Source organism: Podarcis raffonei, chromosome 1 (genome assembly GCF_027172205.1).
Source record: "Podarcis raffonei isolate rPodRaf1 chromosome 1, rPodRaf1.pri, whole genome shotgun sequence".
NCBI lineage: Eukaryota > Metazoa > Chordata > Lepidosauria > Squamata > Lacertidae > Podarcis > Podarcis raffonei.
This window is the reverse complement of record NC_070602.1, coordinates 126216847-126338742: the sequence shown is the minus strand read 5'-3', so window position 1 is coordinate 126338742 and position 121896 is coordinate 126216847. Positions and strand designations below refer to the sequence as shown.

At 44.3% G+C, this 121896-nt stretch overlaps 1 protein-coding gene and 1 long non-coding RNA gene across 2 annotated transcripts; both read left to right on the top strand.

Moving 5' to 3' along the window:
• The first annotated feature begins 242 nt into the window (after window positions 1-242).
• On the top strand, window positions 243-2053 carry LOC128402950 (uncharacterized). Its single transcript, XR_008327817.1, has 2 exons — window positions 243-740; window positions 1110-2053. It is a non-coding gene; the product is annotated as an uncharacterized LOC128402950 (long non-coding RNA).
• Window positions 2054-12328: 10275 nt separating this feature from the next.
• Window positions 12329-44842, top strand: LOC128399746 (SUN domain-containing protein 2-like). The gene is made up of 15 exons (XM_053361465.1): window positions 12329-12521; window positions 14572-14698; window positions 15183-15296; window positions 16174-16316; window positions 20616-20732; window positions 24061-24162; window positions 28026-28097; window positions 28993-29056; window positions 30170-30296; window positions 32262-32340; window positions 33849-33952; window positions 35326-35493; window positions 35667-35762; window positions 36149-36289; window positions 43838-44842. The coding sequence occupies exons 3-14, from the start codon at window positions 15187-15189 to the stop codon at window positions 36260-36262; spliced, it is 1296 nt and encodes a 431-aa protein (XP_053217440.1). The 5' UTR covers window positions 12329-12521; window positions 14572-14698; window positions 15183-15186; the 3' UTR covers window positions 36263-36289; window positions 43838-44842.
• The last annotated feature ends 77054 nt before the right edge of the window (window positions 44843-121896 follow it).

Genomic DNA, 121896 nt, shown 5'->3' with positions numbered 1-121896 from the left:
CCCAGTTGCAGACGACTCTGGGGTTGCAGCGCTCATCTCGCTTTATTGGCCGAGGGAGCCGGCGTACAGCTTCCGGGTCATCTGGCCAGCGTGACTAAGCCGCTTCTGGCGAACCAGAGCAGCGCACGGAAACGCCGTTTACCTTCCCGCCGGAGCTGTACCTGACCATTAGGTCCAGTCGTGACCGGCTCTGGGGTTGTGGTGCTCATCTCACTTCATTGGCCAAGGGAGCCGGCGTACAGCTTCCGGGTCATCTGGCCAGCATGACTAAGCCGCTTCTGGCGAACCAGAGCAGCGCACAGAAATGCTGTTTACCTTCCCGCCAGAGTGGTACCTATTTATCTACTTGCACTTTGACGTGCTTTCGAACTGCTAGGTTGGCAGGAGCAGGGACCGAGCAACAGGAGCTCACCCCGTTGAGGTGATTCGAACCGCCGACCTTCTGATCAGCAAGTCCTAGGCTCTGTGGTTTAACCCACAGCACCACCCGCGTCCCTAGAAATACGGTAGCTTAAGGCAATATTGAATAGAAATGTTGTAACTAAAACAAACTAGTAGTAAGGATGGGGCAAATTTAAATTTTGGTTTGGGTGCTCTGCTCATTGGAATGAAGTCCCACGTTCCTTAGATCCTTCCCAAATCGCTGGTTCTATCATAAAATTGGCCCAGGACTGTCGGTGTTTATATTGGCTTCACTCGTATCCCTTTAGCAGCAGCATAACAGGAATAGAGGGACGCGGGTGGCGCTGTGGGTAAAAGCCTCAGCGCCTAGGACTTGCCGATCAGATGGTCGGCGGTTCGAATCCCCGCAGCGGGGTGCGCTCCCGTCGTTCGGTCCCAGCGCCTGTCAACCTAGCAGTTCGAAAGCACCCCTGGGTGCAAGTAGATAAATAGGGACCGCTTACCAGCGGGAAGGTAAACGGCGTTCCGTGTGCTGCGCTGGCTCGCCAGATGCAGCTTGTCACGCTGGCCACGTGACCCGGAAGTGTCTGCGGACAGCGCTGGCTCCCGGCCTATAGAGTGAGATGAGCGCACAACCCTAGAATCTGTCAAGACTGGCCCGCACGGGCAGGGGTACCTTTACCTTTAACAGGAATAGTACTGGGCAGGCTTTGTCTTGCACAAAGGGAAAGGGGCAGATTTCACCTGCTAAATTTCCGTGAATCTCCCCCCCCCCCGTAAAAGCAAAAAATTAAAACAAACAAGCCTGCAGGTTTAGTACAAAATTTGAGAACCTTAGGTGCGTGGAGCAAATTTTTGATGTCTTAATGTGCCCTTTGTAAATAGACTTGACAATGAACGCTTGTGCGTTTTAAGGGAAGTACGGTGCGTGCACCCTCTAGTGGCAAACACACACACACACACACACACACACACACACACACACAAAGACTCTTTTCCACACCTCTCACAAGCATCTGCCACTGGCATTATGCACCAACGTCTAATCCCCAATAAGGCAACAGGGTGGAAAAGGCATTGTGCTGCAGGCAACAGTGGATAAATCTGTTTTAGCTCTTTCATATTTATGTGGAGACCCACAGCCTTTGCACTCTCTTAACCACGGCGCTGCTAATTTGCAAACAAGGATCTTTTCACAGACAGAAATCAAAATGTGTAGCCTTTCCAATCTCACTGCTCAGAGTAGGGAATCGCCTGCTTAATTTCTCCGTGGTCTGAAATGTGATAACAACCCCAATCTGTAGCTTTGCATAGATTGGTGATGCGTACAATAAGAAATTAAGCAGAGCCCTGCTGCATCAGATAATCAAGAATAGCATCCCAGTTTCCACAGTGGGAAGATGGATTGATTGACAGTCCTCTCCTATTACCACCCCACTGTCTTCAGCAACTGGTATTTAAGGTTATAGTCCCTATGAACATGGAGGTTCCCATTCACAGAGCAACCCTGACTGTCGTCTGTTCAGAAGCAAGCCCTACGGAATTGAATGCCCAGCCAACACCTCCCTTCAAGTGTCCTAGAGAGTGAAGTTCTTTGACAGTCACTTGAATGGCAAATTATTGATCTTTGCTAACCATTAAGTTGATTTAACCTAGACAGCATCTTAAAAAGTAGAGACATCACCTTGCCAACAAAGGTCCGTATAGTAAAAGCTATGGTTTTCCTACTAGTGATGTATGGAAGTGAGAGCTGGACCATAAAGAAGGCTGATCGCCGAAGAATTGATGCTTTTGAATTATGGTGCTGGAGGAGACTCTTGAGAGTCCCATGGACTGCAAGAAGATCAAACCGATCCATTCTGAAGGAAATCAGTCCTGAGTGCTCACTGGAAGGATAGATCCTGAAGCTGAGGCTCCAATACTTTGGCCACCTCATGAGAAGAGAAGACTCCCTGGAAAAGACCCTGATGTTGGGAAAGATGGAGGGCACAAGGATAAGGGGACGGCAGAGGACGAGATGGTTGGACGAGATGGTGTTCTCGAAGCTATCAACATGAGTCTGACCAAACAGCGGGAGGCAGTGGAAGACAGGAGTGCCTGGCGTGCTCTGGTCCATGGGGTCACAAAGAGTCGGACATGACTGAACGACTAAACAACAACAAAGTTGATTTTAAAAACAAAACAAAACCCTGAATGGACTGACCTTTAAATTGCATGTTATTTCTTTCTGCAGCACAAAGTTATCTCCCCACCTCCTCTCTGAATGAGAACAAAAAGGTATATAAACTTAAGGGATACCAAAAAATGGAAGAAAATGAGAATTTGAGGGCCATATTTCTATTAGCCTCGTCTGCACTAGACATTTAAAGCAAGTATCATACTGCTTTCAACTGCCACGGCTTCCCCCAAAGGATTCTGGGAAGTGTGGTTTGTTAAAAGTGCTGAGAAATGTTAGGAGACCCATATTCCCCTCACAGAACTACAGTTCCCAGACTGGTTTAACAGGTAATCCCTCTTCCCAGGGAACTCTGTGGACTATAGCTCTCTGAGAGGAATAGGGGTCATTCTTGGGAGTTGTAGTTCAGTGAGACCTTGAGGGCCAAAAGTTCCCCACACATGTGCTATGTGACACCAACTTGAGTGTGTTGGACAACCATCATGGAAGGGTTGGGTGGTTCTGGTTTCCAGAGTAATATCTGGAGTGGTCCCTGATCGTAGAAAAGTTGCTTTAGCCCTGGTTTAGTGTCTCCACATTTAAATTCATACTTCAGATATTTTAGTGAGCTGAGAATTGGGTTGATTATTGCAGCAAAGCAAGTTCATGCTATAGCTGTATCTAGATGGTCACACACACACACACACACACACACACACACACACACACACACACTATCTATCATAAGGTTACCAGACATCCCCGTTTCCTGGGGACAGTCCCTGGATTTACAAATCAGTCCCCATACAAAATCCATTGAAGCTGAAAAGTGTCCCTGGATTCATTGAAAAAATCTGGTAACCTTAATCTATCATCATATCTATCTATCATCTATCTATCTATCATCTATCTATCTATCTATCATCTATCTATCATCTATCATCTATCTATCATCTATCATTTATCTGTCTGTCTATCTGTCTGTCTGTCTGTCTGTCTGTCAGATAGAAAAGCAGAAAAAACCACCACCACCAATTCAGTTGTGTTTGCCTTGGCTATTGGGCTCATACATTTCCTTTAGAAGCTGTATATTTAATGGAGATTGATTTCGAAATGTGGAGATCGAAGTTGATGTAAAACGTGCTGACTTGAGCCAGTCACTTCTCACTGTATTGAATTACTCACAGCTTACTGATGCGTTACTATCTATTTTCTGTGAAAAGCGGCGAGTGTTCCTTCTTGTCTTGAACGCCTGGGCTAGTGGTTGGAATCTCAGTCAAGTGAGATAACGTTTTCATTTTAGTTATGTTCATTACAACAAAGGTCCGTATAGTTAAAGCTATGGTTTTCCCAGTAGTGATGTATGGAAGTGAGAGCTGGACCATAAAGAAGGCTGATCGCCAAAGAATTGATGCTTTTGAATTATGGTGCTGGAGGAGACTCTTGAGAGTCCCGTGGACTGCAAGAAGATCAAGCCTATCCATTCTTAAGGAAATCAGCCCTGAGTGCTCCCTGGAAGGACAGATCGTGAAGCTGAGGCTCCAATACTTTGGCCACCTCATGAGAAGAGAAGACTCCCTGGAAAAGACCCTGATGTTGGGAAAGATGGAGGGCACAAGGATAAGGGGACGACAGAGGATGAGATGGATGGACAGTGTTCTTGAAGCTACCAGCATGAGTTTGACCAAACTGTGGGAGGCAGTGGAAGACAGGAGGGCCTGGCGTGCTCGGGTCCATGGGGTCACGAAGAGTCAGACATGACTAAACAACTAAACAACAACAACAATGCTTTTCAAAAAAAATTGTGTATCTAGGGCTTTTTTCCCCAGGCAGAACTCACTGGAACTCAGTTCTGGCACCTCTGAGGTGGGCACTATTGCCATTCTAAGAGAGTGAGGGAGGTGTTCACGGAGAGTTGGGGCACCAGTTTTTCTAGAAAAATAGCACAGATTAAAAGCACTAGAATTTCCAATGTGTATTAAATGTTAAACTTTAGGAACCTGCTTTATACTGAGGGTGAAAGCTCTTCCACCCTGGATGGTCAGATGCCAATCCTGTCCAGCACTGAGGGGAATTTTTACAACACAAGGTGCAGAGGTGTGGTAAATAGTATCCAAAACTAACTTTTATAATTCACAAAATGTGTGTGGGTTGGTGGAAGAGTGGAGACCCTTTTCGGTTCATCTGAGAAAATATTATAGTCAAGTGAAATCGTAGACAGGTCTGGAAATATAAGAAAAGGAATGAGAATGGTAAAATAATAAGTAGGATAATATGTTATATTTAAGGCAGTGGATAAAATTATTTGAGCAGAAACATCATGGAAGTAAGGCTAGGAAGTCAAAATGCTAAGGGAATATTATGTGGAAACTGAATTTAATTTGTTAAATTTTATGAAAATCAATAAAAGCGTATGATTAAGAAAAAAACAACCCACAAATGTGGCTAAAGGTATTTTACTGCTGATATACACAACAGTGAGCTTTGGAGGTAAGGTAAGGAACTATCCTAAGCTGAACATGTACGTGAATGTAAAAAGGTAAAGGTAAAGGACCCCTGGATGGTTAAGTCCAGTCAAAGGTGACTATGAGGTTGTGGCATTCATCTCGCTTTACAGGCCGAGGGAGCCAGTGTTTGTCCACAGACAGCTTTCCAGGTCATGTGGCCAGCAAAACTAAACCGCTTCTGGCGCAACAGGACACCATGACGGAAACCAGAGCGCACGGAAACGCCGTTTACCTTCCCTCTGCAGCGGTACCTATTTATCTACTTGCACTGGTGTGCTTTCGAACTGCTAGGTTGGCAGTGGATGTATGAAATGAATGCTAGGATCTGAGTTTTAAGATATGTATGCTCCATTAAGAGGTAAGTAAATAACAACATGTAGCTTAAATGGGACAACGTGTTCAAGCACTTCGCATCTGCTAGCTGTATGAATAAATGCTGGGAAAAACCCTGAAGTGATGAAAAGCATCCATTAGAATGTACTTTACAAATGTAATGACTTTGCCATCCGTGATTCGGCTCTTTTGCAATCTAGCTGGAGGATGGCAACAGATTCTTGAACAAATGATAGGCTGTGGTGATGCCAGGCATTCATGCTTCAGCTATTGATAAATCAAGCGGCGCATGGATGAGGGAGAGACTGCTTCACATGACAGACTGCTTTATTTCAGAATAATTCCAGAGGGGTCAACATGATACGAAGGCTGCGTTGCTCACCTTAGTCTTGCTCAAAGAAAAAGAAAAAAGAATCTAGGAGAAATGAGGGGATCTGAAGATTGTGAAACTTATAAACACTTTAACTTTAAAGTTTGATCTGTTCCATTCTCTCTTTTGCGGTTCAAACAGAAACTTTGTGTGTACACAAAATAGATCCTTCCTCTGCTACTGTGGTATAGTACAAATTGCAGTGTGGGGTACAGCTGGTTGAATTAAGTCTTCGAACAGTATTCCATCAGCATCAAACAATTGTGTAAGAGAAATGCAATGAAATAAGAGAAAACCAATTTATTTCACCAAAAAAATTGAAAATAATTTGGAGTTGATTTTCCTTTTGCCTTGTCATCAGTTATATTATTTAAAAATGAGTAATTTATATTTGTGAATTTTCATCTGTAATATTTCATTTCTGAGTGTTGATAAGATATTGTTTCTAGCTGTTTACTGTTTTACAATACGGGATTTTCTTTCTTTGTTTTTTGTAGCTGATTTCTATGTACAATGCTTATTTTGACACTGAATGCTTTATTTAGAGTTTCTTTTTTATATTTAAGGTGACATTTTCTGGGGTTTTTTGTTTTTGCATTTTTTTCTATTTAAGATGGTTTCACATATGTTGCAAACCTCTGAAAGATTTCTTTAAATATGGCATATAAATGAAGTAAGTCAGCTGTCTGAGGGAAGAACCATATGACACATAGGAGCCAACTCCTGGGGCTGAGGTCCCTTTGGTCCACCAATAAAATATTTGAGGGCCCTGGGCCCCCCAGAGTTAATGGGCATTGCCATTCAAATGGTGTGTGCACACTGCATCTTGTGATCAATTAGGTCAGCTGGGGTCTTTTTGGCTAAGCTAAAGCGTGACATATAAATGCTCCTTCCTCTTTGGTTGTTATGTACTGAAGTTCTCACCCTGGGCCAGCAGGGGGATACTGTAGATAGTTATGCAAATAAGGGATCGAAAGTGACGTTCAATGATTGGATAGTTTTAGAAAGTTGTTACAGTTACGTTGTACTGGAGCTCTATATAAGCAGACTGGCTGAACCCTTCAGTTCAGTTCTGTCCTGGCCTGTGAATAAACAAGAGCTGTTTGAAGAATCGCTGTGTCGTCTGATATGTTCACCCACAACTTAACATTGGTGATCGCTCGTAGCCAAGTAAGATTGTCTTCCATGAATATGGTCTTTAACGGTGGGTCCGTAAGTGACTGTGGAGGCCAATTCTGGATCCACACATCCTTCCATAGTGGGGACATTGGTTTCTGAGTGAGAGTTAATCACGTGCCTACCTCTTAGCCAAAAGAGGAATTATAAATTATAAGAGGAATTATAAATTTTTATATAAGAGGAATTATAAATTATGAATGCTATAAGTAAGTAATCCTGCCCACCTAGCAGTTCAAAAGCACGTCAAAGTGCAAGTAGATAAATAGGTACCACTCTGGCGGGAAGGTAAACGGCGTTTCCATGCACTGCTCTGGTTTGCCAGAAGCGGCTTAGTCATGCTGGCCACATGACCCGGAAGCTGTACGCCGGCTCCCTCGGCCAGTAAAGCGAGATGAGCACCACAACCCCAGAGTCGGGCACGACTGGACCTAATGGTCAGGGGTCCCTTTACCTTTACCTTTAAGTAAGTAAATAATACGGTTGCAAGAGATTCAATCTATATGAGCTTATTTTGGGTGGTGGAAGTAATTTGGAGACCTAATCTGAGGGAAATCAGGTCTTTTGAGAAACCTCATAACTTAATTATTTCTCAAAAAAGAAAGAGAGAGAGAGAAATGTTGTGCAAAATGGTAATTTGTCCTATACATCTATGGAAACAGTTCTTGGAATCTGAAGCTGCTATGGTTCTTTTGAAATGCAGCTTCAAAGAGAAGACAGCACCCGAGTTCTTGGTTATTTTAGACAAAATGGGAATCTGCTGCTAGTCACCCAGTGTGCAAATACAGCCTGTGAAGAACAGAAACTTCTGGCACATTGTGTCTCTGCAATGCTTTGAGGATTTCTATCATAAAAGCACATTTTATATTCAGAATATTTTGTGTAGGCAAGGAATGAGAAGTCGGGGACCTATCTTTAGGAAAACCAGAAAGTATAGAAAAGGAGGTGTTCTTATTTTAGCTCTGTGTGGCATTTTTGCTGAAAAGAATCTCACAGGTTGAAACACACACGCACAATTTAAGAAAATACTTTAGACATCCAAAGAGATACAACATCAGACTCAACCACTGCAAAATGCTTGCCAAAAAAAAAGGAACGACCTCAACCTGTCATCAGAAAGGAAAACGAGAGGAGGCATTCAGAAGGAGAGTTCCAAAGACTGGGGACTCTGCCGATAAAACACTGTAAAGTGCATTATACAAATGTGACACTAGGTGGCGATGGTGAGCTATGGCAGATTCAATATGTTTTTCAAAACTTTTTTTTAAAAAAAAGTATTTTTATATATTTTAAAACATTTTTATATGTGTCTCGATTCCACCTGGGTGTCACTGCACAGAGACACTTGGCCTTACAATCCCCACCAGCGTGGTTTTGAACAATGATGGGACACAAGCTCTGGAGCCGACTGATGATTCCCAGGTAAGATCCTCCCCCTATTGTGTGGGCAGATGGTCCCTCCCCCTACCTGGCCTGATCACCTTGGCAACGCCTCCCCAGGCAGGATTGGGCAACTGGTTGAGATAGGATAGGCGGAGACCTCCAGGTATCTCACCTGGGAAAGGCGAAGCCAAGCCTGTGCTAAGGTTGCCGCATAGGGTCCAGGGGGCTGCGCGTGACCACGCAAAGGGCACCCCCCATTTAATGTGGGGAGTGGTCTTTCTGACCTTAGAGATGAGGCAGGAGGAGGTACAGGAGGAAGTGGTCCTGGACAAAAACTATTTGTTGTTGTTTAGTTGTTTAGTCGTGTCCGACTCTTCGTGACCCCATGGACCAGAGCAGGCCAGGCCCTCCTGTCTTCCACTGCCTCCCGCAGTTTGGTCAAACTCATGCTGGTAGCTTCAAGAACACTGTCCAACCATCTCGTCCTCTTCCGTCTCCTTCTCCTTGTGCCCTCCATCATTCCTAACATCGGGGTCTTTTCCAGGGAGTCTTCTCTTCTCATGAGGTGGCCAAAGTATTGGAGCCTCAGCTTCAGGATCTGTCCTTCCAGTGAGCACTCAGGGCTGATTTCCTTCAGAATGGATAGGTTTGATCTTCTTGTTCTCCATGGGACTCTCAAGAGTCTCCTCCAGCACCAGAATTCAAAAGCATCAATTCTTTGGTGATCAACCTTCTTTATGGTCCAGCTTTCACTTCCATACATCACTACTGGGAAAACCATAGCTTTTACTATACGGACCTTTGTTGGCAAGGTGATGTCTCTACTTTTTAAGATGCTGTCTAGGTTTGTCATTGCTTTTCTCCCAAGAAGCAGGCGTCTTTTAATTTCGTGGCTGCTGTCACCATCTGCAGTGATCATGGAGCCCAAGAAAGTAAAATCTCTCACTGCTATTTAATCGCCGATATTATGAATTATAAACTATTTAATCACCGATATTATGAATTGGGCTGAGAAGGAAATTGGCAGGATACAAATTGACATGTCCCCATAGCCAGGCCTAATGTGCTCAGAAACAAGAGCAGATGGTACACTCATTATTTTCAATTAGTTTTTTTATTAAAGGTTTTCTCGTGGAACAAACAAAACAAACAAAGTACGTAGTGTGTCTCCACTTTCAATTCATAGAGTCTTTTTCACAATTCATTTACATCTAGTGTGAGACACTGTGGCGCACCAGTTGAACTTGTAGAAAAGTGCCCAGTGCCACCGGGTCATTCAGATGTAAACAGGGCTTTTTTTTCCAGCTGGAAGTTGTCAGGACTCAGTTCTGGCCCCTCTCAGGTGGGCGCCATTGCCATTCTCAGAGAACGAGGGAGGTGTTCATGGTGAGTTCCAGAACCTCTTTTTTTTTTGGAGAAAAATAGCACTGGGTGTAAAGCTGAACCCAGGAGCACTTCCACACTTCTTTGTAGAGGCCTAATTTCCTCCACAAAATCAAGTCTGTTGTGGTTCCTTTGTGCTTCTGGTTATCTGGATTATTGGGTTCTGTTATCTCTCTCAAATTGGAATGGCTGATTGTTTGAGACAATTAAACATTAAATAAGTGTGCCGTTAATTAAAGCATAAAACTAGCTTTGAGGCATATTTCTACAGCTGTTTGTCTGGGTGTTTCAGATGAGATTTTCTCTATATTTGGTTACTCTCATTATAAGGCAATATATTGGAATTTTGGCGTGACTCACAACAGATCTGTTGCTGGTGAGTTAAAAGAAAAGACTCCTAAAACACCGTTAAGAGATAATTGAAGTTTTTTATAATGTTGGTCTGTTCTGCCTGGGAATGCACAGCTTAAAAAACAATCTTATTACACACAAAGTTATTCAATGATGTGCAGTAAAAACCCCCTACAGAGATAATGCCTCTCCCTCCCTTTTTAAACACTGGAGTATAATCAAAAGAATGTATTTTATACGGTTATCTGAAAGGATGGCCGAATCAAAAACAAGCACCAGATTTCTCTTTTAGACTAATTTGCTGTGCAGCTACAAGGCCGCGCTCTCTGCTTTGAAGAAGGTTGTGTTGTCTATGTCAGATTCTCCTTTCTAAACCATGAAAAAACCCCGCTGCTCTTTTAATGTTCTCATCTGGACTGCCTCATACCCTCCAAGTATCCCTACTTTTCCAGGGACAGCCTCAGAATTATGAAAGCCATCCCAGCTTCTGGTTTGATCCGGAAATATCTCCACTCCCCCTGCCAATGCCGCCTCTGCTGAGCTCGGGGAGGAAGAAGAGCTGGAACCCCTATTTGGGGACTTCCCTGGCTTTTCTGGCCCACGTAGGACCAGTCTGGATAGTTGGCCTTGGTGAAGATTTGACGTTTTCTCCCCGCAGACAGTTTTTGATCTGGGCTTCCACTGAAATGAGGCTGCATTTTAAGTACCGTATTTTTTGCTTTATAAGACCCACTTTTTCCCTCCTAAAAAGTAAGGGGAAATGTGTGTGCGTCTTATGGAGCAAATGCAGGCTGCGCAGCTATCCCAGAAGCCAGAACAGCAAGAGGGATTGCTGCTTTCACTGCGCAGCAATCCCTCTTGCTATTCTGGCTTCTGAGATTCAGAATATTTTTTTCTTGTTTTCCTCCTCCAAAAACTAGGTGAGTCTTGTGGTCTGGTGCGTCTTATAGAGCGAAAAATACGGTAGTATTTAAATCTTGTTTTTAAGTTGTATTTTAATCAATTGTTCTTATACCTGATATTCGCCGCCCTGAGCCCAGTCTTGGCCGGGGAGGGCGGGGTATAAATAAAATAATATGGGCTTATCCCAGCTTTTGTTTATCAGAACATCAGAGTCCTGTTGGATCAGACAAAAGGTCTATCAAGTCTAGTGCCAGATTCCTTGACTGGAGAAACAGATGCTTACGGGAAGTCCACAAATTCACCTGAGGGCAACAGTCGTCTCCTACTGCTGTCCCTCAGCTACTAGTATTTTGAGGCAGGCTGCATCTGATCATGGAAGTATCCACATGATTCTTGGTTTTCCTGCTTTTCACTCTGCACACATCCTTCCTCAAATCTCGGGTTTTGCTGTCTTCCATCTCTTCAACTAAACCTTCCAGTTAGATAGTTGTGTAAGTTGCCAGACTTCCCTCGTCCAATCCTTATTTGTCTCAGAGCCACCTCCCATTTGTAGCCGTCAATTGGCTCCTATTGATAGGTGAAAGATTATTTCTTAGCATTTTGTGCTTCTGAAAAACACACCTCCACTGCCATTGGAATTCTCCCCAATGTGATCTCTGTGGTTTATGGGCCACATTCATACATGCAATACTTGAAACGGAAAATCTAAGGCCACTGCCTGCCTCCCACCCGCATTGGCGGTAGCCATCAAACATCTCACTTGCATATAAACCATGTTAGTTGTAGTTGTTTATTTCAATAGGAGCAAGCTTTACAGATGTAGAGGACAACCTATTTAATGAATCTCTTTCCAGCTTCCATCAATTCTATAGCTTGGATCCTCCATATTGCAGAGGGTGCTTTCTTCTTTCTGCTGCATCATGACACGATGATCAATCAATAGGACCATCATGAATGTACCGTCTGTGCAACACCTTCAAACAACAAAAACACAACATAATGTGTCCTCAGTCAGTCGTCTCTCAGTGCTGGATATTCCTTGGGATATGCCTGTTCTTATTATATTTCACTCTACCAAACCTGTTGTTAACTGCCCTGAGCATTGGGAAGAGGCAGAAGAAGAGAGGAAACAAATTAAGTCAATAAAAGGCACCAGAAGTTTAATGAATGCTAAATGGAAAAGTTGCCATGATGTATCCAGGGTACCAGTGATAGGAGAGCCAAGAGCCAATATTGATTTCCAGATATATATGATGAAGGATTTTCTGCCTAAGTGTCAATGACACAGTGCAGCTCCTGGGGCTCCCGCATGACCTCACACCTGGGGCAGTGTTACCAAAGTGAAGTCGTTTATGAGGTCATTTTGTTTTACCTTGAAACTGTTTCATAGGAGGCCTCTATATATGCTGCCTCTCAAGGATGAAATACATGCAGTTTGTATCCAATCAGATACATTGGAATCACTTCCCTTTCAGGACATAGAAGTACCACATTCGGATCTCCTTCATTCAAGTTGATGTTACTGAGGTCGGGAGATGAAGGATTAGGCCATTGTAAGGTCAGCAATACTGTCCTTCTTATAGAATTATTTGTAACATTCCTTGTGATAGTGCAATGAAACTGAAAGGGGTTATAGAGAGGTCCCCCTGGACTTGGGTTGGTTGGAGGTTTTTATGCAGTTGTATTCTGCAATAATGGGATGTGTGTGGCGCTGTGGGTTAAACCACAGAGCTTAGGACTTGCCGATCAGAAGGTCAGCGGTTCGAATCCCTGCAATGGGGTGAGCTCCCGTTGCTTGGTCCCTGCTCCTGTCCACCTAGCAGTTCGAAAGCACGTCAAAAGTGCAAGTAGATAAATAGGTACCGCTCCGGTGGGAAGGTAAACAGCATTTCCGTGCGCTGCTCTGGTTCGCCAGAAGCGGCTTAGTCATGCTGGCCACATGACCCGGAAGCTGTACGCCGGCTCCCTCGGCCAATAAAGCGAGATGAGCGCCGCAACCCCAGAGTCGGCCACGACTGGACCTAATGATCAGGGGTCCCTTTACCTTTACCTTATTCTGCAATAATAGTGCGTTAGTGATGGGTTTATACCAGGGGTGTCTAACTCAAATTCATCAGGGGCCGCACCAGCAGTTTGGTCACCCTCAAAGGGCCGGTTGTATCTGTAGGACTTACAGTACAGGAGAGAAGGGTTCAGGCAGCTGTTGGATCTGTCACATCACAGGATGGCATGCGCTCAATATAAAAACAAGTGGAGGTTTCCTGAATGCATGTAAAGTGGAGGTTTCCTGTATAGAACAGCCGGCGCCGCTAGAGGGCAGATGTTCTCTGGCTTGTAGGCTGCCACGCATGCGCTGAAGAGGCAGCTTTCTTGTGTAAAAAAAAGAAGAAGCGAGAATAAAAGGTGAAGGCTGGCGGCCGGCGGCGGCTACACGGGCCACATGACGAGGTCTGGCGGGCCGGATTCGGCTCGCGGGCCTTGTGTTTGACACCCGTGGTTTATACTATCCACAGAGAATTCTGCTTTATTAGTCATTCTGCTTCTCCAATTTTGCCACCCAGAGGGTAACCTTGCACTTTAGCACAACAAAAGAGGAGCACCTGCCCTTCCTGAAACTTTTTTTTGGGGGGGGGAGTATAAAACGTTGCATGATTTCAGCAGGAAACTGTGTGACGTGCACCAACTCCAAATGAACCCATGGAATTCCTTCAGCCAATTTCATTGATTTTGGTTCACAGTGAAGGTTGAAATGATATTGTCAGCGCTGCCCAAGGTCCCAGCTCACACAAGACCAACGCTGCTTCTTCCTCAAGTAAAAAAGTCTTTATTGAAGTTCAGTTTCATTTCCAGACGTGCAGCGCGCAACGCTACGTCTATGCATCAGACCGTAGAAGTCCCATCTGAATCTCCTCCCCCCTGACACCAGTTTAAGATTCTAGCCTTACTCCACCTCTTCCTCTGTTCCTTCCTTCTCTGGGTCCGCCTGCTAGTCGGAGTCTCAGCCCTCCTAGACTCCTCTGACGCTGAGTCCCCTGACTCTTCCCCCTCCCTCCTTCGGGCTTTCGGACCTGGCTCCCAATCCGGGTTTTCTGCTGTCCCGCGCTCCTGCACATTTGAACTTGGCGCGCGTGCGCAGCCTCCCACTTTCCTTCTGACCGTTACACTTGTGTCACTGCTCCCTCTTTCGGGGAGGCTAGCTGGACCTGGCCTTCCCTCCGTTTCCCCACTTCCCGATGGGGGCGTGGTTACCCCTGACTCATCTTCTCTCCCCGCTGGAGGAGAAGCTGGTCCTGACTCATGTGACTCTTCCCCCCCACTGTGCTCTGGTGGGGGAACTGGTCCTGATCCTCCGCTGCTGCCTTGGGAGTCCCCTCTGGTCCCTTGTTTATGGAGCGTCCCCCCTGGGACCCCCCTCGCCCTTACCATAGGCGCCCCCTTCTGGGAATCTTCTGATTCGCTGGAGAAGCTCATGGAATCTCTCGGGTCACTGTCATATTCCCCTACGCTCCCCTCTGATTCCTCTCCTCCGCTCTCTATTTGCTCTCTCCCCTGCTCTTCTGCTCCTGAGCCTCTGACAGATATATTTATTGCTTGTTTCTGGTCTGCAGGGAGTCGGTGTAGAACATTTCGTTGCTCTGCTCAATTCTGAGATTTCGCCATACGTTTCCCTCACTGTTCCAAGCCCATCTCTGTAGCGTTAAGGACCAGAAACTGGCTTTTCCAACGAAGTTAAAGGTGAGATATATCGGGATGTTGATTTCTGCACATGGCACTATTCCCTGCTGTGGCACAGCAGGAGCACAAAAGGTGAATATCCTTCGCTGTGGTTTGTCGCTGCCCGTAATGTGATTCAGTTGGATTGCAGTTCTGGATGCGTCAAATCACACTTCATGTGTGATGTGGCTGATGCTGACCTTTAAAGCCCTAAACGGCCTCGGCCCAGTATACCTGAAGGAGCGTCTCTACCCCCATCATTCAGCCCAGACACTGAGGTCCAGCTCTGAGGGTCCTCCCACCAGATGTCAAGGAAACTATCTGACCTTTAGAAGACATCTGAAGGTAGCCCTGTTTAGGGAAGTTTTTAATGTTTGATGTTTTATTGTGTTTTTAATGTTCTGTTGGGAGTTGCCCAGGGGGCTAGGGAAACCCAGCCAGATGAGTGGGGTATGTCTAAATAAATAAATAAATAAATAAATAAATAATTATTAATCATGTTGAGCAGGATGACCATGGAATGCCACAGCGAAAGGATTATACTGGAACGGCGCAGCGAAAGATTGGCCATTCTCCAAAGGCTGAAACCCATTTCGTACCGAGAAACGGGAGTGAGAAGGTACAAGGGAGCTTGGGTAACATATTGTGGCCTGGTTTATGTAAGAATAACATTGTGCTGTGGCATGCTTGCATTTCAGTGTATGTGGAAACGGTTCGTGTTCTTTCCGTTGCTCTTTGGTTCAGGATTCTGCTAGCATCCTGAATGTACCAGAGCTGGCACTGCCTGATGGAATCATCTTGGAGGGAGGTTGCAGTTGGGTGGTTTTTCGTTTTGGTTTTTTTGAATGATACAGAAAAAGCGAGGAAATGCCAAAAGGGACAGATTTGCTCATCCCTAACAGACTCGCAGAGGATGAGCAAATCTGTCCATTTTGGCATTTTCTCCCTAACGGACTCACAAGGGACGCGGGTGGCACTGTGGGTTAAACCACAGAGCCTAGGACTTGCTGATCAGAAGATTTGCGGTTTGAATCTCTGTGACGGGGTGAGCTCCCATTGCTCAGTCCCTGCTCCTGCCAACCAAGCAGTTCGAAAGCACGTCAAAGTGCAAGTAGATAAATAGATACCGCTCCAGCGGGAAGGTAAACGGCGTTTCCGTGCGCTGCTCTGGTTCGCCAGAAGCGGCTTAGTCATGCTGGCCACATGACCCGGAAGCTGTACGCCGGCTCCCTCGGCCAATAAAGCGAGATGAGCGCCGCAACCCCAGAGTCGGCCACGACTGGACCTAATGTTCAGGGGTCCCTTTAACTTTAACGGACTCGCAGTGGCTCTTCGGGGTTTCAGGCAGCGGGTCCTTGGCAGCCCTACCTGGAAACACCAGGATTTGAACCCGGTTCCTTTGGCAATGTAGTCATGTACTGCTGAGCCATGGGTTCCCCTCACTGTAAGGTCCCCTCTCTCACCACAAAAAAAACCTTTGAGCTTTCTTTTCTCAGGGTTTTCAAAAGAATCCGCAGGAAGCGCAACTCTCTTGCCTCAGAAGCAAAATGGGATTCCAAAACCTGGAAGGAGACTTGCTCCCAGAAGAGTTGGGGGGCGAAAAGCAGTGGATCGGAAGACCTGATGCAGCCTTGCTGTAGTGAGTGTGCTCATCGGCCAAGTGAAGTGAGGCCTTTGGTTTAACTTGCCTTGCGCATGTTCAGTGTGTATCATAGCATCGTAGAGTTGGAAGGGACCCCGAGGGTCATCTAGTCCAACCCCCTGCAGTGCAAGAATGTGTGGTTGTCTCATAGGAGGTTGAACCTGCAACCTCGCCGTTATCAGCACCACGCTTGAACCAACTGAGCTGCAGTTTTGTTTGTTTGTGTGTAGCACAAATGGCCTTATTTGGATTTAATTTTGCTCCCTCAGTGGCCAAGCGAGACACGGGCATGTCACTTTAAATCGTAGCCAAGCTTAAATAAAAATGGGACCAAGTGAATTGCAGCAAGCAGATCCAGTTAGGGATCCAGTGGTACCTCTGGTTGCGAACGGGATCCGTTCCGGAGGTCCGTTCACAACATGAAAAGATCACAACCCGCAGCGGCGCACCTGCACATTCGCCGTTGCGATTCGCCGCTTCTGCGCATGCGCGTGATGTCATTTCGCACTACTGCCCGAGCGGTGAAACCTGGAAGTAACCCTTTCTGGTACTTCCGGGTCGCTGTGGGACATAACCTGAAAGAATGTAACATGAAGCAGACGTAACATGAGGTATGACAGTACAGTGGTACCTCAGGTTAAGTACTTAATTTGTTCCGGAGATCCATTCTTAACCTGAAACTGTTCTTAACCTGAAGCACCACTTTAGCTAATGGGTCCTCCCGCTGCTGCCGCACGATTTCTATTCTCATCCTGAGGTAAAGTTCTTAACCCAAGGTAATATTTCTGGGTTAGCGGAGTCTGTAACCTGAAGCGTATGTAACCTGAGCGTATGTAACCCGAGGTACCACTGTATTGCAATAGGACAGAGCCCAGTTTAATGGGGTTTCAACATATTCTGAATGTCACAGAATCACAGACTTGTTGAGTTGGAAAGGAGCACTGCAATGCAGGAAACTTTCACCCAACATGCAGCTCAAACCCATGACCCATGATGAAGGGTCTCATGCTCTAGCAACTGGTTGTTCTGGCTGAACCACCAGTTTAAAAAAGTCTGTCCCGAACAAAGCTTATATAGTGGCTCAAACACAGCACACAAAGAGTCAAGCATTCTTCTCATAGCTGTCAACCGTCCCTTATTTGGTGGGAAAGCCCCTTATCCCAGTGCCGTGTCCCGCTGCTGTCCCTTATTGATGGTGTCCCTTAAATTTCCCGGGTTTCAAAGGAAGCAGCTCCTCTCCCTCCCTCCCTGCCGGCCAGGGAGGAGGGAGGCTCCAACTGTGTTGCTTGGCTGTGTTGCTCACCCAATAAGGAGTCTAAGAACGACTGGGGGGTGGAGCTTGCATGCCTTGTGCCGATCAAATCGGCCGTGTTGCTTGGGGACTCGCCTTTGCTCAGCGCTTCCCAGCGGAGAGGTGACGGTGGTTTTCCTTGCTGCATCCCCTTTGCCGGGTTGCTGCGCTGTGGGAACCACTGCTTGAGGCTTCGTTTGGCTGCTGGCTGAGCTTTCTGCCTTTGGCTCAGAGGGGCTCAGAAGTTGAACATACCTGTGCCTGGAAAATCCCTTATCTTGGCTGCTGATTCCTTATTTTTGAGGCTGCTGGTCCCTTCTTTTCAAATTTGTAAGTTGACAGCTATGATTCTTCTACATACATCAAGAAAGGCCACAGGTCATGAGAAGTAAAACACGCATGGCTCCATACTGGCAACTTCACCCCCACAATTACCTTGGGGTGCCCCTTAACTGCTCAGGACATTGGGTTCTCAGATGTCCTCCTTTATCACTGTTTCCTCAGCATCCAGGCCTTCGAGAGGGTTGTTGACATTCCTGCCCCTATCTGTTCCTTGGAAGCTCTCAAGGCGATTGCGGCACTAACTCACAGCAGACATAGCAAAACATCTTGCCATTTGCGCCACTTTCAGGGTCAGATAGGAAAGGGAATGCAGTGCAGGAGTCATAAAATGCAGGCCTGCAAAATCAAGCCTAATGCCAAATTAATATCGGAACATTAATTCCTTGCATCAAATTCCTTGCATCAAAGTGGTAAGAATTAATTCCTTGCATCAAAGTGGTAAGAATGATATTGCAAAACAGCATCTCCCTTGCAGATTGAGATTCCAGAATAAAAACTGGTATGCATAAACCCACAATGCAGTTTTGCATTCCAGACCCGAGTTTGATTCCTGTCCGGGTTTTCAGAGGGGCTATGAAAGATACAAAAATGTACCATAATGCAACATTTCCACTGAGCGCTGAGATATTACAGTGATGTTTGGTGGGTGTGCTTAGGACATAATCCTCAAATCGGCATTTGGAATCGAGTTCAACTTCCCACAACACTTGCTTTATGGGGTGAAGGAGATAAGGCCTAAAGCAAACACTGTGGGAAACGGAATGTGCAATATGGTATCTTGAATGAGTTAGCTCAAATGTTGTGCCATACTAGTCTCTATAGCTTTATTCTCTTTTTGCCAAATTATAAGAAGGCGGTTAACTTTTTTTTTTTTTTTTTTGCTGCAAACATTACAGTGGCACCTGGGTTCTCAAACTTAATCCATTCCGGAAGTCCGTTCCAAAACCAAAGCGTTTCAAAACCAAGGTGCTCTTTCCCATAGAAAGTAATGCAAAACGGATTAATCCGTTCCAGTCTTTTAAAAGCAACCCCTAAAACAGCAATTTAACATGAATTTTACTATCCAACGAGGCCAGTGATCCATAAAATGAAAGCAATAATCAATGTACTGTACTATAAAATAAATAAGACAGTATTGTAGATGATAAACATTAAAATTATTTTTTTTCTTATCTGCATTGATGATAGTCATTATCCATTTCTGCAGTCACACAATCAATCAATCAATCAATCAATCAATCAGAAGCTGAATTGGGTTCCACACAGTCACAAAAACAAATTAACTGAAAAAGCCTCAAAAACAAAAACACAAAATAAATATCAGAAACAAAAGTGCCAAACTTAATCCGTTCTGGAAGTCCGTTTGACTTCCGAAATGTTTGAAAACCAAGGCGCAGCTTCTGATTGGTGCTTGAAAACAATAGCCGACAGCCGCATTGGACATTCGGCTTCCGAAAAACATTAAAAAAAGGAACACTTACTTCCAGGTTTTCGGCATTTGGGAATTAAGGCATTTGAGAACCAATGCATTTGCTTTCATGGTCAAATTACAGCTGGAAAAAGTGATTGCTAGGGGGGCAGGGCTTGGAAAACAGTAAGGGGATTGGGGAAAGGACTCAACCTCCCTTCCCTGTGCACTGTAGTCCTGATGCAGATCAGGGTGCATTTTCTGAAAAATGAAGTGGTCGAGTTCACATGTAATGCTAAACCTTGGGTGGGAGACCTTTCTGGTTCAGATTCCAAAGAACACTCACTTCCGGGTTTGCGGCGTTCGGGAGCCAAAACGATTGAGTCGCAAGGCGTTCGACTTCCGAGGTACGACTGTACTTTCTTGTTTTCCTTCCGCAGCTCCTATCTTGAATCCTGCCCACTACATTTGACTGTAGTGTTTTTTCAAATAGTCCACCAAGGGCCTCCATTCTATAAAATGTTCATTATTTTGATCCCTTAATACTGCTGCCAGCTTTGTAAATATCACATAGTCCATTACTTTTTAAAAGCCATGTGGTTGTGGTGGTGAGACTTAGATTGTTCTCTATGCTTTAGTTCTCTATGTGGGGAAAAACCTTCCCACTGCACTTTCAGTGGTCTATCTGCCTTGAGCATGTGAGTCCACAAGGAATGCAGTCATTCTCCTGCTGTCCCCACAGCAAACCTTTAAGCTGGGTGAAATATACTCAGAGTCAAGAGTGGATTTCATGCTCTTTATTCAGCTCATAGTGGTGAGGAGGAATGAAAGTTTCCCCAAAGCATCAGCTTTATATACATTATTTACACAATGGGCTACACATGATTGGCTGATTCTGGAATTATCCTGTAGGCCAATCAGGTTGTGGATTCACTTCCATCTGGAGCTGGATTGGGTGGCTCCTGCAGACCAATCATACTGCTGCATTGTTCTAGGACCAATCAGACGGCTGCATTCTGAATCCTATTGTTCTAGGACCAATCAGACTGCTGTATTCTGGATCCTATTGTTCTAGGACCAATCAGACTGCTGCATTTTGGATCCTATTCAACTCAGTACATAACACTGGGTCTGGGGAGGACAACCCATTTCTTACCTACTTGATTGTGCATGTTATACAAATCCAAAGCATCAAGCTCTTCCTTCCTTGATTCCTCTGGGCCTCTGTGCTAACGATGTCATCTGTCTCTAATAGGTAAAGACTTGCCTGATCAAAATCCTTTAATTGCACAACATTGTTTTGAAACTCCTCCACCGATGGAACCCAGCGCTAACATCGTGATGTGCCCTGATCAGAAGCCACTTGTTCTAGGTATGTTTGGGTCTTGGGTACATTTCCTCTTGAAAAGTAAGCTGATTAAAGAACCTTTTACTGAGGGTGAAAGAGGAGAGCGCAAAATATGGTCTGAAGCTCCACATCAAAAAACCCGAAGATCATGGCCACTGGTCCCATCACCTCCTGGCAAATAGAAGGGGAAGAAATGGAGGCAGTGAGAGATTTTACTTTCTTGGGCTCCATGATCACTGCAGATGGTGACAGCAGCCACGAAATTAAAAGACGTCTGCTTCTTGGGAGAAAAGCAATGACAAACCTAGACAGCATCTTAAAAAGTAGAGATATCACCTTGCCAACAAAGGTCCGTATAGTAAAACTATGGTGTTCCCAGTAGTAATGTATGGAAGTGCGAGCTGGACCATAAAGAGGGCTGATCGCCGAAGAATTGATGCTTTTGAATTATGGTGCTGGAGGAGACTCTTGAGAGTCCCATGGACTGCAAGAAGATCAAACGCATCCATTCTGAAGGAAATCAGCTCTGAGTGCTCACTGGAAGGACAGATCCTGAAGCTGAGACTTCAATACTCTGGCCACCTCATGAGAAGAGAAGACTCCCTGGAAAAGACCCTGGTGTTGGGAAAGATGGAGGGCACAAGGAGAAGGGGACGACAGAGGACGAGATGGATGGACAGTGAGTTTGACCAAACATGAGTTTGACCAAACTGCGGGAGACAGTGGAAGACGGAAGTGCCTGGTCTGCTCTGGTCCATGGGGTCACGAAGAGCCAGACACGACTAAACGACTAAACAACAACAAAGCTAGCTAGCAGCAGCAATATGGCTCTCTCTAAGCTCCATTTAGGGACGCGGGTGGCGCTGTGGTCTAAACCACTGAGCCTCTTGGGCTTGCCGATCAGAAGGTTGGTGGTTCGAATCCCCACGACAGGGTGAGCTCCCGTTGCTCGGTCCCAGCTCCTGCCAACCTAGCAGTTTGAAAGCACACCAGTGCAAGTAGATAAATAGGTACTGCTGTGGTGGGAAGGTAAATGGCGTTTCCGTGCGCTGCTCTGGTTTTGGTGTTCCGTTGCACCAGAAGCGGCTTAATCATGCTGGCCACATGACCTGGAAAAACTGTCTGTGGACAAATGCCAGCTCCCTCAGCCTGTAAAGCGAGATGCGTGCTGCAACCCCAGAGTCGTCTGCGACTGGACTTAACTGTCAGGGGTCCTTTACCATTTTAAGCTCCATTTGGAGATGGGGCACATGACCTGTTGAGAAGAGGCACAGAGGTCCATGATGGAAGGGGACTCTGCATCAGGCAGTCAGAGACATAGTCCTCTTTGTGGTAGCTGTTTAGCATTGCAGTCAAGGATGACTTCAGCTTTGAGGGCGTCCTCAGCATGGTGTTTTCTCCATGGAGGGCATCCTCCAATATTACTGATGGGCTTGTTGCCGAAATTAATATTGCTCCATTTGAAGCAACTGGAAGCATGAGAATTGACACCTTTTGGAATAAATCATTGTCCGTACCCATAAAAGTATTATTCAAACTTTTACTCTAAAATAGAATACGTCAAATGTATAACTGTTCTCTTCTAAATGTGGAACTGAAGTTGGGGAAATGGAAGGAGCTAGTCAGTTTTGGGGCCTCAGAGAGTGTAAGGTGAATAAGTGAGCATGTTTCTCAGTTTTACCCGCTGTTGTTCCTGGATATGGCCTTTTAAGTGGTGGCACCCCAGCTATAGAATGCCCTTTCTAGAGAGCATTTCCTGGGGCCTACACTGTTGTCATTTCAGTTACTCCAGAGATTCATGCTACGGGCTGACAGTTCTTTTCTCCCCTCCCTTTCGTTTCAAAATAGTGATATTGTGAAGTAATAATAACTACCATCCCTTTATTTATCTTCCAAGAATCTAAGGTATTTTAATTTTTTTTCTTCAGAAAACCTTGCCTTTATATATAGTTGGCAGTCTGCAAACATTAAAATGACCGCATTTGTATATATATATATTTAAAACCTGATGTGTGAGATGTAAGTATATATGCACTGAAAATGCAGTTTGGGAAACTGTGTTTTATTTCAGCTAGCTGAATGTTTTATTATTATTTTTTTTAAAAAATTATTTGAAAAATTTTCAAATTTAACAGTAAATAATAATAAAAAAACAAAAAAAATCCTTTTGAATTATACATCCAAATCTAATCTTTCCACTTTCAGACTTCCTTCAGTCTATCTGGAAATTTTCATGTTTTCACAATTATTCACATTTCTTGAGTCTATATTGTTTTGTTTTTTTAACCAAATTAATCTTAACAATTATTATAAAACAATATTTCTTTCCATTATTATCACAGAGCTTCTTGAAAACCTACAAACGTTAATTGACCTTCACATATATTCTTAATATACTCTGTAAATTTGTTCCAGTCTTCAGTAAATCTCTGCTCTCGCCGGTTCCGAATTCTCCCCCAGTTAGCTGAACGTTTTAAAGTGTTTTTCTAGTTCAATGATTGTAAAGAGCAGCATGTATGTTGCTTTCACATTTACCTTGACCTATTTTGTCCAAATATTTACTTGACATTTGAGACCTTTAAATTCTTTTAACAATTTCTACCCTGTTCTCTCTCTCTCTCTCTCTCTCTCTCTCTCTCTCTCTCTCTCTCTCACCATCCTGGGAACTTGGTTGTAGGGTGTTCTGTAAATATTGCTAATAAAATAAATAGAGGAAATATAGAACATGGGAAAGTAAGAAATTGCAAGCCAGCCTTAGGAAGCTACTTTGCCCCTCAGGCCCAGTAATGTCTACTCTGATTGATAGCATCTCTCCAGGGTCTCAGATGAAGAAGAGCCTCTCTCATCACCTGATCTCTGATCCTTTTAAATGGAAGATGCCAGAGACTGAGCTGCACTCCTCTTGTGTGCAGAGCATGTTCTCTGACGCTGAGCTACAGACCCTTGGCCCTTAATCGAGATGCTTATTGAGGTGGGGACGCGGGTGGCGCTGTGGGTTAAACCACAGAGCCTAGGGCTTGCCGATACGAAGGTCAGCGGTTCGAATCCCCGCGATGGGATGAGCTCCCATTGCTCGGTCCCTGCTCCTGCCAACCTAGCAGTTTGAAAGCACGTCAAAGTGCAAGTAGATAAATAGGTACCGCTCTGGCGGGAAGGTAAACGGCGTTTCCGTGCGCTGCTCTGGTTCGCCAGAAGTGGCTTAGTCATGCTGGCCACATGACCCGGAAGCTGTACGCCAGCTCCCTCGGCCAACAAAGCGAGATGAGCGCTGCAACCCCAGAGTCGGTCACGACTGGACCTAGTGGTCAGGGGTTCCTTTACCTTTATTGAGGTGACGTTTTACTTTTGATAGTTATAGAAGTGCAGCAGATGAAGAGCTACAGCAGTCCATCTCTCCTCGGAGCCGGGACACAACTGAGAACCAACCCAGTTTCTCTTGCTTTCCAACATGCAGGTAGGTTAGCTGAGTAGCTTTAGAGAAGAAGTGGGGGAACTTTGGTCCAGCTGGATGTTGTTGGGTGATAACTCCTTTGCCACCATCCCTGATTGTGGACCATTTGCTGGTAATAATAATAATAATAATAATAATAATAATAATAATAATAATAATTTATTTATACCCCACCCATCTGGCTGAGTTTCCCCAGCCACTCTGGGCGGCTTCCAATCAAGTGTTAAAAACAATACAGCATTAAATATTAAAAACTTCCCTGAACAGGGCTGCCTTCAGATGTCTTTTAAAGAGAAGATAGCTGCTTATTTCCTTCACATCTGAAGGGAGGGCGTTCCACAGGGCGGGCGCCACTACCGAGAAGGCCCTCTGCCTGGTTCCCTGTAACCTCACTTCTCTCAATGAGGGAACCGCCAGAAGGCCCTCGGTGCTGGATCTCAGTGTCCGGGCTGAACAATGGGGGTGGAGACGCTCCTTCAGGTATACAGGACCGAGGCCGTTTAGGGCTTTCAAGGTCAGCACCAACACTTTGAATTGTGCTCGGAAACGTACTGGGAGCCAATGGAGATCTCTCAGGACTGGTGTTATGTGGTCCCGGCGGCCACTCCCAGTCACCAGTCTAGTTCCCGCATTCTGGATTAATTGCAGTTTCCGGGTCACCTTCAAAGGTACCCCCACGTAGAGTGCATTGCAGTAGTCCAAGCGGGAGATAACTAGAGCATGTGCACCACTCTGGCAAGACAGTCCGCAGGCAGGTAGGGTCTCAGCCTGCGTACCAGATGGAGCTGGTAGACAGCCGCCCTGGACACAGAATTAACCTGTGCCTCCATGAACAGCTGTGAGTCCAAAATGACTCCCAGGCTGCGCACCTGGTTCTTCAGGGGCACAGTTACCCCATTCAGGACCAGGGAGTCCCCTACACCCGCCCGCTCCCTGTCCCCCCAAAACAGTACTTCTGTCTTGTCAGGATTCAACCTCAATCTGTTAGCTGCCATCCATCCTCCAACCGCCTCCAGGCACTCACACAGGACCTTCACCGCCTTCACTGGTTCTGATTTAAAAGAGAGGTAGAACCGGGTATCATCCGCATACTGATGAACACCCAGCCCAAACCCCCTGATGATCTCTCCCAGCGGCTTCATATAGATATTAAAAAGCATGGGGGAGAGGACGGAACCCTGAGGCACCCCACAAGTGAGAGCCCAGGGGTCTGAACACTCATCCCCCCCCCACTTTCTGAACACGGCCCAGGAGGAAGGAGCGGAACCACTTTATAGCAGTGCCCCCAGCTCCCAGCCCCTCTAGACAGTCCAGAAGGATGTTATGGTCGATGGTGTCAAAGGCCGCTGAGAGATCCAGCAGAACTAGGAAACAGCTCTCACCTTTGTTCCTAGCCTGCCAGAGATCATCAACCAGTGCGACCAAGGCAGTTTCAGTCCCATGGTGAGGCCTGAATCCCGACTGGAAGGGATCCAAATGGTCCGCATCATCCAGGTTGGGGTAGATAGGAGTTGGGGCCACAAATTCCCTACCCCTGGTTTAGGGAAACAGGGAGAGCATGCATCTTCTCAATGTTCTGCCCTTAGTCAAGTTCTCTAATTTGAACCACAACCTTCCCAAAAGACGAATATTGCATACATTGGTGGAGGTATATGAGAACCATCCACAGTAAATTGATTGTGTGAACGGGCTTCAACAGACTTTTATTGGAAGTATAAATGCTCCTTTATCTTCACCCGGACAAAAGGATGAAAGAAGTCTGTGAACTTGCCAAGGAACTGATAAGGTTCATTACTGAGTCATCTTCAGTTCGACAGACCACTCTTCTTCCCAGGCTCAGAGGCAAAATGGTGAAAACAGGTTACTTATTGGGATGATGATTTTTGCAGCTGTTGTTAAAGTTGCAAAACAAAGAAGCATGGGATGGAGAGATGGAGAAATTTCTGAAAGAACAATGGGATAGCGGCTCCACCCAAGGCGTGATGGAGAACAGCAACAACCAGGAAAAGAGAGACATAAAATTTTACAAGGGCAGAAAGAAACACCACGGACAGAATAATTGCCACACACAGGAAGAACAAGGATATAGAATGTGTCTATATGAATGGAAGTTGTTAATATTGCAGTTGTTGTATAAGGGATTCTTATTTTGACCGGAATGTAATTGCAATTAGTTAGATTTTGGAATGCAGAAATAAAAAAAATAATCAAACCATCAAATCTAGCACGGGGGGGTTGTGCATCTAAATTATATAATTCGGTATTTGAATGATTGGTATTAGTAATTGTATTATAATTTGACATTTTTATAATGGGGATATTATTGAATGGTAATTTTAAAAAAAATATTAGCATCTTAAGAAGCAGAGACATCACCTTGCCAACAAAGATCCGCATAGTTAAAGCTATGGTTTCCCAGTAGTGATGTATGGAAGTGAGAGCTGGACCATAAAGAAGGCTGATCGCCGAAGAATTGATGCTTTTGAATTAGGGTGCTGGAGGAGACTCTTGAGAGTCCCATGGACTGAAAGAAGATCAAACCAATCCATTCTTAAGGAAATCAGCCCTGAGTGCTCACTGGAAGGACAGATCCTGAAGCTGAGGCTCCAACACTTTGGCCACCTCATGAGAAGAGAAGACTCCCTGGAAAAGACCCTGATGTTGGGAAAGATGGAGGGCACAAGGAGAAGGGGACGACAGAGGACGAGATGGTGGGACAGTGTTCTCGAAGCTACCAGCATGAGTTTGACCAAACTGTGGGAGGCAGTGGAAGACAGGAGTGCCTGGCGTGTTCTTCTCCATGGGGTCACGAAGAGTCGGACATGACTAAACGACTAAACAACAAATTGAAAATTAATAAAATTATTATCAGAACAGGCTTCAAAGAACAAGCTTTGAACTAAGATGAAATATTTTCACTTGGAGAACAGAAATAGAGAAGTAAGGAGAATGAGTTCTAGATCTATCTACAAGAATTCTGACTTGCTCTTCACCTTAAGGTCCCAGGGTGTGTTATAGCAACATAGGATTGAATCCAGTGAAGTCATCCCAATTGTGCAAGAACTTCTGCTTATGTGATTGAACTTTCATTTCCTCTCTTCCCTCTTTGCACCCCCAAATCTGTTTTAGGTTTCACCCCAACCCTTCAGAGCAGATTCCTTTGCACAAGCAAAAGTCCTTGTTTGAACATGACATCTTTTGTGATTATTATTATTTATTGAATTTATATATATGGATACAACCCATAATATATAGTTATAGAAACAGATAAACCAATCTCAGTTAGGGATATTGGCCAAGTCAGATAAAAATGGAAATGGGAGCAGAAATTGCCAATGCTTGCTCATTGGTCCCATGTCTGGAACGGAAAGAAATCCAGTGAATATGATCCATATTTGCCGTAGTTGCTTTCAGCCCACAAACGAGACATAATTTATTACATTCTCTAATAGCTACACAGATCACATAAGTTCTGTAATTTTGTCATAGTGGGCAACAAGACAAATAATGTACTTCTTAGCAGAAGACAAATTGCAGCAGAGCAGAAACAGTGCTGCGTGTGACAACCACAGGACTGGACAAAAAGTGATGCCCTCTTAGACCCCTAGTCACAATTATAAAAACAAGCAAAACTGTTCTACCCATCTCCTTTCTACCTATAGAGGATGGGACCCTTGCTTTCCTAAGTAAACAAATCCTAAATAAACAAATAAAGCCAAAATCTGCAGCAATGTTGATAACAGGAAGAAAGCATACATAGACTTGCTTGCTAATGTTTGCCTTTTTCAGGAGTATACATGCTCCATTTACAATTGCTCAGAAATCATATATTTCCATGATTTCCACTTGAATTTATATCTTCTCAGGAGACCATCCAAGGCCTGTCATGAAGATGTTGGCTTTTCTGACCCTAATATTCTTGTTGGGCATCTTTTCTGGTATGTTCCTCAAAGAGCTAGCCTAAGCACATTTTTTGTGTTATATAAGCTGCAGGATATGTTTGTGATGTGCATTTATTTGTAATGTGTATCAAATATAGACTACTAAAAACAGGGATCCATTGATACCTTGACTTCTACTAAGTCACACTTATGTGTGCTGTATGTCTATGTGCGTGCACACACAAGAGTGAATTTGTGTGTGGTGGCCATGCAAAAATATCTGGGGTGTTCACATGTTAACTTTCAATGGGTATGCAGTCTGTGTACACAAATTGTAGAGTTTTACAAATCAACAAGGATATCCTTTTTCATACAAACACTTTGTACAGTCTGTACCTGTGTTCAGCATAATGTGAACAAGTCTACTATTGCCATCTTGCCTCTGAGTCCTAGCATCAACCAACAGGCAGATTTGTATTACAGTGGTACCTCAGGTTACATGCACTTCAGGTTACAGACTCCGCTAACCCAGAAATAGTGCTTCAGGTTAAGAACTTTGCTTCAGGCTAAGAACAGAAATCGTGCTCTGGCGGCGCAGTGGCAGCAGGAGGCCCCATTAGCTAAAGGGGTGCTTCAGGTTAAGAACAGTTTCAGGTTAAGTACAGACCTCCAGAACGAATTAAGTACTTAACCCGAGGTACCACTGTAATTTTTCAGCTGCCCAGTGGATAGCCATGAGATGAATCCAGATTTCCAAATGATATGGATCTTGCCAATTTTTGTTCCACTACAATAAGCATGCTTTAATGAATTCGGTGGATAAACATATTTTCAACTGTGCTACACAAGAGAAGAGACATAATACAACGTTCTGCTGATTAACCCTGATAAAAGTGTATGGGTTTTCTGATTGGTTCAAAAAGCCATTAATGTGGTTCGTGTTTCCTTCTAGGATTTATGTACGGCTTGTGCAACCCCTCTGATACCTTCAAGCAGGTGATGAAGGTACAGCTGAGGTAAAACAACTTCCTCAATGGATGTATGGCACGCTGTCATTTTGAATTCAGCCCGAGGCAAAAACACGCAAATGCAGTTTGAGTCTCTTGGATGAGCTTAGCAGAGGCAAATATGAAAACCCATGCTCCAAGGATGGGGGCATGTGGCTCTTCAGATCTTGTTGGTCTCCAACCAGCATCAGCTGCAGTCAGAATGGTCCATAATCAGGGATGATGGGAGATGTAGGCCAGCCACACCTGGAAGGCCAGATGTTCATCGCCCTTGGATAAGGCCAGTATGGGGGACCTATGGGCCTCCAGATTTTGCATCGTTCCTTACTATTGGCCCTACAGTCTGGGCCTGATGGAAATTTGAAGTCCAATGCTCTCTGGAGGGCCACAGGTTTCCCTACTCTGCCATAATCCATGGGTTAGTTTTGAATGGCGATATCTGTACCTCCTAAAATGCAAGCTGATAATTGCACAGCAAGGCAGAAGGTGGTTCTTGTAAAAGGCTGGTGATATTTACACACACACACACCATAAGAAAGAAACACGATTATACTCTGATAAAGATGCGACTCAGGTCCTGGCTGGCAACTCAACAGCAAGTTTGTTAAAATATAGTAGGAAGAGAGATTGATGTGTCTGCAGCCTTTGGCAGGCTGCACACCGAAAGAATATTTTAGCACTGACCTTCCTGTCAGTGTGAATGAAGAAGAAAACTGGTTTGTAGTAGGTGTTGTTTTGCAGAAAAGGCCCTCATCCCTCACTTGCAATGAAAGGTGTCAGGAAACATGAGGAAATCGATAGTAAAACAAGGAATTAATACGGCTCTCTGATCACTGGCACAAGGCAAATGACCATTTTAATACGTCCGATATATAGATCTGGAAATTCAGATACAAATTCCCTATGATGTATGACTCCTGGAAAAATAAGTCTAATATCTATCCCTCTCTGCTTCTAAAATTTGATAATATTCTGATTTGTTCTTTTTTTTAAAGAAGAGCAAATCCCCCCCCCCCGGACCCTACAGCCACACAATCCATCCTTTGACCCCATGGTGAGCTATTTTGCTTAGGCTTAAGCAATACTGTGGATATTTTGATTGTTTTGCACATTTCTGCTTAGTCGCCAGAATGAGGCCCTTCAGCAGAATCTTCAGAAACAGATCAGTACTTTCCGTCAAAACGTCGTTGGTCTCCAGAGCCTCGTAGATGCCCTCGGAAGTGTCCATGGACACTGGGAGTCCCAGAAGGTGAGGATCACCTGAGCTACAATTTATTTATGCTTCTGACTTATAATAACTAATTATCAGTTATCACTGGCTAGCAGTCAATCAGGTAATGCATCCCTTTGAAAGTGAACTGACAAATCAAAGAAATTCGCCCACGTAAGCCAAGACATAAGGGACGCAGGTGGCGCTGTGGGTTAAACCAAGAGCCTAGGACTTGCCGATCAGAAGGTCGGCGGTTTGAATCCCCGCGACCGGGTGAGCGCCCGTTGTTCGGTCCCAGCTCCTGCCAACCTAGCAGTTTGAAAGCACGTCAAAGTGCAAGTAGATAAATAGGTACTGCTCCGGCGGGAAGGTAAACGGCATTTCCGTGTGCTGTTCTGGTTCGCCAGAAGTGGCTTAGTCATGCTGGCCACGTGACCCAGAAGCTGTCTGCGGACAAACGCTGGCTCCCTCGGCCTATAGAGCGAGATGAGCGTGCAACCCCAGAGTCAGTCACGACTGGACCTAATGGTCAGGGGTCCCTTTACCTTTAAGCCAAGACTGGCACAAGTTGTTGATTAAAATTTCTTGTAACAATTTTAGTCATGAAAAAAGACGTTCAATTTGACCATCTCAGAAAAAATCTACAGAGGCAATAATATTTTGATGGTGTTTATAAAAACAATATTTACTAGAAAATCTTCAAAATCCAAATATTTCCCACACAGATCATATTGGTGAACGTAGCCTACTGAGAATCACATACAATCAGGGATAATAAAAATGAACACTTTGTGATATAATTGATATGATGGTCTTTTTGTATTTATAGGGTCAGTGTTAGCTGTCTGTGTCCTTGTGGAAAGGTGGGATATGAGTTTAATAAATAAATGAATACTTTACAGTCTTTTCGCAGCGATTCCTAAGAAATCACCCAAAGAGGAGAGCCTTGTGCAAAATGCCTTCTCTCCACAGTCAGCCATAAACAGGGCTATCAATGCTGGTAGAGGTTAAGGGTGACAGTGAAGAAGAAGAAGAAGAAGAAGAAGAAGAAGAAGAAGAAGAAGAAGAAGAAGAAGAAGAAGAAGAAGAAGAAGAATTAATACCTCACTGATCTGGCTGGGTTGCCATCCATCTATTCTAAGTCAGCTCTGCTGGTTGTTAAGTTCTTGGCCCCATTCATAGCGGGATGAAAGTTAATTTTTTTGTTGTTGTTTAGTCGTTTAGTCGTGTCCAACTCTTTGTGACCCCATGAACCAGAGCATGCCAGGCACTCCTGTCTTCTACCGCCTCCCACAGCTTGGTCAAACTCATGTTGGTAGCTTCGAGAACACTGTCCAACCATCTCGTCCTCTGTCGTCCCCTTCTCCTTGTGCCCTCAGTCTTTCCCAACATCAGGGTCTTTTCCAAGGAGTCTTCTCTTCTCATGAGGTGGCCAAAATATTGGAGCCTCAGCTTCAGGATCTGTCCTTCCAGTGAGCACTCAGGGCTGATTTCCTTAAGAATGGATAGGTTTGATCTTCTTTCAGTCCATGGGACTCTCAAGAGTCTCCTCCAGCACCCTAATTCAAAAGCATCAATTCTTCGGCGATCAGCCTTCTTTATGGTCCAGCTCTCGCTTCCATACATCACTACTGGGAAAACCATAGCTTTAACTATACGGACCTTTGTTGGCAAGGTGATGTCTTTGCTTATGAAGAAAACAACTCAATACTTCTGGTATGGATGCACTCGTGTGTCCACCAAAGTCATAACATTCCTCCTCTACTTGGTGGTTCCCCTCATTTTCCTCCACTGATCCCTGACTGCTTTGTTGAAGCTTCTCCCTCACCACAACCCCCACATCCAGACATTGTATATTCCCCACTTGGCCACATCAACCGGGGGAAACGACTCAGGATGGGAGAAGAGAAATTATTTCTATAACCTGCAGTAAGGGGCATGTGTTTGCATTGCGGCAGGTGGGGTCTCTCTCCTACACCTCAATTGTATATTTTTTTGTGACAGCATCTCTTCAAGCAATTGGGGGGCACTGCAGTAGAAAGCAACCAGATTGAAAAAGAAGACTTTGCCCTGAAATCTGCAGGTAAGAAGAGGGTAAAGATGGAGTGGGAGACAAACACTAGGAGGCAGCAGAGCTTCAAGGGAACAGTGAGACAGAAATGGAGCGAGCGGGGAAGAAGGGTGGTGTTGGGGTGGAAGCAGCAGCGATATAGCACGAGGGGAATAACTCCTCTCTTGAATCTGTTGATTTCTGGTGTGTGCAAATATTTATCAACTAGAATATTGGCTGCAGGCTTCTAACTTCATATTAATATGGAATACCCTCCAACATTTCTCCAAGGGAAATAGGGATGTCCTAAGGAAAAGTGATAAGGACGTGGGTGGTGCTGTGGTCTAAACCACAGAGCTTTGGGCTTGCCAATCAGAAGGTCGGCAGTTCGAATCCCCGCGACGGGGTGAGCTCCTGCCAACCTAGCAGTTCGAAAGCAAGTAGAAAGTGAAAGTAGAGAAATAGGTACTGCTCTGGTGGGAAGGTAAACTGCGTTTCCGTGCACTGCTCTGGTTCGCCAGAAGTGGCTTAGTCATGCTGGCCACATGACCCGGAAGCTGTCTGCGGACAAACGCTGGCTCCCTTGGCCTATAGAGCGAGATGAGCGCCACAACCCCAGAGTCGTCCGCGACTGGACCTAATGGTCAGGCGTACCTTTACCTTTACCTTAAGGAAAAGTGGGACATTCCAGGATCAGATCAGAAACTAGGGTGGCTTCCGTAAATCCGGGACTGTCCCTGGAAAAAAGGGATACTTAGAGGGTCTGATATGGTATAATCGCACCATTCTACTATGTAGGCTTTACGGCAAAGGTAGGGCATTTCAGGTAGCTGTTCCCCAAATTACATGTCGGAAGGGAAAGGACGGGGGGGGGGGGGGGAGAAAGGAAGCCCAAATGGATGACATGATGGAAGGCGGGTGCGGGGGGAGGAGAATCCTTCAGGACCAGACCAATCTGTCCCTCCCCCAGGAACCAATTTGGTGGGGAGGAAAAGGAATGGGAAGAGAGAAAGATGATTGAGTTAACAGAGAGAGAGAAAGAGGGAGAAGGGATAGTAGAAAGAGGGGAGAAACAGGCAGTGCTCCCCCCAGGGGTACTCAGGGGTATGCAGTACCGTCACCCCCAAATATTTAAAGTGTGGCACTTACTGTAACAATTTTATGGTGAGTACCGGCACCTTATTTTAAAAAAGCCCTATAGAATTTGCTTGATGATCACACATCGTGGTAGCTACTGATAGATTCAACAAAGAAAAATGAGAGGGATGAACTCTGTAGAAATGTATTTTTTAAAAAACGAAGAACGCGACATTCCATTGCCAAATGTTCATTCTAGGAGTCGTGGTGGAAGTAATGAAACAAATCCATATTGGAGGCTGTTTGACTTGAACTGGGAAACCCCGATAGATTTGCGGTTAGCACTTGCTAACTGTGATAATTTAATTCTGATTGGATTCTCTGTGTTTCTCTTACTAATTTTGGATTTGTGTGTGTGTGTGTGTGTGTGGAACCCTCCCCATTTAATGCCCTAATATCTGTAGGTGCATCGATCGTAAAATTCAGCACAAGCTATGAAACGGGAGCACAGGTTTGCATGTTGGGGCTGTGCTGGGATTACTCACGAGCTCCAGAAGTGATTCTTGAGGTAGGAATCTTGGAATGCGATGTTTGGGGTCCTTCTCAATTGTTTTGACTCACCACCACTACCTCTCAAGCATCCAGCAGAGATCCACCTACCCTCCAGGCTCAATGGCATGGATTATTTGTACACCCCTATTTAGCCAAGAGCCGCCCCCCCCCAAAGCAGGAAACACTAATACATATTAAGACAAAAGAAATATACAGTAAAAGCACAACACATGAAACAAAATGATATAAAATAGTGGCAGGATTTTCAACAGCCAACATAATGCGGGTGAAATGTAATGTCCCACTGATATATCATCCAAAACCTGTTTGAAGCCCATATCATGATATTGTTCTCTTAATTTTTGACCTGGCAATATATTGTGAATAATGATGTGTGTGTGCTATGCAAAAAACACAATGTGAGAAAAACCGTGAAGCTAGCCAATGCCTCTACATAGCTCCATCCTCATTTCAGACATTGTGATATACAGTCGTACCTTGGATCCCGAATGCCTTGCGAGTCAAACACTTTGGCTCCCGAATGCCGCAAACCTGAAAGTGAGTGTTCTGGTTTGCAAACGTTCTTTGGAACCTGAACATCCGACGCGGCTTCCACGGCTTCTGATTGACTGCAGGAGCCTCCTGCAGCCAATCGGAAGCCACGCCTTGGTTTCCAAACATTTTGGAAGTCAAATGGACTTCCGGAATGGATTTTGTTTGACTTCCAAAGTACCACTGTATTGGTATATCACAAAGTTTAGTTGGTGATATAGTACAGTGTTGAAAACCAGTTAACACCCAGCCCTACTGTTCGACTCTACATAGCTCCATCCTTATTTCAGACATCGTGATATATCAACATAACATGATGTTTAAAAAGTAAAGAACCCCTGACAGTTAAGTCCAATCGCGAATGACTCTGGGGTTGTGGTGCTCATCTCGCTTTACTGGCCAAGGGAGCTGATGTTTGTCCGCAGACAGTTTTTCCGGGTCATGTGACCAGCATACTAAGCCGCTTCTGGTAAAACTAGAGCAGTGCACGTAAATGCTGTTTACCTTCCCACCGGAGTGGTACCTATTTGTCTCCTTGCACTTTGATGTGCTTTCAAACCGCCAAGTACCAAAAGCAGCCTCTTAACATTCTTCCAATAGTTTTGCTTCCCAGTGACAACCAGATAAAGGTGTCCAGACACGTTGACCTCTGTCTTGTGTTGGCTGCCAAAGTAGGGATAAACTCTTGTTTCCCCCAGCAACACCAACTGTTGGGGACTTGTAAAGAGTTACTTGAGTCTTTAGTGTAATTCGGATACATACGACACTTATTTTCTGAATTCTCCAGATTTGTGTCTGCTGTCTTCTTGATAGGCATGAGACTGTTTTCTTTTTCAGCGGGATAACACCCCTGGGAATTGCTGGGCCATGCAAGGCTCTCAAGGCTATGTCGTCATCAAATTGTCCGAAGCCGTCTGCCCGGTCGCTGTGACCCTGGATCACATTTCAAAGAAAATTTCTCACACAGAAGAAATAACCAGTGCTCCAAAGAACTTCTCTGTCTACGTGAGTAATTTCCCTATGATTTTCGGGACTTTGCATTGAGAAATTTTAAAGGTGGATGTTTTTGGTTTTTTTTAAAAAAGAACACTTATCAATGTTTGTATAACAACCTTTGGTTCATTTCTTTGAAGCCTCTTATCAAATCTCTTCGGCTTTCCCCCTTTGTCTCTTCTCAGGGATTCAAAGATGATTTTGAGAAGGAGGAAGGGAACTTTTTAGGGTCATTTGTTTACAGAATCGATGGTTTCCCTATGCAAACTTTCAAGCTGGAGGTATTATTATTATTATTATTATTATTATTATTATTATTATTATTATTCTATTTCATTTCTATATTGCTTTATATTTTTAAGAAAAATCTCTAAGCGGTTTACAGCATATTAAAACATCAATGAAACTATACAGAATCAAACATTTCCGGAGAAAGTCAAATATGGAGTATATAGTCAAAGCAACATAACTAACAGAAAACCAAACTTTTATCTTAAAGATTTCAAAATAGAATATTACAAAGGAGGTCAACAGTGCCAGGTTCTGTGCCAGGTTCATGCATGCTACATGGCACCCACATTTGCGGTGCCAAGTTGGCACTCCTGCAACAAAATATACTTTACAGGAAGCAAACAGTAACCTTTTATTTATGTCCCTGTGTTTTCAGAGAGAAAATTCAGGTAAATTTCAATACCTGCTCTTGAAGATTTTGAGCAACTGGGACCATCCAAACTACACCTGCATCTATGGGTTTCGTGTGTATGGAGAACGAATGGAGTGATCAGAGAAATTCAGTATAATAAATACGGTACATCATAGAATATTTTTTATTGTTATTGTGGCTAATATTGTTATTGTGGCTTTTCGTTAGGGTTTCCAACCTCAGACCCTCTTGCTCGGTGGCCTGAGACAGAATAATAATAATAATAATAATAATAATAATAATAATAATAATAAATGAACTATTTATACCCTGCCCATCTGGCTGGGTTTCCCCAGCTACTCTGGGTGGCTTCCAACAAAATATTAAAATACAATAGTCTGCCTTTCAGTTGTCTTCTAAAAGTCTATAGTTATTTTTCTCTTTGACATCTGGTATTATGTGAAAGTGATATTGGTATCCTTTGGTCAATCACTGTTAGGGAGGCCTCATTTCCCATTCCTCTCTGCAACACTGTTTCCACTCCACTGCGGTTTGTTTCCCACCAGACGCTGTGTTATTCATCTTGCTGTCTGCTGCAGCGAAATTATGTCACTTAACACAACCTACGTAATTAGTTACCGAAGTTATCTTATCATTACATTAAAGGTAAAGGTAAAGGGACCCCTGACCACTAGGTCCAGTCGTGACCAACTCTGGGGTTGCAGCGCTCATCTCACTTAATTGGCCGAGGGAGCCGGCGTACAGCTTCCGGGTCATGTGGCCAGCATGACTAAGCCGCTTCTAGCGAACCAGAGCAGCGCACGGAAACCCCGTTTACCTTCCCGCCGGAGCGGTACCTATTTATCTACTTGCACTTTGACGTGCTTTCGCACTGCTAGGTTGGCAGGAGCAGGGACCGAGCAACGGGAGCTCACCCCGTCGTGGGGATTCGAACCGCCGACCTTCTGATCGGCAAGTCCTAGGCTCTGTGGTTTAACCCACAGCGCCACCCGGGTCCCTTATTATCATTACATTATTCGACCCCATTCATTTCAATGCAAAGGAAATGCAATGCAGATTGAGGGGGGTGGGGAGGAGGAGGAAATGTAATCGATTACCTATCGTTTGCAGACTGAAAGCGACAACAGCGAATGCAGATCATATTTGCTGGGTTGATTTCCATGCTGGACATGGGACAAATGAGCAAAGACCGGCAAGTACAAACCCCTGCATTCTGGTGCCATCAGCTTTTGTGTGATCTGGAGCCAATGGCACCAGATGCATGAAATGGGTTAAGCTGGAGGAAAAACGTAGTCTATGCGGCAAAGGGAAACGGAATGCAAAGGAAAGGGAATGCAAGATGTAACTCTAGGCACATCACAGTCCTATTTTCGAGCGTAATCTGTTCTGGAAGACCGTTTGAGTTCCGAAACGTTCGAAACCAGAAAACTCAGCACGGAAGCATCAAATTGGAAAACTCAATATAGAAAACTCAGTACGGAAGCCTGAAAACGGAAAACTCAATACAGAAGCCACGTTTCATGTTCGACTTCCGAGGCGAGGCGCATTCGAAAACCGAAACGTTTGTTAACGGAGATGTTTGAAAACCGAGGTACCGCTGTACAGAAGTCTGCCTGAGGAGGCAAGATGTATGCCCATGTATGTCAGCTAAAGGAACACTCTGTATGGAAGGCATATTTTGGGAAATGGTAGTGTGCCCCAATGCCAAAACTGGGCAGAGGCAAGGTAATGATGCCACTCAGGGTGTAGGTGCAGAAGACATTCACAGCCATATGGGATGAGGGATAAAGTCCTTGCTCTGTTATAGTCTCACCCGAGTGGTGTTCAAAAAACACTTGATTTAATAGATTTGTAAATGCACGCTTTCCCAGTATCACGGCCTGGGATTCGGACTCGGAGGCTGAACCTGAGGAAACCCAGCCTGCACAGGAGTCCCCGCCTCCAGAACCAGCTGAGCCGGGCTGGGGCTTGAGCCTGAAGGGTCCTCACCTGTGCTGGATCCTCAGGTGCAGGCACCAGCTGAGTCTGCTCTGGCTCCTGAGGTGATGGAGGACCCATTGCCTGCAGGTGCTCCACTCTCAGGCCTGTCAGGGGAGGAGGAGGTTGCCGCCTCTGGGTCCGGTAACCCTCCAGCCTCTCCTGACCTGCAGCGGCTCAGGGCAGAGAGGCGGAGGGAACTAAGTTCCCGCAGGAGGAGTGCTCGCCTCCAGGCCAGGAGAGGCGAGTCACCTGTGGACCGGGGCGGCCCTATGCCTTGGGGCAGACAAAAGCCAGCCAGCTCCAGTCCCAGGTTGTGGGAGCAACGTTGTTGTTAGTCTGTTCCTGCTTGTACCCTGTTCTGCTCTTCTGCCAGAGTTCCTGACCCCACCAGACTCCCTGCCTTGGACCAAGCTACTGCTTTGATGGACAGCCTTCATACCTCACCATCGACTGCGGACTGGACTCGGACCTCGCCTCTCGGTTAGCCCCCAGGACCAGCACACCCAGGCACAGAACATTTCATTCCCATGACAGAATAAAACGGTTTCTCTCAAAATGAGTGCAGCCTATTAGGCTGATAAAACTAATTTTGATTTTCTCGCAATCTTAGATATGGGCATTTCATGGAGCAAGCTCAATCTCTCCCTCCTCCCCAAGTTCTCTGATGACCTAAGGATTGCAGCCCTCTGCAGGAAGTAAAAACAAATGTTGAGGCCAAACTACAAGCAGAGCCCAATTTTCTTTCACTGACAATTGAATATATCAGTGTATTGTATTATGGTAAGGGGGAAAAAGTAAAGGGCCCCTGGATGGTTAAGTCCAGTCAAAGGCGACTATGGGGTGTGGCGCTCATCTTGCTTTCAGGCCGAGGGAGCCGGTGTTTGTGCACAGACATCTTTCCGGGTCATGTGGCCAGCATGACTAAACCACTTGTGGTGCAACGGGACACCGTGACAGAAACCAGAGCACATGGAAATGCCGTTTACCTTCCCGCGGCAGCGGTACCTAATTATCTACTTGCACTGGTGTGCTTTTGAACTGCTAGGTTGGCAGAAGCTGGGACAGAGCAACAGGAGCTCACCACTGTTGAGTGGATTCAAACCGCCGAACTTCTAATCGGCAAGCCCAAGAGGCTCGGTGGTTTAGACCACAGTGCCACCTGTGTCCTGCGAATGTATTATGACTATTTTGCAAAGACTTGCACACTCCAATCCTATTGGAATGAAGCCCCTGTATACAATGAGGCTTACTCTCAAATAGGTATATATAGGATTGCAGCTTCAGTTTTGCTTGGCTTTGCTTACTATGGGGTACTGGGGAAGGGGAGACACAACCTGCTCTTTTTAGGGTAGTTCGTTCACCTATGGTCCCCACCCTGCACTCAGCTATCACCTGTGGCTCTTAGAAGCTGTCAGCCTGTGACAGAGACCACATCCCAGGAAATAACTACAGCAGCAGCAGCAGCAACAATTTATTTCTACCCCACCCATTTGACTGGGTTTCCCCAGCCACTCTGGGCGGCTCCCAACAGAATATTTTTTAAAAAAAGATAAAACATCAAAAACTTCCCCAAACAGGGCTGCCTTCAGATGTCTTCTAAAAATCAGATAGTTGTTTATTTCCTTGACATCTGGCGGGTGGGCGTTCCACAGGGCGGGCGCCACTACCGAGAAGGCCCTCTGCCTGGTTCCTTGTAACCTCACTTCTCGCAGGGAGGGAACCGCCAGAAGGCCCTCTGCGCTGGACCTCAGCGTCTGGGCAGAACGAAGGGGGTGGAGACGCTCTTTCAGGTATACTGGGCCGAGGCCGTTTAGGGCTTTAAAGGTCAGCACCAACACTTTGAATTGTGCTTGGAAACATACTGGGAGCCAATGTCTTCAGCTGGCTGGCTAAACCAGGTGAGGGTAGCTAATGGGTCCCAAACCTTCAGTGACTAAGGGACTTTACCTGCATGCAAAGACAGGCTCTAGTGGATTGAGCAGACGAGACCCCCTAGCAGGTCCAACAATCAAGAAGGTGGTTTCTGCATGTATTGTAAAGGGAAGTGAGGGGCAGAGTGGGCTTGTCAACCTGGGAAGGCAGTCCCTCAAGGAGAAGGAATAAAACAGATGTCTGGAGGGGCCCTTACTCGCAGGAAAGTGTGTATGGGATATCAAATGCATGAAGCTGGTTATGGTGATACTGGCCCTTCCCTACTTGTCTGTCTGAGCACATGAAGAACTTCTTTCCCTGGTATGTGAATGGAACCAGATGTGCTTCCTACATTTGAGTATGAACATGAGCTTCCTGACTAAATGTGAAGAAAAAGATACGGACACAAAAGAAGAGATGGACAGCATTTGCCATTTGAGACTAAACGGCAATCCCAAAGTCCAGCTGAAGCTCTAGAACTGCTGGAGATGCAATGAGACTGAGGGTACATTCTGTCATATGTGGTGGATCTGTAAAAGGGTAAAAGAGTATTGGGAAATAATTCATAGTGAATTGAAAAAAAAAAGTTTAAAAATACTTTCCCCTAAAAAATCAGAGTCCTTTTTGTTGGGATTAATTCAGATGGAAATTCCCAGGTATCAGAAAAGGTTGTTTATGTATGCCACTACTGCAGCCCGTGTTTTGTTAGCCCCAAAATGGAAAATGAGCGAGGTCCCAACCAAAGAAGAATGGCAACTTAAACTGATGAAATATGTGCCGCTTGTGGACCTAACACACAGAATAAGAGAACAAGAAAAACATATGTTTAAAGAAGATTGGAAAATGTTTATTGAATATATGGGGGGAAATTGTGTATATTTGAAAACGTGGGCAGCATTAAGATAAATTCAACAGTGTAAATAAGTTTTGATGGATGTAATAATAGAATACTGAATGGTTTAGTTTATATGAAATACGCAGGGATTTATGTTATGCAAAATGAAACATGGGAAGAGAAGAAGGGAAGTCACTGATATTTTAAGGTGGTTTAAATGAATATTCTAAAATGTAAAACAGAAAATTTAATAAAAATTATGGGGGGGGAGAGAACTGCAATCTGTCTGGAAGTGAACTATGAAATACCTCAGAAATATGGAAGGGGTGGGGCCGGCCCACCCATGAGGCAACTGGCTCAGGCGGCCCAAATACAGGGGCAGCAGATCCCAATATATATCTTTATTTCTACCTTGTTCCTGATGTAGATGTTCACTCAGCCCTTCTTCCTTGGTGGGGAGGGGGTGCTAAAATGTGGTTCGCCTCAGGTGCCAAAACGTCTTGGGTCGGCCCTGGGAAGGAGAGGAAGTTTGAGGGCTTAGAGCAGTGATACAGAATATATCACAAGATGATAAAGGCTCCGCTGAAGTGAAATGCCACAGACAACAGCTCATTTCCCCAAAACAGAGAGGAAATTACCACATGAACGGACGTGAAGAGTAACAAGCTCTGATGATTTTCTGGTAAGAAATATTTGAATATAGGTGCAATGTCTACCCTCAGCCACTGGAGCGCACCAATCCTCCACCAGAAACAATTCTTTAAAAAAGAGACCGAAAAAAGGTGGGGAAAATGGCAAATAAACCTGCTAGCTAACAGCTCGGCGGTAGAGCACATATGCTTTGTGTGCAGAGGGTCGCAGGTTCAGTCCGTGGCATCTCCCTGGACTCTACAGTTTTCCTCAGTCCCAGTCAGAATGGCCAATGGTCAGGGATGATGGGAGTTGTAGTCCAACAACACCCATAGTTCCACTGACAGGAGTTATTAAGGAGTCGGATTCCCATCCTGGATTAAGAGTCAAAATCTCCCTTCCCGGGAAACTCTGGGAATTGCAGCTCTGTGAGGAGAATATGTCTCTCCTAAAAACTCTCAGCAAACTACAGTTCCCAGGGTTTTTTGTGTGTGAAAACTGGCTTAAAGTGGTATGGTTCTGCTTTATATTTCTAGTGCAGGTGGTGGTGGGGCTCTGATTCAACGCCATTTCAGTCAGTTTCTCACTGCATTGTGGGAGGGAGCATTTTGTCCTTCACTTCAGGCAGGAAAAATATCTTCGGACAGCTCTGGTGGGGGACATGGCGGGGAATTAAAATAGCCTTCTGTTTCCACCCCCTACAGCAGCAAAACTGTATTTTCAAGGCTGCCAATTTGAATGTTCATACTTCCCCCTAATGTATGTGTTTTTGTCTGCTTGGCAAACTTCTTAGCCAAACTGGGAGAAGTGCAAATTTTAGAAGACAGCTGTGTTTCAGGTTGCACACTGTTTTGGAAGGCGTGAATTTTTATAGGTCCTGTTTTTCCAGTGAGACCTGAATTGAAGTTCTCCCCCGTTCCTCGATGCAATTGAAAGTTTAATGAATAGGCAATATATAATATCGTCTGAAGTGTTGACCAAAGTCACGGCAGGGACAAGACTATCAATATTTCCCAGCTAGAGGGGCTGTATCATATAGGAAATATAGGAGACTGAGGGAAGTAAAAAAAATGTGAGGTGTTGTTCAGGTCTGAAGATATGACAGTTCTAAGAATTACGAGTTCATACATGAGACTTAATTCATGGACATTGTTATAAGAATTTTAAGGTATACAGTGGTACCTCGGGTTACATATGCTTCAGGTTACATACGCATCAGGTTACAGACTCCGCTAACCCAGAAATAGTGCTTCAGGTTAAGAACTTTGCTTCAGGATGAGAACAGAAATCGTGCTCCGGCGGCGCAGCGGCAGTGTGAGGCCCCATTAGCTAAAGTGGTGCTTCAGGTTAAGAACAGTTTCAGGTTAAGTACGGACCTCCGGAACGAATTAAGTGCTTAACCCGAGGTACCACTGTACACCTATAAAATAGATGTTCATAAATGTACCAAGCAAACACACACAAATATGTCTGAAACCCACAGAAAAGTCCTGAAACCATTTTCTCTCTCCCAAAATGACCTCAAATATTTCTCTGCAAGGAAATGGGAAATTTCCCCATGGTCTCTTTCACAAATCCTGTCTTGAGGGCACATTTAAGATATGAATAGGGTGTGAGCCTGTGACCTGGATTCAGGAATTGAGCAGTTATCATAACAAAAGAGTGGCCAGGATGCCCAGGTAATCCAATCAGGTAACCTGGCAGACAGGAAGAAACAACACACCCAGATTTCCGCCCTTTCTCTGATGTATCTGGGGGGTGGTCTTGGGCCACACCCCTTCTGTGATGTACCCCGTTTCCCCGAAAATAAGACAGTGTATTATATTAATTTTTGCTCCCAAAGATGCGCTAGGTCTTATTTTCAGGGGATGTCTTATTTTTCCACGGTACACATTTATTGTTGAACAAACAAACAAACAAAAACAAAAACAAAAAAGAAAGAAAGAAAGAAAGAAGGAAGGAAATTTATTACCTGTATACGGTACAACATCTTACGGTAGCTTCGGGGGCCTTATATTCCAGGGTGGCCTAATTATCGGAGAGGCCTTATATTCCGGGGGGGGGGGGGGCAAACTGGAAGTAGGTCTTATTTTCGGGGGATGTCTTACTTTTGGGGAAACAGGGTATGTATGATGTTTCTGGGGGTAGTCTTGGACACCAGGACGGGCAATTTAAAATGCCTATATAAGGGCTTGCGTGCATGGCTCGGGGTCTCCCCCCCATGTGTGTGTGGGGGAGCACCCTGTTGCAACAGTTTAATAAAGATCAGGCTTACTAGCTGCTTTGCTTCTCCATATTCTCTGGTTGGTCTCTGTTATTTTCTCCTACTGATCAAGGGATCTACAAAAGGACTCTATATGGGCTCATGAGAAGAGAAGACTCCCTGGAAAAGGCCCTGATGTTGGGAAAGATGGAGGGCACAAGGAGAAGGGGACGACAGAGGACGAGATGGTTGGACAGTGTTCTTGAAGCTACCAGCATGAGTTTGACCAAACTGCGGGAGGCAGTGGAAGACAGGAGTGCCTGGCGTGTTCTTCTCCGTGGGGTCATGAAGAGTCGGACACGACTAAACGACTAAACAACAACAACATGGGCTCTTGGGTACCCCATAAGAGAAAAGGAGCAGTCCCCCCCTCATAACAACACAAACTGTTTTCCCTGTAAAAATCTCCCTGTAAAATTTGCATTTCTTTCAGGTAGAGGGTTGATTTTTGAATGGAAAACCAGAAGATGGCGCCCTTGCAGAGGGTGGAAACAAAACCTAGCGTTTGAGTGGTAACACTGGAATAATGCCAAACAGCCATCACACCACAAAGTGGGCTCAAGTCCATGAAACCCTTTGCCAGAATAAATTTGCTACAACCCACTGCTGTGCCGCTTTGCTGGTAAGCAAGTCCCACGGTGTTCAAGAGTGCTTCTTCCAAGCACGGTTGTGGCCCTAGTCTGTAAGGCATCGCGTAACAGTATGTTGGCCGTCGTTCTAAGATTAGCATGGCTCCCTGCCCCTCTGCAATTTAGCAAATAGTATTGTACCCATGTATCTGCTTTCCTGTGCTGCAGAGACAAATCTGTCATCTTACCTTTGCAAAACATTCCCCCCCCCCGTGTAATTTCAGGTGCCTGAAGTTTGCCATATCACTATGCATGCATTTTTGCTTCTAACACAATCTGGGTATTATTTTTGAATACTGTCATGAATATATTAGGGCTGCCATACATTCGCAAAATCCCAGACACCCCTGGGATTTTGATCCTGAAAATGGTGTCTGTGTGGATTTTTAAACGTCCGTTTCCCCAGACATATGGTAACCATGATAACTTCATCTTTTTTGTGGGGGGGGGGGGGTGAGAAAAAAATTGGGGGCAAGGAAAGCTCAACAACTTCGGTCCCCTCCTCAAAAAAAGTCAACTTCTTTTGTCCAGATTGTCATTTTCTGAAATATGGCAACCCTAGAATGCATACAATAAAACATGTAAATAGATCTGCACCTGTAAATTATCTGCGACTAGCGGGGGGTTGGGGTTGGGTTGCAGTGCTGTGTATTGTTACTCACTGAGTAATCTGACTGAAGTCAGTGGGGGCCACTTTGAAGGAATTATGCATGCAATTAGGCTATAGATATATAGTATTTACAAAATGGCATTATTCTATGTGTGATGCTGATTTTAATATCTTACAGTGAAATAGTGTGGGCATGGTCTCTGTTTAGAGAAATTAATGGGACTACAAACTGTTTCCATTTGGCTGAATCATGTCCGTATGTTTTGTGACTACAAGCCTTTTTTTGAAAGTCCAATTCACATCCAATGGAACAATTATTTTAACACAGCAATAGACTAGAGATGAATCCAGATAATGTTATAATTGGGCTGAGTAACAATTTCACTCACTTGAAAAATAAAAACATTATTTCAATCAAACTGCTTCAAATATAAATTTGGGTTGACTTGTACTTACGGATTTGGCTTTTGGTTACAGAAAGGCCTTTGTAAGAAGATCATTCGTTGATGTGAAGGAGAAGATGTGTCATGTCCAAACCTCTTCTCTGACAAATCACCATCTCTTTTTGTAGAAGTGAGGAAATGATACATGTGACTGCATTCTCCTTCTAGATTCACATTGCTCTATCTAGGGGAAATTAATTCCAAAGGGCAAGATTTAACATGATCTGATTTCTTCTCCTACCCCGATTCTGCAAACTGCAATCTTCCTCAACCCTTTAAAGCAGATATGGGTACGTAGCAGTGGGTGCTACTGCTGGGAGGAAGAGAAGAAGAGGAAGGGGAAGTCCATCTATACAAGCAGGACACCACGTTGCATATATCACCCAAAATATTTCACAAACGTACCAACAGAGCTAAGTGCAATTTTAAAAAACCATGCCCGAATCATTTGCACCCTCCTGTGGCATGTCAACCCAGCACCTTGCAAATAAGGATAGGGAACCAATTAGATTCTGTTCATATTTAAAGCAAAATTTATTGAGCTCGCACTTTCCAAATTAAAATGGGAAATGAAAAAACCCTTCCTTTGAAATTTGCACTTACCCGAAATTTGCTATGCTGTTTTCTAAACAGCGGTGGTTTTTTTTTTTTTTAATGCATTTATTTGGTGGAAGTGTGCATTTGTATCAGCATAGTACAATACGAAAATGCATTATGTTAGGACAAACGGCTTGCAAAAATGCCAGGCGTCCATACCAAAAATGTGTTTTATCAGGAGAAACTGGCACTGAAATGCTGAAGAATTTTCAGGAAGGTTTTCAAAGAGAACCCTTGCAAATTTCTGCAGAAACGCGGAGAACCAAATTTAAGACAGGAAAAAAAAGAGAGAGAAACCAAGAGAAGTGAAGCTGACAGATCCTTCCATCCCTATCTGTGAGTCAATTCTGGAAGGAAGGAAGCTATAAGAAGTTACACTGCTGAAAAAATCAACGTGCGATAGTTGTTAGCACTTATTTACTGGAACATGAAGCATTAAGTTCCAGCCATAACCCAGTTTCCCCATGGTCTGTTTTACAGCTCTTGTGACATCCTTCTCTCTCCATGAAACTCTTTTTCAGTTCACCCCAGAAAGCAAGCGAAGGTAACTCTGTCAACCCCCCCCCCCCCCGGATAGCAGATACTTTCCTGGAAATTCCAGCAGGAGTGTATCATCTGATTTTTCAACCCAGTTGGTAGTTAAGGCAAAGAAAGTTCCCTCCTTAACAACTGAACACAAAAGACAAGATCCAGCCCAAACTTCAGCATTTATTTATTTTAGCTCCCATGGAAGTCAAGCATTTGTTTTACTACCTCCTACACACCCATTGAAATTAATGGGACTTTAAAATGCTTAACATGGGCAGGATTGTGCCTCAGCATTTAAAGTATTTTATTTGGGTCGTCTACGAGACTTTTGGCTAAAGTCAGATAGTTTAATTCAGAAAACGAAAACAAAGAGAGATCTGGTTTCTAGATTTATTTATTTTTGGTTGATTAATAATATTTAAACTATTCCCCTTTGCCCATAAAGTTCTCTGATCCCTAAAAACCCCCCACCTAAATAGCCTCTTTAAAAAAGAAAGTCCTTATTCAGCTTTCTTGCATCCCATAATAACAGATGGACCGTGAGACTGTTTACTGTTCCTGCCCACAAACTTCCTGTTAGTAAACTCCTATATTATTTCTGAAACAGAAAAATTACAAAGGAGCGTCCCCGTTGATTACTGCTTACTGAGGAATCCGTGCCAGAAAGCTTCTTTTGAAAAGTATGCTTTCTAAACAAGATCACTTGTTGCTGCACGACATTATTTTGTCAAAGGTTCCACAAGATGCATAAAACGTCCACGCTAAGGCTAAAGAGCTGCATGACAAAATGGTCATTACTGTAGTTTGAGTTAAGGCCGTTGTAACAACTGCATGGAAGAACAGCTGATGCCACAACTTTTAAGGCAGTATAGGTGGGGAAAATGCGCTTAGATCAACACACACAAACATGTGCATACCAGCACCATTTTTTTTTAAAAAAAGAAGAAGGGTAAAAGTACAAATGACGTACTAAAGCTGCCCACTAGCTGTTGGCCTCAAAGTCTTGCACTTCAAATACACATGTCAGACTTGCAGCACAATCGGAACGATGTTTATTAAGGAACAAACCCTTCTGGTTTCAGCAAGTATGCTTAGGATTAGAACATAATGCTATGTGTAGGAGACAGATGAGGAGCAGGTTCTATAGTGGACCCGGGGGTCTCAAATTCCAGCGGGGCCCCGTGCGATGCCAAAATTTGGCTTCCCCTCCTCTCGCCTTCCATTCTACATCATAGACGTGGCACCCCATGGCTCTGCTTGCAGTGCGTTTGAGCTGATCGCGCTCCCCTAAATCCACCTCTGGCTGGATCCAGATTTATATAGATCTCACTGGGCAACAGGGGCCGATAGCAGCTTGCAGCCTGCACCCTTCCTCTCATTTGGTTCCTGCATCTTTCACATTGTTTACACGTACGGCGGGTGTTAAATGCCTGTAAATATCCTGTTTTACATGTTTGGAAGGCTAATCTCTGGGGTGGTTTGTCCTTTCACATGGCTACTTGCATACAGAACAGATGTCCCGCATGTGCAAAACCATGATTTATGTACCCTACCTGATCAGTGAATCAAGGGGGGTTTTCACATCCACATTTCAGTATGATTTACCACCCGCTTGTGGGTTCGGGGAAGCGCCCATTCTATTCATGATTCAGCTTCCTCATGTTCAGGTACAAGCAAGCGCATGAGGACCTCCAACAGATGACGAGTTTCATTATAAATTGTATCTGTGTATACACCATACATTCAAAGCATATTCATAACACATCCCCCCATAGAATTATGGGGACTGTAGTTTGTTTGCTGTGAGTGGTAACTCAATGAGGGGTAAACTACAGTGTCCACAATGCTTAGCAGTGGCGGTGATGGATGTGCTTCAACTGTGGTTGAAAGGCATGGTGTCATCCCCTCCAAGATTTCTCCTGTGAAAATAGGGACATCCCATTTCACAATGATAACTTCACTATTTATACCCCACACATCTGACTGGGTTGCCCCAGCCACTCTGGGCAGCTTCCCACATATATAAAAACATAACAAAACCTTCCCTATACAGGATTGCCTTCAGACGGCTTGGGGGTCGGATGACTCCATACCCTCCAACATTTCTCCAGTGGAAATAGGGACATCCTAAGGAAAAGTGGGACGTTCTGGGATCAAATAAAAAATCGGGATGGCTTCTCTAAATAAGGGATGTCCCTGGAAAATAGGGACATGACACCATCTCTATTTGTTTTTGAGAACCAGGCTAAAACATTCTGGTTCTCCCAGACATTTGGATCTCAGTTGTCTGCATATCTTTTAGTGGGATGGGGCTAAGTTTGATGTATTAGTCTACATTACTTGTGCATTTTAAGTTTTCGCCTTGTTTTTAACGTTCATTTTTGTAAGTCAGTTTGAGTTTCATTTTTCTGGGGGGGAAAAGAAGAGAAATAGCAACTAATAATTATAATGTTGGGTGGTTTTTGTTTTTTTAATGACCAGGAAGCAGGGCAGAGGGAGGTGGAAAGTGATTCAGTTGGGAACAGAAATATACTTCTCACATTCCTTGAATCATGCATATCCTATGAACATATATCACCACTTTTTACACTGGTGAACAGACATGCTCAATTTCAGCCTGAAACACAATCCACTCCAAAGCACCAGTTGATGTGACTCTTCTGCTCACAGCCAAGTATATCCTTTTCTCTGCTTGGACAACAGAAGCATGTTTTTTAAAAGCAGAAAACTTTAAAGCTAGGAGTTCCCTGATTCTGTCGCCATTTTTGTTACTGTGCCATTGATTGCTATTATCGATCTTACTTTTTCTTCAGATTTTGAAAAGAATGTTCTCAATACACATAAAATATGGACTGAAAATAAGGCCAACAGAATGGGGGGAAAATATACTGTATTTTTTGCACCATAACACTCACTTTTTTCCTCCTAAAAAGTAAGGGGAAATGTCTGTGCGTGTTATGGAGGGAATGCCTACGGGTGGCATGCCTACGGATTTTCCTCCTCTAAAAACTACGTGCGTGTTATGGTCGGGTGCGTGTTATAGAGCGAAAAATACGGTATATCAAGGCAATTCCTGTATTCGAAGACCATACAGAAAGGAGTGGAAGTTATTTCCATTCCTTTCTTGTGGTAGATTATGACCGCAGTGGATCATGCCATGCAAGGAGTTTCATAGTTGTAGACTTCCAGTAATCTCCTTAGTTTGAGGGCTTCCTATAAACTGTGCATTATATAGTTCATTAGATTCGTTCAACTGCGTTGGAATTTCCACTAGATCCCAGCACAACTGACAACAACAGAAGACCAAAAGTATTTATTTCACAAAGCATCCTTGAAGTACTTGATAAGCAAGTAAGAAAAGTAGAAGCAATCTGAATCTTGCGTTGGAGCTGAAAATAGCAGCTCAATCAGCAAAAGTGTTCTTTTCTTTCTTAAGAAAACGATTATTAGATTTCACCAGGTATACCGTAGCAGCAACACACATGTTTTACTATTTCTGCTGATCCTCACAGCTGCCGACAAGAGCCGACAATCAGATCTGAAGAATGACAAGCTTTCTTGATCCGAAAAGACTTTTTTTTTTAACCATTTGCTTGAGCCGTAGCTGAAACACGACTGCGTGGTGCAGGACCAGCGCTTTTGCAAAGTGGCATTATCAATTAACTCTTGGTTGAAGTTAAGCAAAAGCATTCTGCACGCTGGAGGCAGTGCATTATTATGCTTTAAATAGTCGCCGTCACTTCTTGCCACTGCCACGTCTTTTAAGGAGAGGATCACATTTGCTGATTTGTGGGCAAAGCTCGTTTGGGTAGGTGGCAATCTCTAATCACCCTTTTCCAAGCAGGCCTTCTTTGCGTGTGTTTATCCCTGGATGTGCTCACAAGTAGACTGCTTCATGACAGCATGATAATCTAATATTATTATTACGATGCCTGCATCTACTGACGAGAAGCTTTCCTTTTCAGTTTTCCTTTACTCCATGGAATCAGGGCAGCTGGAAAACAGAATTCCAGCACCACACACACACCGAAAGGGGAAAAAAGCAGCTACTGACTCGCCAAGCAGATGCAGGAACAAAAACACGAAGCAGACATGGATCTGAAATATTTTGCCAGTTACTATTGCTTCCTTTATTGGTGTATTCATCAATCTACCTAATGTGCATATATGTGACATGTTTTGATACGTGTCACCTACCAGCAGTTGTTGAATCAATTTAGTTAAATATATGATAACTAGGAACACACCTATTGGGACATGTGTATTTCTTTTGACACTGCTAAGGATCGGTTTAGCACATAAACCTGGGTTCAATTCATGCCCTGCTTGAAGATGCAAGCTCTGAGTTTCCACATATTCTGTAAGGCAAGGAACAAAGAGATGGCAATAATAATAAAAAGGTATTCTGGATAAAAGGCCTAATAAAGGATTTTTGAATGGCGTCACAGATAAAAATCTGCCTGAAACAATGTAGTTGTAATGTTCTTTTGGCTAAAGGTGTATTAATTGCTTTTGCATGCATTTGTGGGGAAAGTTGTGAAGACTTTTTTTGTTTTGTATGTGTGTGTAAGAGAGAGAGACTTCCATGATATTCCCAAAGGCAAAAATAATATTAGAAGTCCTATTTAGCCAGTGACACGTGTTCTGAGAAAACGAAAGCAAAATGTACTTCAAGACTTAGAATAACTCCCCATTGTGGAAAATCATGAGTATTGCCACTTCAAAATACCCCCCCTCTCCCTTTTTCCCTTCTTCGTTTCGTCATATGCCAACTTTTATTTTGGGTTTCTGGGACACTTAGTTTTGAAAGAGTTATTCCAGAGATTCATGCTATGGGCTGACAATTCTCCCCCCCCCCTTTCATTTCAAAATAGTGATATTGTGAAGTAAAAATAACAACCATCCCTTTATTTATCTTCCAAGAATCTAAGATATTTTAAAAATTTTCTTCAGAAAACCTTGCCTTTATATATAGTTGGCAGTCTGCAAACATTAAAATGACTGCATTTGTACTTTTTTTTAAACTGATGTGTGAGATGTAAGTATATATGCACTGTTAGTGCAATTTGGGAAACTGTGTTTTATTTCAGTTAGCTGAATGTTTAAAAGTGTTTTTCTAGTTCCATGATTGTAAAGAGGAACATATATGTTGTTTTCACCTTTACCTATTTTGCCCAAATTATAACATTATAATAACCAAAAGTAAAAAAGGAAGGGAGAGAGGAGTTTTTCTTAAGCTGCATGTTCTAATTGTTCTATCAGCTAATTAGAAATATATATTTTTTTTTCCAAAAAGAAAGAAAAAGGAAAGGCTATTTTGAAGAAAAAAAGGAAAAGATTTTCTTCTTTAAAAAGGGAGGGGGAAAACGTGTTTCAAGTGGGGTGGTGGTGGTGGCTGGCAGCAAATTTAACTTCTGCTTACAACACCAAGTGCCACCCCCAAATCAAGTATTAATAGCATAAACTTAAATTTAGTTTCTCATAAGTGCAGCTGTCTAGTCTATTTAATTATAGGGTTTCCACAGTAGTAATTTTTCCTTGACCTGCTCAATCTCAAAAAGTCAGGAAATTGCTTCTTTTTAAAGCTGACAATAGCACGGTATGTTTCCAAAGGGGGAAAAGAGAGAGAGAGAAATTACAGAAAACCATTACTTTAAGCATATTTAAATAGCAAGGGGAGGGGAGAGGGTGCTAATTGAAAAGTTTGCTAAAATGTGAAGTTAGTGAGCCTTGTCAACTTGTCTGTTGACAGGTAAACCGGACACGACCTCCTTCTTCATCATTACTTGGATTCCATCTCTTCCACCCACCACAATCAATTTACGTTAACATGGTCTCAATCCAGTCAAAATTAAACACTCTTAAAGTTTCGTTGATTTCAAAGCGTGCGAGAGAACTGCCTGGCTGGATTTCAGTAGTATCTGGGGGTTAAAATGTGTCTTCTAAATGAGCAAATTGTTCATTCTTAATATTTTACAGTGCAATCGCATTATGTTCAACAGGGTTTAATCCCTGGTGTGTTTAGGATTGCAATTTGAATCATTTGTTCCTCTTCGCAAGTCTTAAAATCATAGGGCTCCTGAAACTACTACTGCGTCTTATATACCACTTAATGACCCAATAGGAGTGGCTTACAAAATGTAAAAATAAAATAAAATTATATGAACATTAAAAAGTGAAAACTCTTAATTAAAAATGCACAATGATATAATGCCCATTAATAAAATACTGCCATTAAAAACAGAAGATTCAGGTCAAGCATTCTGTTATTTGGATGAGACCTCTAAACCTTTGAGTTGGCCAAGTATGTATCTTTTGCCATTTTGTGAATGCTTTTTATGGCACAGCAGTATTTTTTGGGGTGAATTAAAAATGAGATTTCATTTAGGAATCTGCTGAAAAAACTGGTAGAACTATATTAGCCTTATTTTTTTCCTTGAAAAAGAGGTGCCGGAACTCACCATGAACGCCTCTCTTGTTCTCTTACACAGTCGTACCTTGGAATAATAATAATAATAATAATAATAATAATAATAATAATAATAATAATTTATTTATTATACCCCGCTCATCTGGCTGGGTTTCCCCAGCCACTCTGGGCGGCTTCCAACAAAACACTGAAATACAATAACCTATTAAACATTAAAAGCTTTGAAAAATCATTGCAGGAGATCATGTGGCCCGTACTGGTCCGTTTGACTTCCAAAACGTTCTGAAAGCAAAGCACAACTTCTGATTGGCTGCAGGAAGCTCCTGCAGCCAATCGGAAGCCGTGGAAGTGCCATCGGACATTTGGCTTCCAAAAATAGTTCGCAAACCAACCGAAACGGTCACAAAGTGGCCTGGAGCTGGTGTTGCTCTGGCATTGGTGGCGTGGGCTGGGCACACGCACATCTAGCGGGCCATTAAAGCATGCTCTGCTGCTGCCTCAACCCTGACCTGGATGAAATACAAGGTGTGACGGGAAAGTTTGGTGAATGGTCACAGAAATCGGACAGCAAGAAATATTTGAACATACATGCCTTACAGGCCTTCAGAGTAGGCCCCCCTCTGATACAATGCACCAATGACAACATTTGGAGAACTGTTGGACACTTCTGGAGAAGTCCTCTTTACGTAATGCTTTCAGATCCCTCGTCACAGCAGCTTTGGCCCTTTTCCTGTCTGTTTCCTTAATCTACATCAAAAGGTAAAGGGACCCCTGACCATTAGGTCCAGTCGTGGCTGACTCTGGGGTTGCGGCGCTCATCTCGCTTTATTGGCCGAGGGAGCCAGTGTACAGCTTCCGGTTCATGTGGCCAGCATGACTAAGCCACTTCTGGCGAACCAGAGCAGCGCACGGAAATGCTGTTTACCTTCCTGCTGGAGCGGTACCTATTTATCTACTTGCACTTTGACGTGCTTTCGAACTGCTAGGTTGGCAGGAGCAGGGACCGGGTAGCAACGGGAGCTCACCCCGGCGCGGGGATTTGAACCGCCGACCTTCTGATCGGCAAGCCCTAGGCTCTTGGTTTAACCCACAGTGCCACTCGCGTCCCTCTAATCTGCATTTTGTTGTTGTTGTTGTTTAGTCGTTTAGTCGTGTCCGACTCTTCGTGACTCCATGGAACAGAGCACGCCAGGCACCTCTGTCCTCCACTACTTCCCGCAGTTTGGTCAAATTCATGCTGGTAACCTCGAAAACACTATCCAACCATCTCGTCCTCTGTCGCCCCCTTCTCCTTGTGCCCTCCATCTTTCCCAGCATCAGTGTCTTCTCCAGGGAGTCTTCTCTTCTCATGAGGTGGCCAAAGTACTGGAGCCTCAGCTTCACAATCTGTCCTTCCAGTGAGCACTCAGGGCTGATTTCCTTAAGAATGGATGCGTTTGATCTTCGTGCAGTCCATGGGACTCTCAAGAGTCTCCTCCAGCACCCTAATTCAAAAGCATCAATTCTTCGGCAATCAGCCTTCTTTATGGTCCAGCTCTCACTTCCATACATCACTACTGGGAAAACCATGGCTTTAACTATACGGACCTTTGTTGGCAAGGTGACGTCTCTACTTCTCAAGATGCTGTCTAGGCCTGTCATTGCCCTTCTCCCAAGAAGTAGGCGTTTTTTAATTTCGTGGCTGCTGTCACCATCTGCAATGATCATGGAGCCCAAGAAAGTAAAATCTCTCACTGCCTCCATTTCTTCCCCTTCTATTTGCCAGGAGGTGATGGGCCCAGATGATCTTCGTTTTTTTGATGTTGAGCTTCAGACCATATTTTGCGCTCTCCTCTTTCACCCTCATTAAAAGGTTCTTTAATTCCTCCTCACTTTCTGCCATCAAGGTTGTGTCATCTGCATATCTGAGGTTCTTGATATTTCTTCCGGCAATCTTAATTCCAGCTTGGGCTTCATCCAGCCCAGCCTTTCACATGATGTATTCTGCACATAGATTAAATAAGCAGGGAGACAAAATACAGCCTTGTCGTACTCCTTTCTTAATTTTGAACCATTCAGTTGTTCCATATCCAGTTCTAACTGTAGCTTCTTGTCCCACATAGAGATTTCTCAGGAGACAGATGAGGTGATCAGGCACTCCCATTTCTTTAAGAACTTGCCATAGTTTGCTGTGGTCGACACAGTCAAAGGCTTTTGCATAGTCAATGAAGCAGAAGTAGATGTCTTTCTGGAACTCTCTTGCTTTATAATCTGCATTACAAATGCATTACAAATGCCTAAAGAGAATTCTAGGGGAGTTGAGATATAACAGGGTGATTATTATAAACTATTTTGCAGTCTTTTTTTCTTTTTTAACCATTTCTGCTACCAACAGTTTGTTCAAGTGGAAACATTAAGGCAAGCCCTTACTACATAGCATCCTGTAGAAAAGCATTGACAACATGGCAATAATGAGTACGAATGAAGGAACTGGGTTTCATATTCACTGCACTTTGATGTCTTTCTGTGAGAACCATGTTTATGAATTGTTTATGTGAGACTAGCCTCCACACTGGGAATATTCACTATATTCATAGGGATGCCAAAAGGAGATGATTAAAAAAAAGCAAGGAGATAATATTTTAAGCAGCCAGCTGAGGATGCCTAAAAACTGATTCTAGGGTGCAGTGGTTTCAGTAAAGCTCAGTCAAGGTCTCGCTAGTATTGGCAGAAGTGCAGGCAAATTCTTGAACAATTTCACCAGTGTCTCAAATACAGTGGTACCTCTGGTTGCGAACAGGATCCATTCCGGAGGCCCATTTGCAACATGAAAAGAATGCAACCCGCGCCTGCGCATGCGCGGGTTGCGATTCGCCGCTTCTGTGCATGCATGTCGTTCTGCCCGGACACTGAGGTCCAGCTCTGAGGGCCTTCTGGCGGTTCCCTCACTGCGAGAGGCCAAGTTACAGGGAACCAGGCAGAGGGCCTTCTCGGTAGTGGCGCCCGCCCTGTGGAACGCCCTCCCATCAGATGTCAAAGCGATAAACATCTACCTGACATTCAGAAGACATCTGAAGGCAGCCCTGTTCAGGGAAGTTTTTAATATGTGACATTTTAGTGTATCTTTCATCTTTGTTGGAAGCCGCTCAGAGTGGCTGGGGAAACCCAGCCAGATGGGCGGGGTACAAATAATAAATTATTATTATTATTATTATTATTATTATTATTATTATTATTATTATATTATGTGACATCATTTTGCGTGTTTACGCATTCATGAGCGGCGAAACCCGGGCGTAACCCTTTCCGGTAATTCCGGGTACCCGCGGGACGTATCCTGAAAGAACCTAACATGAAGCGGACATAGCATGAGGTATGACTGTAGTTAGGTCTTTTCTGTAGCAGGAAGCATGCATCTTTCTGAACCCCACCTTCCTTTCCCTGTAGAAATATTATGATTATTAGCAGCAAAAGGAGGAAAAACCCCGTTCTCCAGTGCTCCTTGTACCATAGCCAGGGACAAAGTTGCAAATCAACCAAATGGTTGTCTCCACTCAAAGGGAAACGGTAATTAACCACATTCTCTCCGAAGGAGCCTCCTAAGATTCTCCGCTCCAGATGAAAGTGGCAGAATGTCAGGAACAATGATGGAAAACCTGAGCACTTGTCTAGGAAGCTTTCCTCAAGAAACGGAAATGAATGAGACCACAGCGACATGAAAGGCTATACAAGAAAGGGGATTTCAAAACGCCGCGAATCGAAAAGCAAGGTGTCATTGCTGAGAGACAAAGGCGTTGTGGCAAATACAACTTGCATGCTAAGGCCTTACCTGCAAACAGCTGCTTCCTAGCAACGCAGACACTGAAGCCCCAGCAAATTTGAAGCACACCTGAGAGGAGTGAATAGAGCAATTGTGGCAGCATAAAGGGTACCAGGAGGAATTTATGCTTAGGTAAAGAGAGAGTCTGCAGGCGTACTTGAATGTAGAGCAAGGAACAAGGGGAATCCTCACTCGTTTGGGGCTGCCCCTCAAGTGGCTTTGGGCAACTTGCCATCTCTCAGCCAAACTTGATGCTATAAACTGCCAATGGTGGGACAGAATGCAGCAGATAGCAAAACAACTGAATAAAGTCTAACAGCACAGTCATGACCACAATGGCATATTGTCGCTCTGATGCTTTCTTTCAAAGGAGTGATGACGTCTGCCAGGGTCAGGTTGGGGTCAGCAGGCCATGACGAAAGAGGGGGGAGAAATAAACATTGGGGGGCCTGAATGGTAGGAACTTGGGTTGGGGGAATGGGAACCTCTACCCCAACTTCAGTTGTTTTGAAAGAGGGAGCAGGAATGCTGGCTCCCCCTGTCCAGATTTCATGTGGAGTAGAAGTGAGAGCTGGACCATAAAGAAGGCTGATCGCCGAAGAATTGATGCTTTTGAATTAGGGTGCTGGAGGAGACTCTTGAGAGTCCTGTGGACTGCAAGAAGAACAAACCTATCCATTCTTAAGGAAATCAGCCCTGAGTGCTCACTGGAAGGACAGATCCTGAAGCTGAGGCTCCAATACTTTGGCCACCTCATGAGAAGAGAAGACTCCCTGGAAAAGACCCTGATGTTGGGAAAGATGGAGGGCACAAGGAGAAGGGGATGACAGAGGATGAGATGGTTGGATAGTGTTCTCGAAGCTACCAGCATGAGTTTGACCAAACTGTGGGAGGCAGTGGAAGACAGAAGTGTCTGGCGTGCTCTGGTCCATGGGGTCACGAAGAGTCGGACACGACTAAACGACTAAACAACAACAACAACAACAACAACAACAACAACACAAAGCCTCAGTGGAGGCTGGGGATGGCTTTGATCCGTGAAGTGGGGAGGCAGAACAGGAGAAAGCCATGTCTGAACTTAGGAGGCTGCAGTCTTATTGCCTAGAACCAGATGCCACCTAAAGACTTCTGGGAAAAGATTTATAATGAGTTGAAAAAAATGTTGAAAAATACATTTATTAAGAAACCAGAGGCCTTTCAACTTGGAATACTAGGACTGGAATTGTCTAAAAAAGATGTTAGACTGTTTTTGTATGCCACTACAGCGGCAAGACTTTTATTAGCCAAAAACTGGAAATCACAAGAAATACCAACAATAGAAGAATGGTAGATGAAGATGTTGGACTTTTTGGAGCTGACTGACCTGACTGGAAGAAGGAGGAGGAGACACAAGAGGATTGGAAGAAATTTAAAGAATATCTAGCTAAATATTGTGATATAAGATAAATAGAAAATTCTTGGAAGTAATAAATAGGCTTAGGGGTAGAATAAGAATGTGTGGTAGTAAATATTAAGGATTAGAATATTAATAAAGGACAAGAGGTTAGTAAATGAAAGGAGTTAATATTATTAGAAATATGAATATGGAGAACTGTTATACAGGTGATATAAGAAAATTCAGTTAGAGGGGATTCGAGGAAGTCAGTTATCAATGTAATGAGAATTAGGAATTTGAAGAAACAATTTTTCTATGCGTTTTGTTCATTGTATGTAATGTGTTTTACTTTGCTGTGTGTTTTATTATGTCATTTTTGTGATAAATGTGGAAAATCAATACAATTTTTGAAAAAAAGAGAAAAGAACCACATGCCACCTTCGCAGATGGGAGCAGACCCACCCTTGAAATCTCATTCCCATCTCCACAAGGCAAGAGAGCCTCAAGAGTAAGCATGACACACCTTGTCTTTAATAGCTTGGCAGGAGGGATGGTGAAACTTGTTGGGACATCTTTGTCACTTTCTTCCAGTTCTGATTTTCTTGCCCTGCTCCTGAACTCCTCAGTTGTGATTCCTGACCACTGTGTCTACCATCACTTGCCTGAATGAAGATCTCTTTCTTACTTCCAAGTAAGAGTTTCTTTCTGCGTGTCCAAGATTCATCATTATCATTCATCATCATCATTTGTATGCTGCCTTTCCACAGTTAAAACAATGCTCAAGGCGGCTTACAATATGAAAAGATTTAGTACATAGTTACAAACATATCAAAGTAGTCATAAAAATAAATAAAACACAACAAAAACTACATAACCAAGCTGAACAATTTCCACATAAAAATAAAGATACAAAAATTTAATATTGATAACAGCAAAAACTCCCGACAAATCTTCCCCCAAAATATCCCAGTCCTTGCTGGGCAGCAGCAGCAGCAGTTCTTATGAAGTCTGTCAGGCCACGCCCTGGGCCAGGTGGAGAGAGGTGGCAACAGGGCCCTCAGACTCCCAGCAGGGCAGATTTCCACCATCTTGCCTCCAGCTTGGCCCTGTAGTGGTCTTGTGTGCCATTCCATGACATCCCATGATCCTCAAGAGTAGGTTTCATAGGAGCATGGGGGAAGACATGGTGGAAAACCCTCTTGCACTAGAGGGTGTCATCCCACAGTTCTTTAGACCCAAGCTATATTGTTTTTACCACCTTCAATATCAATTGACCATCTCTTCCCTCTAAGCTCAGAACCACCCCATCCAACACTTTCTGGGGAATATCTTATTTCAAAACAGTTCTGCTCCATAGGAGAGGCAACCCTGTTTCCATCCCTATCTATTATACATGACTTTCTTCTCTACAAGGCAGAGCTGGGGGTCTTTAACTTGGAGAAGAATCATAGCTCTGTGGCATCTCAAGTTCAATCCATATTTTTATAGAATCATAGAGTTGGAAAGGACCCTGTAATGGTAATGGGTAATGGGACCCCTGACCGTTAGGTTCAGTCGTGACCGACTCTGGGGTTGCGGCGCTCATCTCGCTTTATTGGCCGAGGGAGCCAGCGTACACCTTCCAGGTCATGTGGCCAGCATGACTAAGCTGCTTCTGGTGAACCAGAGCAGCGCATGGAAACGCCGTTTACCTTCCCGCCAGAGCGGTACCTATTTATCTACTTGCACTTTGACGTGCTTTCGAACTGCTAGGTTGGCAGGAGCAGGGACAGAGCAACTGGAGCTCACCACATCACGGGGATTTGAACCGCTGACCTTCTGATCGGCAAGTCCTAAGCTCTGTGGTTTAACCCACAGTGCCACCCGCGTCAATTCCAACTCCCTGCATTGCTGGAATCTCAGCTAAACCATCCATGACAGATGGCCATCCAACTTCTGCTTAAATACCTCCAAGGAAGGAGAGTCCACAACCTCCCAAGGGAGACCATTCCACTGTCAACAGCTCTTACCGTCAGAAATTCGTTTCGTATGTTTAGTCGGAATCTCCGTTCTTGTAACTTGAAGCCATTGGTTCAATGGCAACTCCCTTCAAAAGGGCAATTTGCAGCTCAATACCTTCGTCACATGATCTATGGTTCACTCTCAGCACAGAGCAGAAAACAATCAACAGCCATTCATTAACCCATTAAGGAGCCAAGAGTCCTTTAGAAAGCACCATTGGGAAAACCCCAGTATTAGCAACCCTCCAGTAATACACATTTTAAACCTTCATTAGTACACGTACATCTTTCATTTCTGCGTGAATTAAATCAACTATTCTTAACACTGCTCTACTCTGCCATGCCACCTGGCCTCTGAGATCTGTGAGTTCTCATGAGATTCCGGTGAGATTTTGCTGGAAATTGGGGCTGATGGCGGGATGTCATGAACTGGCAGGATTTCGGGGGAGGAGGAAGAAGAGGAAGAAGATTCTGGTGAGGTGTCGCAACTGGGAGTGAGTCACACGGGGGCAAGCTGGGGATGGGGAAGGAGAGGTTGTTGTAGACAATACTCATGGGGTGACAGAGAATGATGAGGGGCAGGGGCTAGTGCACAGGAAGCTGAGCAGCGGGACCCCTCGCCAGAGCCAGAGAGGCCCCCGTCCCCACGAATATGGCAGGTCCTAAGGCATAGGGGACAGCGGGCAGGGCCTGCAGCCTAGTTCACTAGGTGGCCAGGTGAGGAAGGAGGCATGTGATTTCACAGCTGGGGCAAGCTGAGAGCAGGTGAGGGTCACAGCAGACACAGTATAAGAAGACAGCAGAGCTGAGGTGCTGTGTCTACTCAACTGCCCACGTCCAGGGACCTCGCCTGGGATTCTGCTTGGACCTTCACGGGTTTCTACTTCGAGACTGACAGCTGAGCAAGTCTCTTGGCTTACTTGGACTGACCCCGGACTGCGTTTCCTGATCTTTGGACTTGACTTGCGTGGATTGGCTTCTGGACTTGGAACTTCATCTTGGCACACTGTCTGCCAGGTAGGCCAGGGGATCAGGACATGCCAGTGGTGTCCTCTGCCAGTGGTGGAGGAGGTGGGGTGGGTGGGTGAAGTATCTGCAGGGGTGCAGCCTGAGACAGTTGCTTCACTACGCTTAATGGGTGGGCCTGCCATGCATTGAACATGCAGTCACAATTCAGACCAACCTTACCTTCTATCCCTATTCCTAATCAATATGAGAGCCAGTGTGGTGTAGTGGTTAAGAGCGGTAGTCTCGTAATCTGGGGAACCGGGTTCGCTTCCCCGCTCCTCTGCATGCAGCTGCTGGGTGACCTTGGGCTAGTCACACTTCTCTGAAGTCTCTCAGCCCCACTCACCTCACAGAGTGTTTTTTGTGGGGGAGGAAGGGAAAGGAGAAGGTTAGCCGCTTTGAGACTCCTTAAAGGGAGTGAAAGGCGGGATATCAAATCCAAACTCTTCTTCTTCATCATCAATATAATCTTACTTTGTGTATACCGTTAAACCCTAGTTCCTAGGGTAAGAAGTACCGTATTTTTCCGTCTATAAGACACCCCCATGTATAAGAGGCCCCCTATTTTTGGGGACTCTGATTGAAGAAAATGGGGGGAGATGGCCCCCGTGTATAAGACGCCCCCAAATTTTGGACATTATTTGTTTAGGAAAAAATCCTAGTTTTATACATGGAAAAATACAGTATTTGGGAGGAGGAAGCCAATGTAGACCTGCAGGCTGAGGTGCAAGCGGGAAGCCTGGGATGGATCTACACCCATGTTTTAAAATGTTATTAGAATATTTAAAATATCATTCAAAAACGTCAAGACATTTGATTTCTCTTTCCCTTCCTCTTCCACAAGGTCTGCCCCCGTTTGTGGATAGGGAAAGCTCTTGAGTGCCCTCTGGTATCACATTTTTAACATTAAAAAAGAATGTCATGTGGCTATATGGTTTTCAGAACCAATCCTTAACTCCTTTTTAGCGTTAAAAACCGTAAGTGTAGACCTGCCTCCAGTCTACTGCACTTAAATAAAACTGTTCATGTCTGAGTTTACCTGAGGTGCTTGGAGTCTATTTCCAGGAAAGGCAGCTCTGCTGGGCAACACCACACACTTAACGTCTCATCAGAAACTTCTTGCAGTCAGCAGATAACTCCTGATGACTTCAGAGAGGTTTAGATAGAACTTTAGTAAAGGTAAAGGGACCCCTGACCATTAGGTCCAGTCGTGGCCGACTCTGGGGTTGTGGCACTCATCTCGCTTTACTGGCCAAGGGAGCCGGAGTACAGCTTCCGGGTCATGTGGCCAGCATGACTAAGCCGCTTCTGGAGAACCAGAGCAGTACACGGAAACGCCGTTTACCTTCCCACCGGAGCGGTACCTATTTATCTACTTGCACTTTGATGTGCTTTCGAACTGCTAGGTTGGCAGGAGCAGGGACCGAGCAACGGGAGCTCACCCCGTCGCGGGGATTCGAACCGCTGACCTTCTGATTGAAAAGTCCTAGGCTCTGTGGTTTCACCCACAGCGCCACCCACGTCCCAGATAGAACTTTAGTGGCTGTCAAAACTGGATGCGTTTGAGCGTATAAATTTATCAGAAAAAAGTTCAGGCATCACCACTGCTGCCTTGGACAGTCTTTTCTAATCTTGCAAACCTCTATTTTAAAAAACCAAATCCTGCAAATCACCTGAGGAATTTACTGAAAAAGAAACACACGTCTACTTGGAAGTAAGTACCACTGTGCATAATGCGAGTTTAGAAATGGAGCCTTCGACAGGTAATTTCCTCGGAGCATGGATTATTATTATTATTGCCATGGATGTAGTTACAATTTCCGAATGAAGCATAGTAGCAATATGAGAGTAAAACTGTTTCCCCCAATTCAAGTTGCCAAGATGGTATTTGGAAATCTGTAAGAGGGGGAAAAAATGCCTTTCCCCCTTCCAATAATCTGTTCAGTGAACAAGCTGCAAAAAATAGTTCTGTATTCCCCCTCCCCTCACCCTGTGTGATATAGCAGACGGCAAATTTCCATTTAAAAGAATAAGTGGAGTAGCTGCTGGCAGTGAACTTGCTTGTCTTCAAGTCTTATAATGGATACGGCAAGACTTTTTTATATTCCACTCAAGCAGAAATCAAATGGAAAAAATACAAGAGGGCAAGAATGAAGTAGGGTCACAGGCATCAATCATTTCCGACTTAACGTTATTATTATTTTTAATTCAGCAATTGGAAGTGTGTGAGGGAATTTCTTCCCTTTCGGCTTATTACTTTTGTAACTAGTGGGAGAGTCACACTTAGTGTTTGAAAGGTATTTTTAGGAGGGTCCTCACAAATGTTAAGTCTTTCCACATTTAGTATTATTTGTGTATTGGAAAGAGAACACTTTACCTGATTATGCCTACAAGTTTCAGACAAGGTCTGCGACCCAAGTAAGTGACTGCCTATCCCTCGTTCTCAATTCATGGCTGACAATGTGAATCTGCGCGAATACAGTGGTACCTCGGGTTAAGAACTTAATTCTTTCTGGAGGTCCGTTCTTAACCTGAAACTGTTCTTAACCTGAAGTACCACTTTAGCTAATGGGGCCTCCCGCTGCCGCTGCACGATTTCTGTTCTCATCCTGAATCAAAGTTCTTAACCTGAGGTACTATTTCTGGGTTAGCGGAGTCTGTAACCTGAAGCATCTGTAACCTGAAGCGTATGTAACCTGAGGTACCACTGTAGATCTAGAGTGGAAAAAACATAATTGCTGTTGTACTGCTTATCGAGTAGAAATTATTTCATTCATCTATAGAATTATAGCCAACCCCTCCTCAGAAGTAATATCGAAGTGAGGTGCAACAATTTAAAGTGCAACTATACACACAAAAATAAAATACAGTGAAAAATCATTGTAAACCAATCCTTCTAAAGAGTCATACTCATAGCTCCGGGACACGGGTAGCGCTGTGGTCTAAACCAGTGAGCCTCTTGGGCTTGCAGATCAGAATTTGATGGTTTGAATCTGCATGATGGGGTGAGCTCCTGTTGCTCTGTCCCAGCTCCTACGAACCTAGCAGTTTGAAAGCACACCAGTGCAAGTAGATAAATAGGTACCGCTGCAGCGGGAAGGTCAATGGCGTTTCTGTGCGCTCTGGTTTCCGTCACGGTGTCCTGTTGCGCCAGAAGCGGTTTGGTCATGCTGGCCACATGGTCTGATCTGAAAAGCTGTCTGTGGACAAACACCAGCTCCCTCAGCCTGGAAGCGAGATGAGTGCCTTTCACTGTACTTAACCATCCAGGCGTCCTTTACCTTTTTACCTTACTCATAGCGCATATTTGAAGCACACATTTAAAGCACATGGCTTGCCCTAAAGAATCCTGGGCACTGTAATTTGTTTAGGGTGCTAGGGACTGTAGCTCTGCTGGGGTGGGCAACCTACAGTGCCCATGATTCTTCGGAGGAAGCCATGTCAGTTACATGTTCAAATGCATGATACCGCTGGTACCGGGCCTGCTGCGAAGAAGAGAGATGAAAAGGGAGGAGGCCACACACACATGTACATTGCAGACCCTCCAAGTGTCCCTATTTTCCATGGACAGTCCCTGATTTGCAGAAGCCATTCTGGTTTCTGATTTGATCCTGGAATGTCCTGCTTTTCCTTAGGACATCCCTATTTTTTATTGGAGAAATGCTGGAGGCTATGGAGTTATGCAACCCTTGAGCCACAAGCCAAGGAGATAAGTAGCTATACCACCTTTAGAAGACATCTGAAGGCATAGGTAAGGAGGGTTTTTTTTTTTAAATGTTCAATGGTTTATTATGTTTTTATATATGTTGAAAGCTGCCCAGAGTGGTTGGGGAATCCCAGTCAGATGGGTGGGGTATAAATAGTAAAATCATTATGGATAGGATGTCCTTATTTTCATTGGAGAAATGTTGGAGGGTTTCTGCATCAGAGGCACATTCACAGCACATTCACAAGGTCTGGTGGAAGGACATCTTCATCTGGTGCTGAAAGACTAAGGTCGCCAGCTGAACCTCTGAGGGGAGAAGGTGCCACAACCAGGTCGCTTTTTCTGAGAAGGCCCTCTGGCACATCATCGGTTTTCTGACCCCAGTCACTTACTTTACCACCAGAAAACCTTCCCCAGTGGTGCTTATGAGAATTTGGGAGCTCCACAATCCATTGGAAACATCTGAGAAATTGCTGACAGAGCTCAAAAGACTTTAGAAGAGCCAAATGGAATTTTTCAGGTGTGTACATGCATGTGTATGTTCCTGTCTTGTCATGGGATCTTTCCCATCGCATTCAGTATGACTTTCTAGACTTCTCCTTGAGAAACATCTGAAGATATTTCCTCAGATGTTTCACTAAAACCGGTGACATTTTTCATGGAGATTTCACACTTCTGCAGCACAATTCTAGCAAGAGATGGTCACCGTGACCTCATAATTTTGATAGGAATTAGCAATCCTATCAAAGTTGTTTCGGTGCCCGCCTTCTGCTTCCTTGGCTTTCCTTGACCTCTGTTGTTTTCGGCAGTAAAGGAAACTACAAATTGACAATGGAACATTTCTTTCTTACAAGTTTACTTTTCCTCTAAGGGGCTGAGCCTTTGCTCAAATTCATGAAATTTGCAGGCCCCAACCTGCTTAGCTTTAGCCGTAGAATTGTACATCATGCATCTTGATACCATTAGAACCCCTGTCACTATGGAGAGAATGGGTTGGTTGGTGTGGAGAGGGAAGACAGAACGACTGAATCTTCTCCATTCTATCGATTTGTTGTTGCTGTTTAGTCGTTTAGTCGTGTCCGACTCTTCGTGACCCCATGGACCAGAGCACGCCAGACACTCCTGTCTTCCATTGCCTCCCACAGTTTGGTCAAACTCATGCTGGTAGCTTCAAGAACACTGTCCAACCATCTCGTCCTCTGTCGTCCCCTTCTCCTTGCGCCCTCCATCTTTCCCAACATCAGGGTCTTTTCCAGGGAGTCTTCTCTTCTCATGAGGTGGCCAAAGTATTGGAGCCTCAGCTTCACGATCTGTCCTTCCAGTGAGCACTCAGGGCTGATTTCCTTCAGAATGGATAGGTTTGATCTTCTTGCAGTCCATGGGACTCTCAAGAGTCTCCTCCAACACCATAATCCAAAAGCATCAATTCTTCGGCGATCAGCCTTCATTATGGTCCAGCTCTCATGTCCATACATCACTGCTAGGAAAACCATAGCTTTAACTATACGGGCCTTTGTCGGCAAGGTGATGTCTCTGCTTTTTAAGATGCTGTCTAGGTTTGTCATTGCTTTTCTTCCAAGAAGCAGGCGTCTTTTAATTTTGTGACTGCTGTCACCATCTGCAGTGATCATGGAGCCCAAGAAAGTAAAATCTCTCACTGCCTCCATTTCTTCCCCTTCTATTTGCCAGGAGCTGATGGGCCCAGTGGCCATGATCTTCGTTTTTTTGATGTTGAGCTTCAAACAATATTTTGCGCTCTCCTCTTTCACCCTCATTAAAAGGTTCTTTAATTCCTCCTCACTTTCTGCCATCAAGGTTGTGTCATCTGCATATCTGAGGTTGTTGATATTTCTTCCAGCAATCTTAATTTCGGTTTGGGCTTCATCCAGCTCAGCCTTTTGCATGATGAATTCTGCATATAAGTTAAATAAGCAGGGAGACAATATACAGCCTTGTCGTATTCCTTTCCGTATTTTGAACCAATCAGTTGTTCCATATCCAGTTCTAATACTCCCACATAAATTTGCAAATATTCTGGCATCTTGGGCCAAATACTCCTGAGCATATACAGACTAGGAAGAAAAACAGCTTCTGTTTGTTTGTTTGTTTTAAATGAAAAAACACACCCCAGGACATGTACATGCATACATGTACTCTTTGAATAATTTCCATCATTTTTTTAAAAAAAGAAAAAGTGCCATGGTAATAAAGGAAATATGCTCATTCTTTAAAGATCTATCTATTTACCTGTCTATCTTATCTATCTATCTATATCTATCTATCTATCTATCTATCTATCTATCTATCTATCATCTATCTATCTATCTATCTATCTATCTATCATCTATCTATCTATCTATCTATCTATCATCTATCTATCTATCATCTATCTATCTATCTATCTATCTATCTATCTATCTATCATATCTATCTATCTATCATCTATCTATCTATCTATCTATCTATCTATCATCTATCATCTATCTATCTATCTATCTATCTATCTATCTATCTATCTATCATCATCATCTATCTATCTATCTATCATCTATCTATCTATCTATCTATCTATCTATCTATATCATCTATCTATCTATCATCTATCTGTCTATCTGTCTATCATCTATCTATCTATCTATCTATCTATCTATCTATCTATCTATCTATCTAATCTATCTATCTATCTATCTATCATCTATCATCTATCATCTATCATCTATCTATCTATCTATCTATCTATCATCTATCTATCTATCATCTATCTATCTATCATCTACAGTGGTGCCTCGCAAGACGAAATTAATTCGTTCCACAAGTTTTTTCTTCTTGCGAGTTTTTCGTCTTGCGAAGCACGGTTTCCCATAGGAATGCATTGAAAATCAATCAATGCGTTCCTATGGAAACTGCCTTCAGACCAGGTCCGGGGACAGTCTGTCCCCCGACCTCTTCTGAAGGCTGGGGGGGGGGGCAAGGACTTCTCCGCTGTCCCGGGGCGATCTGAAAATGCTGGCGGGCGGCAGCGAAGCGTTCGCTGCTGCCGGCCAGCATTTTCAGATCGCCCCGGGACAGCGGAGAAGTCTCCGCTGTCCCGGGAAGGCAGGCGGGGGGAGCAAAGACTTTTGCCCCCCGCCGGCCTTCAGAAGAGGTCCAGGACCTCTCGCGTTCGTCTTGCGAGGCACCACTGTATCTATCTATCTTGTTACAGAACAGAATTGGTCTGCTAATGGGAGTTTGCTCCTCCTGCTCTAAGAGACGACATGATATGGGCCAAATTCTAATACTAATATGTTTCTGAAGGAATAAAGAAGTGTTAGCCTATGCATGCTTACTCAGAAGTAAGTCCCATTGTATTTAAGGGGGCTGAAGGATAAGCACTGCTTAGGGTTCTAGCCTTAGTTTACTGAAATGGAATTTCCGGACAAATACAGACATTCTTCAGCTTGAACATGGCATGAACAGGCAATGCAGTTTGCTAAGCCTTCCTTCCTCCGAACAGTTCTGCCAGATAATCCTTATTATTGCTTTGCCTTTTGTATGCTAAATAGTTAAACAAATGGCCTGGTTGTATTACCAGATTCATTTTATGGGAATGGTTTTATGGCCATACCTTAAATTTTTAATTTTCCAATTATTGTAGCCAATAGCAATTAATTCAAAATAATTAAGCCAAATCTACTCATCAGTTTGCCAAGCACAACATTTTTCTCCTTCATTTATGACTTAATAGACTTCACTTTGTATGCTCAGTCTTTACTAATTGCACAGTTGATAATTCTTTATGACTTTGTTGGAGGAGTTCAACATTTTCTATCTTTTCCTTTAATGGGCTCCATCGTTTTAGCATAATCATAGTCTTAATTTTGTTTAACTTATGCTGAGGCAAAATATGAAACCAATCCACAGGAGGAAAATAACAGGCATCATTGTACAGTTCACTTCATTTAATAAAATACATTCCTTGTCATTTTACAGCAGGAACCATTCAACCATCCTGATCTGTGGAATAGTTGGGATCTAACCATGCTTTTAAAAAAAAACCTGCTTAAGTCTTTAAAACTCAGTAGATAATAGCCATCTTTGGCAATAATGGGATTTTGTAATGGCACCATTTTTGTAATAACAGGATCTTGAACCCTTCGCTTTCTTTGTCAAGTTTATTGTTTTTGTTAAAAATAACAACAATAACAATAATTAATAATAATAGGCATGATCCAGTCAAAATAACACTTTTATAGGGTTGCCATATTTCAAGAGTCAAAAATCCAGACACAGAAAGTTGTTGAGCTTTTTAATAGGGCAATCACCAGATAGCCCCTCTGCCACTGGGTGGAGCTGCTTGGGTTCACACACACAAAATTAAAACTAATAATAATAATAATAATAATAATAATAATAATATTATTATTTATACCCCGACCATCTGGCTGGGTTTCTTTAACCACTCTGGGCAGCTCCCAACAGAACACCACCACCTCCACGACCAACAACAACAATAATACAGTGGTACCTCAGGTTAAGAACTTAATTCATTCTGGAGGTCCATTCTTAATCTGAAACTGTTCTTAACCTGAGGTACCACTTTAGCTAATGGGGCCTCCCGCTGCCGCCGTGTGATTTCTGTTCTCATCCTGAAGCAAAGTTCTTAAGCCGAGGTACTATTTCTGGGTTAGCGGAGTCTGTGACCTGAAGCGTCTGTAACCTGAAGCATCTGTAACCCGAGGTACCACTGTAATAATAATAATAAAACATCAAACATTCAAAACTTCCATAAACAGGACTGCCTTCAGATGTCTTCTAAAAGTCAGATAGTTATTTATTTCCTCACATCAGATGGGAGGGTGTTCCACAGGGCGGGCGCCACTACCGAGAAGGCCCTCTGTCTGGTTCCCTGTAACCCCAATTCTCGGAGTGAGGGAACCGCCAGAAGGCCCTCGGCGATGGACCTCAGTGTCTGGGCTGAACGATGGGGGTGGAGACGCTCCTTCAGGTATACAGGACTGAGGCCGTTTAGGGCTTTCAAGGTCAGCAGCAACACTTTCAGTTGTGATCGGCAACGTACTGGGAGCCAATGTAGGTCTTTCAAGTCTGGTGTTATATGGTCTCGGTGGCCACTCCCAGTCACCAGTCTAGCTGCCGCATTCTGGTACATTGTAAAATTCCCCCGGATAGGCATGTAGAGGCCCCAAAAGAGGGCATGTCCAGGAATTCCCAGACGTATGGCAACCCTCCAATGCTTTCAATGACTTTGAATCCCTGCATAACTTAGGGAACATCTTTCTGCATGTTAGTCATATGAAGCAGTAACTTTTCAGCTTTACTCGAAAGGCTGATCCATTATCTCCCCATTAGACTTTTAAAAATAACTTTTATGCATCTAAAATAAATATGGTAGGGCTTTGGGAATCCAAAGGGTGTACAAATATATTTTGTTTTAATTAAGTTGGTTTTGCCACTAACATAAAAATGGGGATTTTGGGGAAGGGATTTGGGGCCGACCTTAGCAAAAGATTGTTAAGAATAAGTGTTGATGTATAAAGATTGAGGTTTTTAAGTTAAAATGGGTTAATTAAATTGATGGGGTGAATTTAGGAAAAGTATTTTAAGAATAAGTTTTGAAATATAAAGATTGAGGTTTATAAGTTAAAATTGGTTAAGTAAAATGAATCAGAGGAAACAAGGTAAAGTGTGGGGACAAAAATTTGCTGAGCTAAAAATTGGAATTGGAATACAAGAAGGGCAGGTGTGGGGAAGTCAAGGAAATTGGGATTGGAAAGTAAGTAATGTAAACTTTTTCAACTGTTGCTTTTTCTTTTTCTTTCTTCTCTCTTTTTTCTTTTCTGTTTTTCTTTTATATTTTTTGTGAAAATTTCAATAAATATATTATAAAAAATAAATAAAAATAAAATAAATATCATCAATAAATAAATCAGCATATTGCAATAACAGACACTTCACCACTTGGATGCAATTGACGACAACAAATATTAAAGAGCTGAGTTTGGCAAATATGAGGAAACCAGGAACAGACAAGGAATTTACCTGGGAATAATTTGTGCAGAAAGCCCTCCTTGCTTCCAAAGTGATTGAAGGGGGTTTGAGTGGACTGGTACTGAAGGAGGCAATTTTTTTATACTAGAGTGAGCTGCACCCCAGGGCTAGGAGTCTCCCTCAGTGTGTGAATTTAAAGCACTCCCCACTTTTGAGAGGGGTTTCTTCTGTGTCCCACATTTTCCTTCAAGGGTCAATCTTTTCTGCCCATCATCTTTGCCTCCCTTCATGGAGTTTACTCCATTTTTTTTTTTAATGGACGCGGGTGGTGCTGTGGTCTAAACCACTGAGCCTCTTGGGCTTGCCGATCAGAAGGTTGGCGGTTTGAATCCCTGTGATGGGGTGAGCTCCCGTTGCTCTGTCCCAGCTCCTGCCAACCTAGCAGCTTGAAAGCACACCAGCATGAGTAGATAAATAGGTACCATTGTGGCGGGAAGGTAAACAGCATTTCTGTGCGCTCTGGTTCCTGTCGCGGTGTCCCGTTGCGCCAGAAGCGGTTTAGTCATGCCAGCCACATGACCTGGAAAGCTGTCTGCGGACAAATGCCGGCTCCCTCGGCCTGAAAGTGGAGATGAGTTCCGCACCCCATAGTCAAATTTGACTGGACATCCAGGGGTCCTTTGCCTTTATCTCTGCCCCATTTTTAAAACAGGGAGAGCAACAAAAATAATGGAACAAAGATGATAAGCTGGATGGAAATGCAGCGCACATGAGGCCACTTACAAGTGATATCTTTTCAAGGAGTCCTTCATGTTTCTCTTTTTTAATAGTAATAGAAAGGCGACAGGAGCCTGTCCCCCCCCCCCCATCGGCCGCCAGTTTTCTTTTCTTTGTCTTTTTTTAATTTAAAAAAATTCTTTTTAAATAGTGTTTAACACTTGTACAATTTGATGTAATTACAAACAGGAGGGGACAGGAGGAAAAGCCAGTCGGTTGGGGAGGGCGGGGGGGGGGGGGAGAGTTGGAGAGGAAGGCACATGATTACTTTGCCGAAGCTGTACTTTATAATTTATCTTCCAGAAGAGATAAAAGGAATAAATACTTAAGACCCAATGGTGACGACAGTGAAGTAATCACTATGTCGTTGGATACCTTTGTCTCTCGGAAGCACGTTGTAATTTTTACACGCTTGCCACTGCGTGTCAAACCTTTCTTTTCTTCCCCTTTCCATTTTGGATGGCCAAACTGATTATCTAAAATAGAAAATTAACACACAATAGGTTTACTCTGCGATACCCCTTACGCAACTAATGGGCAACGCTTGTTAATTGGTTGTAAATGCCAGCAGGTTGCCAAGATAATACTTCAGAAATAAGCGGGTATTCTGATAATTACAGCAATCTTCATCTATAAAAGCTTAAGTAGATGAAGTACTGGCTGGCTTAAAACCAAGATTTATCCTCCTGCTGCACTCACATTAAAAAGGGAGAGAGAGAGAGAGGGGGGAAAAAAATAAGATGAAAACAATAATGTAACAAAACAATTATATAGCAGGAAGCATTGTAGGTTTTAGAGATTGTGAAAACTCAGAAAGTAAAACAGTGCTGTAATAACCAGTTATGGAAAAATGGGCCATTTACATTTGTGTATAATTAAATAGTAGGCTATGCAATTTCACTTTTTAAAGTAAACTGCCTTTTCCTTTTTTTTTTAATAGGGCAACGTGACCATAATTGCAGCATTAAAGCTTTAATGAAAGGGGGGGGGGGGTTGGAAGCCGCAGATCAAGATGACATGCAAAGTCCCCATTTCCACAGTGGCATTTGGCTGGTTTAGTAATGCGAAGCTACGGAGGAGAATAAAACTGCAGGATTTGTCATATTTTCCTCCTCTAAAATTTCGATAGGAAGCATCGTTCCAAGGTCTAAAATACTTAAAACAAAAACCCTGCTTTCCTTCTGCAAATATTGAATATGGCTTTCTACAAAATCAGAACGTTTTTATTAAAGTAATTGCCTGCCAGTGTATGATTTCTAACCATCAGAAATAAACGGATCCCAAATAGGTGCCAAGGGTCTACACGATTGTCCCTGTCTTACCGTGCTAACAGCTCAGTGCAGGTAGAGGTATCAGAATAGCTGCTCAAAACCTTTAAGCGTGGACATAATATTATGTTTGCTGACTGGGAACAGTTGTGGACCACCGGGATTAAATTTACGGCATGTAATGCCTTAAGAGAGAATATTATGAAAATGATATACAGGTGGTACATGACCCCAGTCAAGCTTGCGAAAATCTATCATTTGCCCGACAATAAATGTTGGAAATGTAAGGAAAATGAAGGTACTTTCTTTCACCTTTGGTGGACGTGCCCCAGGATTAAGGCTTTCTGGGAAATGATATATAATGAATTGAAAAAGGTATTTAAATATACCTTCTTGAAGAAACCAGAGGCCTTTCTCTTGGGCATGTCTGGCCAAGTGGTGCCAAAGAAGGACAGAACTTTTTTTATGTATGCTACAACAGCAGCAAGAATACTCATCGCAAAGTATTGGAAGACACAAGATCTACCCACTCTGGAAGAATGGCAGATGAAACTGATTGACTGTATGGGATTGGCAGAAATGACGAGCAGAATCCGTGATCAGGGAGAAGAGTCGGCTGAAGAAGATTGGAAAAAATTTAAGGACTATTTACAGAAATATTGTAAAATTAAAGAAAGTTAGATGGTGTTGGATTGAAATTGAGAGGTTTCTAGCTGCAATGATATAAAGGAACATAGATGGGGGGAAAAAAGGGTTTGAAAAATAAGGTAATGTTATAAGCTGTAATGCTTTAAATGAAGGATTTGCTGAACAAATAACTTCAATTGGGATACAAGAAGGAGAAGTATGAGGAGGTCTGAGAAATTTGTTATTTAAAAGTATGGTTTATGAATTTTATGTCTTTTTTATGTTTTTGTATGTTTTGTTTTGCTTGTTTGTTTAAAAAATTGGAAAATTCAATAAATATTCTTTTTTAAAAAAACAAAACCTTTAAGCATGGGTTTCGCTGACGGTTACCCAGGGTTAACAAGAGCTGGTTTATTCGAGGAACAATGAAGGCAAATGTACAGTACAGTGGTACCTCGAGTTAAGAACTTAATTCATTCCGGAGGTCCGTTCTTAACCTGAAACTGTTCTTAACCTGAAGCACCACTTTAGCTAATGGGACCTCCTGCTGCCGCCGCGCCGCCGGAGCACGATTTCTGTTCTCATCCTGAAGCAAAGTTCTTAACCCAAGGTAATATTTCTGGGTTAGCGGAGTCTGTAACCTGAAGCGTATGTAACCTGAAGCGTATGTAACCCGAGGTACCACTGTAAACTGAAATGGGGGATCGATGTGATCAGATATCTCCTAATCCCGTTCCCACCAAGTTAATCCCCTATACCCTCTCTCCATCTTCCAGACGTCAGCAGGGACAAAATTTCCACCTCTAGCTCACCTGCCGTTCCAGCCTCCTGTCGATTTCCCCTCCCACTCTATTTGACATGCCATATTCCGAGCAACTTCTCCCCAACCCTCTCCAGTCACAAACCCCAAATGTGGTTCCCTTACAGCATCAAATATTGTGGTCCCAAACGACACCTATATTGCTCCATGTTGTTAACAGGGCCTTTCCTTTCAACTGCAATGGACTCTGACGGGCATGTCCAAAGGAATAATAATAATAATAATAATAATAATAATAATAATAAATTTTATTTATATCCCGCCCTCCCCAGCTGATTCCGGGCTCAGGGCGGCTAACAACAATCAAATAATGCAACATTCTAAAAACATTTCATTATAAAATTAATTAAAATCAAATTGATGGCAACCATTAAGCAAAAATTCTGTGCAGATTGCCAAAGGAGGGAGTCAGGCTGTGCCCTGACCAAAGGCCTGGTGGAACAGCTCAGTCTTGCAGGCCCTGTGGAAAGATGTCAAGTCCCGCAGAGCCCTAGTCTCTTGTGACAGAGCGTTCCACCAGATCGGAGCCGCAGCCGAGAAAGCCCTGGCTCTAGCTGAGGCCAGCCTAACCTCTCTGGGGCCTGGGGCCTTCAGGATGTTTTTATTTGAAGACCGTAAGTTCCTCTGTGGGACATACCAGGAGAGGCGGTCCCGTAGGTATGAGGGTCCTAAGCCGTATAGGGCTTTAAAGGTTAAAACCAGCACCTTAAACCTGATCCTGTACTCCACCGGGAGCCAGTGCAGCTGGTATAGCACCGGGTGAATGTGATCTCGCAGAAATCTGTTAAACTGGGGAAAATGTGTTTCTTACAGAACATCTGCGTATTTTGCCATCCAAGCATGCTTATGGAATGAATGTTGACCTCTGTGATGTATGTACAACCTCTTTTTTTCCTTTCCATTGCGGTTTGCAGCTTTCGTTGATCAGAGTGTATTGCTGCTTCACACAATGGCGCCAAATATTTTATTGTATTTGATGTGTGGCGTGCAGAGGTTTTAAGTATCAGACAGTATTTGACAGCAACAGCTTAGGAAGTTTTATGTCTGATAACTGCCAAACCCAAACAACAAAAAGATGCCATCAAAATCTTAAGCAATGGGGTTTCACATTAAAACTGCGAATGGCGAAATTTGAAAGCTTAGGTTCAAACAATGAAATTAGAAAATTTGTTAAATCTGTGTTAGCTCTGTCCCACTAAACTTACATGTAAACTAGCTGGGAGCCCTGAATGAGAGGAGGCTTCTTACATTTTAAGGACACAAATCTAGAAACACTGACTGAAAACTGGTACCCGTGGTATAAACTATAGTGTGTGGAGCATCCCTATTGGGATAGCTTTGTTGATAATTAAACAGTGGTCAGCCCATAGCTGTCAAGTGTCCCTTATTTGAAGGGACAGTCCCTTATTCCAGTGCCATGTCCCGCTGCTGTCCCTTATTGATAGATGTCCCTTAAATGTCCCTTAAATGATGTCCCTTAAATTTCAAAGGAAGCAGCTCCTCTCCCTCCCTCCCTCCCTGCCAGCCAGGGAGGAGGGAGGCTCCAACTGTGTTGCTTGGCTGTGTTGCTCACCCAATAAGAAGTCTAAGAACAACTGGGGGGTGGAGCTTGCATGCCTTGTGTGTGGCTAGTTAATGCAAGCTGAGGGTTTTTTTTGAATGTTGGATGCCATTTTGTTGCACGTGTTGCTGCAAACTTTGCAGTGCAAAGCCAGGCCGGGGAGCCATCTTAAGTTGAGGCTGCATAGGCCTTGTGGTGCATGTGATTCAGATTCTATTCAGTTGAACCTCTGGTTATAAAGTTGGTTGGACAGTGTTCTCGAAGCTACCAGCATGAGTTTGACCAGACTGCAGGAGGAGAGGAAGACTGGAGTGCCTGGAAGAGGTGAGGCTGCAGGTCCCTTATTTTGGCTGCTGGTCCCTTATTTTCAAATCTGTAAGTTGACAGCTATGGGTCAGCCTATTAGTACATGTTTCACCTTATCCCCATCACACAGTTACACGGAGGAAAATAAATGCTTCTCAATGCATTTACCATCAAAACACTCATTTTGTATGCATCTTTTACATACAATTTTGTGTGCCCCTTTTGTGCGCCACAGATGCACTGCAAAATCCAGAGAATTGTGTGATCTGAGCGGGAGTTCCTTTGTGATCTTTAAGCAAGTCTGGGAGTGTCAGATTTGGTTGGTCTGCTGCGCAAAGTAGACCCAATTCCTCCCACATCTCTAGTGTAGTTACAGCATATTATCAGAGAAGACAAACCCAACCAATTTTGGTATCTCGAGATGGACCTTAGAGAGTCGCTGTCATTTTGGACAGCCAGCGTTGACTTAGATGGAGCCATGGTCTGATTCCATGGAAGGCAAATTCCTGTGTTCCAATAGAAAGCATTTATGGCAAATGGAGCGATGAGATAGGATAGAAAAACCAAGAAGTCCTTTGTTAGGGCAGCAGAAATGTCTTATTGCTTTAACTTAATTTGTTTTCCTTATGGATGCACCTTTACAGTGGTACCTCAGGTTACATATGCTTCAGGTTATAGACTCCGTTAACCTAGAAATAGTACCTCGGGTTAAGAACTTTGCTTCAGGATGAGAACAGAAATCGTGCTCTAGCGGCACGGCGGGAGCAGGAGGCCCTAAAGCTAAAGTGGTGCTTCAGGTTAAGAAGAGTTTCAGGTTAAGAACGGACCTCCAGAACGAATTAAGTACTTAACCCGAGGTACCACTGTACTTTTTTGTGCAATATAGTAATTTCACATGTGTCCAGAGAGTAGTTCTCATGAATAAGGTCCAGGGTTTGTTTGTTTTTTGGTAGACGCTCCATGAAAATAAAAGACTGAATGGCCATTTCTTGCTAGCACAGTATTTACAGATACAGTTCCAAAGTGCAGTAGTGGAGGAGATGACATGAAAGGATCTGTTAATGGATTTGTCACTTGTCTTATTGGAACAAAGGGAATCAAAGGAACTTTCAGCTGTCTTGTATTTCCATTTACACGTTAAAAATGGATAAGCATATGTTTCAGATCTTGCTGGTGTTACTATGGTAATTGTTTATTAATCTGGTGGCATTTGATAATTACTATTTCCTTTTTAAAAAAATGAAGCAGTGTATATAAATAGTATTTTATTTTGCTTTCGTTTCCCATGCAGTCCTCCAGTTTTCAAAGAGGATGCGTTTTCTCAATTTCTCTCCAAATGTCACAAGCCTTTGAAGAACTTCTTTTCTTTGAATTGCTCGCAGCTTTGATGGTATAGGAATTGGTATAGAAAATATCAGAGTATGGGGCATCTGGGAAAGGTTTACCAAATGTAAATAAAGTGCAAAATACATTTGTTACACTATAATCAAATAGAGTAAAGCAGATTATGTAGATTATACAGTGCTCGGTCATATAGTCAGGGATTCTAGAAATCCGTACAACCGTGATTGTATTTTGGAACACAGAATTTGGCCTCGTACGGAGAACAGGGGCAAGCTTTGAAGGCCTGATCTCTATAGCTTGTCTCCTTAACAGGCAGGTTGGATAGAAGAAGACAACTGGCAGAGTCAGTGACTCCAGGTATGAGGCTGTAGTAGGTCTAGATGACAGATTAAGCTAGCCTTGTTCTTTGCTCTCACCTGCCCCCCCCAATAACTGGGCTTCTCTTTGCTAGTCCACAGTGCAAACCAGCTTGTGTGCATGGTTATTTAATGCAAGACCAGTACATGACAAGACCTCAATCATTCATGACTTAATCATGGATGAGGGTGCCCAGGTTGCCCTTGGTTCAGTAAACTGGGATTGCTATACCACCCACTCTGCTGCCCAGCAGTTTATCTGACCAAGATGGCAGACACTATCTTGGTTGTGATGTTGCAATCTACTTGGGGCTAGCTTTGAAGATGACCAGGAAACTACAACTAATCCGGAATGCGGCAGCTAGACTGGTGACTGGGAGTGGCTGCCAAGGCCACATAACACTGGTCCTGAACATAGCTGTCACATTTCCCTTTTTAAAAGGGAAATTCCCTTATTCCAAATAGGATTCCTCTCAAGAAAAGGGAAAAGTTGACAGCTATGGTCCTGAAAGACCTATATTGGCTCCCAGTACGTTTCCGAGCACAATTCAAAGTGTTGGTGCTGACCTTTAAAGCCCTAAACAGCCTTGGCCCTGTATATCTGAAGGAGCGTTTCCACCCCCACCGTACATCCCGGACACTGAGGTCCAGCACTGAGGGCCTTCTCGCGGTTCTCTCACTGCGAGAAGTGAGGTTTTAGGGAGTCAGGCAGAGGGCCTTCTCGGTAGTGGTTCCTGTCCTGTGGAACGCCCTCCCATCAGATGTCAAGGAAATAAACAACTGACTTTTAGAAGACACCTGAAGGCAGCCCTGTTTAGGGAAGTTTTTAATGTTTGATGTTTTATCATGCTTTTAATATTCTGTTGGGAGATGCCCAGAGTGGCTGGGGAAACCTAGCCAGATGGGCGGGGAATGAATAAATGAATGAATGAATGAATGAATAAATAAATAAATACCTTATGACAACCAGAGGCTGGTTCAAGTTGTCATTGGACTGACACACAGACCCAGATTGTGCTTTGCTTGCAAAGGAGGAAGGGGTGGTCTAGAACGGTGGCGTAGGTTGGGGCGCTTGCCCCAGGTGCAAGACTGTTATGCATATCCAAGCAACGATGGTGGAAGGATGGCAATTTCTCAAATTCCACCCAACCAGGTTGCGTTCCAAATCAGCCAATTGCCTTCAGAATTAGGGCAGTTTTTTAATTTTTTTAAAAATAGTTTCAGATATGCCATTGTTGTTGTTGTTTAGGCGTTTAGTCGTGTCCAACTCTTCAGGACCCCATGGACCAGAGCACGCCAGGCACTCCTGTCTTCCACTGCCTCCCGCAGTTTGGTCAAGCTCATGCTGGTAGCTTCAAGAACACTGTCCAACCATCTCGTCCTCTGTCGTCCCCTTCTCCTTATGCCCTCCATCTTTCCCAACATCAGGGTCTTTTCTAGGGAGTCTTCTCTTCTCAAGAGGTGGCCAAAGTATTGGAGCCTCAGCTTCAGGATCTGTCCTTCCAGTGAGCACTCAGGGCTGATTTCCTTCAGAATGGATAAGTTTGATCTTCTTGCAGTCCATGGGACTCTCAAGATATGCCATTAGACACCCCCAAACTCTTGAGTGTGCTTGAAGCAGCTCATCCCAGCCTCAGCACGGAAATGTCTATGTTGTATGTGCTCTTTCCCCCTGCTATTTCATTTTCCACCAAGTGTTTTTAATTAGTCATAGAAATCTAATTTTTCTTCATGCTAGTAATAGAATTTAGAAAAGATGGTAAATATTTTTTAATATGAAAGTAATGGAAAATATGTTTTGAAGTGGACATATGCAGATTGTTTCCCCACTCTCGGATACTAGATAGATCTTTAGGAAAGCTTTTAAAGTCTATATTTTAAGAAAACTATTTTCTTGGTCAGCACAGAGAACTATGATATTCAAACCGGGGGTGGGAATCAAGCTCATTCGCCTTATTCTTTGCTATATGGCTCATTGATCAATTATTTGATTATTTGTGCATTTATCTAAAACGGATGATCACTACAATGATCTACCCTGCCCCCCCCATCAAGTTGATAGCTTTTGGGCTTGAATCCTTATACCAGGAGTTGGTAAAGTTTTTGTGGATTGGGCTGGTTCACGGTCCCACAGATGCCGCGGTGGGCCAAAGTGCATGCGCATGCACGCATGAGCAAATGTTACTTCTGGCACGGAGGAGGCGAGTGCAGCTTCCCATTGGCTGCAGGAGCTTCCTGCAGCCAATGGGAAGCCGGCCAGCATCGGGGAAGGCAGTTGTGGCGTTTGCCTCCTAGGTGGGTCATAAGAAAAGGGTTAAATGAGTGTGATGTGATTGGCTAGAGAGAAACTGATAGGAGGGGTTAGAGTTAGAGTGGGAGTTGTTTGAAAGTCAGTTGAGAGTTGGGAGTTGGAGAAGGAGGACGGAGAATAGTCTGTGGGTTGGTCGAGTTGTGTTGTGAGTAAGCGAGAGGAATTGTTAGGTGGAGTCAGATAGATAGTTGGAATAATCAGTTTGAAGTTGTTAGGAACGCATAGGACAGTTAAGGAACCAAGATTAAGAAACTGCCTAGGAAAATAAACTGAAACCATAAGCTTGTTCATGCCTATAAAATAAACTTGATTATTTGTTAATGACTGGACTCCGTGCATACCCGTGAGAAACGGGTTGGTGGCAGCGAAGAAAGCAATCACAGTGGTGGCACAGGGTCAATAGACCGTCAAACGTCCGGGGCCCTGTGTGATCGCCACAGCGGTCTCTGCTCTGCTCCACACCGGTTTAGTGTGGTGCATGGGAGCCGACTGAGCAGGTGTCCCCGAGTGGGCGGCGGGGGTCCATGGGCTGGTTAAACGACCCTGGCCCATGGACCTTAGCTTACTGACCCCTGCCCTATACAGTGGTACCTCAGGATGTGAACGGGATTTGTTCCGGAGCCCCGTTCGCAGTCCGAACGGAACGCAAGATGCGACGGCGTGTCTGCGCGGGTCACGTTTTGCCGCTACTGCACATGCGTGTGATGTCATTTCGAGCTCCGTTACTTCCGGGTTGCCGCGGAGTGCAACTTGAACGCGCTCAACCCGAAACGCATTCAACTCGAGGTGTGACTGTACAGTCATAGCTCAGCTCCCGAACACCTCGGGAGTCAAGCGTTTTGGCTCCTGAATGATCGAAAACCGGAAGTGATTGTTCCGTTTTGGAATGTTCTTTCGGAAGACGAAGGTTTGACGGGGCTTCCGATTGGCTGCAGGAGCTTCCTGCAGCCAATCAGAAGCAGCACTTTGGAAATCGAATGTTTTGGAAGTTGAACTGACTTCCGGAACGGATTCTGTTTGAGTTCCGAGGTTACGACTGTATACAGGCTTCCCCGGGAAGAACTGAAGAAGAAGAAGAAGAAGAAGAAGAAGAAGAAGAAGAAGAGGAGGAGGAGGAGGAGTTTGGATATGATATCCTGCTTTATCACTACCTGAAGGAGTCTCAAAGCGGCTAACATTCTCCTTTCCCTTCCTCCCCCACAACAAACACTCTGTGAGGTGAGTGGGGCTGAGAGACTTCAAAGAAGTGTGACTAGCCCAAGGTCACCCAGCAGCTGCATGTGGAGGAGCGGGGAAGCAAACCCGGTTCACCAGATTACGAGTCTACCGCTCTTAACCACTACACCACACTGGCTCTAAGTGTGAACGATTTCTGTATTTGGTTGTGCTGCCATTGTTAGTCTTTCAGTATTACAGTGGTACCTCAGATTACATACGCTTCAGGTTACAGTCTCTGCTAACCCAGAAATAGTGCTTCAGGTTAAGAACTTTGCTTCAGGATGAGAACAGAAATCGTGCTCCGGCGGTGCGGCAGCAGCGGGAGGCCCCATTAGCTAAAGTGGTGCTTTAGGTTAAGAACAGTTTCAGGTTAAGTACGGACTTCCGGAACGAATTAAGTACTTAACCCGAGGGACCACTGTATTCCAAACCTGGGATAGCTCAGTCAGTAATGCATGCGACTCTTAATCTCAGGTCCTGGGTGCAAGCCCTACATTGAGCAAAAGATTCCGGCATTGCAGTTGGTTGGACTATATGATCCTTGTAAGTCCCTTCCACTTCTCAATTCTGTGATTGTATGAGTCTAATACAGGAACTGGAAATGCACCCAATAACTTCGTCGTAACAACTTTCTCTGCCTTCCGCACTTCTCCATTTTGGTGAGATCCATATTATTTATATGGGGGGGGGGGGAGTGCAGAAAGTCATCGCCTTATGCTTCCCTGCATAAAATTGCCCGAGTTTATTATTCATCATAACACGGAGCATTTTCTGTTTCTGTGTCACTTGTCACTAATCAGTTATGCATCTGACATGCATATCCGGGACAGAATCAGAGTCGTTCTTAGTGCTGAGAAAATAAGATATGCATGGATAAAGAGTTTACTCCCCTAAACAACAACTTTTCTGATACGTTTTCAAAAGGAAGAGCGAGACAAGTGCAAATGGTACCGTAGCTCAAAGAGCGGCACTAACCACCCTAACTGAGATGCGACAAGAGCTTTCCTACTGAACTCCTGTTTAGTATTTTATGAAGTACTTGTGAAGGACTTGCCTCTCCATCTCAGTGATATATATATATACACACGCTAAAGAATCACTCTAATGCTAAAGTGCCTTTTCTTCTCAGTGGATCTTGCATAATTTTTTTTTAAAACCCCCTAAAAACAACTTTAAATTCAATTCATTTTAGGTTTTAAAAATACATGAAAGGACTGGAACGTTTTTTATCTCCTCAAACTCCCCAATCTATAACTAAGCAGTTCCTTTTTTTGTGGGGTGGGGGGCAATCAAATTGTCACAAAAGGTGTGACAAACTTTCCAGTTATCAATCCTGAGCCCATAATCTGGCAAGGTGAGGGTGGGCAGGCAGAATTAAAACAAAAACAACAACCCCAAAGTGCAAAAAAAAATCAGGCTAAATGTTGCAGCTGTGATGTCAGCTTGTAGATTCGGTTCCAAGATGGAGATGGTTTCATATAAAGTTTGGGACAGACCTGGGCTTACAACAAGCCAGACTTTAATTTTTCAGTGAAGGGGGGAATAGCCATTGCTTCTTCATCTCAGAATCACAGGTGTGGATAACCTGATAGCTGTAGGATCTTTTTCAGCCTGTCCTTACAATCTTGGAACTGAGTCTACAAGCTGAGCTCCTAGCGACAACTCAGGAGAGCCCCATCTGCTTCCACATTCTTGCCTCGCGGTCACACTTTCTCTTATTTTAACATACCCTCCAACATTTCTCTGAAGAAAACAGGGACACCCTATTCTATAATAATGGATTTCTATTTTGATCCCGGGATGCCCCACTTTTCCTTAGGACACCCCTATTTTCATGGGAGAAGTGTTGGAGGGTATGGAGTTATGCAACCCCCCGAACCAAGGAGATAAGTAACCATACAACCTTTAGAAGACACCTGAAGGCAGCCCAGTAGTAGCTTTTAACGTTTTATTATGTTTTTATATATATTGGAAGCCACCCAGAGTGTCTGTGGCAACCCAGGCAAATCAGTGGGGTATAAATAATATAATTATTATTATTGTTATTATTATTATTTTGAATAGTTATTTTTGAATAGTTATTGAATAGAATATTTTGAATAGTTATTATTATTTTGAACCTTGCCAACAAAGGTCCGTATAGTTAAAGCTATGGTTTTCCCAGTAGTGATGTATGGAAGTGAGAGCTGGACCATAAAGAAGGCTGATCGCTGAAGAATTGATGCTTTTGAATTGTGGTGCTGGAGGAGACTCTTGAGAGTCCCATGGACTGCAAGAAGATCAAATCTATCCATTCTTAAGGAAATCAGCCCTGAGCGCTCACTGGAAGGACAGATCCTGAAGCTGAGACTCCTATACTTCGGCCACCTCATGAGAAGAGAAGACTCCCTGGAAAAGACCCTGATGTTGGGAAAGATGGAGGGCACAAGGAGAGGGGGACGACAGAGGACGAGATGGTTGGACAGTGTTCTCAAAGCTACCAGCATGAGTTTGACCAAACTGTGGGAGGCAGGGGAAGACAGGAGTGCCTGGATTGCTCTGGTCCATGGGGTCACGAAGAGTCGGACATGACTAAACGACAAAACAACACCAACGACAATTTTCATTGGTGAAATGTTGGAGGATATGTTTATATGATGGTGATGGAATAGTCCCTATTTTCATTGGAGAAATGTTGGATGGTATGTAAGGGACGCGGGTGGCACTGTGGGTTAAACCACAGAGCCTAGGACTTGCCGATCAGAAGGTCGGCGGTTCAAATCCCCGCGACGGGGTGAGCTCCTGTTGTTCGGTCCCAGCTCCTGCCAACCTAGCAGTTCGAAAGCACGTCAAAGTGCAAGTAGATAAATAGGCACTGCTCCAGGTACCTATGTATAAAATAATCATTATCAGAGTTCAAAGATATATTCAAGTCAGGCAAAAACTATGAGAGTGAAATATTTGGGAGAGAAAGTGTAGGGGTTGGAAAGGGGATACAGAGAAATCTGGGATATGGCACAGAAAGCTGCAATTGAGCAAGAGAAAATATGGTACTTTGCCATGTGCTTGCGGAAGTGCTTCCACTAGCACAAAACCACTGTTGGATACCAACCCATAGCAAGTAGCAATATTGTTTTTCAGTGAAGGAGTTTTTATTTTGTCGGTTCCTGTTGATTTGTTGTCAGTTCTGCAAAGTAAAAACAATGACTAAAACCCACAAAAAAACCTACTCATGCCAGGCAAATCTTGCTGCTCCTACTGTTGCTCATCAAGATTTATAATTGACACAATGTCTGGGAAAGCTCATTGTTTTCATTCTTTCCCATTCTTCTTGACATGGTGGCTAGCCGACGTATTTGAAATAAAATATTTTGTACAATTTTGACGACATGGGACACTTTTCTGTTTCATCGCATTGATTGTTGTTGAGGGATTTACTAACTCCTGAAGACTCACTGCTGAAGCAAAATGCATCAAAGTGGTTAAAATCTCTTCTCATTGCTCTGCTTATGAAAAGTAAGAAGCAATGCTTTTATTTTATGACCTTATATAACTTACTAGAATCATAGAATCACAATTGGAAGGGAGGGACAATGAGGGACCACTCGTCCAACCCCCTGAAATGCAAGAATCTTTTGCCCAATGTGGGGCTCCAACCCACAGCCCTGAAATTAAGTCTCATGCTCTGCCAACTGAGCTATATATGTCAGTCTAATAATATCTACCTGTGTGCCAACGGATGATAGAATAAGGGTCAGTTTTTCTACATCTCCAAGAATGGAATTATTTAAATGTGCACTGATTTCACCTGAACCAGAGAGCTGTAAAATTGTAGAGTCAGCAACCTTTTTATTTTTTCAATTTTTCAATTAATTTTCCAAATTTATAACAAACAAAAAGAAAAACATTACAATATAAACAAACAAACAAACAAACATTTATCCTGTTAAAATCCCAATTTTGTTATCATTGTTAAATGACTTCCTTGAATCCCCCTAGCTGAGTTTCCATATAACTCATTGTAGCAGTTTTCCAATACTACTTTCAAATAAGATTAACTTAATCCATTAACATCTTTCTTTCTTTTCATATTATCTTCTATCCATAATGTTATACAATTTAACATATTTAACTCCTAGGCCAATTTGGTACTTACAAGTAGTTCTACTTATGTTATCTTAGAATACTTAATTAAATAGTCCTTAAATTTCTTCCATTCTTCTTGATATTCCTCCTCTTTCTGTTTGCAGATTCTTCCAGTCAGGTCGGCCAGCTCCAAAAAGTCCATCATCTTCATCTGCCATTCCTCCACTCTTGGTATTTCTTGTAATTTCCAATATTTGGCTAACAAAATTCTTGCTGCAGTTGTGGCATACAAAAACAATCTAACATCTTTCTTGGGCAATTCCAAACCTCTCAGCAACATTTTTAAATGTGTCCATCTAGCACATTTAGCAATGCTGTAGAATGTATAAAGAAATAAAAAAATTGTCCAGTAGCATCTTAGAGACCAACTAAATTAGTTCTGGGCATAAGCTTTGGTGTGCATGCACACTTCTTCAGATAACAAGTATCTGAACAAGTATCTGGTATCTGAAGAGGTGTGCATGCACACGAAATCTTATACCCAGAACTAACTTAGTTGGTCTCTAAGGTGGTACTGGACCATTTTTTATTTTTTTAATTTATTTCGTTTGCGTCAGACCAACACAGCTACCTACCTGAATGTAGAATATATAAACAATATTGGTATACATAAACACAATACAAAAATAAAATCAGAGAGAAGCACAAGGCAGCGAAATATGAAATGTCAGCCCACACAACACAACAGACATGGAGTTACTCACCCAATCTCACTCATCATTCATTGCACACAACCACCAAAAACAGTGTCTATGGAGGTCCTGGGCTGCCATCTCGGCCTTGCTGATGTGGTCCAAAGGAAGGCAGAACAATATGTCTGGCACCAGCTTGGCTGCAGGAGTACCAGGTGCCATCCAACCATTTTAGGGTCTCCACTCTGGATTTGTGTAGAATTGACTCCTTGGCCTTTTTCTCTTCCAAAGATATCCCACAAGGCAGCGGAGGTTTAGGACCAGAGTTTCCCTTCTCCTAGATGGGCCACCTTCCCAGGTTGACGAGCTCCATCTGCTCCTCACTTCCCTTTACAGCACATGCAGAAACTGCCTTCTTGACTCTTGGACCTACTATTGGCCTTGTCCGCTCAATCTGCCAGAGCTTGTTTTTACATAAATTGGAAATCCCTAACTCACTAAGGGTTTGAGACCCGTTGGCTACCCTCACCTGGTTTAGCCGGCCAGTGAAAGCTTTTCCTGGGGTGTAGTCTCTGTTTCACCCAGGAAAAGGTGTAGTCTCTGTTTCAGGGACGCGGGTGGCGCTGTGGTCTAAACTACAGAGCCTAGGACTTGCTGATCAGAAGGTCAGCGGTTCGAATCCCTGCGACGGCGTGAGCTCCTGTTGCTCGGTCCCTGCTCCTGCCAACCTAGCAGTTTGAAAGCACATCAAAAGTGCAAGTAGATAAATAGGTACTGCTCCAGTGGGAAGGTAAACGGCGTTTCCGTGCGCTGCTCTGGTTTGCCAGAAGTGGCTTAGTCATGCTGGCCACATGACCCGGAAGCTGTATGCCGGCTCCCTCAGCCAATAAAGCGAGATGAACGCCGCAGCCCCAAGTCGGCCATGACTGGACCTAATGGTCAAGGGTCCCTTTACCTAGTCTCTGTTTCAGGCTGACAGCTTCCAGGAGTCACAGATGAGAGCTGAATGCAGGGTGGGGACCAAAGGTGGACAAACTACCCCAGAAAAGTCACAATGTGCCCCACACCAGAGTTACTATCCCTCCCCTAACACCCCATACACCCCTATCAACCACTCAGACATAAACCACTCCCTCATCAACATCACAACCCACAACCCAAGTGCCACTGCCAAACAAACACAGACAATATACTTATTAGTGGGTCCATCTACATCAGTCTTCTTAGTCTTCTTCTTCTTTGGCAATCACTCATAGCTGAGTAAGATTGTCTTCCATGAACACGTTCTTAACAGTGAGTCCGTAAGTGACTGCGGATGCCAATTCTGGACCCACACATCCTTCCACAGTGGGGACATAGGTGTCCGGGGTGGGAGTTGATCATAGTGTGGATTTGCCAAGTGTGCCTTCCTCTTAGCACGTTTCTCCCTTGTGTCCTGAGTTTGAGTGTCTTCAAAGCCCATGACACCTTTGGTAAAGGCTGTTCTCCAACTGGAGCGCTGGCAGGCCAGTGTTTCCCAGTTGTCGGTGTTTATACTACATTTTTAAAGATTTGCCTTGAGAAAGTCTTTGAACCTCTTTCGTTGACCACCAGCATTGCACTTTCCATTTTTAAGTCTGGAATAGAGTAGTTGCTTTGGAAGACGATCAGGCATCCGAACAACATGACCGGTCCAACAAAGTTGATATTGAACAATCATTGCTTCAACTTTGGTAATCTTTGCTTGTTCCAGTGAACTGGCATTAGTTCACCTGTCTTCCCATCAGTTTCTAGCTCACGAGACGGACTGGCAGTGACTATCTGAGATTTCAGGCTGTGTTTTTCCCAGTCCTACCTGAAGATGCTAGGGGAATAAACCTAGGATCTTCCGCCACTGAACCACAGGCTTTCCATAGATAGACTTTGCATTAGAGATATATTTTTATTTGTCAGCAGGGAGTGGGGAGTTAGAATCTGTTCAATGTATATTTGAGCTCCACGGGTTTGAGAGTCTCATGGAAGTGGAAGAGCTATCGCAATGCACACAACTCTTTGAGCATTTGGGGATGTGTGTCATTTTAATATAAGGGGTTTTTGTGCTTAATAGAAAAGGGGTTTGTGGTTAATTCTTTATTATCCCAGACAGCAGTTCTCGCTTCATCTCCTCTTTCTTTAAATGCCAAGCTAGCATTTATTTTTATTTTTTATTTTACTGTTTTATTGCTCAATTCTTGGTGGCTTGCTTTGGAGGACTGTCACTTATCGTTTTCCATTAGGGCAAATATTGCAACAGAACTCGTACTGTTAGGTATTAGGGAACTGTAGGCTTGGGAACATTAAACTTTCATCGGAATATTGTCCAATGTTTAAATTTCCCCCAACATTTGTCTTTCATTTCCTAAGGTTTTACGCACAAAGAAATGCATATGATAGATGGAGGAGATAGATAAAAAGATATTTCCTAGGCAAGGGGAGAGAAGGGAAGAACAGTATTCTTGAATAAGATTTGAATGAACGAGCAGCAATAAAAGAAAGGACTATAACAGTGGGATATGTTTGTGAATAATATTTAGAATGACGATGAAACCAGAAAGCGAACTCAACGTTTCATTGAGTTTTAGGACATACTACACAGTGCATCTCAGGGAGCCGTGTAGGATTTTAAAGTTATACAATAGCAGAATTTAGTAGATAAATGTATTTTTAGATTGTCGGAAAGGGAGACAACGTTTTCTAGATAAATATTCTCTACTTGAATAAATGCCTTATTTCATTTGTGCCCACTAGACAGCTTCAGTCTGTGGAAGTGGCACTTTTTCAAGCGACACACACAGAGCTTTTTGCAGCCGGAACTCACCGGAACTCACCGGAACAAGGGAGGTGTTCATGGTGAGTTACGGCACTTCTTTTCCCAGAAAAAATAGCACTGCTTCTAACAAGTGTTTATCGGACCCTCTTCAGCACTTATATCTTAAATAAATAACTATTTCAGGAAAAAGAGGGGAGGCACCCTGTGGTATTGCAGAAAGGGAAACGGTGGTCCTTTTCTGAGCAGGACTGGTGACATCACTTGCTGCAGTGCCAGAATAAATATGCAAGCAGAAGAGTCATAATGGGCCCTTAATAAAAAGCCTAGCAGCCAACATCATAGTTTATGGGGGAAATATGTTTTGAAAAAGCACCGAAAACCTTTATTACAAAAAACAATCATATTGACAAACAGTACGTTTCCGAGCACAATTCAAAGCGTTGGTGCTGACCTTTAAAGCCCTAAACAGCCTCGGCCCAGTATACCTGAAGGAGCGTCTCCATCCCCATTGTTCAGCCTGGACACTGAGGTCCAGTGCCAAGGGTCTTCTGGCAGTTCCCTTCCCTCCAGAAGTGAGGTTACAGGGAACCAGGCAGAGGGCCTTCTCGGTAGTGGCGCCCACCCTGTGGAATGCCCTCCCATCAGATTTCAAGGAAATAAGCAACCATCTGACTTTTAGAAGATATCTGAAGGCAGCCCTGTTTAGGGAAGTTTTTAATGTTTGATGCTTTATTGTGTTTGCAATGTATTCTGTTGGGAGCCGCCCAGAGTGGCTGGGGAAACCCAGCCAGATGGACGGGGTATAAATAATAAATTATTGTTGTTGTTGTTGTTGTTGTTGTTATTATTATTATTTAGTAAACACTTCAATAATAAATCTTCAACAGGCCGAATCCTACATAGTACATTTCAACATATGCCAAGTGTATGTTGACCGAAAGGCATTCATCAGTGTCCCGGTATTACGCCAAAGAAACTAAGCCTGACAGATCTGCAAAAATAAAGGCATGCCATGAACAGGTTGACTCTTTCACAATAAAAAGCAACCATATATAAAAGCAACAACTAGCTGAGGTTCTCACTGACAGGCTTTGGATGTTTGCATATGGAACTTCAGGAGAGCAAAACGAGTCACTTGAACCCCTGCCGTCAACCATCTTGGACAAACAGACACATTTCCAAGTATCACTAATTAAATATCATATAAATGCCAACTTCACAGATCCCAGATTTGAATGAATTAATATATAGTCTGTTCGACTTCCAAAACATTCGGAAACCAAGCTCCTGCAGCCAATCGGAAGCCACGGAAGCCCTATTGGACGTTCGGGTTCCAAAAGAATGTTCACAAACTGGAACAATCACTTTCAAGGTTGCGGCGTTCGGGAGCCAAAACGCCCGAGTTCCAGGGCATTCGGGATTCAAGGTACGACTGTGTAGCATAACTGGGACTTTGGACTCAGCTACGTTAGTAAGGAAACACTGTTTTGAATGCTTTATAAACATGCAGTACCAGATGGCACCAGAGAGTAAAAAAAAAATCTATGCGATTTTTCATAGTGTCCCCCCCTTTGTTATAGCGATTTAATTTCTTACTTATTTATAGCGGGGGTTTTCCTGTGTGTAGATCCACCCAATGTCTTGCTTGGAATGTCTTATATCGGAAGTAGGGAACCAGCCAGGGAGACTATTTGGGCAATTATTTGCAGAGGAGAGAAAGGATTTGGGGAGGAAAAGAGGGAGTTTGCAAAGCATTCATTGCTTCCGTCTTCACTGTGGTGGAGGTGGGGCAGATACTTGTAGCCTCAGTTACCGTTTCCCCCCAGGAACGGTGCCTGAAGAACCAAGTCAAATAGTGCCTTCGAGATGTTGCTGGGCTACAACTTCCATCATCCCTGAGGCAGGCAGGAATGGATGAGAGTTGGAATCCAACAACATTTGGAGAGCACTGTGGCGATCACACAGGGTCCCTGGACGTTTCACCGTCTATTGATCCCTGTGCCACCACTTTATTTCTCTCTGCCACCACCCAGGCCCTACCTGGTAAAATACTGAGTCCAGTCAGGGTTAAGTTGGAACATAAACTACTGTTTATTTATTGCCGTTTAACAAGCGTGTGGTTTCATAAACAGTCTCAGTCAATTACAATCATGGGGTGCCTATCCAGACCTTTAACTTCCGCTACCTGCTCTCACTCACTAAACCACCTCTCAGATATTTACAGTGGTACCTCAGGTTACATACACTTCAGGTTACATACGCTTCAGGTTACAGTCTCCGCTAACCCAGAAATAGTGCTTCAGGTTAAGAACTTTGCTTCAGGATGAGAACAGAAATCGTGCTCCGACGGCGCAGCGGCAGCAGGAGGCCCCATTAGCTAAAGTGATGCTTCAGATTAAGAACAGTTTCAGGTTAAGTACTGTAATGGGAATTGGGGGGTTGCTCGTGCGTAAGTTGCCGCCACTCTCGGCGAGGTTGCCTGGATAAACCTTCCCTTGGCTGGACAGTCCTGAATCCGCGTCTGTCTCAGTCACTGGCAGAATCCGTCAGTGGGTGTTTCCTGAACTTCTTCCAACATAAAAGTTCCTTGACGGATAGTCTCCGCCTAGCCTCTCTGCGCGGAAGTCTTCTGCGCAGGGTGGGTGTGGGCAGTGGAGGACCTGTGCTCTCCCCGCTGGTCTCTGGCGAAGAGTCCTGGAGCCATCCCTCCGAAGCCCGCCTCTGCCCGCCTTTCTCCCTGGTGTAACGCTGATTTCCTTCCCCGCTCGCTGAGTCCCCTCTTTTCCTGCTGGGACCTTCCCCGGCATCGCTTGGGAGCCCTTCCTCCACTCCTGGCTGCGATGGCAGTTCCCTGACATGTACGGACCTCCAGAATGAATTAAGTACTTAACCTGAGGTACCACAGTACTTGTCTTCCTAGCTCCTAACTGTTCCTGACTCAGGTTATTTCGCTACACTAACTCAACCTCCCCACAGACTCTATCCCAATTCACTCCCACTCCAACCAACCACCCAACTCCCAACAAACTCCTCCTTCGCCCCTCCCAGAGCTGGTTTTATAGTCCCTCTCCCTCTGACTCCACCCCCCGGGTTCTGATTGGGTAGCCTGTTTAACTATTTCACCTCCAGTACTCTCATATGTTAACGTCACAAGCACCATGTTGGCTGTTATGTATTCAGTGGTCTGTGTTTGCCTGGGCTTGAGTCTGGACTAAGGATTCTGAGCCCCTGTGTTCTGATTCAATACATGATATCCAATCACAGAACATTTCAGGTTTTGGGCCTCTGCCATTGGCCCTTAAACTCTGAGTCATGATTCACAGCTTGGACGTTTAGTCAGCCAATCACGTTGGGAGTGGGAGTGGCCCAGGCCTTTAGAAATGTATATAAGCAGTTGCTTTAATCCTGTTGTGCAGTTCTGTTAGTTCAATAAAGGTTCTTGCTGGTCTCACTGTGTCTTCCCTTGTGGGAACCCGCCTACGTTTCATTGGCTACCCGATTTACACACACACTTATAAATCTTTCTGAGTTTACCTTCAGAAGTATGGATTAACAATTGGCTGCCATCTTCTCTGAAACAGATTTTTTTAAAAAATGCCTTTTATATATGCTGATCTCCTGTTGCTTCATTGCTGTTCTTTTGGAACTATAACAGGTCCTTAGACCTGAACAGATGCCTGGCACACAAGAGATCAAATGACTGTTTTGTTATTTCCCTTCTCTGATTGACAGTTTAAATCTTGAATGTAATGGGGCATGATCTCTGAGATTAATTAGTTCTGCCTGAGCTGTGCGAAGTCTCACATGTCGGAACGCATTGCCAAACTCCAGATTTTGGCTGATTTTCAAAAAGAAATGGAATATGTATTCCTGGTGGTGCCATGTTATCTTCGGTTCAGCATGGGCACCCTTCCTCTACTTAGATTCGGGTTCAATAAAGGTAGGATCCAGCAGACTGACTATAAACAGTGTTTACTCTTTTTGCATAGGTATTGATTTACACCTTTTTTGGCCCCAGGGCCACATTGCCTTCTGGGGGCCGTAGACAAGCGTTGGGTGTGGCCAGAGGCAAATGTGGATGATATAAGGGATCATCCTTTGTACAGTAGGCAAAATCCCAAGAACACAAAAGCCAGAGGTTTTTGCACATATAGACATGCCGCCATTCTTCATCTTGAATGCCAAGAGGCACAGCTTGAGGACACTTCCTTGTTATGTGGAATTGGCAAAGTTAACAGCTAAAGTAAGAGAACTCGATGGTGGTCATTTTGTTGAAGAAAGAATGGAAGCCTTTTTGGACTATTTAAAGAAATAATGTAGTATGAGGAATTCGCGATCAGGATTCGAACCATGAGCAACAGAAGGAGTTATAGATTATTGAATTGTTATTATGGTATAGGACAGAGAAGATAGGGTGCAGCAAGGGGGAGAAATAAAAAACAACACCATGGATAACAGGGTGTGGAGTCGGAAAAAAATGAAAGAAAAAATTATTATGCATTGGAGTGTATGTGTGAATTCCTTTGAAAATTTAATACAATATAACTGGGGGTGGGAGGAGGGGAGTTTGAAGACACATTCCATCCAGGCTAAGCCACCGGAGAAGTTGGAGAAGGAATGGGTAAGGGTGTGGCTTGGAGAGGGGTCATTGTTAGAATTCCTGCTCCATGATTGCAGTCATGAGATTTTTGTCTATCACATGACGGTATATGTTTTGACTCCACAGTGTGGGAAGTGACGGAGACAGGATGTTTGTGTTACTGTGTTCCGTGAAGTGGGACTATTGTCCTTTGGTCTTTTTCTCTTTGCTGTCTGATGCTAGAGAGAGAGGGAGCCATGTTGCAGTGCTCCATGTGTGTTTATATGTAAATAAAGTAGATTAGCCAAAATGCTGAGTTGCTGAGGTCTGCGCAAACTGCAAGCTGCGCAAACTCTGTGGATCCCTAAGTGTGTCGGTGTCAGTTGGCATCGGTCGCTGTGATGTTCGGGCAGAAGAAAGCTTTTGAAGCTCCCGAACAAGCGACCAGGAAGTAGGGAACATGCCAGTCGGGCATGTGTCTCTGCCAGGGTCCTACTCGAGTGTAAGCTGAACCTCTGACAGTCATGAGCTCAATAGAATCACAGGGGCCAAATGCAGGAGGTGTATTTGGCCCTTGGGTCTGAGGTTCCCCATCCCCGTTTTACACTATTCATCTTGCTAGGCTGATTCATCATCAGTAGGCTGGAATGAGTCACAGCCACTGTGATTGGATCGTACGCACATTGGGTTTTGCAACTGGGCTTTGCAGAGTGAGAAGAGAAACCTTTCTCTTCCTTTTCTTGGCCTTCTGGACTCTCTAAACACACATTGCCTCCTCCTCTCTTTACATATGTGCGTATACACTTACCCAATTAGGTGGTCACCATGCTTTTGATAAAGTGGGCTCTAGCCCAAGGAAGCTTGCCCCAGCATATTTCTTGCTTCTGCTGCCACCAACTCCCAAAATGACCAGCCCCGCTGGGATACATTGTACCAGGTTCATTAAGTCAAGACTGGTGGTCTTCCATCTTCCTGCAGCAGTCCAGCAAGCCAACGTAGAAAGTGGTGAAATGAAATCGGAAATTAAAGCTTGCCCCCAAAAAATGCTCAGCGCAGTGCTAGATCCAACATTATTCTTACTCAGTCGCTTTGGAAGAAAATATGGAGGGGAAGGTCTCAATTCTCAGCTTCTCTAGGTAGTGTATAGTGTATAGAAAACACTGAGTTGGCCGGAACAATGATCTGCCTCTGTATGACAGTTTCCTGTGTCCCCATTAATCCCCTGCCCCCCCTTTCTCTGCCAGTGCATCTAAGACCAACCCTCTGCAATGGAGGAATATGCAGCTGTGCCATACGGGGTTTGAACCTGCAACCTTGGCATTATCAGCCCCACGCTCTAACCAATTGAGCTATCCTTTGAAGGTGACTCAGAAACTACAACTAATCCAGAATGCAGCAGCTAGATTGGTGACTGGGAGCGGCCACCGAGATCACATAACACCGGTCTTGAAAGACCTACTGTGCTGGTCCCGGGGGCTAACTGAGAGACGAGGTCTGAGTCCAGTCCGAGGTCGATGGTGTGGTATGGAGGCTGTCCATCAAAGCTGAAGCTGGGTCCAAGGCGGGGAGTTGGGTGAGATCAGGAGATCCGTTAGGACGGGGTGCAGGCAGGAACAGGCTAGCAACAACATTGCTCCTGCAACCTGGGAGTGGGGCTGGCTGGCTTTTATCTGCCCCAAGGCATAGGGTGGCCCCGATCCTCTGGTGACTTGCCTCTCCTGGCCTGGAAGCGAGCACTCCTCCTGCAGGAACTTAGTTCCCTCCGCCTCTCTGCCCTGAGCCGCTGCAGCTCAGGAGAGGCTGGAGGGTTACCGGACCCAGAGGCAACCTCAGCTTCCCCTGACGGGGCTGAGAGTGGAGCACCTGCAGGCAATGGGTCCTTCATCACCTCAGGAGCCAGAGCAGACTCAGCTGATGCCTGCACCTGATGATCCAGCGCAGGTGAGAACCCTTAAGGCTCAGGCCCCAGCCCCGGCTCAGCTGGTTCTGGAGGCGGGGAATCCTGTGCAGGCTGGGATTCCTCAGGTTCAGCCTCTGAGTCCAAATCCCAGGCCATCACACCTACATTGGTTCCCAGTACGTTTCCGAGCACAATTCAAAGTGTTAGTGTTGACCTTTAAAGCCCAAAACGGCCTTTGCCCAGTATACCTGAAGGAGTGTCTCCACCCCCATCATTCAGCCTGGACACTGAGGTCCAGCTCCGAGTGCCTTCTGGCGGTTCCCTCACTGCGAGAAGCAAAGCTACAGGGAACCAGGCAGAGGGCCTTCTCAGTAGTGGCGCCCTCCCTGTGGAACGCCTTCCCACCAGATGTCAAAAGGAACAACAACTACCAGACTTTTAGAAGACATCTGAAGGCAGCCCTGTTTAGGGAAGCTTTTAATGTTTGATATTTTATCGTGTTTTTAATATTCTGTTGGGAGCTGCCCAGAGTGGCTGGGGAAACCCAGTCAATTGGGCAGGGTATATAATAATAATAATAATAATAATAATAATAATAATAATAATAATAATAATAGTTGACGCCTATGTCCTAGACAGAAACGCACATTGCCTTGACTCCCCCCCTTCACTTATGACTTTCTTAATATTGTCATTGAGTTTGTCCTTCTTGGCTACAAATGGGACATTTAGACATGTCTTCTTTTCAGCCGGAATTCACCAGAATTGAGTTCTCGCACCTCTCAGGTGGGCGCCATTGCCATTATAAGAGAACAAGGGAGGCGTTCATGGTGAGGTACCCCAGCCACTTTGGGCGGCTTCCAGCATATATAAAAACACAGCCAAACATTAAACCTTAGAAAGCTTCCAGTGTGGTGTAGTGGTTAAGAGCGGTAGTCTCGTAATCTGGTGAACCAGGTTCACTTCCCCGCTCCTCCACATGCAGCTGCTGGGTGACCTTGGGCCAGTCACACTTCTCTGAAGTCTCTCAGCCCCACTCACCTCACAGAGTGTTTGTTGTGGGGGAGGAAGGGAAAGGAGAATGTTAGCCGCTTTGAGACTCCTGAAGGGGAGTGAAAGGCGGGATATCAAATCCAAACTCCTCCTCCTCCTCCTCCTCCTCCTCCTCCTCCTCCTCCTCCTCCTCCTCCTCCTCCTCCTCTTCTTCTTCTTCTTCTTCTTCTTCTTCTTCTTCTTCTTCTTCTTCTTCTATACAGGGCTGCCTTCAGATGTTTCCTAAACGTTATTGAATTACTCATCTCCTTAACATCTAATGGAAGGGCTTTCCACACTGCATTTAGAGCTCCTGTCTAGTCTACTACAGTGGTACCTCAGGTTACAGACGCTTCAGGTTGGTTACAGACGCTTCAGGTTAAAGACGCTTCAGGTTACAGACTCCGCTAACCCAGAAACAGTACCTCGGGTTAAGAACTTTGCTTCAGGATGAGAACAGAAATCGTGCGGCGGCAGCAGGAGGCCCCATTAGCTAAAGTAGTACCTCAGGTTAAGAACAGTTTCAGGTTAAGAAGGGACCTCCAGAACGAATTAAGTTCTTAACCCGAGGTACCACTGTACTATGCTCTGCATTTGGAAGTTCTTCTCTATCCTGTTGGTGAATTTGCTTAATTGTGTGTGGATGAGATGTTCAGAAACTTTATGGTCTTGAGGAGACTTCCTTCATGGGTTCCATTTTTAATTTTTTTTTTAAAAAAATGCATACCATGTTGATGTGATCGCAATACCAGATGCTGCAGAAGTGGTCTCCAGATTGCAGAAAATCCACTCCTATGCAAATTCCTAGCTGCTGACGGCATCTCTCCAGCTTCACAGGAATCTGAGCATATGTGCTCTCGCAGCAGCTGCGTTTTCTTTTGCCGAGGGAGGCTTCTTGCTCATGCAGAATGGGGCTATTCTTCTCCTTCGCCAAGAGCAGAAGCCGCCATGTTGCCAAGCCGCCACACAAGCATGCTCAAAGTGGTTTGAGTGGTGGTATCTGCAATGGAAGGTTCTGGTCCACCTGGACCAATCGGATGACCCAGAAAGAAGCAGTTGTAAAAAAAAAGAAAAATAAAGGATGTAGATTCATCAATAAACAAAGTAGGCAACCTGGACAAACATTCCCCCGGGGGGAAGTTAGGTTCGGGGACAAAAAACAATTAAATATTGACTCAGACCTTTGACCAGAGTGGCTGTTTTGGACAAACAAACCATGTCTCTCCCAGGGGACGGGCGGTATATTAAATAGCTTGAGAAAGTATTTGACAAGGTAACAGCATGTTGCTTTGGGTTTCACTAACAGACACAGATCCTTGACAGGTTCTTAAAAATATGTATATATGTCAAAGCAGTCAATTTATCTGCCTCAGAAGAAAAAAAAATGTTATCAAAATCGCGTTCCTTTTTTTGCCAAATGAAAACATGTCATTTATGGCAAAGTTAACACTGACAGGGAGCAGTGCTTTCGTGAGAGAAAGCCCCTTAGCCAGCCTTTCATTTGACTGAGGAGATGGTGGGTCTTTTCCCCTCCCCTCATGAAAACGTAGGTAGTGAAATGAACACTTTCAACGACTTTGTCCGAGGTGAGTTTATGGGCAAGGGAGTCCTGTTGTCCCACCTCGCGGAAGTCCCCGAAAGGGTAAATTGGAGAGTAATGTATAGTGACATGATTTGTTTTTTAAAAAACAAAAAGACAAAGAAGACAATATTCCTAAACATGGCCATGGCCCTGAAAAAATGGAGAATCATGATGGATGTGCTACAAATGTGACTGAAAACTGTCTTAGCGTCTGGCAGCACTTTTGGAACACTGAACTTTTGAATCATTTTTTGCTTTGGGTAGCATTCTGCAACATCTTTGCACCCAACTTTATGTGTGAAATTTGTAATGCTTTGTCTAAACCACATGTGAGGAACCTGCAGATATTGCTGGACCAGAATTCCCACCATCCCTGACCACTGGCCATCCTGACTGCGACTCATGGGAGCTGAATTCCAGCAACTGAGAGAGGACTCTAAGCAGTGAAGTGTTAACCCTGTTCTGCTTCCATCAATCACCAGGAACGGCAGTGGCCATTAACATAGCTGGTTGTTTTTTTTTAAAAAAAAAAATTAAACAAATGGATAGATTTATTGGCCATGATAGCTGAATGAAACCTCCATTTCACAAGCTGTCTATATTTGAATATGTGTGCTTCTATCCCCCCCCCCGCATGATCCACCATGGAAACAACAGGAAAAGTTTGTATGCCAGTAAAAGGTAAAGGTAAAGGGACCCCTGACCATTAGATCCAGTCGTGACTGATTCTGGGGTTGCGTGCTCATCTCGCTCTATTGGCTGAGGGAGCTGGCGTACAGCTTCTGGGTCATGTGGCCAGCATGACTAAGCCGCTTCTAGTGAACCACAGCAGCTCACGGAAACTCCGTTTACCTTCCTGCCGGAGTGGTACCTATTTATCTACTTGCACTTTGATGTGCTTTCAAACTGCTAGGTTGGCAGGAGCTGGGACCGAGCAACAGGAGTTCACCCCGTCACGGGATTCAAACCGCCGACCTTCTGATCGGCAAGCCCTAGGCTCTGTGGTTTAACCCACAGCGCCACCCGCGTCCCTGTATGCCAGTATGTCGCCCCAAGTTTCATCACTTTACTCCTGAGATTTTGTGGATTACAGTGGTACCTCGGGTTACATACGCTTCAGGTTACATACACTTCAGGTTACAGACTCCGCTAACCCAGAAATAGTGCTTCAGGTTAAGAACTTTGCTTCAGGATGAGAACAGAAATCGTGCTCCGGCGGCGCAGCAGCAGCTGGAGGCCCCATTAGCTAAAGTGGTGCTTCAGGTTAAGAACAGTTTCAGGTTAAGTTCGGACCTCTGGAACGAATTACCTGAGGTACCACTGTAATAGGTTTGCAAGTGGATTTTTCTTTTTCTGGAAGCAAGTAACACAGAAATGAGTGCGGAACTTCCACCAGATTCCGCTAGGCTTCCTTAAGTGACTTTCACGTCACGTGAAAGCTGAAATATTTTGGGAAATAATGGGGAAATCAGAATATACTGCTGTGTGAATGCAGCCTACATGGTTCATTAGTCTGGGCATTTTGCTCAGTTATTCTCTGCCTCAGTAAATGCCCTCTGGTGCTCACCAGGCACTTAAGGTTGTGTGAATTAGCACAGGAAAAGACTAGTGTCTAAGGAGATTTATCTTTAAATCTGAGGATTTTAGTTTAAGTGTATTGTGAATTGGACTGTTCGATTCCCCCCCACACTCCCAGCCTCTGAATGGAAGTGTAATAGCATTTTATTAGCTGAGCAGCTGATTTGAATTTTAGCTTCATTTTATACTCTGCCTTTACTGTATAGTAGCGTTTATTTCTTCTACCAACTCTCTTGGACGTTTTATCTGTTTTATATCCCATTGAATTCTCCGTGAAACTGCACTAGTTTACAATAATTTTATTACTTTATTAATTAAACGTTTTCCAACAAGCTAGCTATGGCATTTCTTATCATCAAGGGTTCCATTAGTTTTTAATGGTGTGAGACAAAATTACCATTTACCCACATGCAATTTAAGAAGCATCATTAACATAGAAAAAGCACCAGGTGGGATTTTCTAATAGTTACTGTTTCTCATTTTTGTTTTTATTTAAAAAGGAATTACTGGTTTTGGGGATTGTCATTTTTTTATATAGGAAAAAAAAAAAGATCCGTTTATTGTTTGCTGCCCAGTTGACAAATGTTCACTTTGTTATATTTCTTTTTAAGAGGGGAAAAAATAATCCCCCCTTTCAGGCGATATTGAACAATATTCATACACCGCATGCATGTAACCTGGTTTAAACACAGTGACTTTTCAACAGCCGTTTGAATGCGCTGCCTTAATTGGCAAGAACAAAGAGTAATCTCCACGGCCAGTGAAACAGGGTGTGCTTGGGAGGAAGTGAGGGTCTGTTTGCTCAGTGGAAAAGCAGTGATTGACAAGGAAAAACAGAGAAGAAGGAGAAGCTGTCCCAATGAAGCAAAGCCACCAGGGTGTCCTTGTGTTTTACTTGACTTAGAACAGTCCTCTGTATGCAGGAAGCCTCAATAGGAAGGACTATCAGAGAGTAATCCTCTATTAAAAGTCTGCCTTAATTTAAGGTAAAGAAATCAATGACAAACCTAGACAGCATCTTAAAAAGCAGAGACATCACCTTGCCGACAAAGGTCCGTATAGTTAAAGCTATGGTTTTCCCAGTAGTGATGTATGAGAGCTGGATTATAAAGAAGGCTGATTGCCGAAGAATTGATGCTTTTGAATTATGGTGCTGGAGGAGACTCTTGAGAGTCCCATGGACTGCAAGAAGATCAAACCTCTCCATTCTGAAGGAAATCAGCCCTGAGTGCTCACTGGAAGGACAGATCCTGAAGCTGAGGCTCCAATACTTTGGCCACCTCATGAGAAGAGAAGACTCCCTGGAAAAGACCCTGATGTTGGGAAAGATGGAGGGCACAAGGAGAAGGGGACAACAGAGGATGAGATGGTTGGATAGTGTTCTTGAAGCTACCAGCATGAGTTTGACCAAACTGCGGGAGGCAGTGGAAGACAGGAGTGCCTGGAGTGCTCTGGTCCATGGGGTCACAAAGAGTCGGACATGACTAAATGACTAAACAACAAAAGAAATCAAAGATGGGAGAGCCTTGAAGTTGTCCATTAGCAGCACTGGGCAGCAGAGTGAAATGCCCACAGGCCATGACCTTCTCAACCATGGGGATAGTATTTCAATTCAAATGACAGACACCATCTCTAAATAGTCGGCCACAGGGTTCCCAGATTGAAAGTTTGCATAAAACAAGTTGTTCTGGAGGCTTAGTAGCGCTGTGGTCTAAGCCTCTTGGGCAGGCTTCCTCAACCTTGGCCCTCCAGATGTTTTTGGCCTACAACTCCCACGATCCCTAGCTAGCAGGACCAGTGGTCAGGGATGATGGGAATTGTAGTCTCAAAACATCTGGAGGGCCGAGGTTGAGGAAGCCTGCTCTGGGGCTTGCCGTTCAGAAGTTCGGCGGTCAAATCCCCGTGACGGGGTGAGCTCCCGTTGCTCTGTCCCAGCTCCTGCCAACCCAACAGTTCGAAAGCACGCCAGTGCGAGTAGATAAATAGGTACTGCTGCGGTGGGAAGGTGAATGGCGTTTCCGTGCACTCTGCTTTCCGTCACAGTGTTCTGTTGCACCAGAAGCAGTTTCGTCATGTTGGCCACATGATCCGGAAAGCTGTCTGTGGACAAACGCCAGCTCCCTTGGCCTGAAAGCGAGATGAGTGCCGCAACCCCATAGTCGCCTTTGACTGGACTTAACTGTCCAGAGGTCCTTTACCTAACTTTTCCTAGAACTAGGGCTACAATGCCTGAATGCAGCACCCTTGAGAAGTGGCGTGCTGTGGTATTTTTCATAGGGGAAGAGTTAGGTCCAGGGGCACCAAAGTTGCGAGGGTTACTGGGGGCCACATTGCATGCATGGATTATGCCCTAATCCAGGCATAAGCTTCCCATGCTTTGGGAAGGAGGCAGCAGGATTTAATATATTAATACTCCAATTTACCAGGAGCATTTAGGAGACTAGCCTAGTCCCCCAAGTCCACTGACTGCACGCCACTGCCCTTGAGCTATTCCACTTGCAGCAGGTAGATTAAACAAGGCCTCAGTCATGCTTCCCTCTTTGGCCCACCTGGATTTCCCTTCCTTCCTTCAGAAATGGAGCAGAAGGATTAAAAAAGTGTTTGGTTCTCCCTTCTCCTGCTCAGTCTTGTCTCCTGGTGATGGAGCGAAGGCCTGAGGTGTCTCTTCTTCAGCTTCCCACTTCCACCTGTCGTATATGGTTCCTCAACGGGCAAAATCTCACGAGAATCCCCTCAATGTCCTGGACTTCTCCTAGGCAGGGTTGCATCCCTGCTACTGTGGTGACAGAGTGGCTCTGCCATTAGGCAGACTGAGGCAGCCAAAGCCCCCAAGATGGCAGCTGCGTGGGCCTCCTGCCACCTCTGCAGCCAGTGCAGAAGTGGCATTGCTATTGGTGTGGTTGATTAGTTTCTCAAGATGGCAGGTGGGCAGGAAGGGGAGGTGTGAAATGCCCATATTGGGCTCTAAATGGGTGGTAAGGATACAATTTTGGACACTGAACTTTATTTCTAAAAAAAGTGTATTTGTGTGTGTGTGTGCATGTGGTGTTTGGCCCTGTAAAGGACTCCCAAGGTAGTTTACACAACAATTAAATAACATTATGATGGTGGAAGGGATGACACACACCAAACCCAAGTACAGTGGTACCTCGGTTTTCGAACAAAGTCGGACATTTCGGTTTTCGAATGCCGTAAACCTGGAAGTTAAATGCTAGGGTTTTTGAACATGCCTCGGAAGTTGAACATGCCACACGGCTTCCGCTGAGTGCAAGATCCAGAAATCTAGCTGTTGGCTGTTGAGTCCTCGGTTTTTGAACGTTTCAGAACTCGAACGGACTTCTGAACAGATTACGTTCGAAAACTGAGGTCCCACTGTAACCATACTTAGGCGTGGGCTAGAAAGGCCTTTTTATAGCAAATCAGAATGTATGGCGGGCACAGAACCACATCTGTCTCCCCGCTACATATAATATGACATTTATATGCAAAATATATAGAGACGCATCCCTCAATACAGTAGCTTGTATCTATGTTGTTGTTGTTTAGTCGTTTAGTCATGTCCGACTCTTCGTGACCCCATGGACCAGAGCACACCAGGCACTCCTGTCTTCCACTGCCTCCCGCAGTTTGGTCAAACTCATGCTGGTAGCTTCGAGAACACTGTCCAACCATCTCGTCCTCTGTCGTCCCCTTCTCCTTGTGCCCTCCATCTTTCCCAACATCAGGGTCTTTTCCAGGGAGTCTTCTCTTCTCATGAGGTGGCCAAAGTACTGGAGCCTCAGCTTCAGGATCTGTCCTTCCAGTGAGCACTCAGGGCTGATTTCCTTAAGAATGGATCTATAGAGCTATTGTATCTATAGAACCATGTATTGTATCTATAGAACCCATAGAATCTATCGCTTGTATCTATAGAACCATGGATATAATTCCATTTGGATAATGGGCCCCACTGTCCCTTCCTCTTTGCCAGTGGCATAGCATGGGGGCGGGGTCCAGGGAGCACAGGGGCAGTTGCCCCGGGCACAAAATTTGTAGGAGTGCAAAATTTCAACACCCAGTGTTGCTTCAATACGGTTGTGCAATTCGGCCCCACCACAGAGCCTGTCAATGTGACGTCAAACATGGAGGTTGAGAGGCTCTTCATGCCATGGTCGGCCTCCTCACGGATGTTTATTTTACCTCGTGAACAGGCCTCATGAGGTGTTCGATGAAATTTGTGGGTTGTTGTTGTTTTTTAAAAAAAGGGGTGGTGGAGGAGGAGGAAAGAAACTGAATCTTGAGTATGTGGAACGACTTTTAATGAGCCTCCATTTGGAGTCAAACCTGCCTTTCTGATTTGCATAGTTTCAAAAGATCTGTCAGCTCCAGAGCGCTGCCTTGGCTGAGCTGCTTCTGCAGTTAAGACACACACTCTGGAATGACAGTTGGTTGGAACACACATTTCCTAAAGCTGCGAGGGAAGTTTGATCCCAAGCCCTGTATCAATATATTTCCGTTCCATGCAGAAGTCAAGAAGAAACCGTGGTTATAGTAAATATTTACCTTAAATTAAATGGGAACAATTAAATCGATGGCAGCTTAATTACTATAGTCTCTTCAATTATAATGAGTCTTGACTAATTGCTGACTCAGTCTATTTACATGTTAATAAATGCCTGTGTTTGGGCGCTCCTTTTGTTAATGTTCTGTGTTTTACCATTCTAAGTGGTTTTCTCAAGTCCTTTGTTTCCCCTGATGCGGCGTGACGTGTTGTCGTTGAAAGACGCTGAATTGTCATTATGGATTCCCGGTCTATGTTTTCCTTATTATACATTTTGGCTCATTTTCGTAATAAACGGATGTGGGCGAGTTCTTGAGAGTGGCCTTCCTTCCACAGTCACGAGAAAAACACTAGTGAAACAATGGGAAATCTACCCCTGCCCGCTTCAACCTTAGTAACTGACGTTCCATTGTACTAATTTATAATATTCTTATTGTTACCCTGATACGTTACTTGAAGGGCAGAGCATAAATTCAGATAATAAACAATGGAACAAATGATCAAGAGCATTCTTAGTGCGTCAGACTTGCACACCATTAACAACAAGCACAGTTTGACTGAGAGGGAGATATAACAGGGATTTTACAAATATAGGGCAGTATCCAGTTCTCCTGTTCTGAGATGAGCCCCTGTGCACCCTCAAATTCAGCTATGGGGGTGGGGTGCCCCAATAAGATTTTGGGGGAGCATGGGGGAAAGACATGCAATAGCTGCATTGCCAGCACAAGTCCATTGTTGCTGTGTTTGATAGAAGTTGTAGCTGTCTTCAAATATGTGTATTTTTTTTAAAAAAATAATCATCATTAAGAAAAAGAGTTCTCTGCTCACTCTGCTTTCCAAAAGGCACAACAGAACAAAAATGCATTAATCTGGTGATGAAAGGCTGACAACAGGAGAGACTATGACATTTCTAATGGAAGAGATGTCTATAACAATGAGGCCACAACAAAAAAGGCCCCGTCCCAGTTTACTGCATAATGAACTGCAGACATGGGTAGGACTATGAATAGAGCCTCCTCTGAAGGTATTTTTTATTTTAAAAGATTTTTTTTATTGGTTTTCAAAAATATAAACATGAACAGAACAATTGGTTTTCCCCATTCCCATCAAGTCCCAGAACAGAAGACTAAGGCATCAGATTTTTCCATAAGTCCATGTGCGTAGTCAGTGGGTGCCTGCCATCATTTGAACACCATATTTCAACAAAAATGTCTATATCAGATGCATTGTTCAGGGCTTGTACACCAGTGTGGTGTAGTGGTTAAGAGCGGTAGACTCGTAATCTGGTGAACCGGGTTCGCTTCCCCGCTCCTCCACATGCAGCTGCTGGGTGACCTTGGGCTAGTCACACTTCTTTGAAGTCTCTCAGCCCCACTCACCTCACAGAGTGTTTGTTGTGGGGGAGGAGGGGAAAAGGAGATTGTTAGCTGCTTTGAGTCTCCTTAAAGGTAAAGGTAAAGAGACCCCTGACCATTAGGTCCAGTCACAGACGACTCTGGGGTTGCGGTGCTCATCTCGCTTTATTGGCCGAGGGAGCCGGCGTACAGCTTCCGGGTCATGTGGCCAGCAAGACTAAGCCACTTCTGGCGAACCAGAGCAGCACATGGAAACACCGTTTACCTTCCCACTGGAGCGGTACCTTTTTATCTACTTGCACTTTGACGTGCTCCTTAGGGTAGTGATAAAGTGGGAGCTTCTTCTTCTTAGTTTGTTTCTCAGATAAAGCATACTCCATGTGTTCTGTTTCCATTGTGTGATGTGACGTAATCATGACCTCTCCAGTTCTTTGCTATGAGTAATCGTGACACCACCAGAAGAAAAGCAATAAGTTCCTTGTGTAACAACAACAACAGTTTTAATATTTGTATGCCACCCATCTGGCTGGGTTTCCCCATCCACTCTGCGTGGCTCCCAATAGAATATTAAAAACACGATAAAACATCAAACATTAAAAACTTCCCTAAACGGTGCTGCCTTCAGATGTCTTCTAAAAGTCAAATAGTCATTTATTTCCTTGACATCTGATGGGAGGGTGTTCAACTTAATAAATTAAGTTGAATATTTTTTAATATTGTTAATAAACCAAGGCTTCGATTACATTGTTTCTTCTGATTCATGATTTTGCTTATTTCTGTAAATACTCTTTCCCGGAATGGTCTCCTCTGAACATCTTAAGGCTCTTTATGGGTTATGGGAGAAAGAAGGACCAAATAGAGTCTTTGGTGATGCCATAATTCCTCCAGGTTTTGCCACAAAAGTCTGTTTATTGTGGAGGTTGGTGCATGCCAATTTGTGGTGGCAGCCTCGCCATGAAGTGATTTCCCCTTTATTTTTTTTAAACACTTTAAAAGTTAATATTTCTCAAAAAGCACATTAACTAAGCCTACAATAAAACAGTAGTTTCCCAATGACTTGTCATTGCTTATCATACTACAGACCGCAAAATAATAATTAATAGCATGAAATGAATGGCAAAGGTAAGAAAGAATAATGAAAATGATACAAAAGAGGAGGCAAGTTACCCTGATTTAATATTTAGATCTCTTCTGATAATGAATAAGGATCTGCTGTGGCTTGTATTCCAATATGAAACAACAAACTTTCCTTTGATTCCCCCACCTTGCCACTGGATAAATTTTCCCATGTTAAAAATCTCTTGACCCAATCAACTTTGTGGCATTTTGTCTGAGGGGCATAGACATGCTGAAGAGTCCTCCTTTCACTTCTTACAATCTATAGTAAAACCGTTCTAGTACAGTGGTACCTCGGGTTAAGAACTTAATTTGTTCTGGAGGTCCGTTCTTAACCTAAAACTTTTCTTAACCTGAGGTAGCACTTTAGCTAATGGGGCCTCCCGCTGCCACCGCACCATTTCTGTTCTCATCCTGAAGCAAACTTCTTAACCCGAGGTACTATTTCTGAGTTAGCGGAGTATGTAACCTGAAGCGTCTGTAACCCGAGGTACCACTGTAGTAGACTAGACAAGAGCTCTAAATGCCGTGTGGAATGCCCTCCCATCAGATGTCAAGGAGACGATTAATTCAGTAACATTTAGGAAACTTCTGAAGGCAGGCCTGTATAGGGAAGCTTTCTAAGGTTTAATGTTTGGCTGTGTTTTTATATATGCTGGAAGCCGCCCAAAGTGGCTGGGGCAACCCAGCCAGTTGGATGCGGTACAAATAATAATAATAATAATAATAATAATAATAATAATAATAATAATATTTTAGGAAAAGAGGTGTCAGATCTCACCATGAACGCCTCCCTTGTTCTCTTATAACGGCAATGGCGCCCACCTGAGAGGTGCTAGAACTCAATTCCGGTGAATTCCGGCTGAAAAGAAGCTCTGTCTAAATGTCTCATTTGTAGCGAAGAAGGACAATCTCAATGACAATATTAAGAAAGTCATAAGTGAAGTGAGGTAGGGGGTGGGGAGTCAAGGCAATGTGTGTTTCTGTCCAGGACATAGGCGTCAACTATAATGATGATGATGATGATAATGATGATGATGATGATAATAATAATAATAATAATAATAATAATAATAATAATAATAATAATATATTTATACCCCGCCCATCGGGCTGGGTTTCCCCAGCCACTCTGGGCAGCTCCCAACAGAATATTAAAAACATGATAAAGCATCAAACATTAAAAACTTCTAAACGTCAGATAGAGGGAGGGCGTTCCACAGGGAGGGTGCCACTACCAAGAAGGCCCTCTGCCTGGTTTCCTGTAACTTTGTTTCTCGCAGTGAGGGAACTACCAGAAGGCCCTCGGCGCTGGACCTAAGTGTCTGGGCTGAACGATGGGGGTGGAGACGCTCCTTCAGGTATACTGGGCTGAGGCTGTTTAGGGCTACTGGGGGCCAAGGCACTATAGTCCCCTCCCCTGTTTTTTTAGGGGGCCGGGTCCCCTCAATGTTCAGAGGGCCTTCAGTGCCAACCCCTTGCTCTTCAGAATGTCACATGTGCGACATCAGGATATCGCGTCGGACCCCCTCAATTATTTTGAGAAGCTGGCACCTCAGTTCTAGGACAGATCTAGGTCGTGGAACATAGCTATTGCACAGGTATCACATAACTGCTTCTGAGTGCATGGTAAAGTCAACAGAAAGAGTGCAGGATCCAAATGTGCTTTCACGGGTTCAAACCCACACTCAGCCAAGAGGCCTTGGGTAATGCCTTTAAGGGGAGGCTTTTGGGAAGAATGGAATATTTCAGGCTCAGTTCTCCATCTGTAAAATGGGACTGCCGATACCGTATCACACAGGACTGCTGAAAGCACAAACAAGGCACAGACCCTAAGGCACACTGTGATGTCGCAAGTCATTACAGACATTAATGTTGACACAATGTTCCCTCACAACCTGCTCTTTCTCTCTCCTTGCTTTCCTCTCATTGAAACAATAGGCACAACCATATTGTATATGGAAGCTTATTCAGAGGATAACTGATTTTTTGATTTTTTTGACACTCTGGAGCGAAGAGCAACAGAGACATTTTTTTTTTTAAGTGGTGGGATCAGGCCCAAAATGAGCAATCCAAAATAATATTTCTACTGTGTATTGCTGTGAGACAAATTTGGCAGAAATATACCCTGCCAGATTTCCCTTTCAGTCACTTTGGTGGTAATTGCTTGGAAGGAACTCTGACAGAAGGTTAACAGAAGAAGAAAGCTGTGATGTTGGTTTCCTACAAGTTTCCCGTACAGGGTGGGGTGCTGGCTTCTTGTCATTTTGGATATGTCAAATTTTATTTGCATTCCGCTACGTTTTTTTTTAAAAGCTCTTTGCCACATGCTAGAGGGTTTCAGGAGATAGGGGCTGCAACCCACTTACCTGTGAGTAAAGTGCCACTGAATAGGATTTACATTTGAGTAGACAGGGTGAGGACCGCAGCCTTAGATGCTGATACCCAAGGAAATCAAGACCGAATCCACCTTTCTTCATGAGAACTTCCCTGTTCAGTAAGTTCTTCATCAAATTGGAAAGTGATATTCAAATTATTATTATTTGTCAACATGCCCAGTAGTTCATATCCGCAAATGGAAGCAATGCTCCACAATCCTATGTGGGCTTATGGTGGCACTGTGGTCTAAACCACTGAGCCTCTTGGGTTTGCTGATCAGAAGGTCGGCGGTTTGAATCCCCGCGACGGGGTGAGCTCCCGTTGCTCGGTCCCAGCTCCTGCCAAACCTAGCAGTTTGAAAGCAAGCCAAAAAGTGCAAGTAGATAAATAGGTACCACTCCAGCGGGAAGGTAAACGGTGTTTCCGTGCACTGCTCTGGTTTCGGTGTTCCATTGCACCAGAAGCGGCTTAGTCGTGCTGGCCACATGACCCAGAAAAACTGTCTGCGGACAAACGCCGGCTCCCTTGACCTGTAAAGCAAGATGAGCGCTGCAACCCCAGAGTTGTCCACGACTGGACATAACTGTCAAGGCTCCTTTACCTTTAAGGCCTGTTGAATTCACACATGGCTTGATCCCTGATATACGTGAAGAGAATTGCAATCTCAGAACAACAAATGTGGCCCTTTTGTGAATTTTGCTACTCGCCCATCTCCTGCAAAACTTCTGCAGAACTTGGGGGGTGTGTGTATGTGTTTCTTCAGCACTTAATAGACATTTTCTCTTGCCCTGAGCTGGGCTTCCATGGATTAGAGACAAATATAGAGTTTGTATTACGAACTTCACACGAATGAACAAGGCCAACCAGTGCATAGTTTCATCTCAATTGCCCCCAAATCTTCATGGTATTATAAACATGGCTTTGTCCTAATTATTGCATGGCAGGCCACTCAAGAGAGTCATGTGAATGCAATATTGCAAGTAGCATGTAAGCTTTGTTCAGGATAGCATTATTTACTTGTTTATTTTCTCGTAAAGTCAAAGCGAATGAAAGTTCGGTGCATCCGTTGGCTAGCAAGTGTGACTGACAGACCTAAGAGGGTTCGATTCAAATCTTTTCTTAGCAATACATTAAAATGGATGCTTTTGGGTGATCCTCTCAGCACCTCACCAGCACACAAGGAAAGAAGGGCACTCTAATTTACAAGTTTGCCATGATGTTGGAATAAAATACAGAAGTGCCATTGCTCGCTCTGAACCACAGGGTTAGGGCAGACTAAATGGCTAGTTAAATAAAATCCAAGTGGCATATCTATATGGACAACTAGCTGTCTCATTTAAAGTGTACCTGGAGTCAAACATTTGCTTTCCACTGAGGGCCTTTTGAAGCTCTGCAGTTCAGATGAATATTTTTTATGGTTTGAAGCCTCTATTAAAAACAGAAACAAATTTTGCATTTTCTAAATGGGCAGATAATTATTCCATGATGAAGAGAGCAAATACAGAAGCAGTAATGGCCTCTGTCTTAAATGCAGGCGGAACTGAACTCCTGGCCATATAAATTTCTAATTAATTTGGATGTGCAAGCCATGGAACCGAAGCTCTGATTATGTATTAGAACCTGAGGTGTGAAAATACCTCTAGACAAGTATTTAGGTTTGCCAAGAAGGCCTGAATTGCCGCACGCAGGTATGTTACAGTTTCAGACCCTTCAAGTGCTCCTATTTTCCAGGGACGTGCCTGATTTAGAGATAAGGTCCCGGTTTCCGATTTGATTCCAGAATGTCCCACTTTTCCTTAGGATGTCCCTATTTTCACTGGAGAAACGTTGGAGGGTATGGAGTTATCCAGTCCCCAAGCCGTCTGAAGGGAATCCTGCATAGGGGAGTTTTTTAAAATAATATTTATTGTTTTATTATGCTTTTATATACGTTGGAAGCTGCCCAGAGTGCTGGGGCAACCCAATAAGATGTGTGGGGTATAAATAGTAAAATTATTGTTATGGAATGGGATGTCCCTATTTCCATCAGAGAAATGTCGGAGGCTGTGGAGGATCTAATTTTATTTTTGCGACCGGCTGTATTTAAGCTCAAAGGGGAGAGTAAAAATCATATAGTGGTACCTCGGGTTAAGTACTTAATTCGTTCCGGAGGTCTGTTCTTAACCTGAAACTGTTCTTAACCTGAGGTACCACTTTAGCTAATGGGGCCTCCTGCTGCTGCCGCACCGCCGGAGCACGATTTCTGTTCTCATCCTGAAGCAAAGTACTTAACCCGAGGTACTATTTCTGGGTTAGCGGAGTCTGTAACCTGAAGCGTATGTAACCTGAGGTACCACTGTATATTCAAACATGGACTTTAAGGACGGCTCCACACATTACCTTTTTTGTGCATACATCTAAGTGTGCGCCTAAAAAGCCTATGTGAATGGCATGTTCTAGGAAATGCAGTACCAGAATTGGCTGCAGGCTGTTATCAAGTGCACATTGAGCAGGAAACCTAGAGGTCGTGTGCCTTTCTTTTTTCTTAGCTTTGCTGGTGCAGAAGAGAAAGCTGGCCCCAGGCCTTTGTAAAGCAAATTAACCTCCTAGATAATTCAGTTTTGCTTTGCTGGGTTTACCGAAGTGTCGAGGCTGCAGTTCCTCACAAATGTACTTATTTATTCCATCGATTTCTCACCTGTCTCCAATGAGCTCAAGGTGATGGACATAGATCTCTCCCCACCTCCAACCCATTTTATCCTAACAGAAAGTCCCTGTGGCTGAGAAGTACCGATATCAATGAACTTTGTGCCTGAGTGAGGATTCCAACCTGGGTATCCCCAGTCGTGGTCTAGCTGCTACATCACAGGCCCTGTGAGCACATTTGCCAACTTGGGGGAACGGCTGTGAGCACAACATACACACTGCAACCAGGCATGCGCCATGAGGACATGTGTGTGCCCACCACATTGGTGACCCCTGTGGCACATCACTGAACTAAGTGAGTCTTCTCACTGACTGGGCTACATCCCTTATATGTGAAAATGTCCTCTATTGCCATTTCTCTAGCATGCCTGCAGCATTTGCTAGAATCCAATGACGATTGTATTGAAATATCCGTGTTATCCACCACCACCACGATAGACCTGGAGAGACAAACCAAAGCCCTCTCCATTCTTAGTGCAGTTGCCTGAAGGTTTCTCCTTTGGTAACAGGGACAGGGGTGGCGCTGTGGTCTAAACCACTGAGCCTCTTGGGCTTGCTGATCAGAAGGTCGGCAGTTCGAATCCCTGTGACGGAGTGAGCTCCCGTTGCTCTGTCCCAGCTCCTGCCAAGCTAGCAGTTGGAAAGCACGCCAGTGCAAGTAGATAAATAGGTACCACTGCAGCGGGAGGGGAAACGGTGTTTCCGTGTGCCCTGGTTTCCATCACGGTGTTCCATTGCACCAGAAGCGGTTTAGTTCTGCTGGCCACATGACCCGGGAAGCTGTCTGTGGACAGACGCTGGCTCCCTTGGCCTGAAAGCGAGACGAGCGCTGCAACCCCATAGTCGCCTTTGACTGGACTGAACTGTCCAGGGGGCCTTTACCTTTTACCTTCTCCTTTGGTGGCTCTGTCCTCAAAGACCAGGGGGAGTGGATTCTCCTGTCAAGGGTGCCTTTTGAAAGGCTCCTTCCCAAACAAGCACTAAGTTCGACTTGAGACTCTGTACGTAGGCATTAAACAGTGCATCAATCACGGACGTGAGCCTCTTCCCCACACTTCTCAGTGTATATATATGTGTGCGTATGGGGGGGGGGTGTGCCTCAGCTTTGAGAGGAACTCATTCTACCTGCATAGTCAAGCCGCATATAAAGAAGATTGGGAAGGCTGGAAAAGCATCCTAACTCTCTACGGCAAAGGGTGGGAGGGAGGGCTGAGATGAAATACACAGATGGAAACAGAACACTCCACTGGTCACAGATAAGGAAGGCTGCCTATCCGGATGTGAAGAAGAACAAAGTGCATTTTGAGGGCCTAGCTGTGCCGCAGCTCAGCTTCCAAGCTCTGCCCTCAGCACTTGAATCCACTTTCCCGTTGAGGATCTTCCATGCCAGTCAAAAGGGTGGAAAAGGTGGGGGCACAGAGGGGCACCACAGCAGAGGCTCTTCTTCACAGTTCCATCAAGGAATGGCCACACACACACACACACACAGAGAGAGAGAGAGAGAGAGAGAGAGAGAGGTCTCCTGAAGTGGGGCAGGAAGTCGAGGGAATGTGGGTGTGACATCTCAGGCTCAGCCGCAGTCCCTATTTTCATTCTAAGGGCTCAGCCAGTGTGGCAAGGGAAGAACACGAGTCTGTGCGGTGTTCTCCTGTGTTCTTAACCCTCCACAACTTCCTCAGGTGGGGCACACACAGAAGGGCCTCTGGCGAAGACTGCAGAGTCTGGGGTGGTTCATATGGGAAGGGGCAGCCCTTGAAGACTCGCACTCCTCAGCCCTATAGGGCTTTAACGATGCATGTTGGAGAAAAGACACCGCTCCGTGGCAGAGGGATGCTTCCAGACTCCCCTGTTTTGGTGTGAAATTCAGTCAGGTTGCACAATGCCCCAGGCCTCTCTTGTCACAGGATTTATTTTGAAGATCACTCCTCCTCCTCCTCCACCACCCCCAGCCCCATAGCTGTCAACATTTCCCTTTTTTTAAGGGAAATTCCCTTATTCCGAATTGGATTCCTCGCAAGAAAAGGGAAAAGTTGACAGCTGTCACACACACACACACACACACACGCACGCACGCACACACACACAATGCCTGCCTGCCTTCAGAGATGCCCAAAGAATACACAGGCTTTGTGTTGCAGTATTGTCATGGAGTCTCTCAAATATCTTGGAACGCACATGGGGAACCTCTGCTTCCGCTATGTTGCTTGCTTCTGATGCCCAGATACCCTTCATGCTCCTGAGCTACTCCCGATATCAGGGACTGGTTGGATAAGCAGGAGTGGTGGAAACTGCCTGGCCAAGAGGCCCCCCCCCCAGGAAAGCACAGAGGGAGAGGATTCGGATCCGGGCTCCCAGCGGTGAGAGAACGGCCACACCCCAGAGGAGGGGAAATGCTGGGAAGTGCTGGTGGCTTGAAGGATGATGGAGAGGAGGAAACAGGTAGGTGCCCCAGCACAGGACAGGGACAGGAATCAGACTTGGCGGTTCCACCACAATGCCACTCCGACAGTTTCTTTGCTAACCCTCTCAGAACAAGGTGTTTGTTGCGTGTGGCCAAGCAGAGAGCCAGGCAGCCACAGAGAGGGTTCCTTGGGATTCACCATAGATAGAAGGATAGGAAGTGAAGCGGGAGTTACAAGCCAGTCTGGGCAACTGCTTCAAAAAGGAGAGTGCAACTTAGTAGTAGTAATAATAATAATGATGATGATGATGATGATGATAATAATAATAATAATAATAATAATAATAATAATAATAATAATATAATTCATACCCTGCCCATCTGGCTGGGTTTCCCCAGCCACTCTGGGCGGCTCCCAACACAATATTAAAAACACGATCAAATATCAAACATTAAACACTTCCCTAAACAGGGCTGCCTTCAGATGTCTTAGAAAAGACATCTTTTCATGCTTCAGAAAAGTCAGATAGTTGTTCATTTCCTTGACATCTGATGGGAGGGTTCTTCGAGAAGGTGGGCGCCTCTACCGAGAAGGTCCTCTGTCAGGTTCCCTGTAACCTCACTTCTCACAGTGAGGGAACCACCAGAAGGCCCTCGGAGCTGGACCTCAGTGTCCGGACTGAACGATGGGGGTGGAGATGCTCCTTCAGGCCAAGGCCGTTTAGGACTTTAAAGGCAACTAAACTTGTACTGGAGCAATAAGAAGCTTTAAATCATTATGTTTTTCAGCTACAAAGACAGTAGCCTTGTCACAGAGCTCTGGAATCTTCCATGCTACAGCATGGGGTAGGTGGGAGAGCAATTCTTCGAAAAAGCTTTCTGCCTACATACTTTGGCTCTCTAAGGGGGCAGGCTGACCCAAACTAAAGTGGCTTCCCGTTATTTGAATTCTCCCACTGTCCCAGGTAAGCATCTGAGGAATTATCATAGTTCAAGGGATTTCAAGGGAAGCTGCTTAATGAATTCATGCTCAGCTCCCTGAGAAGTGACATCGGCATCTGTCAGCAACACGAACGGAAGCACACCTCAGCTGAGTGGTCTAGATCTGTAGGATTTGCCTAATCAGAATGACACAAGCTGGGTTTAAATCACCGTTCTAATTAGAATGATTCTGCGGACACAGTTAAGAAGCGTCTAAGCGAATGTTCCTTTTCACAATAGCGGTCCAAGGATCTCTCGTTCCTTGTAGAAGATTCCCCCTGCTTGAGGAGAATCATACTATTCTCCCCAACCACCCCAAACCCAGAGCAAAGTTAGATGATGACAATAAACACAAAACATGCATAATAACAGCTTTGGGAGGACGCGGGTGGCGCTGTGGGTTAAACCACAGAGCCTAGGACTTGCCGATCAGAAGGTCGGCGGTTCAAATCCCCACCACGGGGTGAGCTCCCGTTCCTCGGTCCCTGCTCCTGTCCACCTAGCAGTTCGAAAGCATGTCAAAGTGCAAGTAGATAAATAGGTACCACTCCGGTGGGAAGGTAAACAGCGTTTCCGTGAGCTGCTCTGGTTCACCAGAAGCGGCTTAGTCATGCTGGCCACATGACCCGGAAGTTGTGCGCCGGCTCCCTCGGCCAATAAAGCGAGATGAGCACTGCAACCCCAGAGTCGGTCATGACTGGACCTAATGGTCAGGGGTCCCTTTACCTTACCTTTAACTCTGGTGGTGGACATGTGATCATGGAGGGGGCAGAAATCCTTTGTTTCAGTTGTGGTCTTCAGCTTTTAGGATTTCCCCCTGGGTGTTCATAGCAGCTGTGGGTCACCCTGATTCAGATTCTAACTCTGACGGGACAAGAAATTAACTCCCCCAGTCCCTGCTTCAGTTTCAATCTGGACCAGATCCTTCTATGAACCCTCCCTCCCAAATAACCATGCCATTATCGATTGTGTCATTATTGCCCCATCTAGTTTCAGATACCTGTTTATTCTGAGGACATTTGCATGCCTCCAGCTGATGTGAGAGAGCATCTTAAAAAGTAGAGACATCACCTTGCCAACAAAGGTCCGTATAGGAAAAGCTATGGTTTTCCCAGTAGTGATGTATGGAAGTGAAAGGGGGACCATAAAGAAAGCTGATCGCCGAAGAATTGATGCTTTTGAATTATGGTGCTGGAGGAGACTCTTGAGAGTCCCATGGACTGCAAGAAGATCAAACCTCTCCATTCTTAAGGAAATCAGCCCTGAGTGCTCACTGGAAGGACGGATCCTGAAGCTGAGACTCCAATACTTTGGCCACCTCATGAGAAGAGAAGACTCCCTGGAAAAGACCCTGATGTTGGGAAAGATGGAGGGCACAAGGAGAAGGGGACGACAGAGGATGAGATGGTTGGATAGTGTTCTTGAAGCTACCAGCATGAGTTTGACCAAACTGTGGGAGGCGGTGGAAGACAGGAGTGCCTGGTGTGCTCTGGTCCATGGGGTCACGAAGAGTCGGGCACGACTAAACAACAACAACAACAAGCTGATGCAGTTAGGAGTGCGGCAAGATCCAGTTCTTCAGTCCCCCAACGAACCCCACTGTCTTCCCCGTCTTCCCCCCACAACCCACACTCTCTCCAAGGAGTGAGGACTAATTTGGGGGTTGTAGGTCTTCCATTCTTGCAGGTGAGGCCAACAGAAACCACCACCATTTCCCTGGTCTGTACCATCTTGGCTGGTGTCTGCGAAGTGGATGCATTTCTTTCAATTTTGCAAACTTTTATGACAGTTTTAATCGCGTGTCTTGAAGATGAGCGGTAGAGGCTGAAACCTGGCAAGGCTGAAGCCCCCGACTTGCTTAGGATGCAATCAAGTGTGTCGCCCAGACGCTGAGCCTCGTACCGCCAAGATATGCATAGCAATTATTAATAGCTCTTTACATTTTAAACTTCATACATTTATTTAGCGTAAAAACAGGACCGTCCTTCTATACCCATTAAAACCATTGCACATTTTATTCTCAGAGATGCAGGTGAATTCTCCAAGGACACTTCAATCGTCTAGTATGCCCCTGTTGGCCATCTTTAATTGTAAGAGAGCCTCATCTTCACTCCACTCAGATAGGATGTTTTATTGGCCACTGATGCCGAAGGTGTTTTTCTCTGCCAGTTGAAGTGGAATCTCTCTCTCTCTCTCTCTCTCTCTCTCTCTCTCTCTCTCTCTCTCTCACACACACACACACACACACACACACACACACACATACACAAATGCTGCACCCTTTCCTTCCAAGCAGTAGCAAAGTGGAACCTTTGTGTTCATTCTTTTTTTATTATTATTATAAAAAAAGCAACATCTTCCTGTCATCAGTCCAAAAGTGTCGCTTTCTCATTCCACTCTGGTAGGCAATGAAATCACTCTACTCATGAATGAAAGAGGAGCGAGGTGGCACACATTAAAGGGAAGAGAGAAGTTCCCGTGTGTGTGATCCTGATGTCTTGGTAGAACAGAAGGTGACAAAACTGTATTTGTGATTGAAAATGCCTTTTTTCTATTTTTTGGGGGGAAAAAGAAAATTTTTGAAATAAGTGCGTCTATGTATATGGGAGTGGGCAGGGAGAGAGAGAGAGAGAGAGAGAGAGAGAGAGAGAGAGAGGGAGAGAGAGAGAAGCACTTCAAAGAGAGTCAAGGGGTGGGGTAAACTAGAGCCTGTGCTAAATTGGGGTCTCATCCACACTTCCTCTTGCCTAGAAAGCATGGGGGAAAACAGAGAAAATCTGGACCTGAGTTGTTTCCCACTTGCCGCACTCCTTTCCTAGAGAAAAACCGTTCTTTAGTGCTAAACTGGGACAAACGTCAGTCCGGAGGAAACCCGAATCGCCATTTGCGATGATTGAGCACTAAAGAGTGCTTTCTCCTGGGGGAAAGCAACCCAGAACATGGTTGTAAGCATGTATTTCCACTTGAAGACCAAAAGTAACAAAGTTAACGTCTTTTATTTTTGCAAAACGCACCCGAGGTCATCATTCTCTCAACCTTTATGGGTACAAGTCTGGTTGGATCAATGCACTTTTTAGGAGTTGACCGTTTTGCACTTTTAACACGAAACAATAGCGAGTGGGATTCTAATTTGAGTTCAAGGTGTCACAATTTAAGATTAATACAGCACCATATTGCACTTAGGCCTACGAATGCCAATTATTAAATGGCTTAGTGAGGACCCTGTCCATCACACTGACCAATGCCTAACCGCAAACCTTACAAAGTTGTGACAATTTGCTACGTGGTAGGCGACAACCAAATGGCACCAGCCAATCACCTGAATGGCAAAATTCCTCCCGGGTCCCCGCTCCAAAGTGGGTGACCCCATAACAGGCACAACAAGGTCATAGGTAAAGGTAAAGGGACCCCTGACCATTAGGTCCAGTCGTGGCCGACTCTGCGGTTGGGGCGCTCATCTCGCTTTATTGGCCGAGGGAGCCGGCGTACAGCTTCCGGGTCATGTGGCCAGCATGACTAAGCCGCTTCTGGCGAACCAGAGCAGTGCACAGAAACGCCGTTTACCTTCCCGCCGGAGCGGTACCTATTTATCTACTTGCACTTTGACGTGCTTTCGAACTGCTAGGTGGGCAGGAGCAGGGACCGAGCAATGGGAGCTCACCCCATCGCGGGGATTCGAACCACCGACCTTCTGACCGGCAAGTCCTAGGCTCTGTGGTTTAACCCACAGCGCCACCCACGTCCCCACAGCAAGGTCATATATACCCCCAAATTAGGGAGGGTGCACGAAGCAAAAGAGAAATCTCTACGCAACATGCAGCGGTATTTATATGTCTCTCATATTGCTGCTTGCATGTTCTCCCATTGGCCAAATTACTCCCAGCAACCCTAGAGACCAATAGGGTAGTTGTGGCTATCCAAACATACCCGCCCGCAACAACAAGGGTAGCTCTGGTGATCTCTGCCCAACACGTGCTCTATAGGAGGAGAACCCGCTAAATCAAAGAATGAGATATTGAATGCCAGTGTGGCCTATAATATGGGCAATAACATTTACTTATTTATTTAGAGCAATGACAAACCTAGACAGCATCCCGAGAGGGGGCAATGACAATAAAGATATTATTATTATTATTATTATTATTATTATTATTATTATTATTATTAAAAAGCAGAGACATCACCTTGCTAACAAAGGTCCGTATAGTTAAAGCTATGGTTTTTCCAGTAGTGATGTATGGAAGTGAGAGCTGGACCATAAAGAAGGCTGATCGCCGAAGAATTGATGCTTTTGAATTATGGTGCTGGAGGAGACTCTTGAGAGTCCCATGGACTGCAAGAAGACCAAACCTCTCCATTCTTAAGGAAATCAGCCCTGAGTGCTCACTGGAAGGACAGATCCTGAAGCTGAGGCTCCAATACTTTGGCCACCTCATGAGAAGAGAAGACTCCCTGGAAAAGACCCTGATGTTGGGAAAGATGGAGGGCACAAGGAGAAGGGGACGACAGAGGACGAGATGGTTGGACAGTGTTCTCGAAGCTACCAGCATGAGTTTGACCAAACTGCATGAGTTTGACCAAACTGTGGCAGGCAGTGGAAGACAGGAGTGCCTGGCGTGCTCTAGTCCATGGGGTTATGAAGAGTCGGACACGACTAAACAACAACAATTTATTTAGATATTTAATATCACCAGTGCTATTTTTCTAGAAAAAAGAGGTGCCGGAACTTTCTCTTAGAATGGCAGTTGCACCTGCCTGAGAGGTGCCAGAACTGAGTTCCAGTGAGTTCTCCCTGGAGAAAAGACCTGAATATCACCATCTCCGAAGTAGAGTCTTGGGCAGAGCTGTTCCCTTATTAGACATCCCAGATGTGTGTCATTTGTTGTGTACATTTCTCCCATGAATGCGGCTCTCCACTCACAGAGAGGGGGTGTCAAGGAAAGGCACAAGGATAAGTCAATGCTTGGGTATTCTGTGTTAACGTTTGTGTGTGTTTATATATATTTCTATATATATGCATGGGTGTTGATCTATCTAACTACACACACACACACACACACACACACACACACACATCTTTATATTTGTAAAGGCTGCATTTGTAAACAATGAGCTCATGAGAATATTTTTCACGCCGCAGCCTTGATTTCCCACCCCATTCTCCTCCCTGAAAGCCCTGAAAAAAGTTTACTTGATGTCTAACCAAGCAGTGCTGCATCTTCAAATTTGAAGGAGAAACTCAGAAAGTTAGGTTTTTTTTTTATTATTCTTCATTTAAGTATTATTTTTTAATTGCAGCGTATTAAACATAAAATCTGGTACAATCTTTAAAAATAAATAGGACCTAACTATAAATGGGCCCTGTTGTGTTTTTATCTTTGACAAGCAAGTAATTGCTTCTCAAATTTATCAGTTTGTTTATGCAAAAACCATTTACCAAGCCTAGCTCAAAAGCATCAATTTCATCATTATCATCTTATTAATTTAGCCAAGCTATAACACAGCTGATTATTCCTGAGTAATATCCTCTGCAGCACATCATGTGTGGCAAAACCATCTGTACAGTACCTATTTAATAAATAAACCCTCGGCTAAATGTCTCTGTTTATTGAGAACTAATGTTTATAGAAAATATAATGGAACTCAATAAATAACTCAGCTTCATCAACCTGCATATGAATCAGTATGAAGAATGCTGACATCATCACCTTTCAAGTACCACAGAAAGCAAAATTACCCAAAAGAGCTATAGAGTCAATATTAAGGCATTAAAACTGCAATGAAGGCATATTAATGCTTAAAACTTCATTGTTGGCAGTGGAATTGCCACAACGGACATATTTTATAACTCCAAGACTACTTAGGCTTTATGACTGCTTCTTTGTTGAGAGCCTTGCACTTAATGTAGTTTTCCACTTTAAATATATAAAAAAAACACCCAACAACACGAGATCTTAAAAAAAAAGAAAGGCAAAAAAGAAAAGGAAAATTGCTGATTCTCAGCATTCATTTTTAAAATAATGCAAACTGCTGATTCCAATTGTTTGAGGTTGGTTGGGGGGGGGAGGGTGAGGAAACTTATTTAACTCCATGCTTTCTGAATTCTTATAGGCACTGAATGGATTTTCTAAAGCAAGGGTTAAGATAAGGTTGAAAGCTTTTTAGAGAAAACAGGAAACAAGCCATAAACATGCTCATGATTTTATTAAAATACAGTGCTCTCTTCTTCGTTCGCTTGCTTTTTTCAACGAAATCAATTTCTTGTCGCTTTTGTTGATCTGTTTACCATGCCATATTTTACTGTATTTTTGGTTTTTACTGTATTTTTGGTTTTTATGGAAGCCGCCCAGAGTGGCTGGGGAGGCCCAGCCAGATGGGCGGGGTATAAATAATAAATTATTATTATTATTATTATTATTCAACAAATCCACTTCCGAGCTAGGGAGGAGGTGGGGTTGGGGGCTTCACGCCCCTCCCCACACTCGCGGGGGCTGACTCCAGCCCCACGCGATAGCAGGGAATCCTCAGCCGCGTCATACCCCGTGCCAGCCAATCGGCGGGCGCGGGGGGCGTGGCCGCGCCTACTTAGGTCTGGCGTGGCCGAGGAGCTCCCTCTTTCCTGTGCCGCAGCTGACCCGGTTTTCCCTTCCCTCCCACCCATTATCCTAGGTTCTCTGACGTTGCTATGAATCTCGGTTGGTCGCCGTCAAGGGGCCTGGTAGGAGTTTTTCCATCTGGCAGATTGGCTCCAGCCATTT

What these genes read in the sequence shown, in the direction of transcription:
- LOC128399746 (XM_053361465.1), top strand. Translation starts at nt 15,187, where the DNA reads ATGACCATGGAATGCCACAGCGAAAGGATTATACTGGAACGGCGCAGC. An exon ending in CCTGATGCAGCCTTGCTGTA is followed by an intron (nt 16,317 to 20,615) that starts GTGAGTGTGCTC and finishes TGTCTCTAATAG; the next exon opens with GTAAAGACTTGCCTGATCAA. An exon ending in TGCAAACTTTCAAGCTGGAG is followed by an intron (nt 35,763 to 36,148) that starts GTATTATTATTA and finishes CTGTGTTTTCAG; the next exon opens with AGAGAAAATTCAGGTAAATT.